The 144,179-nt window shown below is 40.0% G+C and overlaps 1 protein-coding gene across 7 annotated transcripts; it reads left to right on the forward strand.

Moving 5' to 3' along the window:
* Window positions 1-26,196: 26,196 nt before the first annotated feature.
* St6gal2 (beta galactoside alpha 2,6 sialyltransferase 2) lies at window positions 26,197-95,660 on the forward strand. 7 transcript variants are annotated; one of them, XM_006524267.3, is made up of 8 exons: window positions 26,214-26,888; window positions 44,098-44,250; window positions 44,965-45,037; window positions 62,984-63,973; window positions 72,022-72,119; window positions 77,371-77,472; window positions 79,311-79,485; window positions 91,220-95,660. In XM_006524267.3, the coding sequence occupies exons 4-8, from the start codon at window positions 63,046-63,048 to the stop codon at window positions 91,489-91,491; spliced, it is 1,575 nt and encodes a 524-aa protein (XP_006524330.1). In that variant the 5' UTR covers window positions 26,214-26,888; window positions 44,098-44,250; window positions 44,965-45,037; window positions 62,984-63,045; the 3' UTR covers window positions 91,492-95,660. The 7 variants fall into 7 exon arrangements, with proteins under 7 accessions (XP_006524333.1, XP_006524330.1, XP_030105661.1 ...); XM_030249802.1 differs by lacking the exon at window positions 26,214-26,888 and adding an exon at window positions 26,914-27,505; XM_030249801.1 differs by lacking the exon at window positions 44,965-45,037.
* The last annotated feature ends 48,519 nt before the right edge of the window (window positions 95,661-144,179 follow it).

Raw genomic sequence — 144,179 nt, forward strand, 5'->3', positions numbered from 1 at the left:
AAGCTCAAAGCACACATTGCACCTCACACAATAATAGTGGGAGACTTCAACACACCACTTTCACCAATGGACAGATCATGAAAACAGAAACTAAACAGGGACACAGTGAAACTAACAGAAATGATTAAACAAATGGATTTAACAGATATCTACAGAACATTTTATCCTAAAACAAAAGGATATACCTTCTTCTCAGCACCTCATGGTACCTTCTCTAAAATTGACCATATAATTGGTCACAAAACAAGCCTCAACATATACAAAAATATTGAAATTTTCCCATGTATCCTATTAGATCACCATGGACTAAGGCTGATTGTCAATAACAAAATAAATAATAGAAAGCCAACATTCATGTGGAAACTGAACAACACTCTTCTCAATGATACCTTGGAAAAGGAAGGAATAAACAAAGAAATTAAGGACTTTTTGGAGTTTAATGAAAATGAAGCCACAACATCCCCAAACTTATGGGACACAAAGAAAGCATTTCTAAGAGGAAAACTCATAGCTCTGAGTGCCTCCAAAAAGGAACTAGAGAGAGCACACATTAGCAGGTTGACAACACACATAAAAGCTCTAGAACAAAAGGAAGCAAATTCACCCAAGAGAAGTAGACAGCAGGAAATAATCAAACTCAGGGGCGAAATCAACCAAGTGGAAACAAGAACTATTCAAAGAATCAACCAAACCAGGAGCTGGTTCTTTGAGAAAATCAACAAGATAGACAAACCCTTAGCCAGACTCACTAGAGGGTACAGGGAAAGCATTCTAATTAACAAAATCAGAAATGAAAAGGGAGACATAACAGATCCTGAAGAAATCCAAAACACCATCAGATCCTTCTACAAAAGGCTATACTCAACAAAACTGGAGAATCTGGATGAAATGGACATGTTTCTAGACAGACACCAGGTAACAAAGTTAAATCAAAATCAGGTTAATGATCTAAACAGTCCTATATCCCATAAAGAAATAGAAGCAGTCATTAATAGTCTCCCAACAAAAAAAAAAAAAAGCCCAGGACCAGATGGGTTTAGTGCAGAGTTCTATCAGACCTTCAAAGAAGAGCTAATCCCAGTTCTTCACAAACTATTCCACAAAATAGAAGTAGAAGGTACTCTACACAACTCATTCTATGAAGCCACAATTACTCTGATACCTAAACCACAAAAAGACCCAACAAAGATAGAGAATTTCAGACCAATTTCCCTTATGAATATCGATGCAAAAATACTCAATAAAGTTCTCGCTAACTGAATCCAAGAACACATCAAAACAATCATCCATCCTGACCAAGTGGGTTTCATCCCAGGGATGCAGGGATGGTTCAATATACGGAAATCCATCAACGTAATCCAGTATATAAACAAACTCAAAGACAAAAACCACATGATCATCTCGTTAGATGCAGAAAAAGCATTTGACAAAATCCAACACCCATTCATGATAAAAGTTTTAGAAAGATCAGGAATTCAAGGCCCATACCTAAACATGATAAAAGCAATCTACAGCAAACCAGTAGCCAACATCATAGTAAATGGAGAGAAGCTGGAAGCAATCCCACTAAAATCAGGGACTAGACAAGGCTGCCCACTTTCTCCCTACCTATTCAACATAGTATTTGAAGTCCTAGCCAGAGCAATTCAACAACAAAAGGAGATCAAGGGGATACAAATTGGAAAGGAAGAAGTCAAAATATCACTTTTTGCAGATGATATGATAGTATATATAAGTGACCCTAAAAATTCAACCAGAGAACTCCTAAACCTTACAAACAGCTTCGGTGAAGTAGCTGGATATAAAATTAACTCAAACAAGTCAATGGCCTTTCTCTACAGAAAGAATAAACAGGCTGAGAAAGAAATTAGGGAAACAACACTGTTCTCAATAGTCACAAATAATATAAAATACCTTGGCGTGACTCCAACTAAGGAAGTAAAAGATCTGTATGATAAGAACTTCAAGTCTCTGAAGAAAGAAATTATAGAAGATCTCAGAAGATAAAAAGATCTCCCATGTTCATGAATTGGCAGGATCAATATAGTAAAAATGGCTATCTTGCCAAAAGCAATGTACAGATTCAATGTAATCCCCATAAAATTTCCAACTCAATTCTTCAATGAATTAGAAAGGGCAATATGCACATTCCTCTGGAGTAACAAAAAACCTAGGATAGCAAAAACTCTGCTCAAGGATAAAAAAAAAAAAAAAACCTCCAGTGGAATCACCATGTCTAACCTAAAGCTGTACTACAGAGCAATTGTGATAAAAAACTGCATGGTACTGGTGTAGTGACATACAAGTAGACCAATGGAATAGAATTGAAGGCCCAGAAATGAACCCACATACCTATGGTCACTTGATCTTTGACAAGGGATAAAAAACCATCCAGTGGAAAAAAGACAGCATTTTCAACAAATGGTGCTGGCACAACTGGCAGTTATCATGTAGAAGAATGCAAATTGATCCATTCCTATCTCCTTCTACTAAGGTCAAATCTAAGTGGATTAAGGAACTCCACATAAAACCAGAGACACTGAAACTTATAGAGGAGAAAGAAGGAAAAAGTCTTGAAGATATGGGTACAGGAGAAAAATTCCTGAATAGATCAGCAATGGCTTGTGCTGTAAGATGGAGATTCGACAAATGTGACCTCATGAAACTGCAAAGCTTCTGCAAGGCAAAAGACAATGTTAATAATACAAAAAGGCCACCAACAGATTGGGAAAGGATCTTTACCTATTCTAAATCTGATAGGGGGCTAATATCCAATATATATAAAGAACTCAAGAAGATGGACTCCAAAAAAATCAAATAACCCCATTTAAAAATGGAGCTCAGAGCTAAACAAAGAATTCTCACCTGAGGAATACTGAATGGCTGAGAAGTACCTGAAAAAATGTTCAACATCCCTAATCGTCATTGAAATGCAAATCAAAACAACCCTGAGATTCCACCTCACACCAGTCAGAATGGCTAAGATAAAAAATTCAGGTGACAGCAGATGCTGGTGAGGATGTGGTGAAAGAGGAACACTCCTCCATTGTTGGTGGAATTGCAAGCTTATACAACCACTCTGGAAATCAGTCTGGCAGTTCCTTAGAAAATTGGACATAGTACTACTGGAGGATCCCACAATACCTCTCCTGGGCATATATCCAGAAAATATTCCAACTGGTAAGTAGGACACATGCTCCACTATGTTCATAGCAGCCTTGTTTATAATAGCCAGAAGCTGGAAAGAACCTAGATGCCCCTCAACAGAGGAATGAATACAGAAATTGTGGTACATTTACACAATGGAGCACTACTCAGCTATTAAAAAGAATAAATTTATGAAATTCCTAGGCAAATGGATGGACCTGGAGGGCATCATCCTGAGTGAGGTAACCCAATCACAAAAGAACTCACACAATATGTACTCACTGATAAGTGGATATTAGCCCAGAAACTTAGAATACCCAAGATATAAGATACAATTTACAAAACACGTAAAACTCAAGAAGAACGAAGACCAAAGTGTTGACACTTTGCCCCTTCTTAGAATTGGGAACAAAAAACCCATGGAAGGAGTTACAGAGACAAAGTTTGGAGCCGAGATGAAATGATGGGCCGTCTAGAAACTGCCATATCTTGGGTTCCATCACATAATCAGCTTCCAAACGCTGATACCATTGCATACACTATTAAGATTTTGCTGAAAGGACCCATATATAGCTCTCTCTTGTGAGACTGTGCTGGGGCCTAGCAAACACAGAAGTGGATGCTCACAGTCAGCTATTGGATGGATCACAGGGCCCCCAATGGAGGAGCTAGAGAAAGTAACCAAGGAGCTAAAGGGATCTGCAACCCTATAGATAGAACAACAATATGGACTAACCAGTACCCTGGAGCTTTTGTCTCTAGCTGCATATATATCAGAAGATGGCCTAGTCGGCCATCAGTGGAAAGAGAGGCCCATTGGTCGTGCAAACTTTATATGCCTCAGTACAGGGGAACGCCAGTGCCAAGAAGTAGGAGTGGGAGGTTGCGGGAGTTGGTGGGGGAGCATGAGGGGAACTTTTGGGATAGCATTGGAAATGTAAATGAAATAAATACCTAATAAAAAATAAATAAAGTACCCTTATATAAAAATTTTAAAAAATTAACAGATCAGAATTAGGGAACTCAGAATTCTCATGGGCTTTTCAGACGACAACCACCTCAAATAATAGTAATTAACTCTAGCCATTTCACAAATAGTGCAAATAAATTAAAACGAGCAGTAGTTTTATTTCATCCTTTCGTGGCCTGTTGCTAGGCAATGTGTATGTACTACTAAAAGGTAGTTGGCATCCTTTAACTTTTCAGGCATCAGTCATGTTGAGCATCAGCAATTTTATTTCTCGTTTACTTAGATTTTTCACTTCATATTTTAATACAATATATCCTGGAAACATAATCTCATGCAGATGTGACATCACCAATAAAAACACTGTACCACATAATGTTGAGACTGTGAAACTACATAAGTCCAGTGATAAACCATGTAGTCCCTGTCTCCCTCAGAACTGTGAAGTACCTAACAGTAGTTCACTAAGTTGGACCTGACAGTTTAAACCCTACAATAAACCATAGGGCTGAAGAGAAGAGAGTAAGACTGGATACTTAAGAGATCGCTAGTGAAATCCTTTATCCCAGTATAGAAAAAAATAGTATATTTTTCAGAAATGGCAAGGATATGGAAAAAATAACTTTTTGAGGTAGCAGATGAAATTTTGGGAACAGCTTTGTGGTAGATAGCATTTTGTGACTATAACACACCTCTAAGAAAAATCAACCTATATTCAGAATGTCTCGCGGTGTCTATTATTTCAGAGGCTGTGTTCTTAGTTGTTTGTTCCCATGACTTTTGGGACAATGTCCAGGCAGAGCTTCATGACAGAAGAATGTAGCACAAGAAACATGTTTATCTGCTAGTCAACTAAACACAGAAAAAGAAAGGATTGTGGGATCACAGACACTCTTCAAGAGCAAGCCACCAAGTTCTTCCAACTAGGTCCAACCTCCTAAAGGTTTCATCAACTCCTAATTATGCTATTAGGCCTGTGATTCTGAGCCTGTGATTCATGACCCCCACAGGAGTTGCATATCAGATATCCTGCATCTCAGATATTTACATTATAGTTCATAAGAATAGTAAAATTATAGTTAAAAAGAAGCAAGAAAAAATGTTATGGTTAGGGGGGAACGTGTTACCACAACATGAAGAATTGTAAAAAAAGGGCCCCAGCATTAGGAAGGTTGAGAATCACTGCTCTGGGTGATTTTGGCCAATCATGCTTTCTCTACCTAGGCTTTTGGTGAACACTTCTAGTTGCCTTCCTGTTGCTATGATAAAAATGGCATGACCAAAAGCAACCTGAGGAAGAAAAGACATATTTGGCTTATAGTCTACAATGGAGCAGAGCCAACGCAGGCACTCAAGAAGTAACCTAGAGGCAATAACTGAGACAAAGACTCTGGAGGAATGCTGCCTGCTGGCTTTATTCTTAGGGTTTGTGTAGGGACATTTCTTATACAAACAGATATCATCTGCCTGGGAGTGACACCTCCCACAGTGAGCTAAGCCCTCCTGCACTGTTGACCAACTAAGAAAATGCCCCACAGATGTGTCCACAGGCCAGCGTGGAGGCAGTTTCTCAATTGAGAGTCTCTCTTAGCAATTACTCTAGTCTATGTCAAGTTGCCAAAAACTAGACAACAAAGGCACTCTTTTTTATTTACTTTACATTATTTTATTTTTACACCAAAAATCACAACTTCCCCAAAGTTAAAGCATGTAGTACTTAAATTTATTTTAAAGGTAAATGAGAGGTTTTTTTCTTTCTTTCAAAAGAATATTTTTATGGATTCTTTGAGGATTTCACCTCATACACTCTGATCACAATCACTTCCCTTTCACCTGGCCTTGTAAATTCCCCATCTGCCCAGAACAGCAACAATAACAAAGTACAGTTTGTGTTGTCTCTGTACTTACTAGAACATTGTTAAAATCCCTGTGGCCTACTCCCAAAAGTCTTTCTCTGCCTGCCGGACCCCTCCCCCTTCTACCTATTGCCAGAAGCTTTCTACTGCGGAGAGCAACTCTTCAGCATCCTCATCACCATTTTTTAAGAGTTCTCTTGATGGCTTCCTTTTTAGGCTATCATCACAAAAGCTACCGACATTTCTACTTTTCAATTGTGCATCTGCAGTCATCCATACCACTGCTAAAGTAGCTTCTTCGCTCTTTACAGTCCACTGGAGCTGAGATCATGGGCTTCCTTATGGTTTTTGGTCACATCACAGACCTCGAATATGACCACAAGCTGAAGTAGGACTATGGACCCAGACAAGGCCCTCAGAGGCAGCCTGTAGTATGCATATCAACATGGCCTCAGGTGGCAGCACAGGCCACTCACCTCAACATGACTCCTTGTGGCAGCACAGCTGAAGACATCAGTGTGGCTTCAGGCTGTAGCATGAACCATGAACATCCATGTAGTGTTCAGTTGTTAACATGGGTCAGACCTCAACTGCATCAGGACCGCTGACCCACATATGGCCGTCAGCATAACAGATCACAGCAGTCCTTGAAGAAGGATCAACCCAGAAAGTCAACCATTCTTCTCAGCCTCCATTATTGCCCCGTGGCTGTGAGGCATACTCAAGAGCAGAGTCTGTGGGACTCCACCTCATCAAACATACCAGGCCAGACCCTTTCTACTGTTGTCTTCAACCTGCTCTCAAATATGTTACTGCCATCACCTCTCCACAGAGCAAGTACTGCTTCACCTCTCCATTTGTCCCACCTCTCTAGTACACATTTGGTCATTGTAGTAGGGTCTACCTGCCTGTACATCTGAATGATGCAGGAAGCAGGAGCTGCTGGCTGTTCCATCGATCATAATTTGGAGTTTCGAAGAGAAAGATTGAGAATTTGGTATGTTTACACAAGATGTAAGGATAACTATGACTAGAAACACATAACTAGATCATGTTTACACAGTATTATTTTTAGGAGACCAATCTGATCATCAAGGAGAATGGAAGGAAAATAAGTGATAAGGAGGTAAGGATATATAGCATAAGAATCTCAAACAAAATGTAGAAGGGGGAAAGGTTTGTTTGTTTGTTTGTTTGTTTGTTTGTTTTTAGTTGTGTGAATTTAAGGCTTGAAGGATGTAATGGCGCTAGGAAGGAAGGGTTGTGCTTGTTCTTTAGATCTTCATTTCCCAGTTCATACACCTTGGTGGAAGCCATAAAGTCAGCCAAACTCCCATGAGTCATGTATAGGATTTTTTTTCATGCCTTTTAGCTAAGAAGGAAAGCTTAAACTCTGATTTCTACTCTGAACCAATGACTCTTTTTTTTCCATTTTTTATTAGGTATTTAGCTCATTTACATTTCCAATGCTATACCAAAAGTCCCCCATACCCACCCACCCCCACTCCCCTACCCACCCACTCCCCCTTTTTGGCCCTGGCGTTCCCCTGTACTGGGGCATATAAAGTTTGCGTGTCCAATGGGCCTCTCTTTCCAGTGATGGCCGACTAGGCCATCTTTTGATACATATGCAGCTAGAATCAAGAGCTCCGGGGTACTGGTTAGTTCATAATGTTGTTCCACCTATAGGGTTGCAGATCCCTTTAGCTCCTTGGGTTCTTTCTCTAGCTCCTCCATTGGGAGCCCTGTGATCCATCCATTAGCTGACTGTGAGCATCCACTTCTGTGTTTGCTAGGCCCCGGCATAGTCTCACAAGAGACAGCTACATCTGGGTCCTTTCGATAAAATCTTGCTAGTGTATGCAATGGTGTCAGCGTTTGGATGCTGATTATGGGGTGGATCCCTGGATATGGCAGTCTCTACATGGTCCATCCTTTCATCTCAGCTCCAAACTTTGTCTCTGTAACTCCTTCCAAGGGTGTTTTGTTCCCACTTCTAAGGAGGGGCATAGTGTCCACACTTCAGTCTTCATTTTTCTTGAGTTTCATGTGTTTAGGAAATTGTATCTTATATCTTGGGTATCCTAGGTTTTGGGCTAATATCCACTTATCAGTGAGTACATATTGTGTGAGTTCCTTGGATCCAGCAATACCTCTCCTGGGCATATATCCAGAAGATGCCCCAACTGGTAAGAAGGACACATGCTCCACTATGTTCATAGCAGCCTTATTTATAATAGCCAGAAGCTGGAAAGAACCTAGATGCCCCTCAACAGAGGAATGGATACAGAAAATGTGGTACATCTACACAATGGAGTACTACTCAGCTATTAAAAAGAATGAATTTATGAAATTCCTAGCCAAATAGATGGACCTGGAGGGCATGAACCAATGACTCTTAAGCCATACTTCTATGACACTGCTGATGTCTGTGCTTGATTCCCTATCTGTTCAATGCTAGCCCATATGGCTTCTTGCCCTGCTCCTCTAAAGAGTTCGAAGGACCCAAGTTTGTCAGTTCTATGCTTTTTGTCAGATCTTCTTTTCCATTCAAGACTCTTGAAATTAAACACATTGCCTCATGCTAAGCATATCTGGCAATATTTCTAAGGTGAGTACACAGAGTAACAGTTACTGTATGTCCTCCATCAGCATTACAACTGCCCATTCAAAACACACATAGGAGTTCTTGTGGAAGCATCAAGTTGGGCAAAGACTTTGATCCAAGTTAAAACTCAAGGAACTTTAAAGTTCCCAGCAAGCACAATCTTGGTTGGTGTCTTGCTGATGGATCTTAGAGATGACAAATTCACATTGAGTGGACCTTCCCTTTATGTGATGGATTACAGAAAACATTGCTATAAAGAAAGCAGATGAAGAAAGATAGCTTTTACCTGCAGGGCCAGTTGAAGCTAGCCATTGTGTGCCTGGGTGGAAAGTACATGGTCCATGAGAAGCAGAGCTAATAGAGATAATTCCATCAATAACAGATAGGCTTCTTCACCTATATTGATGCTAGTAGGAAAAAGAGGCCAAAGTCAGTATACTTTAGATGTATAGATTTCTGGGCCTGGGAATCTAGAGATGGTTTAGTGGTTAAGAATGCTGCTGCTCTTGAACAGGACCTGATTTTGCTTCCCAGAACTCACACTGACTGGCTCAAAACCTCCTAATACTCCAGCTGCAGGGGATCCAAGAGCAATGAATTTGTGCACAAATCCACAGAGATAAACATAGTTAAACATAATTAAAAATAAATCTTTTTTTAAAAGTATTCCTTTCCTTACAATTCTTTTTTATTAGATATTTTCTTTATTTACATTTCAAATGTTATCCCCATTCCTAGTTTCCCCTCTGAAAATTTCCTATCCCCTTCCTCCCTCCCCCTGCTCCCCAACCCACCCACTCCCATTCCTGGTCCTGGCATTCCCCTATACTGGGGCATAGAACCTTCACAGGGCCTAGGGCCTCTCCTCCCATCGATGACCAACTAGGCCATCCTCTGCTACATATACAGCTAGAGCCACAAGCTCCACCATGTGTTTTCTTTGATTGGTAGTTTAGCTCCTAGGATCTCTGGGGGGTACTGGTTAGTTCATGTTGATGTTCCTCCTATGGAGCTTCAAACCCCTTCAGCTCCTTGGATACTTTATCTTAATACCAGTGAGAGTCTATTCTCAAGCTTCCTCCCTTCTGACATCCTGTGATGACAGTGTAACCACATGTCCACTATGAATACTATTAGCTCCTCCTCATATGCTTGTTCTTCCTATGGTTGTTCTTACCACTGACTTGCCATAGAATTTATATGTATTTACTAAATCTGTGTAACACACACTCTCAACACTACACACACACATATGTGACCTTCCCCCAGCAGGCTAAACACACCTGAGTGCTTGCCACAATGGGTTTAAGGACACAGGTGGAGTCATCTAGCCTTGAGGTTCTTACAGGAACTTAGAAGAATAGACTGCCTGCTGAGCTGGCTTTGCACCTAGGCCAGCTGAAACAAAGGCTGGGTCTGTGGGTCTGGGAACTAAAAGCTAACTAAAAGCAACTAAAAGCTGGCTGGGGAAGAAAGGGGAGGGAAGATAGCCCAAGTCAGGCCAGAGTTCCTCCTATGCTTTGGGCAGGCAGATGTGGGAGGGCTGCTAGACGCTTTCCAACCAGCCCTGGGTGGGCATATAAGCTCTGACCCCACTGGACTGGGGGGGTGGACAAGGGGCAACCCCCAACCAGGGGCCCCGGAGCAACATCCTATAGCCCCGGGGTTATGGGGGAGAGGGCTGAGGGAGAGAGATTCCCACGAAGGCAAGAGTAAGCGCAGATGAACAGAGACAGTCTATGGTTTTAGAGCTTTATTATAGAAAGGCAGGAGGAAAGAGAGAAGGTAAGAGAGAGAGAGAAAGAGAGAGAGAGAGAGAGAGAGAGAGAGAGAGAGAGAGAGAGAGAGAGAGAGAGAGAGAGAGAGAGAGAGAGAGAGAGAGAGACCGGCCATGGCCAAGAGGAGAGAAAGGGGGAAAGGAGAGAGAAAGAAAGGCTAGAGAGTGAGAGGAGAAGAGAGGAGAGAGGAGAGGAGAGTAAGAGGAGTAAAAGCAAGAGAGCAAAAGGAGTGAGAGAGTGAGGTGGGGCTAAGCAGCCCCTCTTACTTCCTGCTGCTAACTTTACTGTTGCTAGGTAACTGGGGAGTTTAACCTGAAGGTCAGAAGCTTGGGACATTGCCTACATGACTGCTAGCCATGCTTCTCTTCTGGGGGCTGAGGGGGTGATAACTTTGACAGGAGCCAGGGTTCCAGGAGACATGAGAGAGCTCCTTCCATCCCATGTAGGTGAATTATCACCACCGGGTCCCGGGGTTCAGGATCTCAGCTCTACTGGAGACCAGACTGTCTTTGCATAGCCCAATGCCCCACATGTGGGCTTTCCCTATATAAATGCAGAGCTGAATATTAAACTTTGAGCCTTGATCAGAACCTTTGTCTTGTCTTCATCCTTCTCTCGCACCCTGTCCTTTTCATTTCCAGGCCCCCTTTCAGGTAACCTAGTTTATCCATGGCCATTGGACAGCTACACACATACATGACCATTAGGCCCACAGGGTCTTCAGATTTCTAATTACATTTCCATCATTTTATATGACTACATATTTTTACCTAGAGCAAGTCCTAGCATAGAAAAAACATTCAATTATGTATCTAGTGTGACCACAATGGTGTTAAATGCAACCACAAACAGATACTGTGGACCACAGTGGTATGCTTAAAAAGGGGTTACTTTTGTTTGAGGTATCAGTTAAGTTTTTTTTTTCTCTCACACATATAAGCAAAGGATAGTGAGATTCTACACTCAAAGAAGTAGAAGAGGGTGTGGAGGAAGAGGAGAGTAGAGCTCAGGTTGGGTGATAAGGGAATGAACACAGGATCTGGGGGGATGTGATGTTAGAAAGAAGGGAGAGAAAAGAACCACATGAATAGCAATGGCAAGAGCTTTAATGAAACACTAAAAAATTGCTTTATCAGAAATGAGACACTTGGAGCTCTGGTATTTTGGACAGCCAGGGATTCACAAGATTCTAGAACACATCAAGGAAGAGTGAACTGTCAAGTACATTGGTTCTCCAACTTGATCATCTCACCCATCTTTGCCACTCTCAAAAATACCGAGAACCCAAATACTGAGAATTCCCTTTATAGAATATCTATCTACAATTTGCATCATTTGAAATTATAACTGGGGGATTTGAAACATAGCTATATCTTTTAAAACATATAGGCTGGCTGAGTTTTATGGTACATGCATTTATCCCAAGTTACCTGGGAAGCTGAGGCAAGAGGCTAAAAGATGAAAGCCTTACTGTATAATTTAGAAAGGTCATGTCTTAAATAACTGACTACATAAAATAAATTAATAAGCAACAATAAGGGTGTAGCTCAGTTGTACTAACCTAGTATGTGTAAAACCCTGAGTTTAATTTTCAGTACCATAAAACATAATAAAAATACTATAAACATTCCATATTAGCTCCAAATATTTTTAAATGAAAATTAAATGTTTCAGAACTTTAGCCACATGAATCCTATCATTTTATATTTTCTCCTCCTCCTCCTCCTCCTTCTTCCTCTTCTTCTCACTTATTATTATTACAATTATTAATTTATATTTTTACACTTCAGATTTTATACCCCCCCCCGCGCTCCCCAGTCCACTCTCCAACTATTCCATATCCCTTACCTCCTATCCACACCCCTATCTCCACAAGGATGTCCCCATCCCCAACTCCCACCCCACCTGGCCTCTAAACTCCCTGGAGCCTCCAATCTCTTGAGACTTAGGTGCATCATCTTGAATGAACACAGACCCAACAGACCTCTGTTGTGTATGTATTGGGGCCTCCTATCAGCTGGTATATGCTGCCTAGTGTTTGGTGGTCCAGTATTTGAGAGATTATGGGGGTCCAGATTAATTGAGACTACTGGTCCTCCTACAGGGTCACCCGGCTCCTCAACTTCTTCCAGCCTTTCCCTAATTCAACCACAGGGTTCAGCAGCTTCTGTCCATTGGTTGGGTATAAATATCTGCATCTGACTCTTTCAGCTGCTTGTTGGGTCTTCTGGAGTGTAGTCATGATAGGTCCCTTTTAGTGAGCGCTCCATAGCCTCAGTAATAGTGTCAGGCCTTGGGACCTCCCCTTGAGCTGGATCTTACCTTGGGCCTGTCAATGGATCTTCTTTTCCTCAGGGTCCTCTCCATTTTCATCCCTGAAGTTCTTTCACACAGGAACAATTATGGGTCAGAGTTTTTGACTGTGGGATGGCAACCCCATCCATCCTTTGATGCCCTGTCTTCCTCCTGGAGATGGGCTCTATAAGTTCCCTCTCCCTACTATCTGGTATTTCATCTAAGGTCCCTCCCTTTGAGTCCTGAGAGTCTCTCACCTCCCAGGTCTCTGGTGCATTCTGAAGGGTACCTCCAAACCTCCTATCTCCCCAGGTTGTCTGTTTCCATTCTTTCTGCTGGCCCACAGGGCTTCAGTCATTTTCTCTCATCCAATACCCAATCAAGTTCCCCTGTCCCCATCTCCCCCTCCATCTACTTTCCCTCTCAGGTCCCTCCTTCCCACCCCTCTTGTGATTGCTTTCTTTTCCCTCCCAAGTAGGAATAAGGCATCCTCACTTGAGCCCTTCAGCTTGTTGACCTCTTTATTTTTTATTATTTTTTTTCTAACATCGAGTTATTAGTGAATACGTACCATGCATGTCCTTTTCGGTCTAAGTTACCTCACTCAGAATGGTATCGTCTAGTTCCATCGATTTGCCTGCAAAACTCAGGATGTCCTCATTCTTAATAACTGAGAAGTATTCCATTGTGTAAATGAACCAAATTTTCTATATCCATTCTTCTGTTGTGGAACATCTGGTTGTTTCCAGCTTCTGGCAATTACAAAAAGGCCACTATTAACATAGTGGAAAATGGTGGGTTTTCTTTTGGGTATAGTCTCAAGAGCGGTATTGTTAGCTGTTCAGGTAGATCTATTTCAACTTTTCTGAGGAACCTCCAGATTGATTTCCAGAGTGGTTGTACCAGTTTGCAATCCCACCAGCAATGGAGGAATGTTCTTCTTATTATGCATCCTCTCCAACATGTGTTGTCACCTGAGGTTTTGATCTTAGCCATTCTGACTGGTGTAAGGTGAAATCTCAAAGTCATTTTGATTTGCATTTCTCAGAACAATAAGGACTTGAACATTTCTTTAGGTGCTTCTCGGCCATTTGAGATTCCTCTGTTATAAATTCTCTGTTTAGTTCTATACCCCATTTTTGATTGGGTTGTTTTCTTTGTTGGTGGTTAGCTTCTTGAGTTATTCATATTTTTTGGATACAAACCCTGTATCAGATGTGGGGATAGTGAAGATTTTTTCCAATCTGTAGGTTGCCGATTTGTCTTATTGACCTTTGCCTTACAGAAGCTTCCCAGTTTCATGAGGTCCCATTTACCAATTCTTGATCTTAGAGCATGAGCCATTGGAGTTCTGTTTAAGAAATTTCCCCTTGTGCCGGTAAGTTCAAGGCTCTTTCCCACTTTTTCTTCTATTAGATTCAGTGTATCTGGTTTTATGTTAGGGTCCTTGATCCACTTGGACTTGAACTTTGTGCAAGGTGACAAATATGGATCTATTTTCATTTTTCTACATACAGACAACTAGTTAGACCAGCACCATTTATTGAATATGTTTTCTTTTTTCCATTGTATATTTTTGGCATCTTTGTCAAAGATCAAGTGTCCATAAGTGTGTGGTTTTATTTCTGAGTTTTCAATTCTATTCCATTGATCAACATATCTGTCTCTGTGCCAGTACCATGCAGTTTTTATCAGTATTGCTCTGTAGTAAAGGTTGAGGTCAGAGATGGTGAGTCCTCCAGCTCTTCTTTTATTGTTAAGAATTTTTCCCCATTCTGGGTTTTTGCCTTTCCAGATGTATATGAGACTTGCTCTTTCCATGTCTTTGCATTGAGTATGTAGATTGACTTTGGTAGGATGGCCATTTTTTACAATGTTAATTCTGCCAATCCATGAGTATGGGATATCTCTCCATTTTCTGAGATCTTTGATTTCTTTCTTGATAGACTTATTGACTGAGTCACCCCAAAATATTTTATATCATTTCTGGATATTGTAAAGGCAATTGTTTCTATAATCAACCTGTTTATCATTTGTATAAAGGAAGGCTACTGATTTATTGAGTTAATTTTATATCCTGCCACTTTGCTGACGTTTTTTATCAGCTGGAGAAGTTCTCAGGTAGAATTTTTGGGGTTGCTAATGTATACTTATTATCTGCAAATAGATATCTTTATTTCTTCTTTGCCAATTTTTATCTCCTTGATCTCTTTTTGTTGTCTTATTGTTCTAGCTAGCACTTCCAGTGCTATACTGAATAAATATGGGGAGAGTAGGCATCCTTGTCTTGTCCCCGGTTTCAGTGAGAGTGCTTCAGTTATGTCTTCATTTTATTTTATATTGGATATTGGTTTGCAGTAAATTGCTTTTGTTACTTCTAGGTATAGGACTTGAACTCCTGGTCTCTCCAACACTTTTCACATAAAGGGGTGTTGTATTTTGTCAAATGCTTTTTTTTGCATCTCAGGAGATGATCATGTGATTTTTTTCTTTGAGTTTGTTTCTATAGTGGATTATATTAATGGATTTTTATATATTGAACCAACCTTGCATCCCTGGGATGAAGCCTACTTGGTCGTGGTGGATGATGGTTTTGATGTGTTCTTGGATTCATTTTGCAAGAATTTTATTGAGAATTTCTGTATTCATAAGCGAGATTGGTCTGAAGGTCTCTCTTTTGGTTGGGTCCTTGTGTGTTTTAGGTATCAGAGTAATTGTGGCTTCATAGAATGAGCTATGTAGCATTCCTTCTCTCTCTATTTTATGGAATAGTTTGAGGAAAAGTGGTATCAGGTCTTCTTTGAAGGTCTGGTAGAATTCTGCACTAAATCCATCTAGTCCTGGGCTTTTTTTAGTTGGGAGGTTTTTAATGACTTCTATTTCCTTGTGTGATATGGGCCTGTTTAGATAGTTTACCTGCTCTTGATTTAACTTTGGTATGTGGTATCTGTCTAGAAAACCATCCATTTCATCTAGATTTTCCAGTTTTGTTGAGTATAGGCTTTTATAGTAGAATCTGTTTTTGATTTCCTACATTTCTGTTTTTATGTTTCCCTTTTCATTTCTGATTTTGTTAACTTGTATACTGCCTCTGGGCCCTTTAGTTAGTTTGGCTAGGGGTTTATATATCTTGTTGATTCTCTCAAAGAACCAGCTATTGGTTTTGTTGATTCTTTGTATTGTTCTTTTTCTTTCTATTTGGTTGATTTTGCCCTGAGTTTGACTATTATCTGCTGTCTATCCCTCTTTGGTGACTTTGCTTCTTTTGTTTTAGAGCTCTTGGGTGTGCTGTTAAGTTGTTAGTGTAAGATCTCTCCAGTTTCTTTACCAGAGCACTTAGTGCTATGAATTTTCCTCATAGTACTGCTTTCATTGTGTCCCATAAGTTTGGGTACACTGTCATCATTTTCATTAAATTCCTGGAAGTCTTTAATTTCTTTATTTCTTCTCTGATCAAATTATCAGTGAGCAGAGAGTTATTCAGTTTCCATCTGTATGTGGGGTTTCTGTTGTTTTTGTTGTGAATGAAGACCAGCCTTAGGCTAAGGTGATCTGGTAGGATGCATGGGATTATTTCAATCTTATTGTATCAGTTGAGGGTTGTTTTGTAACAATTATATGGTCGATTTTGGAGAAAGTACCATTATATGCTAAGAAGAAGGTGTATTCTTTTGTTTTACAGTGAAAAGTCCTGTAGATATCTGTTAAATCCATTTGGTTCATAACCTCTCTTAGTTTCATTGTATCTCTTTTTAGTTTCTGTTTCAATGACCTGTCCATTGGTAAGGGTGGGGTGTGCAACTCTCTCATTATTACTGTGGGGGTTTCAATGTGTGTTTTGAGCTTTAGTAAAGTTTCTTTTATGAATGTGGGTGCTCTTGCATTTGGGGCATAGATGTTCAGAATTGAGTCTTTCTCCTGGTGGATTTTCCCCTTGATGAGTATGAAGTGTCCTTCCTTATCCTTTTTGATAACTTTTTGAGGAAAGTCTATTTAATTGCATATTAGGATGACAACTCTAGCTTGTTTCCTGGGACCATTTGCTTGCAAGACATTTTTCTCTCCTTTTACTCTGAAATAGTGTCTGTCTTTGTTATTGAGATGTGTATCTTGTATGCAGCAAAATGCTGGATCTTGTTTGTGTTTCCAGTCTATTAGCTTATGCCATTTTATAGGTGAGTTGAGTCCATTAATATTGAGAGATATTAAAGAGAGATGACTATTGGTTCCTGATATGTTTGTTTTTGTAGGTGGCTTTATGTGATTGTGGTTCTCTCCTTTTGGCTTTGTTGTGAAATGCTTAATATCTTGTCCTTTCTTTGGTGCAGGTACTTTCCTTGTCTTGGAGTTCTCCTTCTAGGATCCTCTGTTGGGATGGATTGGTCGAAAGATACTGTTTGAATTTATATTTGTCCTGGAATATTTTGGTTTCTCCATCTATGTTGATTGAAAGTTTTGCTGGTTATAGTAGCCTGGGCTGGCATTTATGTTCTCTTAGAGTCTGTATGACCTCTGATCAGGCTCTTCTGACTTTCATAGTCTCTGTTGAGAAGTCTGGTGTAATTCTGATAGGTCTACCCTTGCATGTTACTTGGCCCTTTTTCCTTACAGCTTTTAATATTATTTCTTTGTTCTGTGCATTTAGTGTTTTGATTATTATGTGATGAGAGGATTTTCTTTTCTGATCCCATTCATTTGGTGTTCTATAGGCTTCTTGTACCTTTATGGTCATCTCTTTCTTTAGGTTGGGGAAGTTTTCTTCTATGATTTTGATGAAGACTTTTTAAGGTCCTTTGAGTTGGGATCTTCATTCTCCTCTATTCCGATTATTCTTAGATTTGGTCTTTTCATTGAGTCCGGAATTTCCTGAATGCTTTGGGTTAGGAGATTTTTAAGTTTTGAATTTTCTTTGGCAAGTTGTGTCAATCTCTTCTAAGGTATCTTCAACTCCCATGATTCTCTCTTCTATCTCCTGTATTCTGTTGGTGATGCTTACATCTGTAATTCCTGTCCTTTTTCCTAGGTTTTCCATTTCCAGGTTTGCTTCCATTTGTGTTTACTTTATTGTTTCTACTTCCACTTTTAGGTCTTAGATCACTTTATTCAATTCCTTCATCTGTTTACCTGTGTTTTCCTATATTTCTTTCATTGAGTTATTGATATCTTCCTTAAAGGACTCTATTATCTTCATGAGATAGGATTTTAGGACAGAGTCCTGATTTTCAGGTGTGCTGGTATATTCAGGGCTTACTCTGGTGGGAGAACGGGGTTCTGATGGTGCCAAACAAAGTATATTGGCTTCTGTTGCTTATGGTCTTGTGCTTGCCTCTCGCCATCTGTGTATCCCTGATGTTTGTTGTTCTGGATGCCTCTGTCTGGAGTCTGTCTCTTTTGTCCCTCCCTGGGTTGCTTCAGGTCTCCCAGTAGGTCTTTGGCCCTGGCTGTAGCAAACCACTTGTGGGGCTTTCCAACTGTGGGCTTTTTGCAGGGGTAGAGAAGCTGCTGATCTGTTGTCCTGGTACAGTAGATCTCAGAGGTCTCCATACTGTTGGGTCTTCAGAGGAGCAGTCAAGTTATTATTTTTCGTGCAGTTGTTCTCCAGGGGGGTGGGGGGTGGGGCTATGGATGTGGTTTCTGTTTCCCTTTATGCAACAGAACTCCAGGGAGGCTTTCAGTCTGTCAGGTCAATTGTCCTGCATTCCTTCAAGCTGTGGTGTCAACTGCTCTGAGTGTGGGGGATCCTCTAGGATAGCTCAGAATATGGTATCTTCACAGGAGCAGACCAGCTAGGAGTCTCTCATTTTATATTTTTGATAGTCATCTTCATAACTGGGTTTTAAAACATGGGTACACCTTAATGGCTTCTTTTGCAACCAATGTACTAAAATATCATGTGTCAAACAATATTCTGAAAGTTCCACTGTGCACTCATGGAAAGAAAGAATGAAAACATTAAATACCATGCAGTATTATCATTGTATCCTTTATCTTCATAGACTCTTCTCCAAGGTATTGAATAGATCCCTAAAACCACACATAGTAACAAACCCTATATATTGTTTTCAAAGCAATACATACTCATGGCAAGTTTTCATTATAAATGTGTCACAGTCATAGACTAACAATAAGTAAATTAGGACAATTATAGTAATACCCTGCAGTAAAAGTTAAAAATTACTTATTACTGCAACTATTCAGTTAGTGTTTTCTGGCTTAAGAATGGTTGCAGGTAACTGAATCCTCAGAATCTGAAGCCACAGATGAGAGAGTTTGTTATGCTACAAGAATAATACTAGTGTCTTCTGGGACCCTTTCTAAGAGGAACCTGAGGACCAGTGGGTGCTGAGCCACAGTTTAGGGCAGTGGTTCCTCCTCCTCTTCCTCCTCCTCCTCCTCCTCCTCCTCCTCCTCCTCCTCCTCCTCCTCTTCTTTTGGATTTCTAGTTACTTTATTGAATGTTTTACTTCCTTCTTAACTAAAGATTATTTTTTGGTCACACGTTTATTTTATTAGGAAATTTTTCATTTTACCTTCAGTGTGTTTTCCTCTTTTTTATTGGATATTTTCTTTATTTACATTTCAAATGTTATCCCCTTTCCTGGCTTCCCCTCCCCCAGAAACCCCCTATCCCATACCCCCTCCACCTGCTTCTATGAGGGTGTTCCCCCATCCACTTACCCACTCCCACCTCCCCTCCCTAGCATTCCCCTACACTGGGGCATCAAGTCTTCACAGGACCAAGGTCCTCTCTTCTCACTGATATCCAACAAAGCCATCCTCTGCTACATATGCAACTGGAGCCACAGGTTCCTCCATGTGTGTTACTCTTTGGTTGATGGTTTAGTCCCTGTGAGTTCTGAGGGGTCTAATTGGTTGATATTGTTGTTCTTCCTATGGGATTGCAAACCCCTTCAGCTCCTTAGGTACTTTCTTTAATTCTTTCATTGACGACCCCATCCTCAGTCTGATGGTTGGCTGACATCTGCCTCTGTACTTATCAGGTGGGGCAGTCTCTGGATAGACTTTCTTTCTGTCTCTATTCCACACTTTGTCTCTGTATTTCTACCATGAGTATTTTGTTACCCCTTCTAAGAACTGAAGCATCCACAATTTTGTTTTCCTTCATGTGGTCTGTGAATTGTATTTTGGGTATTCTGAGCTGTTGTACTAATATTCACCTATCAATGAGTGCATACCATGTGTGTTCTTTTGTGATTGGGTTACCTCACTCAGGATGATATTTTCTAGTTCCATCTATTGGCCTAAGAATTTCATGCAATCATTTTATGGAATAGCTGAGTAGTACTCCATTGTGTAAACAAACCACATTTTCTGTATCCATTCCTCTATTGAAGGACATCTGGGTTCTTTCCAGCTTCTGGCTATTATAAATAAGGCTTCTGTGAACATAGTGGAATGTGTATCCTTGTTATATGTTGGAGCATCTTTTGGGTATATGCCCAGGAGTGTATAGCTGGGTCCTCAGGTAATGCTATGTTCAATTTTCTGAGGAATGGCCAGACTGATTTTCAGAGTGGTTGTGCCAGTTTGTAATTCCATCAACAATGAAGGCATGTTCCTCTTTCTCCTCATCCTCACCAGCATCCGCTGTCACCTGAGGTTTTGATTTTAGCCATTCTGTCTGTTTTGAGGTGGAATCTCAGGGTTGTTTTGATTTGCATTTCCCTGATAACTAAGGATGTTGAACATTCTTTAGGTGCTTCTCACCCATTTGGTATTCCTCAGCTGAGAATTCTTTGATTAGCTCTACACCCCATTTTTAATAGGGTTATTTGATTCTCTGGAGTCTAATTTTTTTGAGTTCTTTGTGTATATTGGATATTAGCCCTCTCTCAGATGAAGGGTTGGTAAAGATATTTTCCCAATCTGTTGGTTGTTGTTTTTTTCCAATTGACAGTATCATTTGCCTTACAGATGCTTAGGGCAGTGGTTCTTAACCTGTGGGTTGTAACCCATTTTACAGGGGTTGGGTAAGACCATAAAAGACTCACAGATATTCATGCTACAATCATAGCAAAATTATAGTTGTGAAGTAGCAATGAAAATAAATTTTTGGTAGTGGGGGGTCACTACAACAGGAGGAACTATTAGAAAGGTCGAGAACCACTGCCTTAGGGTCTTCTGCATTTGAGAAGATGCCTAGGGAAATCTGTGGTGGCAGCACTGTGCTTGCACATAAACATGATCCTACACGGGAACTTTTACAAAGAAAACCATGGATTTGTCATCCCTATACTGCTTCTCAGTGATATAGTAGGTAAGAGCAGCCTTCACAATCTATGTAAACTAGAAATAGAGACTCAAAATGATAACCTTTTCAGTACAATTATAGCATGTGTCTTGGAAATGTTGCCACCAGAAGCTAGAGTTGAGTTAAAAGTAAGAGACTGATTCTGTTCCTGCTATTCTGATCTTACCTGCCACAGGATAATTTAGTCCCTTTATACAAGTCATTCAAAAATTTAAACACTATATTCCACATGTTATGTAAGTACCACTTAAAGTGGTGAGTTTTGCTGACTTTTTGTTTGTTTGTTTTTACTTTTTTGGGACATGTCATCACTCTATAGACTCAGCTATCTGTATTTGTGAAAACATATACTTTATCTGCTCTACTAGTGGGACTACAGGGGTAAGACACACTGGTGATTCTTTATAAAGTTTGTGATGCTTGGATTAAGAAAGACATAGTAGTCTGGGCTATGCTGTTTTTTGTTTTTGGTTTTTTTGGCTTTTATTTTTTTATTATGTTTTGGTTTTGTTTTTTGTTTTTTTTTTTCCCTTATTTGTTTTGTTTTGAGACAGGGTTTCTCTGTGTAGCCTTGGCTATCCTAGAACTCACTCTGTAGACCAGGCTAGCCTCAAACCCAGAAATCCACCTGCCTCTGCCTCCAGAGTGCTGCGATTAAAGGCGTGCGCCACCACTGGCCAAGGGCTATGCTATTCTATATATAACTTGCCATAAATATCAATCATGGAGAAACACCCTCAGGAAGCTGAATTAATTCTTAAACCCTTAGCTAAGACCTGGAATGGTGCAGAGAAGAACAACTTGAGTTAAAAGAGGCATATCAGGCAACTTACTATTTCTTTTTTAAAAGTATGTAGGTTGTGTAAAAATTGGTCCAAAGCTTTTTGTTCATGCCTCTGAAGTCCTAAATTAGTGCCATTATTATCCATTAGTTTCTATAATGAAACCTATTTTGTATCATTTCTGCTAGTGACTGAACAAAATTTAAATTGCTATAGGATTTAGACTTCTGAAATGGCATCATGTTTTCAGCTCCATCATGTTTTCAGTAATCAAGTGTCAGAATAGGTCACTTCAACTCAGAATGATTGGTGTTTTGTAAGGGATGGATGAGAAATTGCTGGGCTAATCAAGGGGAAATTAACCAGCACTCGAGGTGGGTTTTAATTAATTACAATATGCTTGCTCACTAAAGAGAGGCCTTTGAGAAAGTAATCAAAGGAGACGCACACATAGAGTGTTTCTTCTCTTAAGATATTTTATCTAATGGAAATATCTCCGTTGGTCTACAGATATCAAGACGGTCTTGAGATATTTTTTTAGTTGATTTTCTAATTAGGACCCCTTCTACTCTGTGGAAGTCACCAAAAACCATCAAGCAAAGAACAACTAAAGTCTAGACCCACATCTGGTATGTTGCATAGTCTTAAAACTAACAGACAGGTGGGAGAGTTTCAATGTGGAAGGCATGGGAGGCGTTGGGTGGGAGCTGGTGACAGTCTGCTGGCCTGGGACCTGCAGGGTGATGGCTAGAAGTGACTGTCCCATGTAAGTGCTGTGGTGCATAGATTTACCTGTTTCTTACCTGGATGAAGGAAAGTGAGACCAAATAATGGATTGGCCCACTCTTCTTCATTTCCAGATGTTACTGTGGGCCTGCTACAGCACAGACATCTGACAAGCAGCTGCTGGAGTCGGTTAGTAATAGAACAACCCAGCAAGCATCCTTCTCACCTTCTCACTGTATATTTGTATTTGCAGACTGGGCTTCCTCCCAACATTCTAACAATCCTTCAGTTTGTTGAAGGTTACAATATTATGCACTGAAATAGGCACTTCAGTATCATCTTATTAAATCCTCCGAACACCCCTAAGGTATGATGTTGTTATTATCAATTTACAAATGGGGAAATTGCTTCAGAGTTAGCTGTCATGTCTGAGTTTCTTGCATTAACCAGGAAAACTTACTTACTTTCTATGCTGAAACTGGTTGACAAAGACAAGAAATGTTTTTCCCAGGCATGTTATGAACAGAGAAGAAGAAGAAACCTTTTTCTTTTTGTCCTAGGGAAATTGCCAGTTAGACTATGTGAAAGAAGAAACAACGTAGAAAAGAACCCATGTACAGTTGGACTAGAAAGTAAACTAAAATTAGAGAGTGGATTTAAGGAGAAGCAACCTCAAATTCAACCCAAATAAAGTATCATTTAACTAGAAAGGGGTGAACAGCACTTCACAGTGGCAAGAGTAGATAATCATCTCATTTATCAAATAGGCAAGTTAACATTATCCAGTGTTGGGGAAAATAAGCACAGTAGCATCGTGTGCTGTGCTGAGAGGAAATGATTCTCTGAGTTTATGGCCCAAAAATAAAAGAGAACAAAGCTGTGAGTACATCTGTATCTAAACCATGGGGAATGTACTGGCTGGTTTTGTGTGTCAACTTGACACAAGCTGGAGTTATCACAGAGAGAGGAGCTTCAGTTGGTGAAGTGCCTCCATGAGATCCAGCTGTAGGGCATTTTCTTAATTAGTGATCAAGGGGGAAGAGCCCCTTGTGGGTGAGACCATCTCTGGGTGGTCTTGGGTTCTATAAGAGAGCAGGTTGAGCAAGCCAGGGGAAGCAAGCCAATAAAGAACATCCCTCCATGGCCTCTGCATCAGCTCCTGCTTCCTGACCTGCTTGAGCTCCAGTCCTGACTTTCTTTGATGATGAACAGCAGGATGGAAGTGTAAGCTGAATAAACCCTTTCCTTCCCAACTTGCTTCTTGGTCCTGATGTTTGCTCAGGAAGAGAAACTCTGACTAAGACAGTGAACAAGCTCAACCTGGGAGTCACTTAGAAAATGGTTTGAATTTCTAAAAATATTCTAAGATATGTAACAGGCACACTGAGGAAATGACATGAGAGAGAAGAAAGAGACAGAAAACCTAGCTATGAGAATGTCCCCAGTGATAGATGTATGAGAAATGGAAATTCTAATGATGTTATTGTCTGAGCATTGCTCATCAAGTATTGGATTATCACACTGAGATTCACAGATATTGACAATTATATAGCTCTTTCTATTTATGGAGAGACTTTTAAGAAATTCTAAATATTGTCTTTGGGGCAAAGGAACATAATACACCTTAACTCTTTAGATATGTGTGCTCCATTTGAATTGTCCACAGAAGTCAGAAAATTAGTAAAGGGTTCTGAAACTTTGGGGTGAGTAGTCAACAGCAAGAAGAAAGAACATGTTGATACGAATCAGAATTTAAAAAAAACAGGAAAGGTTAAATGGGGTGGGGATGGAAGGATAGTTTAGAGGAAGAAGCATGGGACAGGATAATTAACACCATGGTCCTTGTTTAAAAAAAAACACATTGGCAAAGTCTTCTTGCAATTTAAACATACACATATCTAAAAAGAGTTTAAAAGGAGTTACTCTATAATGGGGCCACACTGCTCCTACCAGACACCACCGAGTAATGAGTAATAAGTAAAAAGTTTTGTGCCAGGAGGGGCTTCCTTTTTATGAATTCTTAGACTGGGGGGGGGGGTCCAGTAGACCCTTAATATTACAGTTTTCTTTCCCTCAACTGCTGGTTCTACTCCAGACCTTGATGGTAAGACCCTGTTGACAAAGACACCACACACATAAGACACAGAATGTGTTCAAACCAAGCTGATACTGAGTGATGCTTTCAGAGTCTATTAGCAGTATGGCTATGGGTTATGGCAAGGATGATGGAGAAAGCCTGAGTTTAACACAGAATACAAGTTAATATGAGCACATACAGAAAAAATGGATTTTAAAATGCTTCCTGGCTTTTTAAAAAACATTCACTTGGAATTGAAAGGAATATTCTAGAGCCAGCATTGCTCTTTAGTAGACCAATGGAAAGAACCCTGTCTACCCTTGTTTAGGATTCCCCCGAGCAGACCAACTAAAGCATGGAAAAGTATTTCATTTATCATTACACTCCGACAGAAACCAGCATGACATACAGTTTTCTGCATTTAAACTGCCTTCATGATTTACCTGGGAAGCAACAGATTTCCAGGTCGGCCCCATTTATTCTCTACTTAGATCATAAATAGTAAACTAAGTTAACTTACATTTCTATGACAGCAATTTGCATATTTGTTTTAAGCTGGGTAAATTTTCTACAGGCACAAAGTCCATTGTTGTCTTGGAACACCTAGTGTTTTGGTTTTGTTTTGTTTTGTTTTTTGTTTTTGTTTTGTTTTTAAGGTAGGCATGAAGGCATCATCTTTGAAGTACTTTTGAAAAATAGCAATATGGGATAAAAAACATTCACAGTCTGTAAGAAATGTTATAAATTGCCAGGTGTGGTGGCGCACACCTTTAATCCTAGCACTTAGGAGGCAAAAGCAGGAGGATTTCTGAGTTCGAGGCCAGCCTGGTCTACAAAGTGAATTCCAGGACAGCCAGGGCTATACAGAGAAACCCTGTTTCAACCCCCCCCCCAAAATGTTATAAATTGAGGATTTTTACTTTGCAGTGAAACATTGTAAGGATGCTACTATGCTTTTTATTACATGAATTGATTTGTTGTTACATTTAAGGACTAGAGAATGTATAATCCACTTTTAGCACCTTGTGCAGCATACCTTGCTGGTGCTTGCAAACGTACCCATTAGACAGAAGACAAAGCCTAGAGTCACAGTTTACATCACTTCAGTGACTAGCAGAGTCCATCGTGGTGAATTGTGGGAAAGGGCAGAGCACAGAATTAGCCATAGCGTATGTATTTCTCATATATAAGACGCAGTAATTAATGAGTGACAGACCATCCCTTCAGGCAGTTCTTAGAAATTCCAAGTGTCAGAAACAGTTAACAGAACTGGGGAAACCAGAGAAAGCATCGCCCAGGTACACTTGACCACACACAATGAATTTTACTCTGTGGGTTTAGTTTCCCGGTTGTTAAATGTCTGTAAACTTCTAGATTGAGTTTTGCTCATCTATCATGATGCCTAGCCCCAAACACATAGTAGGCACTCCATGCGTTCTGAATAAGTTGGACAACTAGCTAAAATATCTAAAACAAAACACCTCGACTAGATAGATGAACTTCAAATTCAATACATTCAGTGAAGAATTTGTCTTGTCCTTTTCTAACTACGCATGAAAACTTGTAGGTAACACTCACATCCAAGGGGGCAAAGTTCAGAGAAGCATGTTTACCCACAACCAGGGACCGCTGTGGATGCCTTTGAAAAATAGGAGGGTTGCAGTGACAAATGGGCATTAGCACTTGAACACACTCACATACTTTCTATCTGCGGCTCCCACAGCACCGCTCTTGGTCACCCCTACGCCCTAGAGAGAATGTGATCACCTTTTCCAGGGTTGGATGGATGGATGGAGTTGGCAAGTGGGAAGCTCTCAAAGCAGCACGTCCCCAAGTGTGTCCCTGCACTGTCGGGCGCTTCTCAGCAGCAGCCAAAGTGAGAATGCGGGCGGCTTGAGTCGGCCTGAGTCTGAACAAAGGGAGCCAGCGGCCCAGAGGATGCTGTGCTTCTCACACTCCACCCAGCTGCCTGGCGCGCAGGTAGCCCGGCTTTTGCTCTGTCTACAGAGGGCTGTGTGTTCGAAGCCAGCACACAAAGACTCACTTCCTCCCGGCCAGCTTCCCAGACCGCCCTGCCCACCACCGGCGGCCGGTGGCATTCCAGAGGCCACCACCGGGACATTCCTGTGCCCGGGTGCCAGGTACTTGGAGCAGAAGCCATTCGGGGAGCCCTTGGAGCCGCTCAGCTGGTGAAGGTGGCGGCTGGGATTAGCACGCCTTTTTAGGCAGCCGCGCCGCCCCACGCAGCGGAGTCTGCAATCGCTGTACGACAGGCAGGCTCTGCGTCGCCAGAGCGTCCCCGCCTGCGCTGGCCGCGGGGCAAGCTGCGGGCCGGAGCGCTCGCGGGAGGCCGATCAACTCCCCAGCGCCTAGCCAGCAGGTAAGCTCGGGCTGTAGATCGGAACGGGGAAGGCGGGGTTGTGTGCGGAGCACCAGGCCCGCTGCCTCGGATCGCCTGCCCTCGGGGCCACCGGCAGAGGTGCCACTGCCACGCGGATTGGAACAATGAGGCGCGCAGCGCGGAGCTGAGCGCAGCCACGCACTGCTGAGAGGCCAAGCTGCAGCCGGCGGCAACGCGGTCATGCCTTGTCGGAAAGGAGACGGCTCCTACACAGGGTCGCCTGAGCCCCTAGCGTGGCCGCGGAGCTTCCCAGGGCATCCGAGAGAGAGTAGGAGCTCGTGGTGTGCGCGCTCGCTCATCCGCTCGCTCGCCCGCCCTCCCGCCCGCTCGCCACCCGGCAAGCCCTCCTGCCCTCTAGGCTGCGGGGGTGGGGTGGGAGTGGGGGATAAAATGTGACCCTCAGGAATCCTACTGAGGCTCCAAGTACAGGAGTAGCAGCACAGGTGTAGGGACAAACTGAATGAGTACAAGCACGCAGGTCTGTGAGGTCTGAGACCTGCCGTATCCTGCTGGAATCTCCTTGGCCAGTTGCACTGAGCTAGAGTTAGATAAGCTCTGCGAACAGAAGCCAGCGCTGTATGTGGAGAAACAACAGGGTGAGCGAAAGGAGGGCTTGCACTTGGACAGGTGGACATAGTTAACTGTGGGGATGAAATACTGTGCATTGGTTTGATTTGATGTGATTTGCTTGTGAAAGGTGGAGATTTTTTTTTTAATCAAATTCCCACACCCATCTTCATGCAAATTAGCGGGCTTGCAGCTTAGAGAGCATCCTACCTTTTCTTTCTTTCTTTCTTTCTTTCTTTCTTTCTTTCTTTCTTTCTTCTTCCTTTTGTGGCTATAATGTTCATGTGCAGAGGGATTTTCGGGAGCCTCCTAAAGTCAGTGTTAATTCTTATACACTTGACTGGCAAAAACTCGGCGTTTGGGTTGTTTTACTTCCCACCGTTTAGAGTGGTTATGTGATAAATTCTTTTGAATTCAGAAGATGGCATCTATCTTTTTTGGACTTGATGGTACTGGTGCAGTGGGGCCAGTGGAGTTAAACTCATGGCTCGATGCAAATTAGGCCTTCCAAAGAGAGATGAATAGTGTGTTTAGAGAAGCTGTGCTTTCCAGGAATTTAAATGAGACTTTTGTGATTGCCTTCCAGCTTCTCCTTATGTGTTTCCTGGTGTATAACTTATAAAGTAGAGTTGGATTCCTAAAGCTTTGTGAGATGGGGAGGTTTGTGTACCTGGATTTTGGTAAACTTTGGGGAACAGTTCTGCTGAAAATTTGAAGAGAAATAGGTCGTGTTTGGTGGAAATCATTGTCTCTTGGACAACTGAACAGTCTGGTGTGTAGGAGTATACTGTAGCCCTTCTGAGGACTGCCTTTTTGGGTCAGGAGACGCCTTGGCCGCCTTAAACACCACACTTTCTGCATATTAAAACAAAGCAAAGCAAAACAAAACAAAACAAAACAAGACCTAACAGGAATTACCTCTTCAACCTTTATTTTTCATGAGTGTTTGGGTGGCAAATTTGGGGTGACTCTTCTTTTTGAAGGGAAAGCAACGTGTGGCCCCTTAGCCGCTTTTTCCATCACTATTTTTTCTGAAACTGACAACCTTTTTTTTTCCCCACTTTGTTCTAATGCGTTAAAATGACTGTCAGCAACGGTGGTTGAATATAGTAACTGAAGTAAAGACAACATCAATAGACGAAAACGTTCTTAATTTTATAAGTCAGGAGGATGCTCAGACATGCAAAGAAGGGGTCCTTACCTGCTTCTCACTATGACTGATAGAAATTAGAGCATGCTCTATCCCTTTTTGTTTGGTGAAAATGACGCTTCCTGAGTTGTGAACTGAATCCTTTGGGGAATTTTGAGGTACTTCTCTTCTGATAGAGCTACGAGCTCCACCTTTATGGTGCGGGTGGTATGCACAACTTAGAAAGTAAAGGTAAGGATGACAACACACACCTGCAAGAATCAGGTTGAGCTATGTTAATATCTGGAAATGTATAAATGATGTAGTATGAAGGAGGGGCAGTCATTTGTGCTTAGTCCTGACAAAAACCAAGAAGGAATGGATTTGAGTTTCTGAGTGCACCCAAGCCAGATCTGATCAAGACTGATCAGCTTGTATGTTTGTTGCAGAGAAATCTTGTCCATACGTCCTGTTTCTAGGGCTTTTTATTTTTTCTTCATCTTCTTCTGAGATTTGTTCTCATTATGTGCAGATACCTTGATAATATTCCAACTTAACTCTTATCCTCTAGTGTAGAATGTATCAACTCATTTTTCATAAGTGTTGATATACATATTCTTGGGCTGGTACAGCTTCTGCTTAGATAAATAAACCTCAGAAAAGCTTGGAGGCATGTATCCCATGGGAAATTTTTAATTAATCTGCAGGTCTGTTGCCTCGTTTCTGATAATCTGAATAAAAATATCTCATGCGTGATGATAGGATATAGATTTCTCTTAGAGTATACTGTAATATGCTACTCCCACTACATTGTGCTTTTCCTTCTTTGGAATATTTTGGAGTGTGAGCTTAACATTTAATTGTTTAAATTAATGTCTAATTCAACTTGGTCTAATGTCTAAGCAAAAAATGAGTTTTGGTCACTACATGTTAAGTTTCAAATTTTTTTAAGCCTTAAAACTGGAAACTCATTCTTCACCAAAGATGACAATCACATATAAGAGAAACAATTTCATGAGGTCAGACACTAATTTTGGAATCTGGCGGGAACAAGTGCACATTAATGCCAGTTTTCAGTGTTTTTAGCACCAACTATTGATGAGAGTGCCAAAGACTAAATGGGTTATGGATAATGACCAGCTACTGTTAGTAAATTAGCATGGCTTCACTTTAATAAAGCACCCCCTCTCTTGAAAACCCTCCACTGTACCACTTTTGAGCCGTGCTTGTAAAGGTTAGCATACCTTCAGCACAGAGACTACAACACTGGGCAGAGATGGATTTATTAGGTCTCAAATGTAAAGTATATTATGATTCCAAGTTCTCTGCACCCCATTTAATGGATAGTGAACAGCTGCAGTGTGAAATATATACTCAGTCTGCATGTGGAATGCATTAAGATAGATATAAGGCCATCATCTTCAGGCTTTGCCGGGGCTGGTGGTCTGGTCCAGCACTGCTGTTCATCCTAACTTGGACATGTGGTAGAAGCTAGGTCTCCACAGTGTCGGCCACCTGTGTGTCCTGATACAGGGGCAGTGGAGAAGAGTGGGTCTGCGATAGGAAATGCTCCCACCCTCAAGCATGTTGTCTCTGCATGATTTCTGTAAGCCTGTTCTGTCTCCTACTGCCACCCAAGCTGCAGCCTGTGTTCCTCTTGAGTACAGAATTCCAAATTCAAGGTGCAATTTGGGCCCGGAGAGATGGAATCATGTGAAGACTGAGTTTGCCATTTTGCAGCTATCTTTCTTGAAGAACAAAGTGATCAAGAAAGCTGACAGCCAGTGGCCTTGCAGCCACTTGACTTATCCTGGAGGAAGTCTCCCTGAACCAGGAGTTCAGTCTCCAGAGCTGTAAAGGGAAAACAACAGAGACCAAATCTACTTCAAATTGACTTCTAGTGCTGGATTCTTAAGATCAATAATTTAATGTTCTGGTGTACTTAAAATCGATTTTCCTGGCAGCCCTAGGAGAAGGTAGCAATCCAAAGAATAATAATAGCGACTGATTTGCAGGTATTATGTACCACACCTTGCCTTTTGCTTTGCATGGGATGAGTGCTCTTAAGCCACAAGCTGAGGAAGTATCATTACCCTGTTTTAACAGTGAGAATGCTGGGCCTCAGAAAAGTGAAATGTCTTGACAGAGCTGCCCCAAAGCTAATGCTCCTGGGGTGAGCTCCACTCTCCAGAACACAAATAACCATTGTCAAAATTGTGTCCAGCCAGAGATTGCTGCAACTGTGAATTACCACCTCCTCCATCAGGCTTGAGCTGTGGGGTGAGGCAGGTGCACTGGGGGAAGAAGAAGGCGGGAGCCCTCAGAGGCCCCGTAAGCAGAAAGACATTTTTGAGCTAAAACTTTGTAAATGGGCTATGGCATCTGGAGAATTCAGACAAGCAGCATTAAAATGAAACTCTACCTGATATTAAGCAAGGCACACTGAGTGAAATTCTCAGGCCGAGATTGTGTTGAAATTTGAGAGAATTGGGCATTTGCTTTGCGTTGTCAGGTAGTGACGAGAGCATGTTCGGAGAGTAGTCTTTTGAGACATTTAGAGGTATTTTGGGTAAAGCATCAGCAAGTTCATTGTGGCAGGCCCTGCAATGTTGATTATCAGACTGTTTTCATAACTTTACACTTCGCACGTTGAGTTCTTCTCAGTGCTGCTTGTAGCTTGAGCCCGATAGGAGAGCGCTTTATTAAGTTTCCAACAATTCATCTTGCCTGTTTGAATTGTACAGATTTTTCAAGTAGAGGTTCTTGCTTCTAAAAGGACTTGGCTTTAAATTAAATTGTGGTAAGGTGAGCCTCTTAGATAATCCAAGTAGTTTATTATTTAGAAATATATCTGAGAAGTAGCTTCCTGGAAAGCACGGTGGTAATGATTTTTATGAATCGTTCTATATGACTGTGGATGAAAACTTTGATAAGATAACATGGAATTTGTTTATGGTGGCTCACTCAAATGTAAGATGGATCTATAGTATATAATTAAATGAATGAACTCATTTTTGCTATTGAGGGAGTGAACTATATAAACTATGGTTTGTATATATATATATATGTATGTATATATATATATATATATATATATATATATATATTTAAAAATCCAATTAATATCACCTTGTGAAACTGGACATGGTGGTAAATTCTTGAAATCCCAAGCAATCTGAGCTAAGTAACAAAAATCACTATTTAAGTTTGTCCCTTATCACTGAGAGAGCATTCCTTTTCATATATGAATTATCTCTGACAGAATGATATTCTCTAATTTACATATAGTGTACAGAAAATTACCCAAATGGGTAGGGTTTAGAGAACCTTTAGTTTCTTGCCAATAGGACAGATGCGGAAATGTATGTTAATTTACATGTGTGTATATTTATGGGGTGCATGCCTGTGAGTATTCTTAATAGCAAGCAGCACCTTCACTGTGCCTTTGGTTGTCTGCATACAGCTTTTGGACTGAGGAGCCTGGTTCTAGAGAGGTCCTGAGCAGGCCATCCAGTGGAGTCACCTGATAGACTGAGGACTCGACCACTGTTCCATATAAGCAATTTTTCAGGTTACAGGTTGAGCCACTCACTTCAGATCAACATGAACTTGGTCAAATAATGTAGGTGATTAAGCCTCTCCCAGGAAGAAAGCATTGTTTGAAGTTGTCCTGCGTCATAGTGTGTTCTAGCTCACTGTTGATAGTAGCAGGTCAAAGAACTTAAGCAACAACCCCAAGACTTGTGTTTTTTAAATACTACACTTCCCAATTCTCAAAGAAGTTTTCTGAGTATACAAATGTATGAGTACATGGAAGTGGTTAAGTGTGAAAGTTTTTTTTCAACTGACTATCTGTAATGTGTATGTGGTTATATAATTTCCACTTTTGAAAGAGAATCTCCAACTTGACTCACAGTATAATTAAGAGTTATTCTGTTCTGGATGTAGAAAATTAGTAGAAAGAAAACTTGAATTCATTAAGTAATTTGCCCAGTTTAATAAGGTTGGACCTCTGCATCTGTGAATTCTGCACAAACAATTTGACTAACAGCAGTCTGTTTGGAAATAGTTTCACAAAATTGTGTTTATTCTGAACATATGTGGACTTTTTCCAGGCACCATTCATAAACAACTCAGCATAACACATGTATAATCTAGGGAAGACTGAAGTGAGAGGATGTGTGCATTGTTTGTGAATTTGCTGTCATTTGACATGAGGGACTCAAGTAGCCAGGTGGTCTAGGAGCAGTGGCTCTCAACCTTCCCAATGCTGTGACACTTTAATACAGTTCTCATGTTGTGGTGATCTCAGCCATAAAACTACTTTTGTTTCTAGTTAGTAACTATAGTTTTGCTACTGTTATGGATTGTAATGTAAATATCTGTGTTTCCGAATAGTTTAAGGCGTCCTCTGTGAAAGGATCACATGAATCCATGACGCATAGGCTGAGAAACACTGCCTCAGAGTAAATCCTGTAGTTCATATACCAGAATAACAGTTTGCATGCCATTAAATAATGTGTTTTATTAATCATTTGAGGTTAGGGAGTTTCAAAAACTGACTTAACCATGTAGAAAATAGATATCTGTATGTACCCTTCACATAATATGATTTTCCAGAAGGTATACCCCAATGTTCTCTTATATACTTCATTCTACTCTTTGAATCATAAAGTTAAAGTATATAATACATTATTATAATCTTACCCTGACAATATACCTTCTGGTAGAAGAGAAGATTTAGTACATATTACATATTATTTTTCTTATGGAACCATTAAAGGAATCCTGCACTAAGCTATCTGTGTTGTTTCTAAGGTGTTTCTAGGGTGTGCTTGCAGAATTGCCTAAGCTTAATAAGGTGTGTGCTATGCCTGTTGTATTGGCAACAATAACTTACTTTATCCTAAATTTCTCTGTGTAGACTTAGTCATCTGGACTGAATCTACATTGCATTTAGAAGGGCAGTTATTGAATATGGCAGATGAGTGTATGATATTGAAACATAAAGTGAATATGAGACTCACACTGTGAGCACAAGTCCTGGCTTTCCATTGTAGCAACACAGAGCCAGCACCTACTGTGTTGATGTGCATCATTCCTTAAGAAAATTTATGCACATGCTGTGCTGTTTGCTTTAACTTTCCTAGTATTACAAGTACACAAAGATTGGCAATTTCAACGTGGTATTAAAACCCACCTCTTGTAGGATCTAAAACCTTATTAGGTATATAGTGCTCACATTCTTTCTATAACAGCATAATATTTGAAAAAAATCTACATATATTAACCAGGTGTCCTTCAAATCATCTCTAGATGACAAGTACCTAATGAAGATAGTTGTAATGCATATTTTAGGAAATAATGTTAAGAATAACAATCATTTTGGTTGATATACATACAACATTTTGTGTGGAGAAGGATGGATATTTTTATCCATTGTTGACTGCATCTAGAACCCATGACTGTACAGGGCCTATTGGACTATCTGTTTTTTTCTCAGAGCTGTTATTTAGTGACTGTTCATGAATGGTATATGCTTGTAGAAAGCATGGGGAAATAGACTTTAGTGTCTCCGAAGTCCCTGTTTGGTTTCTATTAGGATAGATTCATGTTTTCTTCCAACTTACACTGGGTTTAATCAAAATGATCAACAATCTGTCATACTTTCTTGTAGGATTAAGGCAAAGTTAAACAGGAATAGAAGTATTGGTTATACATTAAAAAGTTGAACACTTCTGTAGTAGTTCATTAATGTTACCAACTCTAGAATTGCTGTTTTTATCATAATAACTTCGTTTTGTCACTGAGTAAACACCATAGGCTTTTTCTTTTTGTTGACTACAGCCAGAAGTAAAATTTAAAGTGTTCTAAAACTGCCATGTTATACTTAAAACTATGAAGACAGAGGGCAGAACAAAAATAATCAGTGAAATTTGTATTTCCAACTGAATTTATGTCATATGAAGTGTAAATTTGAGATAATTTAATATTTGTAAAAGGACATTAGTAGACAAATAGTTGTAGAAGGGGTTTTGCACAGTCTGGTTAGAGTCTCCTAGGAGATGTAGTAGAGAAGGTAACAAAGGTAGCACGGTGTGGGGTAGTCAGTCAGACTGATTCCTTGGCGCTTGTCTTAGTTAGGGTTTCTATTCCTGCACAAACATCATGAGCAAGAAGCAAGTTGGGGAGGAAAGGGTTTATTCAGCTTACACTTACATACTGCTGTTCATCACCAAAGGAAGTCAGGACTGGAACTCAAGCAGGTCAGGGAGCAGGAGCTGATGCAGAGGCCATGGAGGGATTCTTACTGGCTTGCTTCCCCTGGCTTGCTCAGCCTGCTCTCTTATAGAACCCAAGACTATCAGCCCAGGGATGGTCCCACCCACAAGGGGCCTTTCCCCCTTGATCACTAATTGAGAAAATGCCTTACAGTTGGATCTCATGGAGGCATTTCCTCAACTGAAGCTCCTTCCTCTGTGGTAACCCCAGCCTGTGTCAAGTTGACACATAAAACCAGCCAGTACAGCACTTATCTTCTTAGAGAAGTTTTCTCTTAGGCTGTGGAAATTAGTGGAGTTTCTAAAAACCTAATTCAGACTGTTCCATGACATTGGCTTACTATCTTGTGCTAGAGTGAGGAGCAACTTTGAGAGACCTGCCTTCTTTCCTGAAAGTGAAAGTGGGAAGGCATTTCCCCTAAAGGTAGAAAGATATCTTAAAATTTAATAGAGGTGGAGAAAACAAGACAAGAGCTGTGGGGCTGGAGAGATCAATAAGTAGTTAAGAGTTCTTGCAGGTGACCTGAGTTTGGTTAGGATTACCCACATTGTAAGGCTCCCAACTACTTGCAACTCCAGCCCCAGAGGATCTCATGAAGTCTTCTGACCCCTTTAGCACAGGCACACAAGTAGTGCACATGTATATTCTCGAACACATATACACATAGACACACAGAAAAATAGAAAAATCGTGAAAAAATAAAAAGGAAATGGAACTTAGGCAATAAGGATAATGGGTGAATTGCTTAATTATCTTAATGAAGGTTAGCTGTAGTCAGATTATGTTGTATGAATCTGGGATTTCCCCTAAAGCCAAAGCCAGCTTGTATTTCACGCTAGCTGCAGATGTTCATTGCAGAGCTGTGCTGGAGGCAGAAAAGCCTACATGCAGGAAGGCTTTATGGCTGCCTCCTGTAGAGGAAGCTGTGTCTGCTACCTGCTCTCAGCAAAGCTAGCTCCTCCACAGCATGCTCCGGGGCAAGAGCTATTTAAGGGTTTGGAAACATGTCATTATGCCCCCTGTGCTTGTCAATCCCCTTTCCTCTTCTAGGCAGTGACATTTATGGTTTCTGGAGGGATACTGTTTCTTGGACTTCACTTTCAGGTTCTCACATCCTTAAAGAAAAATAGCAACGAAAAATGGCTTCTTGTTTACAAAGGATGTTGTCTCTCTCCAAACTTTTAAGACTTTTTGTCCATCTATTTTTATTTCTGCGTGCTAATGGGGCACAGTGGGGAATGCTGATACATGTATACATTTAAACATTTGCCTCTTGTTTGTTTTGTATTCTTTCCCCTTCCATTTTACATCTATCTATGGTCTGTTTGACAGAGTCCTCTTATCATGTCATCTTATTATGTCCCAGCCATTCTCCACAATATACAAGGCTAAGCCTCTGATCTAGAGCATCAGTGAGATGTGTTTCAGTATTGGCCCAGGTCATGGTCTCCACTTTTTTTGCTATTCTAGCCCATTCTGCTTTCAGGCTATTTTGTCTCCTTTGTAATTGCAAATAACGCTGGCCATTCCATGCTTCCTCTCCCTAACACCAACCACCAGTTCTTGTTAATTTTTCCAACAGATATTAATACACACACACACACACACACACACACAGAGAGAGAGAGAGAGAGAGAGAGAGAGAGAGAGAGAGACACCATAGAGAGAGACAGAGACAGACAGAGAAATAGACACAGACAGAGACAGAATCAGAGAGACAAAGACCAAGAGACACAGGGGAGGGAGGAGTCAGCTAATGGTCTTTCTGTTGATTCATTAACCACCACTTTTACCTCTTTCTCCCTGTCTTGGCTATGAGAATCTGTGTTCTAGCTACATAGCTCATGGTGTGCATGATACTCCAAGTCAGTAGGTGCTTCATGAATGTTTGTTGAGTGAGTAGCTCTAAGAATTTTAGTATACTGAGATGAGTGATGTCCATTCCTTAAATGTGAGTTTTAAAAATGAAAGGGAATGGGCAAGATATACACCCCCTTATTTCAAGTCAAGTCTCCATGGAGACAGCTTCCCACTTAGAGCCAGAGAAAAGGCAATGGGCCCAAGGCAAGGTAGGTCCTTTTGAATGTACATTAACTTGTGCTTGAGAGTTTCTGTTAAGCATTTTGAAGAAACACCTTTATTAGCAGTGTTGTGAAATCAGCATTAAACCACTCAACCTTAAAATTTTTGAGACAATGTGAACCTCAGAGAGGAACCTGAAATGCACATTAGTTTCTATAATTGTTACAGATAAGATTGAATGACATTGTTTCTTCCTTCAGCAACCCATTCAGAACAGAAGGACATGAAAAACTGATAAATAATTAGAACATAAATTAGGTAGGTTCTGTCTGTGGAGGACACATCATCTCAAGTTTATAAATATTGTATTAAAGCCTAACAATTAGGACTGCACACAGTACCCATACCTGACCAAGATAACAAGGCAGCATTAATATAAATGAGCTCACTAATGCTTTGTTATTAGGTTGCATATTTAATTCTTCCTCCCCAAATAGCTATTAGAATATGGGGAAATTACCTTAAAGCTCCTGAAGAATTCTACATATGGAGTGCCTTGACTCTTAGTTCAGTCTAAGCCCAACTGCAGGTCAGGAATATAAGACACCTTTAGTTTTCAGCCTGATGATATACTCTGATGTTCCCTGCCCCACATCCCCTACACACCATGTTAGATGCACAGCTCTGACCTTACTCTGCCAGTGTGCTTCTCGGGAGCCAGATACATTGATGAGGGACTAAGTCAAGGGTCAGTGTGCATTAGCAGGGGTCAGTATACACCAGCAAGGCTTGTCAGAGCTTGTCAGCAGCTCTCTGTCCAAGTATCTTCCTGGACTCCTACACCTTCAAGTCCCAAACATTCTGCATTTCCCTCCTTAGTATCTGTGTACTTTTATTTTGGCTTTTGAAATTTTGCTGTCTCTCAAAAGGTCGAGTTGCAACTGAGAGACTGCCTGAGACTTGTGAGTTCATTAAAAGGGTTATGTCGGTCACTCTCAGTCTACAGCAGACACTACCGGTGCTGGAAGTTGGAGACACTGAATGACTGTGAGTGGAAAATTATGCATTTACTAAATCGCACCGGTGGGATCTGAAACAAAGCAAAGTGTATAGAGCCTTTGTATAAACTCTTTCACTGTCCATTTATGATGGCCTAGATAGGCAGGCTAGGAGTGAAGAGGAGAATTAAGGTGGACTCATCACACGGTGGAAATCATTTTGCTGGCATTCATACTCACGTGAAGTGCTAATGGCTTTGTGTGGGTTAGCTATTAACTGTTAATCCTGCAGGATGTCATAGCCTGGCAGTGCTGTTGTCTGATGGCCCTACCAGCACCTGAGATGTGACCTATCTTCACAGCATAAAACAGTCTCAACTGGCCTTGAAATGACACAGAAAAAATGATGCTTTTAAGTTAAGAAAAACAGTTCTACTATGAGAAGCTTCGGTGGGCCCCAGAGCATCTTTGTGTGGCTGTTATTCACAATAATGTGTGAGATATGAAACTCTGGAAAATTTACTTCATGTTTTGTAATAATATTGATCTCTGTGTATCCCAGGCCCTTTTCCTTTTCCTTCTGAGTCATGCTATGCCAGCTTAATAGAGCTTGCATGGCCAGCTGGTTTCTGTGTACTTTTAATTATGTTGTGGTCGTTAACAAGGATTTGATAAGAGGATGTGGTAAGAAAAGTCTTATGCTTTTGTTCTGGAATATTGGTGCCAGCTAAGACAGCCTCATCCTACACTAAAGCCAACTCATCAACCAGAGATGAGTATAGGAAAGCAATGAACATAGACACTGACAGAACCTTCAAAATGATGCCACTGACAGAACCTTCAAAATGATGCCAGGCACGGGAGAAAGAGGATGGCTTGCCTTCACATCTCCTGACTGACAGGTTGCTGGGTGCTTTGCCCATCTATTTGCTGGATTTTCCTTTTTCTCCCTTCCTCCTTTTAATTCTTTCTCTCTTTCTTTCTCTCTTTCTTTCTTTCTTTCTTTCTTTCTTTCTTTCTTTCTTTCTTTCTTGTTTGTTTGTTTTTCAACCACACTACAGTCCTGGGGCAATGAAAATGAATTTAATGTGGGGGTTTCCTAGGAAATTGGCAAACTAAGTTGATTAGTGGGATGTCTTGCCATTGTTTATGCTCATGATCATCTGTGGTAATTGGAAATTACAGTATTTTGGTCTCTGTTAGTAAACTCACTATTAACCAGTAATTTGACATACTACAATAGTGGCCTTTGTTTGGCGAAAATAGAAGTCATTTCTTTGAAAGCTTAAAATGATGTGTATTGTGGGGGTCCGTATCTTCTCTTCTCTTGTCTTCTCTTCTCTTCTCTCCTCCTCCTCCTCTTCTTCTTCTTCTTCTTCTTCTTCTTCCTCTCTCTCTCTCTCTCCCTCTCTCTCTCTCTCCTCCCTCTCCCTCGCACCTCCCTCTCATTCTCTGTGTTTGTGTTTGTGTGTGATCCTCCTGCCATCGTCTCCTTTCCAGTTTTACCCAGAGGAATGTCTGTATAGAAGAATCCAGGCCAAAGTCCAGGGACTCCTAGGTGACAGCTGTGTCGAGCTGGCCTGCAACATCTTGCTATTGTTCTGGAGAGGGACTCCTAGAAGCCACAACTGTTAGTTATGTCCTTCAGTCACCACAGGTGTAGTGCAAAGGTGCTTCTATTGAGGTTTGCCTCCTAACATTCTTCACAAATAGAGGCTTGTCTGTACCAGGCCTGAGGTTATGAGCCTCTAGGGCAGGGTGTTCTGTTCTATGCTCCTTCCAACCTATGATGGAGGGCATCATCAGCCCCATATCTGCTGACAAATTGGGTCCTGCTGTATCGAGTACAGAGCTTAGCTGTGAAGTTAATGAGAAGGCTTTAAAAAGCAAGCAACTGCTCTGTCTTCTCTAGGCTCTTTGATGTCCAGGGAAGACTTAACTAGTAGCTTTGAGGACCCCTTACTGCCCAGAGGCTAGATAATGGGAGGGGAGTTTAGAAACTTTTTGAATCATCAGTGGGTCTTTCTCTTAGTATCAGAAGAATGAACAGGAAGCTATGGCACTCCTCTTCTTCCCCCTCAGTGTGGAACTTCCTAGGGAAGGAAGCTTAAGCACTATCTAAGGACTTGAGAGGGTGATAGTTTGAGAGCTCCTGGGGGGAAATGGTGTGACAAGGTGTAGTTTCTGCCTATAGTGAAAAAGTTCTCACATTGGCATCAAGTTGGTTTTCTCAGAGTATCTCAATGTTGAGCTCTGCACATGGAAGCTGCCCAGTCCAGCTGACTCCCTTCCTGGTGGGTATTCTAGGGCTCTTCAGCTGCTTCCTGTCCTCCTTGCTCATAACTCCTGGATCCACCTTCTTTTTCCCTGCAACATATCTCCTTTCAAAGTCCTTCAATCATGAGAATTTGTTTAACTAGCTTTCTTATTAGTACCTATTCAGTGCCCCTCACAGATATGAGGGATGTGCTGATCAGCATTTTGTTTGTTTGTTTGTTTGTTTCCCAAACTAAACACAGGCTGGGCTAATCAGGGTAGTGGCGGAGGGGACCTCAACAGACGATATGTCTTCATCAAATTTGTTCTGGAGGCAAGTCTGTGAGGTAGTTTTCTTGATTAATGATTGATATGGAAAAGCCTGACCTTTTAGGAGATGTGCTACCCTTGGGCAGGTGATCCTGTGGTGTGTAAGAAAGCAAACTGAACAATCCAGTAAGCAGCATTTCTCCATTGCCTCTATTTCAGTTCAGAAACCTGCGCCTAGCTTTCTACTTTGAGTTCCTGCCTGACTTCCCTTCATGACAGTCTATAAACTGCAAGCTGAAACCAACCCTTTCCTCCCCAATTTGCATTGGTTATGGTGTTTTATCACAGAAAATGTGTCATAGTAACAGTGAGTTTCTTAACACCTACATTCCTTTACATGTATTATTGTTTGGCCACATCTACATACACCTGGTGCCTGTGAAGGTCAGAAGAGGGCACTGGATCTCTTAGGACTCGTGTTATACATAGTTCTGAGTCTTGATTTGGATGCTTGAAACCAAACCTGGGTTCTCTGCAAGAGCAGCCAGTGTTCTTACCTGCTGAGCCATCTCTCTCTAGCCCCTATATTACTTAAACTTACTACCAGGAAGTAGAAAGTACAATAGAAAGTAATGCACTCTGTCACTTTGTTTTTCCTTTTGAAATATCGTCCACTGATTCTTACTTTCCAGCCATAAGTAATGCATTTGGGAGTAAGAAAGCACATTTGAAGGTTGGAAATTTCTTCCCTAAGAACAAAGATAAGTGGTCGGTTCAGTCAACTCTTTGTGGATGGGTGGATGGCATTCTTTATATTAAATTTCTCCCCAGAAGTCTCAGTCTCCCTTCTCCCTCCCCTGGAAATTCTTGCTGCTCTACTGTCTTTCTCCAGTCCACCACAGGAGTACTTGAGTCATGACAGTAACCTCCAGGAAACTTGGCCAGCAACATTACTGTTGCTTTGGGACCTGCACATACTTAGTTTACTATGGTCAGTTTTAAAAAATATGACCTATGAAGTTTCGTTTTCAGTGTAGCTGAGGTCAGAATGAAACATTTCATCAGAAACCTTGTCATTGGGTTCTCCCACCTGTGAAAATGCTTTGGAAGCTGTAGAGGGCAGCCATGGGAGAGGCCCAGGCTCAACTCAGCAGCTTTGAGCTCAAATCCCAGGGCACTGCCTTGAAGAGATTTGTGAATCACCTCCTCCCCATTTGGTTATTGTTGTTGCTCCTCTTCATCCTTTTCCTCCTCTTCTTCCTCTTCTTTTACTCTTAAAGTAAATGAAAACAAAACCAACAAAATAATAAACCATTAAGTACATTCTAAACTTCAAGTTCCACCTCTGCAACATAAGAATTTTGTGACAAGCAGTATTGGGGTCTAGCCATAATACCTGCACAGGACTCAAGGTCAGTGCCCTTGTTCCCATTTGAAACACAGCAAAATAGTCAAAGGAGATGGAGTTGACTGTGATCTAGTCCATATGGCTTCAGCAGGCTCTGTTAAGCCACATGGCATTTTTGTTCCACATTAACTCTGGGTAATGCCTTGTTCTGTGAAGGTACTTGCGGTTGGGCTTTGTGGTAGAAATCCTCAATTTTTCTTCCCCCTTGGAACTTCAGTGCACAGTTTTAATCCCTTACCTCCAGTGCACATCTGGTCCTCGGTGCAAACAACCATTTGAAACTCAATGCCTCTTAGCCACCAAGGGCACTTTTCAAACCCCTCTTTCCTGTTTGTACTTTTAGTTCTCTAAAAGATCAGACCTGCCAGGATGTACAGCCTCTGGGCAGAGAGGTCATTAAACATGAGATTAGCCCGAGAGAGGCTTTGAGGTTATGTGAAACTTGCCATGTAAATGAAAACTTTTTGTTTTCATTGAGGTTATCAGAAGTGACTTTATCCTACTTATTTCTGAAGTTGCAGGTTAGGCTGATGTGCCCTGTGTAGCAGAGTTAGGTGTATCTAGCACGCAGGGAGTGGATGACAAAGCTCAGCTGAAAGATACACAGAAAATCAGAGCAGGTGAAGGGGATGAGCTGTGTGCCTTCAGGAGTCCAGATTCATCTCTAACCTTGGAACAGCAGTGGACCACTTTGGACGCTGAGGAGTCTATTGTTGAGAAGCTGAGTTGCCTTGTGCCAATGCAGAGTAATTTTAGACTCACTCTACTTGGGACACTAGGCTGCCATTTACAAGGGTTGTATGTGGGATGCTAGGAAATAAGTTCTTGAAAGCAAGGTAGGACTCTATGTTTATGGTTTACTCTTTAGTGCATGTAGTTGACTGAGAGAGAGAAAAAAAACGTAAGAACGTGCAGGAGGGTCTCTGGGTCCTTTGCAGTATATCTGATTACGTTTGCTGTGGAAGCAGCACATGATTCTAGCAGAAAGCATGGTCTCTTTGGCAGTCGGATCCCCTCTTGCTGTAAGGCAGCCAGTTGAGAAGTGAATGGGGGCAACGATTGGGTGGATGCACAATTCACGCGTTGCTAGGATCTACTCTGCTCAGGTGCCTTGTTTCTTTCTCTTCCAATTCACATTATCTGCAGAATAAAATTTTCAAACAGCAGCGGGAAGGCATTAGCTAGTGTGAGCCTTCCAAGCCTGTGGTTCCAGGGGACTATACAAAAGACAAACCAAGTGCCTCAGCCCTGCTGACATCTCATATACTCTTAGACAATGCTATTTCGTATATGTGCTATCTATAGCAATGTTTATTTGTAGATTTCTTCTATGTTCTGCTTAGTGACATCACATTGCTAGTTTGAAATTATCTGAGGATAATAAACAAAGATGTGCAAATGCTAACAGTCAGGTGTCTTTGCCTGCCTCTGTCTCCATAAGAATCTGGTAACCTTCCCCGCGCCCCGCGCCAAAAAAAAACCCTCAGTAAGCTGCAGAGTTGGAATATAAATTCCTTTTGGATAATTTGTTACAAGGTGTAGCTACTGTGGCCATTACAGAAGCCATTAGAGAACATGAAAAGGAAAAGTTGATGTCGTTCCTTGGACATTGGTCCTCGGTGAAACTTTAATTGCCTTTTGTTTGAAGTCTGATTAAAATCCTCTTCTAGATGAATTAAACTGTTTGAGATTACATTGCTCTTGCAGTTGGAGAAGCTGCCCTATGGCTTAATAAATTTGATAAACTTAATAAATGAAAATGGCCACAGAAAGTCCTAAGTTAGAAGTTTGTTTGAATCCAGATATTCGTGACTCAAAATTTCATTATCTCTGCTTTAGTCAATGGGAATATGAATGTATTTAGTGTTGTTGTTGTTGTTGTATGATATAGAAGATGGCATTCGGGGCCATACATGTACTAGGCACGTGTTTTATCTTTACAGCCTTACCATGGGAGGTATTTGCTTGTGAAGTGCTGTGAGCAGAGGAAGGATTTAGGAAGGCCAGGAAAGGTCTTAGGGAAACAGCACATGCAAATCAGTAGATGTGTGCCTGGAGTCCTGTGCGGTCTCTAGGGTTGAAGGGAGAGGCTGGTTTGGGTAGGAGTACTGGGAGTTCACAGACTGTGGTCAGACTGGCATCTGTGAGTAGGTTGTTAATTTCAGTCATTATATGGATGTTTTTCTGTTCAACTGTGGGGAACTTTCCAGAATGCTAAACCAACTGAAGCAACACCTGGAACTCATCTTCCTCTAGATTTCGCTCAAGCATCTGCTCAAGTGTAAAGATTTCCTAGGGAGGCTCCTGGATGGTCATCCTAATCTAGTGAGTCTTGAGGAGAACCCGGGATGGTGCTTTTTAAACACATCTGCTTAGAGATTCCAAGGCAGCATCAGGAATCACACACTGGTAAGTGCTGTTTTACAGCTTCTCGGATATCCACGTGCAAAGGAAGGACTCAATCAATGGTAATCATCGTCCCTGTTCCTCTTCGCTTTACACCCAGTCTGAATGGATCGTGACAGTTGCTGTGAGAGGCTGCAAGCTGTTAATTATTCTTCTTAGCTTACAGCTGAGAGAACTTTTTTTTTTTTGGCCCTGCACAGGATAACATGCAAATTCATGAAGTGTTTCATATATTTTATATTTTATTTTGTTATCTTTTAAAAGACGAATGAGTGGATGAATCAAAGAGTAAACGAAAACCTAGCCACTAAGGTAAAGGTTAACAACCGAACGCTACTTATACCTTCTGGGAGAGGAAAAGTCAGTTTTCTCAAATAAAGTGGATACTGGAAGTGTCAAACACTCCAGGAAAGGCCTCATGAAAACTCATCTTCTACTATCTCAGGTTAATAAAGCAGCACCAGGTCTCCTCATTGGCCAACACCAGACCCAGACCTCTAGATTCTTTGCTAATGTGCTTTTCTTGGGTGCAGACAGCCTCAGCATGGCCAAAGTGTTGTAAGGATGTTACCACACGGTGGTCTTCATCAGGACCAGCCTTAGAAACACAGTGCTTTCAACTCTTAAGTTCTTTTGGAATAGTTCCTCTTTGCTAATAATAATTCATAAAGGAATACATCATAAGCTGCATTCACCTTGTAACCTTTCTACCCACAGGGAACTGCATTATGTGAGAGTGAACCCTTTGAAGTTAGAACACCTAGGGACAATCATAGCCATCTCAGTTAATGTAAGTACATACTAAGGTTTAGACACAGCCTTGAACATAACTAGTGGTACTTTTCACAGAGTGTACCTTTATCATTAAGTGACATATGACTGTGCCCTGGAACACCACCAATGGTCTCATCTAGCCAGCATCATTGGATGATGGGTTCATATACACAGATTAGAGTTACGGAACCTTTAAGTACTTCTGTCTTTTTTTTCTCCCATTGCTTGGTGCCAGAATAAAACTGAGGATAAGAGAATGAACACAATTCCAGATGTTGGTGCTTTCATTTTATCTGCATCCAGCTAGCTGGGTAACCTTGTGTAATTCTCTCTCCCCCCCCCCTCTCTAAAGGAGAGGATGTTGGAATTTTGTAATGTCTGCTCCAAAATCTATAACTCCACTGATAGCATGTTCTTTGGTCTAAGGCAAAATATTTGCATGTAAGTCACATATCCATGGTTCTACCCTTACATTTGTTTATTTGAGATCTGGGACAATGGTAATGCATTTTGCCAGTCAAATCCTTTATATTAAAATAGTCAGCAATTTGGTTAGCTCAACATTTGGTCATATTTTTTTGTTGTTGTTGTTTGCATGGCTGTCTGTATCTGGGGATGCTTGCCCCACATACTGCATGTGTCCCTTGGTTAGAAAGCAGTTTCCATTCATCTCACCCTGCTTCCCTGTTGATTCTATTTAGATCTGATACTTCATCTTATTGAAGAACTGAAACTAAAATTTCATTCTAACAAAAGAGGCAATCAAGCTAGAAAGCATGTAATGTGCTGTAAACTTGAAGTAGCCATTCATGACTTGAACATTACATTCTGAAAGAGTCAGAACATTTGGGTGTGTGTGCGTGTATTTTTTCTTTGGAAGGAAAGAAATAACCTTACATTGTTCAGAAATGAATTGTAGAAACAGATTTTTATCCAACTCATCTGACACTTTAAGTCAAACTCAACTGATAAATTCTGTGTTTCTTTGATAGACATCATAAACATTTTTCTTTTTCAAAAACCAATCTAGCATGTGTGTATTTTTAGTGTCGATAAGGCTGTGTTAAACTTGATGTAAAATAGATGCTGCAAACATTTGTAGAGGAAAGAAAAAGGCTTTTATTTCAATATTTCCAAGAGCAGAAATAAAATGAGCAAAGGCAAATTGGAGCTAGAGGCAACTCATGAAAATCAGGGTTGCTCTTCCGTTGCTTGGCAGTAGCTTAAGCACTTCATTAGTCTCTGTGTCACATATAGAATGATATCTAGTAATTTTATGTCTGAACATAAGTGGATTGCAAAGGATATTTACTGAGTGAATAAATAAATTCTGCTGCAAAACTATGTAGTGTACTCACCAAGGATACTAGATTCAGATACATACATTAATTGAATGTCATTTATATACTTAGTTGAGAGTATGATATAATAAACATAAGCTGTTTCACTTATTTGTGGAATGCATTCAAGTGGCTCAAATGTCATGAAGACTCTTACAGATTTTCTTCACTAATCCTATAACTGAGGAAGATAAGTCTATTTTATATCATCTATTTAATTCCCACCCATTTGCATATTATCTGTGAATTTAGCAAATTCCAAAGGTGTATATATGTGTTTGTGTGTATATGGTGTGTACACTTTTGTTTAAAGTGATTGAAACCAAATATGTGTCAGATTTCAGATGGTTTTGATTTTGGATTTTTTAAATGTGCATAATGAGACTCTTGGGGGAAGAGTCCCATATCTAAACATGGAAGTGTTTTGTCTTGTGTGCACCTTGTAGGCAGAATGAAGGCAATTTCGTGGCAGATTTTTAGTGCCCTTTCATTTTTACCACAGGCACTCACAGAAGTCAAGGATGGACATTTCTGCTTATGGGATAGGGTTGCCCCTCAAAGTTTCAACTGTTGGCACATTTTGAATTTTAGATACTTAATCAAATTTTCTGTGAATATATTAACATTTATGAATGATCTTTATCCTCACAGAGCAGGGGAGCAATTTCTGTGCACAGGCCAGAGAGCTTTACAATAAAGAAAAAGGGTGGGCTTCAGGAAAAGCCCTGTTTTTACCACTGATGGATAGGAAGTCTTGAATTCTGTAGTTTGAAGAAACCATGATATCTTTCTTCATCTTTGCTGTGCTATATCTGTATCATCCTGGAGAGGTTTAAGTGCAGAGTTTGGTTATTTAACCATGTCCATGGCCTTATCTTTCTGTTGTCCTTTTACTTCTATCACTAATATATCAAGAGCAGATTAAAGCCCCCCCCCACGCCGCCGCTGCCCCCAGCCTATTCTGTGTCACTGGTCAAAGTTGTGCCTGTATTATTATTTTCTCTATTTTCTAATTCTATATATCACAAATTAGACTTCTGAAAGTCATAAGTGCAGTGTTTCAAAGGAGTTTTAACAAAAATCATTTGTAGGGAAGGGTCTCTCCTGAGATCCAGAGGGAGCACTGCAGTCTGCTGTGTTAAGTATGTCCACAACGCAAGTGTCGTGACAGTCTTGACATTACCAAAAGCTGATAATATGCTTTACAGATGCCAGCACATCCAATTCGCTATGTGTTCATGGGTTTGGTAACAGGTGACTGAATCCTTTAAAGGGGATGTTACATAAACCAGAACTTTATGAAATTATAGTGCACCATGTCTAGCTCTTAGCCGCCTTAACTCTTCATTGCTAAGGTTCCCCCACTTAAAATCCATTCATGAATCTAACTTTTCACCATCCATTTCTTCCCAAGTTACATACTTCAATATCCTTATGACCTTCCCTGGATAGAATTATGTCCTCGAGTCTTATGTAAAGCCACTTCTTTCATTTCCAACTTCCTTCCCCGGAGAACTGTCCTAGACACTGAGGGTGAGTCTACAGGGGAGTCTATACTCACTAGAGAAGAAATGTGGGCAACAAACATAAGTTCATTGTCAGTGTCAAAAATTAAAACAAAGCCTGGCAAGACAGGGCACAAGGGAATTGGGAAGGCACTTCTATTTCAGTAAAACCTAGAGACAGCCAAGTCAGTCTAGAGAAGGAAGGACTCAGGTAGAGGGAAAAAAACCTGTGCAAACTCCATATGACAGCATGAGTAGGATTGGGCATCAGGGATTGAGGAAGGGGCCGGAACAGCACAGTAGTGCTATTGTGTGGGAGTTACTTAAGCATGGGGTGTGTTCTTTCAAGACCTTTGACTGCATCTGACTCTTCTGTTCCAGTTTCTACTCTCTCTTTCCAGCAAGAAGGGATCGGTGAAGACCATACGGCATGAAACATGTGTAATTAAGATCTGTTTTTTTTTTCCCACATCACTGTCTGTTCCATTAGAAAAAGTTAAGCTTTCCTTGGTCACTGTACAGGAGTATTATAGGACTTTCATGGTTGCGAATATCTGTGGATGCACAAGTATCTAATGTAAAATGGTGCAGCATCTACAAAGGATACACCTTCTTACATACTTTAATCATCTAGGTGATTTACAATACCCAATTTAGTATGAGTGGATACTTGCTATTCTGTATTGGTTAGAGAATGACAAGGGAATAAAAGGCCTATATGTGCTCAGTAGAGACACAATTATCTTCCCAAATTATTTTCAATCTGCAGTTAATTTTCTTCATAAATGCTACATTTTTGGATATGAAAGGACAGATGTTCTTTATCTGATCAGCATTGTGCTCAGCATAGGTGCTCATATTTCTGAAAAAGAATGAATGATAAAAGCAGTTGGTGAGTAAGTGATGGATATCTGGGCTCCTTGTTCATTTGTGCACAAAAACAGCTGGTGCAAACTGAAACAGAATGCTGGACAGGAAACACCTGGCCCACTGCAAGGGGCTTCTCCATCCACAGTAGGGTTGACTACGACCAGCGCTCCTCTCAGCAAGTGCTACTCAAGTGTTTGTGTGAGGACAGGGCAGAGCCTCAGAGCTCAGAACTTAAAACTTAACTGTGAAGTGTCTTCAAAGCCCTATTTTACATACTAAATACTCAACTCGATTTTATTTTTCATTTCAAAATATTTTTGTGTATGTGCATCAATATAAATTTAATGTTTCTTTCTCATTGTCTCTACCTGAGTAGACATGCCTGGCTTATCCCTTGATTTTTATGGATGAGACATCATTAAGGACAAGATGTTAGTGCCTTCACAACATCATAGTTCACTGCTCTAATGTACTTATTGAATCTAAATTTTGACAGTGGATTATATAATGAAAACTGAATGAGTTTGGTAAAATACCCTAATTTAAAGTGTTTTCCCCAATATCACTTCTTTCTGTTGACTGTCTAACAGCACTCTGAAGCAGACCTCTCCTGTTCTCTGGTAAGCCATACCATGCACCTTGGTTTTTGGTTTTTGGTTTTTGTTTTGTTTTGTTTTGTTTTGTTTTGTTTTGTTTTGTTTTGTTTTGTTTTGTTTTGTTTTTTCTGCATACCCATATATACAAGAGTTTGGGCTGCAGACCCTGTGGCAGGATATCACAGCAGGATAATGCTGCCTCAGTGGCAGAGGACTGGAGGACTCCTTTTGTTTAGGAAGAACTGATGGGCGGAAGAAGGAAAAACAGTCGCAGCAGGAAAGGTTTCGTTGAGGTCATCAAGATATTCACATATGCGGATAAGTACATAACACACGTGCTACCACACAGCATAGGTGTCAGTTTTAGTTTTTCTTTGTTTGCATTAGTACCATGGATGCTTCTCTTTCTGTGAATAACAACATTGGGGGACGGGGCGAGGGGTGGGGGGGGGGTGGGTGATGGGAAATACACTGAGTTTGTAGGTTGCTTCTGGTTAGATAGTCATTTTCACAATATTCATTCTTCCAGTCCATGAACATAGGAGGCATTCCCTTTTTCTAGTGTCTTCCTCAATTTCTTTCTTACTGGGTTTTGGGTTTTCACTGTAGAGGTTTTAGCTTCATTGGCCAGGCTTATCCCAAGTCATTTTTTTTAAGTTTTTCTATTTGGGGGCAGGGCAGGCAGAGTCTGTTGTTGTCTTAGTTAGGATTTTATTGCTATGAAGAGACACTAAGACCATGGCAACTCTTCTAAAGGCTACCTTCCAATTAGGGCTGGCTTACAGTTTCAAAGGCCCACATGGTGCTGGTGGAGCCAAGAGGTCTACATGTTGATTGAAGGCAGCCAGGTGGGGAATGTCTTCTACATGCAGCCAGGAGCTCTGATTTCATACTGGGAGTAGCTTCAGTACAACAAAAGTCAAAGCTCACTCCCACATTGACTCACTTCCTCCAACAAGGACACATTTCTTATTAGTGTCACTCCCTGTGGGACAGCATTCAGATACATGAGTCTATGGGGGCCAACCTTATTAAAACCACCACAGTTGTGAATGGGATTATTCCCCTAATTTCATTCTCAGTAAGTTCATCTTTGATATGTAAGGAGGTTGCTGATTTTGCATGCTTATTTTACAGCCTGTTACTTTGCTTTCAAGTTACATTTACTTTCAAGTATATATTAGTTACAAGAGTCTGGTTGAGTCCTCATGGTCTCTAACGTATTGAATCGTATCATCCACAATTACTGGGACTTGGGCTTCCTTTTGCTCCATTTGTATCTATTTCATACCCCTCTAGTCTTATTGTTAAAGCTATGATTTCAAGTATTATATTGAATATAGGGGAAGAGACTCTTGTTCCTGATTGTAGTAGAGCTGTTTTGAAAGCATCCCCACTTAGTATAATGTTGGCTGTAGATGTGTCATATAAAATCTTTATTTTGCTGAGATATATTCATTTTTATCCCTGGTCTGTTTGTGTTTTTTGTCATGAAGAGATGCTGGATTTTGTCAAAAGATAAATCTGCCTTTATTGAGATCATGTAATCTCTACTCTTGAGCCCATTCGTGTGATGTATTGCATTTATTGATTTGCATATGTCTTATTTCTATCCTCATTGCAATGATAAAATAACTTATAAAGACAAGGTAAGAGACGAGGGGTTCCTTTTAGCTCCAAATTTGAGCTACAGTCTGTCACGTCATGGAAGTCAAGGCAGTCTGAACTCTAAGGACTTGGTCACATTGTATCTACTATCACAGAGGCTGGCTAACTGTACCCCAGTGCTTAGATTGCAGATAGACACCAAAACAATGAACTCCAGTGATTAAATCACTCTTTTTATTTTATACCTTTCATTATTTTACTTTAAGGGGTGGTCTTGCCCACAGTTAAGATGGGTCTTCCCATATCAATTAACATAGTCAAGATAATCTTCTATAGGCATTATCAGAAACTAAATAATCCCTCACAGATGTATGTGAAATCCTGTCTGCCAACAGATCCTGTCTTGTTGACAGTTACTACCTAAGATCACAGAGTATATTGACCTATCCTTGTATCTCTGGAATGAAGCCAGTTGACTATAGTAAATAAGCTTTATTCTGTGTCCTTGAAATTTTTGGACCGTTTTATTGAGTGTTTATGCATCTGTGTTCATGAGGGAGGTTTAGTGTGTGTGTGTGTGTGTGTGTGTGTGTGTGTGCCCCACATGTACACCTGTGTATTTGTGTGTGCGTGTAGACCACAGGAGAACCTTGAATGATATTTCTCAGGACCCATCCACTTTACTTTTGGAAATAGGACATTTTACTATTTTAGGCTTTATTGTCTTTCTCCTCATCCCCAGAGATGGGATTGCAAATGCACACAGATATTCCTGGATTTTTAACTTCAGATTCCATGGATTGTATTCATATTCTCATGACCATAAGCTCTTAGCTGAATGACCTATTTTCTCATCCCCTAATTTTCTTCAATGTGTCATGTGTTGTATATTTTATCTTTATTTAGTTTGGGCATCATGATAATACTGGCTTCTTAGAAAGAGTTTGGAAGCATTCCTTTTTCACAGAATAGTTTGAGATGGATTGGTGTTACTCTTTTGTGATTCTGTTAGAATTCAAGAGCAAATTCATCTGGGCTTGTACTGGACTTACAGATGACTATGAGCTAAGATGGGTGCTGCAAATTGAACTGGAGCTCATAAATAATAGTCAGGGTTTTTAACTGCTGAGCCATCTCTCCAACATCCCCCACGCAGTGTGTTGTAATGATTTAATAGGTATCTGTGCTAGTGTGTTCCTTTGAAACAGTTTTCTCTCTATTTCTTCTTCTTCTTCTTCTTCTTCTTCTTCTTCTTCTTCTTCTTCTTCTTCTTCTTCTTCTTCTTCTTCTTCTTCTTCTTCTTCTCCTTCTCCTTCTCCTTCTCCTTCTCCTTCTCCTTCTCCTTCTCCTTCTCCTTCTCCTTCTCCTTCTCCTTCTCCTTCTCCTTCTCCTTCTCCTTCTCCTTCTCCTTCTCCTTCTCCTTCTCCTTCTCCTTCTCCTTCTTCTTCTTCTTTTAGGTAAGAGTTTAGTATCTTGTTTATCTTCAAAAAATAACTTTTGACACTTTGTATTTTGTTGTTGTTAATATTGTCATTGTTTTTCCTATTCTATTAATCTTTGCCTTAAACCATACTTATTTCCACAAACTGTTTTGAAATTTGACTAATTTCCTGAGACATTAATGTGTATCATTAATGTATTTATTTTAGAACTCTCTGTATTTTAATGTACACACTTGAGCAGTGAACTCTCTCCTTGGGAACTTCTTTTGTTATATAGTACATAGGTTCTGCTATGCTGTACTCATCCTTCTATCAGTCTTAAATTGCTCTTTTTTGTTGTTTTTTTTTCAATAATCTGTTCTTCATTCAATAAATTCAATTAGCCTCCTTGAGTTTGTGAACGCTCTGTAGTTAATTTTGCTGTTGATTACTAGCATCCCATTGTGGTCAAATAATATACAATTTTATTTATTAAGACTTGCTTTGTGTCATATGAACAATTGCAGAGAAATTCTGAAGTGCATTCTGCACTGTTTGTGTATAATGTCCTGGGGATGTCTATTACATCCATTTGATCACTCTTACCACTCAACTCACATATTTCTCTGTTTATTTTTAGATGACCTATCAGTTGCTCAGCGTGGGGTGTTGAAGTCACTATTATCTCCTGTCACTAGTTATTTGTAATCTTTAGAATTTTATCATTCCTCATTTGCTTCACTATTTTTCCACCATGGCTTCCTCCTTACTGTGTCATTCTGGGGGAATCTTTGCAGCATCTTCTGTGATGGCCATTAAATCTTTTAGGCTATTCTCTCAGAATGTAAGTCCTCCTGGGTTTTAAAGTTTCTTTAGAAAAATCATGTGCCTGCCTTTATATGCTCTTGTAGATTTAAATATAAATTTTTGTTCTGTGTATTAAATATTTTTAATTATAAAATGTTCTTTTATTTTTTCTGCTTATTACTTTAATCTGTACTTAAGTGGGTATCTTCCCCTATATTTGGGAAATTCTCTGCTATGATTTTTTCTTGAAATAGTTTTCTCTGCCTTTGGTATGAAGTCCCTCTTCTTCTCTGCCCATGATGCATAGGTATGTTCTTTCCATCATATTTCATAGATCTTCAATGCTCTGTTAATATGTTTTGCTAATTTTCATTTATCACTGACTAAATGCTCTAAATGAGTTTCTATTTTTAAGGCTTCACATTTGGAACCCCTTCTGTACTATCCCATGCAGACTTTGGGGGTGCATTTTTAGTTGGCATTATTGATGTTTTCATTTCCAGTATTACCAGTTTGCTTTTTTGTTTGTTATTTCTATCTCTTTATTGAATTCTATTTTCCTGTACAGTATTGAATTGCTCATTTAATTCACATGTTTATTTGTGTTAGAATCCACTCTAGTGTTTATTTTTGTCCTGTTTGATTTCTTGGAAGGTTTTATAATCATTCTTTTGTGTCTTTTGTCTGAAGTTTCATTGTATTCACTCCGATTAAATTGTTGCCTTAGTTTATCATGTCTCCTGTGATTTTTACATTGGGACTTACCCATCTCTGGTTAGGTCATTTATTTATTTTAATTTAAGGAATTCTTATTCTTTTAATGTATATATTCAGAATGTTCAAGATAGACCAGATTATAGGATTGAGTTGAGATTTTCCTATTTCAGACAGCTTCTCAAGTTACCAAAAACTCCTCTGAGAGTAGAAAAATGTCTTTTAAAAAAATACCCTTAAAAGGGTAGGGCCAGCGTGAAAATGTAGTGATGGTCAAATAAGTAATAACCACTCTTTAAACATCAATCATTTTAGGAAATTAAACAGCAACAGTACTGTGCACACTGATATGTTAGCATAGTAGAATGATTGTTTTTAAAAACCACTTCCTATCATGAAGAACAAACTAGAAGAAGGGAGCTAAATGTTTCAAGGAAAGAAATGATAAGAGATAAAAATTATAATTGTCATGCTCTGATAAATGCACAGTGTATTGAAATATCAAACTATGCCCCATAAGTATATATAATTATTATGGGAAAATTGAGAAAGAGAAAATGAAAGTAAAAAACTGTAACTCTATAGGGCTGAGATTCTCATTATTTTATATACTACGATAAAGCTTAACATGTACAAACTTGCCCAAGTTCATGTAGATGTGAGGGCTATGGATCTGAAGCCTCTTCCAGTGTAATCCTGTACCATCATTTACTTCAAAAAATTACATTTATTTGGATGGAGGTGTATGGATGTGAGAGGACAATTTGGTATCATCCTGTTGATCCCAGGGTTCAAATCAGGTTAGCATCCTTGGTGCCAATCACCTTTAACCACTGAGACATCTTGCTATCCCCTTCACTATCATAATCAGTAGATTACACAGTTTGTCTCTTCTTCACTGATAATATTGTCTCACTCGAGTTTTGACTAAACCTGAAACCTTGTGTAAACTACACATTTTATGTTTTGTGTTACTCTCTTAGCAGTAACTGTTACCTAAAGTGCTTTGGAAATAGATTTATGAACATAATTGCAGTTAATGATACCTCTGTCTCATTTTTACGAATTTTATGATTGTTTTTATTATTTAAAATTATTGACTACTATACATATAAGAAAAAGGATTCCAATAAAGGAGTTTATGTACTCATATTTAATGATAGCAGAATTTTTCTTCTTCGGATCCTTAAATGTTTCTGCATGGTGCACATACACCCCTTCTCTCTCATCCATTAAAATTCCTTTGCTTCCCTCAGAGGTGTTTAGTCTATGGAGTTCTATGGCATATTTTACATGGTTACATAAATGGCCAATCTGTGTGTTTGCTTTTCTAGCCTCTGATGCCTTCTAAGGTCATATTTGATATTTGCTCATGGAGATAGCACTAAGACATTTAACTTTTCTTCTATTTTTACTTTTTGTTTGCATCTTTGAAAACAAACCCTATTTCAGAGAGAGAAGCAAATTTCACACGGAGCCTCTAAAATCTTCTGCGAGTTCCCTGAAGCCCTCTTTATTTGGTTCTTGTAAGAAACCTAATTTTCTGTTCTAGAGAGATTTGGGACTTTGACTCTGTACAATCCTTCCTATTCCTGCTTTTGCTACAAAGTCACTTCTCCAAGGGCTGAACACCATGTAACATGCATTCACCCTTACCTTCAGTTTAATAAATATTTACTGAATTATAGCAGAATGAACTATAATAAGCTGACTAGTGCCCCAAATCCATTTGAAGATACATATCAGTTCTTCTAGGGCAATTTTACATTGATGACTGAAGCAGTAAACACAGGTTTTTATGTAGGGAAGATTTATTTAGTGCTTATAAACTATAGTCAGGTATTAATGTTTGTCTAACCAAGGATGCCTCAATGTAGGGTCATGTAAGGAGAAGGAGAAGTCCAGTTTGACCTTGAACACACCAAATATCCAGGAAAGTACGACCTTGAACTTCTCATTTTCGTGGTAGCTCCTGCCAAGTACTGGAATTACAGGTGTGAGCCATCACATTTGGTTTTCTGTAGTGCTAACTAAATCCAAGGTTTTACACACACTAAGCAAGAAGTTTGCCAGTGAAACATTTCCCTAGTCCCTTTTTTTGTTCTGCTTAGATGCCACTGTCATATGTTCTGTTCCACCCAATGCCTGGGTCAGGGATGTTGACTCTGACTTTACAGTTGTATCATCAGATGCCTGTGGTGATACTCTAGATACCCCTTGGATTAGGATGGGGAGCAATCTACACTGTGAAGTTGCAACTTAAGGGATCTTTGGAAAGTCGGCTGGATGGTGTTTTGCTGGGGCTAACATGTGAACGAGTGTTTTCCTGAATTGGACACACTAAGGCAGACTCGTGAGGGAATGTTGCACTGAAGCAGACACCAGACAAAGGATGTTCTACTAAAGCAAGCACACAAAAGTGCACATGATGAAGGATTCTTCACCAATGACATAAATGTATTTGTCTGCCTTACACTGCATAGTTGAGCTGCATTTGTCAGGACTCCATAGAGAGAAGTGCACCAAAAATCTTCCGGTGATGTGCTGTAGTTTCTTGCCTCTTTCTCAGACTCGGGCTGATTGGCAGAGACAGCTGAGACAGAGGCACATGCTGAGGCAAGACATGTGTAGAGGCAAGACCTGTGGAGGGCATGTGATGTTTGGAGAATATAAATAGGACTCTACAGACAGTGACAGAGGCTGAGCTTGGCTTGCTTATAGAGCTAGCTGTGTAATGATTGTGGGTCTTGCATCTTCATTGATATTCGATTCCCTGAGGGAGGCACAGAGGAGAACTTCTCCTGGCTTTCCTCCTGGTCCATCCTGTTGAATAGAGCCCAGGCTGAGGCCTGGCTATCTCTACTAGGTAGTGCCACTGCTGCTGACTCCTGTTTGCTATCCCAACTCTGCCAAACTGGATTAGCGTTGTATCTGTGAAGTGTTTGCAAGTGGATAGAGCTGCCTCTACTAACCTGTGAACTGAACTGCCTATTTCCAGACAACACATTCCAGAGTTGCTCCAAAGAAGCTTTCTAAATAGGTCCACTTTCCCCGTATTTTTTATTTTCTACTACCATCATTTAAGAGCATTTAAGAACCATCATTAAGAGTTAACTTTATAGCAATTAAAGTTACAACATTGCCTTTTGAAAAAACAGGGAGCCTATGCTTGTACAGAACGTTCTTCTAAGAGCCAACTTTGGCTATATCTATGTTATGTTCAAGCCCAGTTCTATTTTAAGAGTCCATGCAAATCTTTCAAGTCTGCAACTTCATATCTTCTGAGTTAAACAGTGGCGCCAATCCCTGACTATTAATGATACTCTGTTATGCTAAGGCTCCATCAAGCAGGTGACTCAGACAGATACCAACACCCACAGTCAAACACTGGTTGGAGTTTGACCCGTATGGAAGAATAGGAGAAAGGGTTGCAGGCCCTGACAGAGATAGGAACCCTACAGAAGACCAACAAAGTCAACTAACCTGGACCCTTGGGGCTTTCTGAGACTGAACCACCAACCAGAGAGCTTACACGGGCTGGACTTAGGCCTCCTAACACATATCTATTAGATGTGCAGCATGGTCTTAATGTGGGTCCCGAACAACTCTAGCAGGGGCTATCCCAAAAGTTATTTCCTATACATGGAATAAATATGTTCTTCTAGTTGGCCTGCCTTGTCTGGCCTCAGTGGGAGTGGATGTGCCTAGCCTGAAAGACTTGATGTGCCAGGGTGTCAGGATACCCAGGGGGTCTCACCCCCTCAGAGGAGAAGGGGAGGAGTAAGAGGAAGGATTGTGAGAGGGGGGGACTGGAAGGGGACAGTGAGTGGGATGTAAAGTGAAAAAGTAAAATAAATAGATAGATACATAAATAGATAGATACATAGATACATAGATAGATAGATAGATAGATAGATAGATAGATAGATAGATAGATAGATAGATAGATAGATAGATAGATAATCAGTGCTGAATCAAATTGACAGCTTCAACTACAAGCCTTGGCACATTATTAGTGCAAACTGTAAATATTTGAATGCTAATGAATATAAAACAAAGAGACATTGTGCCCAAAGTCTGAAAGCTGTTTCAGAAAGAGAAAAGAACACCACACTAGGCAGCTTGTGTTGTTTTCATACAGTACAACCAGTGATAGTCTTTTGAAATCATTTTTCTTCCCCTGCTCCTGCCCCACTGAAAGCTGCCTGGGAGACTCACATCTGCAAATCTCCCTTTAAAACCATTTCCTATCTGCCTGACCCCTCAGCAAAAACACTGTACTGTAGACAATAACTGACCTAGAAATATATGTATGCCACCATCTTGTAAGAGCATCCCACCCTGAGTCAACCCAAACCTTTACCATCCTTGTGCTTTGTGTTTTCTGCACACATCCTCATGCAGGAACAAGCCTAGGTGTCCCAAGGCTTGAGACAATCACCCCTCTTCCACCCTGATCATAAGTGTCCATCTCCAGGCCTTCTCTTTACTGAAGTACTCAAGGTTTGCTTTAGTGCACTAGGCATGCAAAAAGCCTAACTGTCTACTGCCTAGTTTTATGCATTCCTGGAGCCAACCCAGACCCTCCTTGTAGGTTGAGAAGCATATACCAACAGAGCCATCCTATAAACAACTAGGAACATGGGCTTTCCTGCATTTGCTATATCTTACTAGTTCCAATCATTTATTTGAGAAATACAGTTTAAGAGTGTTCCATAGGCCATCCACTTTTCCTGAGTGTTTGAGACTGAGTAATATGTTGCTGCCACCTATAGGAGGCTTGCAGTCATCTCCACTGTAGCTTGTCTGAGTATCTTATCATTAATTGCCCTGGCACCCCTTATGAAAACTTAACACCTTTGCCAAATGAGATCCTTTGAGTGTGTCATCCCTTCCTCACATCTGTACTCACTCATAACCCCACCCTGCCACAGAGAAGAGGCCTCTCTATCAAGGGGGACTGTTCTTCCAAAGACAAAGATTTGAAGTACTCCTTAAAAGGGGGCTTGTGTCCCATCACCACAATACTCCCTGATCTGGCTGGCCTTTCCCTTCTGTTTTTTTGAATATGGCTTTAGAACGGACTGGGACTCTTAGCCTTCTGTATTTAGTGGTCTAAACACGTTCTTACTTTTACAAAAGTGAAGTAAGGAAAGGGGCCATTTGTAAAGGGGCCTGTGAGGTTGGGAAGCGATAGATGCATCCTAACTGGAGCACTTTATATTCCTTCTCTGTGTCTGGAATGCCTTCTCGTGTGTAACAGGAGCTAATTTTAAGGACAAAGGTCATGGAGACCATTTAGATATGGATGTCCCTCTGTAGCTCACAAGTTAAATCTTAGATTTGAATTTGGTCCAGACAACTCTTTGGTTTTTGAGACTCGCAGTAAACCTGGTCGTTAGGGTTACCCCAAACGTATTAAAAGTATATTAACAACCACAACAGTCAACACCAAACCTGAATCAAAACAAAACAAACAAACAAACAAAAAACAAAACCTGGTGATAAAACTTGTCAATCTTAGGGCTCAGGAGTGATTCCATTACAGAAGCAAAGACTAACTATAATTCAGCTCTTTGTCCTTAAACAAAACAGAAACTTAGCTGCCTTAACATCATGCCGAATTTTACTGCTTGCAGAATTGTTTACATTTCATAATTTCATCTAACAACATGTCTTTGGGGAAATATGATCTCTTTTAGAATACTTTGAAGAATTTAAACATTCTTCTGTCTAATTATGATTTTCCTGAAGACAACTGAACTCTTTTTATTTTCTCTGTTTGGAAGAGGAAATCCATATCTTAGTTAAGGAAACCCACCAAGCTTTCTAGATGAGCAAAGGAATCAGAATAATTTCTAGGGGTTATGGATATATTCTCTACATAAAAATAGAAATTCCATAGGACAGAGGTAGTGCCAATAACAGAGAGAGTCCCCTGGGCATCAAAATCTTCCTGCTGCTAGGTAATAATTGAGCATATCTGTGGAGGGCAGAGTAAGTTGCACTGGTCCAGTATGCAGATAATCTTGCCATAGCTGAACGTGGCAGTCATTTAACCCTCACTGACAATATACACATGAAGTTATGATTAGGGAGTACTTTCCACTGGCATCTAGGGACAGATGCTTTGCCTATGGACTTCTCCTCTACCTCCGATGCCATTTATACCATACCCGCTAATGATGGCTTATAGCAGTGAGTGCAACAGACGATTCTGTTTAAGTGATGTCAGTATAACAGTTCAGATGTGCTATCATAGGAAAAGGATGCTCTCTGTTGCATAACAAGAGCTTCCCTTCCACATGAAGAAGGACACATGCTTTGACTTTAATGTCCCTCACCTTTATGACCTAGATCTGTTATAAAATGTGTCTGATGGAGACCAGGAATAAACAGAGGGAATTATGTGTGTTTTGCTAGCAGAGGATCTGCCAGTGTCTTTGAGACGTAATCATTTTGGAGGGTGGTCTCTTAATTAGCAACAGAAGGCTTGCAGCCATCAAAGTTGCACAGAAGACTTGAATTATTAAAAGTTGAAGCCTGATCATGAGTGGAGGCAGCAAATTTCCTCCTCTGCATAATTACTTACTGTGTGCCAGGAGGTCTGTGCATCTTACCCGATGCAGAACTGCCGTTCTTTGCCTTGAGATTATTACTTCTTTTGTGAGCTCTGAGGATCATGGGGATTCTTCTGTTTTCTCAAGTCTAGCACATCAGGAAGGAAAGAACAAATAGGGACAGGGCCTTGGGTACTCAGTGGGACCTTCTTTTCCCGGTGTCCCCAGATATCTTCTCATTATTTTACCTCCCTACTGTGCCAGCCGTTATTTCCCTTGACAGAAAAGGCTTCCCGTCTCATTTTCAAGGAACTAGGCATTTTCATGTAATGAAGCCGGGCTCTGATCTCAGGAATCATTCTGTGTAATTCAGCAGGTTCACCTTCAGACTTCTTTCGCCTCAGCTTCCTGCAGCCACTAAATTATAAGGCAACATGAATTCATGTAGCATATGGGGCATGGCTTCTGGGGCCAGAGGTATCTGGCTTCTTCCCAACAGCTCAAAGCTGGTTTTTTCTATTTTATTACACCCCTGATTCTCACACCCCACATTCCCCACCTTTATCTGTAGGTTATAAAAAGGTTCTCACAGGCTAATGCTGAAATGATCTTATCTTTCTCCTGTTACCCACTCAAAGCTCAGAGCAGCGAAATCATTCCCATTTAGAAACAGGAAGGCAGGCTTTCAAATCCATCCTTTCAGTAGTAGTTCACCCTGTGAACACTGAAGGACTCCTTTAGTCTTTGTCATAGGATCCTTTCTGAAACTCTGTTTCAATTATTCAGATTCCCTGTGATAGGACTATGCTCATTATTACAAGTTCCTACAAAGCTTAAGTTAGGGACTTCTGAAAGGCTAACAATGTGAAATTTTTGGCTTAGAACTCAGTATTGTCTTCCAACAAGGAAAGGAGAGCTGTGGATTGAGTTTACCCTTGAGGCTGGTAATTCATGAAATAATACCCATATAACACAACCTCAGTAAAATGCTGGCAGTGAGATTCAATGTAGCTCTATGACTGCTGAGGTTTTTGTATACCAGAAGTGAAATCCCTTCATTCATCACCTCATGGGTCTTGTATATATAAAACCAAAATAATTACATGTACCATTTTGCTTGGTTTTGTTATTCATTATAGCAGAGTATCAAACCTAATGGATATTGTGGGGACTTTCTGCTTGATAGCTGAGCCAAACATGGCCTGGTGACCCCTAAGGCTGGCATCTGAAGTGAGGGAAGTCTTATGAAGATGCTCCTCACTTGCACCACCTATGGGTAGTAAGTGACAGAATGAAATTGCAATGTCCACAGTTTTAGTGGAAATAGAATAATTGTTACAGAGGGTAATGTTACGATTTCCAGTTGATTCTCAAAATACTAGAGAGGACTCCTAGACCTTTTTGTTGGACATTATAACTTAAAACGTGATGGACTGTGTCCTTAATGGACAGGTTAGTTGAGTAACATAGAAAATGACCTTCGAATCATGGTCCCAGGTTGCACTGTAGAAAAGTATCCATTATCTCTTTCTGGTGAGACATGTGGGGACATAAAGAGTAAGCAGTGAGAAGTTTTGACAGTAACTGGCACAGCCATGACATTCTGGTACAGAGGGAAACAAAAAAAAGTATAGCAGTGAGTGGCAATTTGGGTGAAAATGATCCTTTACCACAGACAGATAAGCCAAATCTAGAAAATACAACTTTCCTTAAGCAGATATGAGCAGGTATGAGCAGATGCCTTCCAAGTTTAGTGAGCCCTGGGGTCATAGTGGGTTTGAGCATAATATTGCTTGCTCGACATGTTTGTGAGCATATTGGTTTACCTCGGTGGACCTGTTGCTTCATTTGGAAATGGATGTAATAGTGCTTTATGTCTTATTCAGAGATAAAAAGATCAAGAGATAACTCAGAACAAATGCTAAGTGCAGGGTCTGGAGCACAACAAGATAACTGCTGGTATTTCCTCTTGGTTTACTATGTGGCTCTAGTTCAGTCTTGCTTGCAGAGGGTAGGGCAATTCTTGAGGGCACTGAAGTCAGCAAGGACCCTGCAGTATTTGCCTGTGGCCACAGTCACCCAGCATTGCTCTATTCAGTACTAACAGTGGTGGACTTCTGATATATTCTAGGTAGGTCATGAAGAACTTAGACAGGCCTACCATTGATGCCTATAAAATGTACGAGCTGAGACTTTGATGGACTGCTAGCAGATATGAGCAGGCAAACTACTTTATTCTCCAACTTTGCCTCACCTAAATAGAATTCTCTTAGATGCCAAGGGAGGGAACAGCAATAGACCCTCACAAGAGTGCTTAGGCTAGAAATGGCAGACATGTCCAGAGTCTCTTGGGAAACGTTTATTTCTCTCAAGATTTTGCTTAGATGGTGTGACCTTTTGTCTTTCAGAAGTCAAGAGTGAAAGTAGGAGAGAAGAGAATTCTGTTTTTCTGATTCCCCCCTCAGTCGACTTTTGATTAAATGCTGCCCCGGCAGTGTCTGCGCAGATTTCTTATGCTAACCAGGCTCCTGTCTTTTTCAGGTTTTGTCCACCTCGTAGTGCTTTAGAACCCCAAGGTGAAGTGCTGGCCCCAAAGATCTGCAATGAAACCACACTTGAAGCAATGGCGACAACGAATGCTCTTTGGAATATTTGTTTGGGGGCTCCTCTTTTTGGCAATTTTCATCTACTTCACCAACAGCAATCCTGCGGCACCTATGCCCAGCTCCTTTTCCTTCCTGGAGAGACGTGGGCTCCTGCCTCTACAGGGCAAGCAGCGGGTCATCATGGGCGCTTTGCAGGAACCCTCTTTGCCCAGAAGTTTGGATGCAAGCAAAGTGCTGCTGGACAGCCACCCTGAGAACCCTTTCCACCCTTGGCCTGGGGACCCACAGAAATGGGATCAGGCCCCAAATGGCTTTGACAATGGGGATGAGTTTTTTACATCCCAGGTTGGGAGGAAATCACAAAGCGCTTTCTATCCCGAGGAAGATAGCTATTTTTTTGTTGCGGATCAGCCTGAGTTGTACCACCACAGGCAGGGTGCACTGGAGCTGCCATCTCCAGGGGAGACATCATGGCGATCAGGACCTGTTCAGCCCAAGCAGAAGCTGCTCCACCCAAGGCGAGGCAGCTTGCCTGAGGAAGCCTATGACAGCGACATGCTGTCAGCCTCCATGTCGAGAGCCTTCCTGTACCGGCTCTGGAAGGGGGCCGTGTCCTCTAAGATGTTGAACCCGCGCCTGCAGAAGGCCATGCGTTACTACATGTCCTTCAACAAGCATGGTGTGCGCTTCCGCAGGCGGGGTCGGCGTGAAGCTACACGTACAGGGCCGGAGCTGCTGTGTGAGATGCGCAGACGTGTGCGTGTGCGCACGTTGGACGGCAGAGAGGCGCCCTTCTCGGGGCTGGGCTGGCGGCCTCTGGTACCAGGTGTACCTCTGAGCCAGTTGCACCCGCGCGGTCTGAGCAGCTGCGCAGTTGTCATGTCTGCCGGTGCCATCCTGAACTCCTCCTTGGGGGAGGAAATCGGTGGGTCCCGTGGGGCAGTGTTTTCTGAGCTCTCTGAACTCCTAGTTCCAGTCTGGGGCTGTGCCAAAGATGCTAGACAAGCTTCATCCATCTTAGGAACCGTAGTCATCATGAGCAGAATCAACCAGGGTCAGGGGCAACAAAAGAATATGGGGAAAGAAGCTAAGGTCAAATATACTGTAGGTTGCTTTTAGGGGTGCCTCTCATAAAAGAGAACGATAATGATGGTACTGAACTCCCAAGGGCTAAACTCAAGTTTAAGGGTGCTGAGGAGAGCTTGGCTGCTACTGAAAACCGTTCCTAGGAAAGGCTTAGCCTAACCTTTGTTTGGGTCACAGCCCATGTGTACAGTGGGGACCTTCTTCAAGATGGTGAGCAACATGACCTACTGAGATGGCTATATACTCTACCATACTGTCCTCAAAGCCTCTTGTATTTGGAGAGAATGGGTTTCCTACTTCCTATATCACTCAATAGTATATGGAGAGGGAGGGAGAGATTTTAAAGGACTTGGCTGACCTTACAAGTCTGAAATGTGTAGGATATACTAACAGTTGGGGAATGTCAGACAATTTTAATGCGTTCTTTAAAAAAAATCCTCTAAAGATTTATTATTATTTTATGTGTTTGAGCATCCTATCTGCATACCTGTAAGTGTGCTATGACTACTCCTGGAGTCAGTGGGGACTAAAAGAGGACACCAGATATCATGGACTTGGGTTTGGTTAAGGTTGTGAGCAGTCCTGTGGGTTCTGGGAGCCAAGCCTTGGTCCTCTGCTCTTCTCTTCAGCCCCTCTACGGTACATTTTTGAGGCAGAGCCCCTTGCCATACCACTGTGTATGTTCTTAGCGCCTTCAACTGGTTGAACAAGGTCCAATACAATATGGACAGTAATCTGTTTTCCAAGGGGGGGGGGTGTGAATCCCTTCACAGTGACATCCATGCCTCCTCATAGCATACATAGACAGAAAGACATACAGTGTCAACTTGGTTGAAGGGCATGGAGTTGGGTAGAAGTACATTTCCCACAGTGGAGTTCATATCCTGCTCCAGATGAGCTGGTTTGGGCTCACCAACCGAATTGTAGTTCTTGGTGGACAGTATTCATTTTCTCACCCTTCTTTGCCAGAGAAGATTATCTACTGTTCTGTCCTGTCCCTCCTCCAGTGTTTCTCTTTCTGGTAGTTTAAGGTGCCTTGTTCTAGGAACCTTCTGGTCATGTTGATTCCATTGCTGTGCCCATAAGCAAGCAGTTTGGCGGCTACTGAAAACCGTTAAAATATAACCTTAAAAATAACTCATTTATTTCACAAGCCTGTATTTATCCACTAACCGGTTCTTTGCTGAGCATGGGCTACAAATGTGGCTGAAACATAGCCTCAGCTTCAAGCCTGGATGCAAACGATCAGTTACTACAGTCTCCCTGCAGATGGTAGTAGATCCTAAGTAACTAGTCTGAAAGTGACATTCAAGGGACATTGCTCCTTCATTATAGGTGAATAATTTACTGTTTCTTGTATTCTTCTAAGCAGATCCTTTGGTTCTGTGTCCTTGAAGAATGATGGTGTCCTGCAGACATCCCAGACCTCAGCCTTAGCTCCCCTCTTTCTGGGAATATTAAGTGGATTTTTTTTTAATGTTAAAAACCCAAGGCAATAAAAACAAATCTGGACTTGTAGTGTGTGAGGTCCCTGTGTCTCCATGCTGACATTACATCAAGCTCATAATAACACTATCCGTGTGTCACATAAGCTTGTAGCAAAACCCAGAGCAGAACAGCCTGCAATTTATTAAGAAAGAGCAGTGGTTTAGAAGTCCCCAGGGTGAAATAACACCACAGCTCTTTCTCATTTCTGAGAACCAATATTAAAATTATGAAGAGGAATTTAAGTATTGTGCTTTGAAGCAGGCAGTAACTTTCTTCTGATTTTGTTTAGCTTTAAACACCTCTGCATCGTAAATATACAATACTCGAATGGTTCTTGCATACAAAAGAGAATTTTCTTGTCCTTTATTCCTTCATAAATGCTCATAACTAGAGCTTTTTTAAACTCTACTCAAAATTTGGCAGAGGTTGTGAAAGTCAACAAGAGCCATGTTTCTGGGAAACATGAAAGGCCACATGTATTTGTTATTTTCTAGTGTCTAAATTTAATTTCAATGGTGTGGTTTCATGATTAGAATTGTAATGTCCCAAATGAAGAACAGGCTTATAGATTTGGTTGTTTATTTGCTACCTTGGTTGGTTGGTTCTGTCTTTTTTTGTATAGGTTCAGGTTTTATAACTAGTTTCTTAAGTCATAGAACTATAGCATTGCTAAGTTTGTTTAAGCAAAAAAGCTGTTCATCTCTGATAAGCTGGTGTGGCAGGATCGTTACTGTACACATCAAGGGCTGGCCTCCTTCCTGCTTACTTGAAGCTGCCATTGCAAACCTACATGGTCTTTAATCGCGCTCAGAAAACAACATCAACAACAATAAAAGCCTTAGAGTGTTGGGCATATTTGAGCTAACCTCAAACTGCCACCTTCTGGATTGGCTAAGTGAAGATCAGAGGGGCTGCCAAAATTCACAAGGTGAAAAATTTAGAGCAGACCAAGGCATCCTGTACCATAGCTCACCCTCAGTCTGCCAGGAAGGCTCTTTAACTAAGGTCACCTACTTCTTTGTTTTTCCAGAAAGAGGCCAACCTTTCAACTTCCCTGGGTATTTGTTTTGTGGCCATCAAGTCCTTTTCTGGGTGCCCCATTCTGTTAGACTAAAACCTATGGAGCTATTGTTTGGGATTTGAAAAATATAGTGATTGTAAATGCCTTTAACTTTGCATGCATATATAGCCTGGTCTGTTTTGGAAACATGGAACATTCTTTCCTGGAGTTATGAGACAGTTTTCTGTCATTCCTACAACAAATGACAATTCCTGGCAGGGCTGTGGAAGCCCACCACAGAAAATAACAGTTTTCCGAGAGGAGACATCACAGTCCTGATGTGAAAGACTAGGGCTTGTGTTACTGTATAACTGAATACTGTCATGTAGGTGGAAAATGGAAGGTAGCAGGAAGAGCAGAGGGGAAGAACCCAAAGTAATTTCTGAAGGAAGTCTTGGATTTGGCAAGTTCTGTAGCTTTACATTTAGAAAGCCAAGAAAGTAGTTCATATAGTCACTCAACCACCACTAGATACTTGCTGACCACAGCTTTATTAGGCCCTGTGCTAAACACAAAGATGAATAAGTAACAGGCAAAAACTTCAAATGCTATATTACACTGTGGAGAATCCAGACCATGAACAGGCAATTCCAGTGTCCTGTAAATTGGAGAAATGCAGGGAGATATTTAGACAAACAGGATGGAAATGACAACAGAACCCTAACCTCACGGGTTACTTATTGGTGAGCAGAGAGATCAACATAGACTGCTCTGCAGAAGCTGGTCCAGGCCAAGGCACAACTTTAGTGAGTACAGGGGCCAGGAGGAGGAGGAAGAGGAGGAGGAGGAGGAGGCAGCTGCAGGAAAGAAGCTGTCTAGGAATGGAGGAGGGCAGTGCATAGATAGTCCTGTGCTTTCAAAACCAGACTTCAATTACTAATTGTAGTAGCAGTGCCAACTGAAATGGTTTGCTGTAGAGAAAACCCTATTTTAGTGTGGTTTAGCTGTTGTAAAATTAGCATCACCAAGGACATGTGCATCTAATGTCCCATGGGCAGAGTGTGGATTCTGCAAGTGGGTCTCTGACAGCAATGATGTCTGAGGCAAGGGAACGTAAGAGTGGAAGTTTGATTTTAGAGACATCACGTGTGAACCTGAGTTTGGGGGCATGAGAGAAGTCAGAAGAGATAGGCAAGCCAGAGAGGAGAGGGAGAATGCAGTGGGAATTGATAGAGATTATTCATAGTTTTTTCCGATCCCTGTGACTGTTTCATTTTTATTTTCTATTCAGCACAAGTCAGGAGCTAGATGGGACTTGGTGCCGGGACTCCTGGCATTCTTGGCTGTTCCTTGATGGGTTCTGTTGTAAAGACAGCATAGCTCTACTCTGACCCAGAAATGCCTTCTCTAGAGGTGTAGCTTGATTTCATTCACCTTGTGCTTACTGTATGATCTCTTCCTTTTCCTCCAAGTATGAATGAATGGCTTAACTTCTGAAGATACATTACTGTGCAGTCCAGTGTATATTTACCAAGTGCTTACGGATGGGACGGATGGTTTCAGCTTGTTAACCCTTAGCTCTGTTTATTGACTGCCTTCACTATCAGCAGACCCCACCACTGCCTCCTTTGCACAAGTGACCTTGTGACTCTTGAGACCAGCGCTCCCTCCAAGGCATTCACTGTCTTCTGCCTTGTGACATTGTAAGATACTGGTCCATCTATGGCACATGTGGGTCACAATTCCTTTGAAGGTGAATGATCCTTTCACAGGAGTCACCTAAATACCATCAGAAAACACAGATATGATTCATAACAGAGGCAAAATTACAGTTATGAAGTAGCAATGAAAATAATTTTAGGTTTGGGGTTCACCATAATGTGAGGAACTATATTAAAAGGTTAACAGCATTAGGAAGGTTGAGAACCACTCACCTGGGGCAATAGGCATTTAAATGCCTAGAGATTTATGAGGGTCATTTTATTAATTAGAATTATAGCCAATTTACTTGAAATATATCCATTGTTTAGGACACTGGGTGTGTTCATCAGACCATGACACAGAGACTGTCACAGTGGTGGGCAGTATGGCTTTGGGCAACATGGCTACCTAGGAGACATGGTTGGGGAGTTGGTATCATACTTATTGCCTAGCCTTACGCCCAAATCCTTCTGAGCCCCTAGTAAGACCCTCAACCTCTTGGTGTCACCCTCGTCCCTCTTAATTTCTTTTTGGGTTTGTCTCTATCACTTCAAATCTGTGATTCATTTATGGTTTCTAGGGCCCATGCTCTACAAGGTAAAAATCAATTTTTATATCTCAATTTTTTTTCCTTTTCAATTTTGACATATGTACAGGGAAAACAAAAGCAGTGAAGGATAAAAATGATGGCTTCTGAGCACATATGTGGAGAGGGTTGTCCATAACATTGGCCACCATTGTTTCTTTACCACCAAACACTAAAAAGAATGAGTGCCTTGTTTGCTGTATACAGCTTTCATGCAGCAGTCAAAATGAGTAGTTTCAGGAAGTCTTGGCCTTTTCCGTGCAGGTGTTTCTCAGATCCTGTGTGACAAAGAAAGATATGGGAAAAGGCACATATGTATGAGAAAACCCTGTGGGATGGAGTTGGAGGATGAACTAGTGAATCATGCCATGAAATATAGTTTTTATTTGAAAAAATAAGATGACAGACAGACTTCAGTTATCTTGAGCTGGACACTTGATAGCTTCCTTCTCAGAGAAGGAGTTAAATGAACTGTCACTCTTAGAAGCATAACTGACAGTAATTGTTGCAATGATAAAATGAAGCTTCTAACTAGGAGCCTGGAAGCTTCCCACACTTGAAAACTGATGAGAGCCATGGTTTATTGACCAATATGGTATTTGAATGATTTATAATGGAACATAACAATATTTAGGATCATTGCCCAACTTGTTTCCTGAGTATTCAAATTAACATTGAACAACATTGCAAAATTTTTTACTGGTTAAAACACATTTTAAGAGCAATGGAGAATAAATTATAAAGTGGCAAGCTAGTTGGATCGTTGGATTTATAGCCATTCATTTTAATTTGTTTAAAAAATTTAATTTTGGAAGACTTACAATTTCAGCCACAAAATAGTACTTTTTACAAGGAAGACAGCCTGAATGATAGGCACAGACACTAGAATGCCAAAAGAAACCTGCTTTTCACTTCATAATAAAAGTAGGTTGTCAGTAATCTTTTTGGACCAAAAAAAAATTTTTTTTTAAATTCATTGATATGCTTTGAGATGCCATAATGCAACCAGCTTTTAACAAACTACCACTTAACAAGTTTGAGTGAACTGTCAAAGAATATTCACAATTTTCTGGAAGAGCTTATAAAATCTTCTCTTTTTAAAAACCTGTATGCGTATGCATGTGTGTGTGTGTGTGTGTGTGTGTGTGTGTGTATAACAAGTCCTGGTAAAGATTAAAATATGAATTTATTGCTCTGTATAATATAATCCTTATAATTCAAAATTTTAGATTATTATGTAATTTTAATTAAAATATAAATAATGCAGTTCACTGCAAAAATGCAAATCAGTGCTTAACCAATGTGGTCAAGTTGCCTGAAAGTCCTCAAGGGTTTTTGCATTATCTTCACAAAACTTAAATTTCTTGAAATCTTGAGATTTATAAACTGTTTTTTTTTTTCTTTCTAAGAGCCATGTAGTAAATATTTTAGGCTTTGTGGGCCCCAGGGTCTCTGTTTCAAAGTCACTTGTGCCAGAATAGACTGTCTTGTTTTATACGCTTTTTACATATGTCTGGTTTACAGCTTTATTCACTAAAACAGGGGCAGGCCACATTCAGCCTACTGATAATAGCTTGCTAACCCTTCCAAACTTTGCCCCAAAGTGTGTGTGCGTGTGTGTGTGTGTGTGTGTGTGTGTGTGTGTGTGTGTGTGTGAGAGAGAGAGAGAGAGAGAGAGAGAGAGAGAGAGAGAGAGAGAGAGAGAGAGAGAGAGAGAGGGAGAGAGAGAGAGAGGCTAAGTACCCTTATACATTCATTGAACTCAGAACTTGTCTATAAAGGTACCTTTTGGAATCATTGCTTTAGTGGGCATGCACAGTAGCATCTACTCTAATGTTCTAATGAGTGGGATGTAGACTCTGAGAAAGGAACAGGAGAACCCTTTTATAGAGAGCAGGTTGTTGAGAATATGGTTCCAGTAAGTACAGCATCCATGTATCATTGTGACTCCTAGCCGTTGTCTTTAGCTGCATATGTATCAAAAGATGGCCTAGTCGGTCATCACTGCAAAGAGAGGCCCACTGGACTTGCAAACTTTATATGCCCCAGTACAGGGGAACGCCAGGGCCAAAAAGGGGCAGTGGGTGGGTAGGGGATTGGGGGGGGTATGGGGGACCTTTGGGATAGCATTGAAAATGTAAACAAGGAAAATACCTAAAAAAAAAAAAAGAAATCTATTGAGTTTGCCTCTCACTCACAGAACCAAATCATTGTGCTTGCTGCAAGTTAAACTTGAAATGTGCGCGGGATTCTTAAAGCTAAAGAAATCCCGTTACTGTTCGTACAAAAGCCTTGACCACTGGTGATACTGCTAGCTTCACCAATTGCAAGGACTCCCTGGTATCCACAGTGGGAGAAGAGAATTCATCATGAAAACAAGACTTTTTCTTTTAAATCTAAACTTTCACTAAAAGATGAGAAAGCAGACTTAAAGGCAGTTTTTAGACTGTTTAAGAGAAGGCTGCCAGATTATATAGCAGTTCTTATCATGACCTCAGCTCTACTGGCTACAAAGACCCAAGTGAGCTGCTTCTGTGCTCCAAGCATCTCTACCTGTTCCTGTAGATCCAGCTTCTACATGTTTTAAAACTTTAAGGGAACTGATTACACAAAATATGATATTTTACACAGTATAAAAAAAATAACAAGCATCTAAATGTAGCAAGCAAAATAGGTCACCCCTAATCCACTGATTTTGTGTATGTGTGTATGCACAGATATACACACATAGTACTTTATCAAGAAACAAGGGGACGCATCCAAATAAATGTATCATTTGGTGACTTTGCTAGTAGTGAGCCTCATATAGTATATTTTGAAAAAGAAGATGTGACTGTTACTAGGAAGTATAACTTGGGACTATATTTATATCTCTGAGGTGGTATTGACTGGTGTGCCCTAGGGCTGTGGGACTCTTGAGTATCCATACTAGTGTCTCTAGGCAAGCTGTCATCCCAAATCAACATCAAATTATATAAAAAAAACTGTGTATATGTACATTAACTTTATTAGTGATTTCTAAGTTTCAGATATTGCAAGACTTGTTTTAATGCTTTTTCCCTCAATTATGTGATTTCACAGAGAAAAAAAAATGTCACTTATGTGCCCTTAGATTCTCATGATGCAGTTTTGAGATTTAACTCTGCCCCTACACGTGGCTATGAGAAAGATGTCGGAAATAAAACCACAGTACGCATCATTAATTCTCAGGTAAGATGGATGAAGTGTTTCCACTGAAACATTTTGTAGGCAAGTCATTTAACTTGATGAGTGAATAGAAATATTGTTAGCATAAGCACAATGCCATTATTTTTACAGAATCACAAAGAATTAGTGAAGAAAAATGCCAAGAGAAAATTTAGATGTGATTTGGATAGGAAAAAGGAGTAAGGCCAAAGGGAACTCAGATCAAGCATAAAAAAATGATTTTTTTATTTGTATGTACATATTTTTGATATTAGAGCGATCAGTGGTTTTCAACTTTCCTAATGCTGTGACCCTTTATTACAGTTCCTCATGTTGTCCTGACTCCCAACCAGAAACTTATTTTCATTGCTCCTTCATATTATAACTTTGATAGTGTTAGGAATAGTTAATGTGGTGATCAGTTAAAACAGTTTAAAGATGAAATTGACCCAAATAATTGATAATGTTTTAATAATGTGAACAACAGTGTTATGGAAAGGATTCGTTTGACTCTTGTGAAATGGGCCTGTATGATTTTTCTTAATGTAATTAGTAAACAAACTATTATTAAGATATGCTCTATCCTGTTTCTGTCCAAAAAAGAAAAAAGACATCTCCCTCTCTCTGACGTGGTACTGGGGGTTAAACCCAGGACCAGGACCTCTTGCATGCTAGGCAAGCACTCTACAAATGAGATATATCCCTAGACCAACATACTCTTTTGTTCTTTTTAAAATTTTGTTTAAGAAGTTTAATCTTGAACTCCTGATACCCACATAGTCTTATCTGGGAAGAGTTGTCATTTATTTTCCATTCTGTCACCCACATCTCTTTACTTTTCTCTTAAGAGCTTGATGTACAGAAAACTGAAAATATGTAATGCTCAGTGATCTTATTATTTAGGAGTGTTTTGACTGATATATTTAAAGATAGATTATATTCATGCTGTCTTCTGTTGACTTTGAGAAATTGTACAGTAGATTGTCTTGATCATTGCATTTGTTGTCTTTGAAATGTATATTTTGTCATTTTAAATTCATTTACTTTTCAGGTGTGACTTTATGGTTGACTTTTAAAGGTAGGGATAGATGAAAATTTAAGGAAAGCTATCTTATCTATCAACTCGGATGCATTAGATTAAGAATATTTGGGTTCGGGCTTATTTTTATTTGAGTGTGGAAAGTTATGCTTTATAAGTAAAGAAGTAGCAAATACAGATGAAATAAAAATAAATGGAAGAATATAAAGAAGAAAAAACTAAGAAAATAAACAAAAATGTAAGTGAAAGTAAGCCATATGTGATGGCTACTGCCTGTGGTCAGGGCTTAAGAAGCTGAGGCAGGAGGATTACAAATTTAAGGCATCTGTGGTTTCAGAGTGACTTTGAAGCCCATCTGGACCACAGAGTAAGGCCGGCTTTTGTTCTTCAGAGAACATAAACAAAAGAAAGTATATGATAATTATGGGGAATAGTCTCGTGGATTTAAATATAGACAAAAATACATTTAAGTTTATCTTTTGAAGACAACAAAGAGGGCTTGAATGGATGTGTGTGGAGCTTTAAGTCATGCTGCAGATTGGAGACAGGGCCTGAAGGAACATCGACCATCACTGAAATCCCTAGGATCTGGGAGCAACACCATAGCTGCCAAGGGTCTAATTTAAATCTGTCCTACTCACTGGTCAACATATTGGACTCTGGTGTTAATATAATGTTAAAATAGCTGCTTACATGGTTAAAAGAAAAGAAAAGAAAATGTGCTGATTGTTTGAGATGAAAGTAAAAGAAAACCTGCTAAATCATTGGGGAACTTGGGAGGAAAATCATTTTAAATAAACAAATCACATCATTACACAGCAAAAAAAAAAAAAAAAAAAAGGAATAGTTAATGTAAGTATTTTTAGGGATAGATGTTTTCCAAAAGTTTTGCTACCCACAGCTGCTGTGGTAGATTATCATGATTCAGTTTATGAACTGCAAAATGCTATTTATTACAGATGATATTATGGAAATAAGGAGTAAAGGGAACAGAAACACATGAAACAGGAGAGCTTGTAGCATGTCTTCAGTTTGTGATTTAGAAATTTGTAAAACGAAAATAAGTTGGTTGCTGGGAAGCAGGAATAACTCTTTTTCTATGTTCTTAATGTCTTTTGAATTTACAGAAAAGTATTTCCAGAACAAGCCGCAATTTCTAATTTCCAAAATTAGAAATGTAGAAAACCGAGATAAGTGATTTATGGTGAACTTCTTGCAGAACAAGCTATTATCACCTTGTACTGTTCACTGTACCAGGCAGCCTGCAGCAAAGTAAAAACAATTACCATATTTTCTCAATTCATAGTCACTGGTGGAAAGATCTACATTTCATTTAGTAGCTTCTCAGAAAGTTATAAATCTGACCAAAGTGAAATACATGTATCCTGTAAGATATATCCTGATTTCAGAACTACTAAGATGTGATAAAATTAAAAATGCATCTTCATTAAAATGAAATTTTTTAGTTTAGTTTTAAGTCAATTAGTTTTAGGTCAAGTCCACCCTGATTCCCTCCCCTCTGAACTCCTACCACTCTTCCCTCAGAATTTCATATATTATCTTTTTTTGGTTTGGGTCGTTGTTGTTTGTTTTGCTTTGTTTTGTTTTGTTTTATAACCCACAAAATGCACTTAGTGAAGCCTATATGTGCAAGGACATGGGCCTATCTTCTGTAGCTTTGGTAGCCTCTTAGAAGATACATCCCCCCCCCCAAAAAAAAACTGTCTCTCTCATCCCAGAAATCAATTGCTAATAGCTCTTTAGCTAGGCATGGGACTTCATGTCTAACTCCTCCCTATGATAGAATTTTTCCTGGCTTAATCTTGTGCAGGCGGGTCTTGTACTGCTGGATCTGAAAAACACTGTTTAGATGTAGACATGTACTGTGCCTGTGTCTTACACTCTTTCTAACCCTCGTTTCACAATGATCTCTGAACTTTGGGGAGATGAGCTGTGATATATATCTCATTTATTGATGGGCATTCTGAAGTTTTGTATTCTATCCCTGTTCACGGGTTGTAGTTTTCTGTGCTAATCACAATCCATTGCAAAAAGAAGCTTCTCTGATAATGATTATTGAAAGATGCATGGATCTATGGGTATAAGAGCAAGTCATTAGATGTCAGATGCTAAATAGTCCTCTCCTTGAGTCTACCCACCATAAGCTCCTGACCATGTTGATTGTACAAAGCATGAGTTCTGCTTTATGGTGGGGACTGAAATCCAGTGAGAGAATGGTTTGTTTTTTCCATAACTTCCATGCCATTATTGCATTAATAGGCACATTCTACTTGACCAGTCATTACTATAGCTCTCAGGGTTTACATCTAGATGATAGCCTTTCACCTTCATAGCACCGTGAAAGCTAGTCAGTAGGATGTGAAACCTCTAACCAGTGCCTGGTTGATCTCTCCATGCCTTATGACGGAAATATGTGGTGTCTTTGGCAGCAGGGTCTTATTACTAGGTTCCAGAGACTCACCGAGTGCAGTGGCTATGACTTATAATGTTTAGTGTCTATGAAGCTACACACAGAATAAAAAAATCCCAAAGAGGTCATCTATTCAGGGCACTGGGTTTCTTTGTTAATATAGGTGTCTGGAAGAGGCTTTGCCCCACTATTGTAGGGTAGTTCTATTTACACACACTCTTTCTCTCATATAATTCACACACACATATATACACATATATACATAAACATATACATACATATAATATGTGTGTGTGTGTGTGTGTGTGTGTGTGTGTGTGTGTGTGTGTGTGTTAGGAAGCTTCTGTAGAAGAAGCTTTCCATAAGACATTTTCAAATGGGCTTCATCTTGTTATACACACACACACACACACACACACACACACAAACACACACTGTTCTATACCCTACCTTGCTATCCTTCACCTCACTTAACTCCATTTCACATCATTTATGTTCTTTTATCCCATCATCTCTTACTGGGTTCCTGACTTCCTTAGGCATTCCAATCTAAACATCTATATCTAAAGAGAGAAACTAAAATGTTTGTCTTTCTGAGTCTTGGTTACCTCACTCCAGAGTGGTTATTTCCAGCTCTAGCCATTTACCTAAAACTTTCTTTTTTTTTTTCTTAACATGTGAATAGTAAACCATTGTGTATATGTGCTGTGTTTTCGTTATCTGTTCATCATTTCATGGACATCTAGGTTGTTTCCTTTTCCTTATTTCTGTGACTATAGCAGTAATGAACATAGCTGACCATGTATGTGTCTCTGTAATAGTCTATAGAGTATGAGGGTGTATGCCCAAGTGCATTATATGGGTCAGAGACTAGATCTATATATAGACTGTTGTAGAACCTCCACATCAGTTTTTATGGTAGTTATACCTGTTTGCAATCCCATCAACACCTAGGAAGAATTTCCATCTGCCCGTATTCATACCTGCATTTTTTTTTCTTTTTAAATTTCAATTCTGTTTTAGCCATTCTGACTGGTATAAGATGAAATGTCAAAATAATTTACGCTTGCATTTCTCTTAGTTAGATAATGTGTGTTTATCTAGCTAAGGATAAGATCATTTAAAATTATTTCTTCTTTTGATAACTCTATTTGGTTCTATGCCCCAATTTTTAATTCAATTGTTTGTTTTAATACGTTGAATTCTTTATACATTGTATACATGAACACTCTGGTAAAGATTTTTCCAATTCTTTGACTGCTACTTCACTCAAGTGATGATGTCATTTGCTATACAGAAGCTTTATAGCTTCATGAGATCCCATTTGTCAGTGGTTGGTCTTAATGCCTGCACTTGATAGTGTTTTTAAAAAACGATGGATGGCAGGTGAAATTAATGGGTCCATCAAGAATCAGATAGGACCTGGGAGATAGTACTATAACTGACACCTCCTAACTCAATTCTAGCTGTTCTTTACCGATACCTGTCTCATGTCACATGTCAAAGGGAATGAGGAAGCCAGGAGGCTGAATTAGCTGAGGAGTTTCATCTTGCAAGGAATGATAGACACCCTTGATGCAGTTCTGGTAAAAATGGAGTACTTTGTGGGTTTGGTTTTTTATGTTAAAAAAATAACAACGAACTGTAAACATACTTTGCCTTTCTCCCTCTCACAAAGGAAAATATAAAATCCAAGCCTTACTCTATTATTTTTAATTGTGACTTGTTTTAAAAATAAGCTTTTAAAGAAGCAATCACTAGTTATAAAGATCTTCATTTCTGCCCCCTCCCCCATATGCTTACAGATTCTGGCCAACCCCAGCCATCACTTCATTGACAGTGCTTTATATAAAGATGTTATCCTGGTAGCCTGGGATCCTGCTCCTTATTCTGCCAATCTTAACCTGGTAAGTGTTTTTCTTCATGCCCTAGACCATTGGTCAGACAGTGTCTCTGTTTAATTACTCACAAGAACAGGTCACTGATAGGCACAAACTCACCTGTGTTCCATGCACCTTTTTGACATCGCTTAGAATAGTAGCAGAGCCACCTTCAGCAAAGATGGTTTTCCTCTGAGAAATAGAGAAAGTGCAGCATATGTAAAGGCTTAAAACATCGTAGTTACACCTAAAATAAGACTGATCTGACTGGCAGTTGTCCAAAGTGATAGGATGGTAATAAGGGCTTTGGAAATAAACTATGTGCATTTGCCAAGAAAAATATAAACTGTTCATTGTTATTTAAATAATTGTCTCCAACTTTCATAAAGATAATTTTCATTGGCTCTTTCTCAATATGTTAAATTTTATGAAATAACAAGTGAGCTGTATATTTTTTTAAATCTCCATGGCAAATTAATATTTTCCCAAGCAAAAAAACTGGCCATGTTGGATGGGACTTCATATGAGAAGCCAGTGGGCTTATGTGTCCTTTTTTTTTTTTTGAGCTCAGAAAATTTTATGTTCACCCTAGTGAGTGAGTGTTCTTTATTTGGTTTACCAAAACCAGGAGCATACAGATTTCTTAAGATGAATGTGAATGACACAGATCTCCGCTCCTTCAGGGATCAATCATTTTTAGAGCTGCCCAGGATAGAATTGGCCATCAAGAGGAGTGTATGTGGTACTGTCCACCTTGAGCCTCAGGCTAGACATTTGCTTGACCTTATTATCAGTGTTTTGTTTGGTTTGTGTGGGCATGTGTGAGTGTGTGTGTGTGTGTGTGTGTGTGTGTGTGTGTGTGTGTGTGTGTGTTTTGCCAGTGGTATAAATCAGAATCACTGGCTCATTATTCTTTTAAAAACTATGCCTGCCAAATTTTCATTTCCAGAAGCTGAGAACACAGCCTCAGCAGAATTATGTGGAAAACTCAATTCCCTTATGACCCCTAGACTAAGCATCAAGTATCAATGAAAACTGGATATTTCTAGCTTTGTTTACCCAGATTTCAGTTCTTGCACGATTTTAATTGACTGACTACTGGGGATGCGAACCTTTTTCTACATCTGTTGGGAGCATCCAAGCCCTGGTCAGGGTTTTCTCACCTTATAGATGGAGACAAACAGGGTTAAAGTACAAGCAACATGGTCATTATGGTGGGATTATAATTTATCCACCATTATAAAGAAAGAAAAGTTTTCATCAAATCAAGTCAGTCCACCCCATAAATTGTGCAGCTTTCCTCCCAAAATACAGGATAATGTATTTTCTGCCACTGTCGTAAAATGTGGAAAATCTGCCTTCAAAACACACTGCTTGAGTACCAGGAGACCAACATACTAGAGTATGAGCCAAATTTGGCCACCGTTCTCATTATAAAACTGGAGTAGAACACAGTATGCCCATTGGCATTAACTGCTGTGACTGTTTTCATGCTGCCATGGTCTGTTCATGGCAGGCCTCTAGCCCAGACCTCTTAGATGTTTCCTCTTTGACCTTTGCAGAAAATGCTTGCCACCTCCTATCTAGACCCTGCTCTCATTTTACCATGAGTAAAACATCACTGGGAGAGCTTGGTGGGAGGAAAGGAAATGGAAAATTGTATAATTACTAATTATAGAGTCAAAAATAAAAGATTTGATTAAAAGATACAGCATTATTCCTCCGAGGGCCTCTCTTTGTACTTTCCCAGGTGACTGGATCCTTCAGTACCTTCCAGCTCTCGACTGGCCCTAGACATATTCAGTGTCGTCTCCTTGTCACAACATGATCTGTACTCAATTTGAATTGTTTTTATTTTGTTTCAGTGGTATAAGAAGCCAGATTACAACCTTTTCACTCCATATATCCAGCATCGCCGGAAATACCCGACTCAGCCATTTTACATTCTTCACCCCAAGTTCATATGGCAGCTTTGGGACATTATCCAGGAGAATACAAGGGAGAAGATACAGCCCAACCCACCATCTTCTGGTTTTATTGGTACGTGTGTCTAATAGTTGGAATGTTAGGGTACACAAGCAGGGTGAAAACTCATTTTATACAGAAAGAACCAATAACAGGTAGTTTGAAATGCTAACCAACAAAAGGGACATTGTTCAGTTATGCATTACTAAATTTCCAACTGTTACACAGAACTCTCTCATTCTCAGTCCTGACTGGTAGGTATGAACTTGTGTGACTGGGCAATTATTCCACCCTACAATGCACTGATGGGCTGTCTATATTTATTTTCTTTCACTGTCTTGTCCAGTGCATCATCTGTTGGCCACATGACTATTTAAATGTCAATTAATTATAATTAAATAGCAAATAACATCTATTTCTGAGGCCTGCTAGCACTATTTCATGTATTCAGTTGCAGCATCATCCTGGTGGCTCCCATATTACACAGTCCTAATAGGGAGCATTTTTATTGTCACAGCGCACTGCTAAGTTCTGCCAATATAAAGAAACTAAAATGCAGAAAATTGATAAGAAAACATTGGGTTCCCAGTGGGCTAACTGTGTTCTGTGGATGGATATAAAACTGCAGTAGAGGACATCTGCTGCATTAGATATAGTTGCTGCCTCTGAGCCTCACCATATTGAAGGATGTGAGATTCTTACCACTCTGAGCGATGGTAACAACCTGGGTTACTTTTAGCAACACCCTCTGAGCACCCCCAAACTGTTGTAGATTTTGTACTTCCTCTTTGATCTGAATGAGATGGAATTTTTCTGTTCAGTTATTTGATGTTTTCAAAAAGCTGTAGAATGATGTTAACCACATCTCACTCCCTCTCCCATGAAAATTTTCTGTGAAATCAATGACTTGGGGTTTTTTTGGTTCTTTTGTGGCTGTGGGAGAACTCTTCTAATTAAGGTTGAAGTCCAGCATGACCAGAAAGCTCTGGGAAATATAGGAGACTCTCTTCATTAGTGGGGCTCCACCTTCTCTGACCTTGTCTAGAGAATTCTAAGCACCCCTATATGCCTCTGTTTGAGGAATGTCAGGTAGCCTTAGTTAGGTTACAAGATTATGTTCCTTTCTCCTAATAAGAACCTGTTCCGCTAGCACCTGAGATTCCTGAAATGTCTCCCCATGCTAATGATGTGTTTCTGTACCCTGAGCCCTCAGCCAATGATATTACTACCCCCAGTCCCCCAAAATATTATAAGCCTTGAGTTACTCTAAGGAAAGTTGGACTGCTTCCTGATAGCCCGTCCTGGTGTGGTCATTCGCTGTGCACATTCACATGGCTTCTGAACGACCACCCCCCCTTCCTCAGAAGATTCTCCTGAACCCCATCTTTGCTCCCTTTGCCCTCATGGACTGTATTAGCCAATGCTCCATGAAAGTGGGAAGAAATACCGTTGCCGTGACCAAAAGTATGCTCCAAATGCCCCTTGCCTGCTCTAAAGTCTTGCTGAAGTGTCAGCATCGGTTATCTCCAAGGCTGTAAGGATCAGCCCCTGAACAAAACCCATTTGACAGAGGCAAATCGGGTTAGAATGTTTTAGTATACACACTCACCACTGTGCTTGGGAGCTGGCCAGCAGGCAGTTCCTCATCCAGCGGTAGCCCAAGGCAGGCCCTCATCACCTTGCACTACACTCCTGTCTAGCCCTCTGCTGGGTGAAGCAGCGGGAGTCCCTAACAGTAACCCATATGTGGGGAGTAGTCTCACATGTGATTGCTCATACAACAAACAGCATGCATTTTCACATGCTCAGGAGTTTGTATACATGAAGTGGAGGGATGTCATAAGCTCACTATTTTAATCAAGAAACACATATCTTTGTACAGAAATTAATGTATAAAGGGAGCTAGCTTCTCAGAAAGATTCCCCTGAACCCCCAAAATAAAGTTCTATGGTCCCCCGAGTGGCTTATTTGGGGATATGAATCTGTCACATAGGAAGAAGCCATGTTCATTAGTGATAGCAACTGATACTGAACATTTCCTGTGCTTTCAAGCATAAGTCTGAGACCTAGGGTGGTGAAAAAAAAAACCAAGGGGATTCTCTTCCTGATGCTTATAGTACAGTGAGATCGGGAGCAATATCGCCTAGGTCAGTGTGCAGTGAGGAACACAACTACAACCTGAGGTGTAAGTGAAGGAGCACGTCACTTCAAGAAGGCTACAGGGCACTATGGAGGGTCTTGTAACCATTTACACTTTTTCTATGACCACCCAAGTTCCCAAAAATGACATTGAGGCTCCCCAATTAGCTCTTAACTTAATATTAACCCATTTATACTAATCTGAGTTCTGCCACCTGCCTAGTTACCTCTCATTAGTTTCATATGTCTAACTTATTCTGAGTCTATGTGGCAAATCCTCCTGACTTTTTCCCAGAGTTCCCCTCTCTGTGCTGGATGTCCCACTCTCTAAGCCTGCCTCAACTTACCGTCCATCAGCTTTTTATTGACAGAATTCCCACAGTGCCTAGAGATTATCTCTACAGGGTCTTAAGCAGGTACATATTAGGTGGATGCCCTCTATAATCTGGGTTCTGCATCCACATATTCAAATATCCACTAGCTGAAAATAGTTTCGAAAATAAATTTTGTCTGACTATGTGCAGACCTTTTCTCTTGTCATTAATCCCCAAACAATAACAACAATTTGCATTGTTTTCAATATTAAAAGCCATCTAGAGATACATAAAGCGCACTGGAATTTGTGCATAGTGATATGGGATGTTATGATGTCTTATAAGTGACTTGAACACCTTTGGATTTGGGTATCTGCATGGGGTCCTAGGTCCAGTTCCACAGATACGGAGGAATGAGAGTATTTGGTAAATGAACACATTTTTGCTCACGGGCTCTCAAAGTTGGCTCATGTCTTGCATCACCTACCTATTTAAGTAATACATTTCTGCAAGACAGAGCTTAGCAAGTAAAAAGAATGCTCAGTAGGTGCGACCTTACAGACCTTGTACAAGTGAGTACTATGGAGACAGAGTGCGTAAGCACCCATCTCTACTGTGCTGTCAGACTGCTGTGTTCTTTCTGCTGCAGAAGTCAGGATCCTTGCCGTGAGAGGCAGGCAGGGACCACTGAGAGCCAGTTTGGAAAGTAGCTTCTGAAGCCTCTCTAACCAAGGATTCTGAGTAGGTGGAGGAGGTTGGGGTTCCCATTTCTTAGCCTCCAGTGACACTGGTGCTGGGTCTGGGATATTCAGATCCCCACTCTCAGCCTCATGGAAAGGATCAAAGTTGCAGGGAACTGTAAAAGCCTAGTCTGTAAGTTCGATACTGATAGACACCGTGAGAGAACCCAGAACTCATACCCGCCTTCTACTTATCACTTAATTATGGCCATGCTCAAACACGGGTGTTATAAATATTTTTATTTATGTACAGATTTTAAAAAGTATAAAGTGTATTTCTTATCTTTTGAAATGGTGTAGCATTAAATCTTCCATTGTATCCTTATGTCCTCTCTCTTTAACTCACAAATGGACAAACAAAATTTAGACATAATCAGCCATATACTATACTAAGTTTCTGTTGGTACACATTTCTTGAACATAGGATTTTCAGTTGTGTTTTGATCTCCTGTGTACTGCTTCTTTTCTCCAATTCATTTCCCTGTCCTTGTGTATGGCTTGTCTCCTTCATTCCCCTAATCTCTTTTACTTTCATACATGCTATTTTATGTGTCTCTGAAATACATAGGATCGAAAAATGATCAGAAATGTGTATAACCAGGATCCCTGAATGTATGTGCATTATAAAGGGGAACCTATTAGATTGGTTTACACAGCAGGAACCAGGTAGTTCAACAGCAGTACAGTGTTAGAGGGAAAAGATGTCTAGAAGATCTGCTTAGGTGCAGGCTGCCTGGTGAGCCTTAGGCTGTGTCAACACTGGGACAAGATCCCAGCAAGGGACTAAGCCTTTTTCTCCTTGCTTGAAAATCTGCACATTATCATAATTAGCTTCTCCAGTGAACCACATTTGAACAAATGTGCTTCATTTACAACAATATTCTTGGAAATAATGGGGCTTCTTTAATTACTTAAAGAAGCACTCTACAGCTTCTTCTTCACACCTCAGTTTTGGGCAATTATCCCTTTCAGAGGTTTGCAGTTCGTGTTCATAGAGTTTATGAAAGCTAATGATTTATTATCACTTTAAATTAATAATTAGTGGGATGGAAAGATGACTGAACAGCTAAGAGGACCTGTTACCCAGAAAGGCTGGGCTCCTCTCTCCCAACACTTACGACAGCAAACAGCCATCTATAACTCTGCTTCCAGGAGATCTGGTGCCCTTTTCTGACCTCCACAGGCTCCTAAATGAATGCAGAGCACATAAACTCACACAGGCAAACACACATACATATAACTAAAAATAATCAATCTTTAAATAATAAGAAGAAATGAGCTAAAGGACATGTGTAAAGATTTATAATTATTAATGTAAGCACATATTCACATTGAATGAATTAAATTATATTTTTATTCATTAATATTAATAAAATACTTATTAAACTTTGTATGCCTAATGTTGTTAGTTCTCTGAAATTCTGGATGAGTACAATTAATATCATGTTTTCTGCATTTTAAACATCAGATCCACGTTACAAATTAGTAATCCTGCCTGTCAAAATATTTTGAAGAATCATTATTTAAAATATGAATATTTATTGTAGTTAATCATTAAAATTAACTCAAATTACATATTAATAACTGGAAATTACCTTTGAAATATTTTTAAATAACTCTGGATATGTTTGGACTTGATTACCTGGTTATTACTTAAGAGTAAGTGAAGAAACCCACTTTTAAAATTGTGTGTATGTGTGTCTATGTGTGTGACTGTGTGTGTCTGTGTGGTTGCATGTATATCCCATACTACATTTGTGGCGGTCAAAGGACAGTTTGTAGGAGTTGATTCTGTCTTTTCACCATGTATATCCTAGGAATCAAGCTTATTAGCTTTGGTGTCAGGATACACTAAATTGTCCCGCTGATGCCAAAACAAACACTTATTTTTTCCAAAAATCCATTCCATGAGTATGTAAATCAAAAGAAGCCTGGAGATATTATTTGTTCTCACATTGATATAAGCCAAACACTTCCACTAAACCTTAATAAAATTGGTGCATAGTGTGTTAATTAGCTTTGCTAGGCAACGATTTTGGGTCCAGGTCTTGGTGTGTGGCTGGCTTCAGACTCCTGAGTGCTGAAAGTACAGATGTTAGGCAGCTTTTTATAATTTTAAAGAATCTCCTATAACTTTTTCAATTCTATGAAAGGTGGTAAATAACAGTATTAACTAAATGTTTAAACATTTTGAAAAACACCAAATAATTCTCCTCACTCTTCCTAGCACAACCTTCCTGGTTTTATTTTATTCTATAGTTCATGCCTCTATCATATCCAGGTATGACAACTGTGCCTCTAGTGAGCTCTCACTGGGCCAGAACACAATTTCATGGGAAAATGGGTGGGTGGGACATAGATCTCTCAGTTTCTGCACCATCATTATTGTGATATCTATCTCCTGCAGGATGCTCACCTCCTCCTGTGTTGCTTTGTAATTAAGATCTTGAAATTCACAAAGACCAGAATAAAATCAGGGACCTAACTTACTAGCTCTTAACCCTATTTTTTGGTCTTGGGAAAATTATATGCACCAGTACAGGGGAATGCCAGGACCAAGAAGCAGAAGCGGGTGGGTTGGGGAGCAGGGGAAGGGTATAGGGGACTTTCGGGATAGCATTTTAAATGTAAATGAAGAAAATATCTAATAAAAGAAAAGGCCTATGTAATAAGATTTTCATGTGGCTGAGAACAATAACTTCCTAATAGAAGTAATACTTAGCTATAACTCTGCTGTGCTTCGTGTAAGATTTGTTAGAGGTGCAATAGTACCATGCTCCCAAACAGAAACATTCAGAAACAGAAACAGGCTGCTTCCTTGTTAAACGCCTACTCAAGGTAAAAGTAGCCTTTGATGTTTCAAAGGGCATAGAGTTAGTTATATATCATAATTGTTGCCTGTTTTCTTTGTTTGTTTTATTTTTTGTTTGGTTTTATTCTTTTCTCATACTTTTCTTTTCATCATGACAGATGCCTCTGCTCCCTCCCCTTCTCCACAACCCCCTCCCCTCTCCTCCAGATCCACTCTTCAGAAAAAAAGCAGGCTGCCTAGTGATATCAAACAAACTGCATAACTAGATGCAATAAGATTAGGCATAAGAGAGGAAAAATTGCAGGAGCCAGAGGTGTTGGGGACACCAGGAGAACATGGCCCACAGAATCAACTAAGCAGGGCTCCTAGGAGCTTACAGCTACTGAAGCATCAACCACGGAGCCTGCACTGGTCCACACCAGGCCCTCTGTGTACATGCTGTGTGTCTTTAGTTTGGGATTTTTGTTGCATTCCTAACAGTAAGAGTGTGGGTGGCTCTGATTCTTCTGCCTGTTCATGGGACCATTTTTCTCCTACTAGTTTTTTTTTCACTCAGCCTTGATATGAGGATATATACCTTCTCTTTATGCCTTTTTTATTGTTGATTATTTTTATTTTTCCAGAGCCTTTGATATCATGGAGCAATTATGTCAATGAATCATTGCTCTAATCAAATAGTGATACATAATTAAAATATTTCTATATGTGACATAATTTTTCCTTTCCTTTAAGCTAATTCCTTAAACCCTGAACCTTATGGTTAGGGGATCATTGTGAGCATATATACTCATTTCCAACAGTCACCATCAGTACTACATCTGACTTTTTCAACTGCTTGTTGGGTCTTTCAGAGGGCAGTCATGATAGGTCCCTTTATGTGAGTGCTCCATAGCCTCAGTAATAATGTCAGGCCTTTGGACCTCCCCTTGAGCTGGATCCCTCTTTGGGCCTGTTGCTGAGCCTTCTCTTCCTCAGTCTCCTCTCCATTTCTATCCCCGTAATTCTTTCAGACAGGAACAATTATGGGTCAGAGTTGTGACTGTGGGATGGCAACCCCATCCCTCACTTGATGCTCTGTCTTCCTGGTGGTGGTGGGCTCTATAAGTTCCCTCTCCCTACTGTCAGGCATTTCATCTAAGGCCCCTCCCTTTGAGTCCTGAGAGTCTCTCACCTCCCAAGTCTCTGGTGCATTCCGGAGGTTCACCCCAACCTCCTATCTCCCGAGGATTCCTGTACCCATTCTTTCTTCTGGCCCTCAGGGTTTCAGTCCTTTTCCCTCACCCAATACCAGATCAGGTTCCCTTCTCCACCCCCATCCCCACTAACCACCCCCCGTCCATCCCTCCCTCCCTTCACACTTGTGATTGCTTTCTTCTCCCTCCCAAGTGAGACTGAGGCATCCTAGCTTGGACACTTCAGCTTGTTGACCTTTTTGAATTCCGTGGACTGAATCTTGTGTATTCTGTACTTTTTTGGCTAATATCCACTAATTAGTGAGTACATACCGCGCATGTCCTTTTGAGTCTGAGTTATCTCACTCAGCATGATATTTTCTAGTTCCATCATTTGCCTGCAAAACTCAGGTTGTCCTCATTCTTAATAGCTGAGTAGTATTCCACTGTGTAAATAAATCACATTTTCTGTATCCATTCTTCTGACATCTGGGTTGTTTCCAACTTCTGGCTATCACAAATAAGGCTGCTATGAACACAGTGAAACATGTGCCCCTGTAGCATGGTGGGGCATCTTTTGGATATATTCCCAAGAGTGGTATATCTGAGGAACCTTCAGATTGATTTTCAGAGTGGTTATACCAGCTTACAATCCCACCAGCAGTGGAGGAGTGTTCCTCTTTCTCCACATCCTCACCAACGTGTGTTGTCACCTGTGGTTTTGATTTTAGCTATTCTTTTTTTTTTAATATTTTTTATTACGTATTTTCCTCAATTACATTTCCAATGCTATCCCAAAAGTCCCCCATATCCTCCCCCCCCCACTCCCCTACCCACCCATTCCCACTTTTTGGCCCTGGCATATAAGTGGATATTAGCCCAGAAACTTAGTATACCCGAGATATAAGATACAATTTGCAAAACACATGAAACTGAAGAAGAAAGAAAGACCAAAGTATGGACACTTTGCCCCTTCTTAGAATTGGAAACAATCAGTTACAGAGATAAAGTTTGGAGCTGTAAAGAAAGGATGGACCATCTAAAGACTGCCATATCCAAGGATCCATCCCATAATCAGCTTCCAAACGCTGACACCATTGCATACACTAGCAAGATTTTGCTGAAAGGATCCAGATATAGCTGTCTCTTGTGAGACAATGCCGGGGCCTAGCAAACACAGAAGTGGATGCTCACAGTCAGCTATTGGATGGATCACAGGGCCCCCAATAGAGGAGCTATAGAAGGTAACCAAGGAGCTAAAGGGATCTGCAACCCTATAGGTGGAACAACAATATGAACTAACCAGTACCCCCTGGAGCTCGTGTCTCTAGCTGCATATGTATCAGAAGATGGCCTAGTCGGCCATCACTGGAAAGAGAGGCCCATTGGACTTGCAAACTTTATATGCCCCAGTACAGGGGAACGCCAGGGCCAAAAAGTGGGAGTGGGTGGGTAGGGGAGTTGGGGGGGGGAGTGTATTGGGGACTTTTTGGATAGCATTGGAAATGTAAATGAGGAAAACACCTAATTAAAAAAAATTCCACAGTTGCGAAATGTCAGGTTAGTTTTACGCCCCAGTTTTTTATTGAGTTGTTTTGTTTCTTGTTGGTTTGTTTATGTTTTTGTTTGCTTGTTCTGGTGATAAGCTTCTTGAGTTCTTTATATATTTTGGATATTAGCCCTTTATCAGATGTGGGGTTAGTGAAGATTTTTCCCCAATCTGTAGGTTGCCAGTTTGTCTTATTGAGTATGTCCTTTGCCTTACAGAAGCTTTTCAGTTTCATGAGGTCCCATTTACCAATTCTTAATCTTAGAGCATGAGCCATTGGCGTTCTGTTTAGGAAATTTCCCCTTGCCAATAAGTTCAAGGCTCTTCTCCACTTTCTCTTCTATTAGATTCTGTGTATCTGGTTTTATGTTAAGGTCCTTGATCCACTTGAACTTGAGCTTTGTGCAAGGTGACAAATATGGCTCTATTTTCATTTTTCTACATAACAGACAGTCAGTTAGACCAGCACCATTCATTGAAGATGCTTTTTGTTTGCCATTGTATATTTTTGGCGTCTTTGTCAAAGATCAAGTATCCGTAAGTAAGTGGTTTTATTTCTGGGCTTTCAGGTCTATTCCATTGATCAACGTGTCTCTCTGTGCGAGTACCATGCAGTTTTTAACACTATTGCTCTGTAGTAAACATTGAGGTCAGGGATGGTGATTCCCCCAGCTGTTGTTATATTGTTAGGATTTTTTTCCCTATTTTGGGTTTTTGCCTTTCCAGGCGTATATGAAACTTGCTCTTTCCATGTCTTTGAAGAATTGTGTTGGGATTTTGATGAGGATTGCATTGACTCTGTAGATTGACTTTCATAGGATGGCCATTTTTACCATGTTATTTCTACCAATCCGTGAGTGTGGAGATCTCTCCATTTTCTGAGATCTTCGATTTCTTTCTTGAGAGACTTATTGTCATACAGATTTTTCACTTGTTTGGTTAGAGATAATTTATACCCCAAGAAAATTTATAATATTTGTAGCTATTGTGAAGGGAGTTGTTTCCCTAATTTCTTTCACAGCCTGTTTATCAGTTGTATAAAGGAAGGCTACTGATTTATTGAGTTAATTTTATATCCAGCCACTTTGCTGAAGTTGTTTATCAGCTGGAGAAGTTCTCTGGTAGAATATTTGGGGTCACTTATGTATATCATATTCTCTGCAAATAGTCACACCCTTATTTCTTCTTTACCAACTTGTATCCCCTTGATCTCTTTCGGTTGTCTTATTGTTCTAGCTAGCACTTCGAGTACTATATTGAATAGATATGGGGAGAGTGGGCATTCTTGTCTTGTCCCCAAATTCAATGGATTGCTTCAATTATGTCTCCATTTTATTTGATATTGACTGTTGGTTTAATTAAATTGCTTTTATTATGTCTAGATATGGGCCTTGAACTCCTGATCTCTCCAATACTTTTAACAGGAAGGGGTGTTCTATTTTGTCAAAGGCTTTTTTGGCGTCTAAGGAGATGATCATTTTTTTTTTCTTTGAGTTTGTTTATATGGTAGATTACATCAATGAGTTTTCATATATTAAACTAACCTTGCATCTCTGGGATGAAGCCTACTTGATCGTGGTGAATGATGGTCTTGATGTGTTCTTGGATTTGGTTTGCAAGAATTTTATTGAGTATTTCTGCATCTATATTCATAAGTGAGATTAGTCTACAGTTCTCTTTTTTGGTTGGGTCCTGGTGTAGTTTAGGTATCCGAGTAATTATGGCTTCATAGAATGAGTTATGTAGTGTTCCTTTTGTTTCTATTTTATGGAATAGTTTGAGAGGAAAATTGGTATCAGGTCTTCTTCGAAAGTCTGGTAAAATTCTGCAATAAATCCATCTGCCCCTGGGCTTTTTTTGGTTGGGAGATTTTTAATGACTTCTTCTATTTCCTTATGGGACATGGGCCTATTTAGATAGTTTACCTGCTCTTGATTTAACTTTGGTATATGGTATCTGTCTAGAAAATCATCCATTTCATCTAGATTTTCCAGGTCTTTTTTTTTTTTTTAGTATAGGTTTTTGTAGTAGGATCTGATGATTTTTTTGAATTTCCTGTTTCTGTTGCTATGTCTCCCTTTTCATTTCTGATTTTGTTAATTTGTATACTGCCTCTGGGTCCTTCAGTTAGTTTGGCTAGAGCTTTATATATCTTGTTGATTCTCTCAAAGAACCAGCTTCTGGTTTTATTGATTCTTTGTATTGTTATCTTTGTTTCTATTTGGTTGATTTCAGCCCTGAGTTTGACTATTTCCTGCCTTCTGCTCCTCTTGGTTGAGTTTGCTTCTTTTTTGTTCTAGAGCTCTCATGTGTGCTGTTAAGTTGTCAGTGTAAGATCTCTCCAGTTTCTTTACCAAGGCACTTAGTGCTATGAAATTTCCTCTTAGCACTGCTTTTGTTGTGTCTCATTAGTTTGGGTATGATGTGTCAACATTTTCATTAAATTTCAGGAAGTCTTTAATTTCTTTCTTTATTTCTACCCTTACCAAGTTATCATTAAAGAGTTATTCAGTTTCCACTTGTGTGGGGGCTTTCTGTAGTTTTTGCTGTCCTTGAAGACCAACCTTAGGCCATGGTGATCTAATAGGATTCATGGTATTTCAATCTTCCTGTAGAGCTGTTTTACTATAGGGTTCTGTTTTAGAACCATCTGAAGAATAGTTTATATTCAGTTTCTAATAAACTTTGATATTCAGATTTTTGTGCCATTTGTTATGTGCCATAACAGTCTACTGTAACACAAGAGAGCAAAGTGGACATTATAAGTTACACATTGGAGCAAAGTCCCCCCAATATTCAGTTTTATCTTTGTGGGTCAGTTTTAGGCCTCCAGTAATAACTGAACAAGTGAATGGATACATGCAGTACTATACCTTTATATAGTCATTCACCATTAGCCACTCTTCATAATGGAAGCTGTAACACTGCAAATGTAAAGGATGTGTATCTCACCACAGTCGTTCCTGTAAGTCACCACTATTCTAGGACCAAAATGAATAAGTAAATAAATAAAAGCCAATAAAACAAAAAATTCTACCCTTACTTGGAATTACTTACTGTATTTTCATTTCCTTCCTTGTCAGGAATCCTCATCATGATGTCCATGTGTAAAGAGGTGCACGTGTATGAGTACATCCCATCTGTTCGACAGACAGAGCTTTGCCACTACCATGAGCTGTACTACGACGCAGCCTGCACCTTGGGGGCCTACCACCCACTGCTCTATGAAAAGCTACTGGTGCAGCGCCTTAACACTGGCACCCAGGCAGACTTGCATCACAAGGGCAAGGTAGTCTTGCCAGGCTTCCAGACCCTTCGGTGTCCAGTAACCAGCCCCAACAATACACACTCTTAAAATGGAACTCTTGGGAACTGATGTGCAATAAGGTACTACTGTTGTCCTCAAAGTCACACACACACACACACACACACACACACACACACACAAAATACTTGAAGATAGATTTAGACAATGTATTGTCTTTAACTGTAACTTAGTGCCCATGAGAATTCTTTCTAGTCTAAGCCATTGGGTAACTATTACTGCTATGAATATAGAAATGAAACTTTAAAACCACACAAGAAAGAAGCCAAAATAAGATGTATAGAAAACAGATTTTTACTCATGGGCATGATACCTCTAAACATGTTAACCTCTACAGCAGGGATACTTTTTATCACAGTTGGTTCCAGCCACAAGTTGGGATGATACTACTGATGATACAGTTTCCATCTAGAAATATCCAAGTTGAGGTCCTGTAACTAGCAGTCACGTATACCTCCATTTCTCATTATGCGTCCTAGAATCTGTGATGAATGTCTGATTTCTCACTCAGATGTGTTTGACGTTTCTTCACATATACTGTCAGGCACAGGATTTTCAACAACAGCTTCGCAGTTTTGCTTCCCAGTGTTCTCTGAATGTTACAGCTGAGAACCAAGCTACACTTACAAAAGTACAAACCATCCCTACCACACAATCTAAGAAGTCAAACGAAACATCTGCCAACAGTGAAGAACAGCACCTTTGTCTGCCTGCAGCATACTCTACCTAGCCAACAACATGTAGCACACACAGGTGGTACAGGTGGTGTATGCAGGGTTATGACTGGTCAGGTGTCCCTAACCTGGCTTTTCAACATTATATTCCTAGCTTTCCAATCACTCTGTAGCTCTCAGATAGCCAGTGACTTACTGGGCAGTAGCATCCTTGCAGGTCAGCCCGGGGACACCCTTGTTCCTTTCAAGCTATAAAGAATAGCTTGGAAGCATGCACTCTGAGCTGCGTGGGATGCACACTTCCCTGTCACTTCTATTGGAAGCTCTTGTAGGCTTTTCTCAACTATCACAAACTTGATCTCCTTGCTCTGAATGTTGTTCAGTTTTAAGCATAAACAGCTAGAAATCCACCTTTGTTTTTGCAGGCATGTTTTATGTTAAGAATGTGATGGAACCACAAAATTGTTTTTTAACAATTAAGTTAAAACTTTTTGAAAATGACGATATCAGTTTAATTAAATGTACCAGCCTACCCCTTGCAAAATGTGTGGCTTTCAAAGTATTGTGGGGGAAAAAAATGTTTCACTATGTTTGTTCTGGAATGCTCTACTGATTACTTCCTGAGGAAGCAAGGTTTTCAGAGACCACCAGTTTTTGTTTGGGTATTGCCCCCTGCAGAGCTCAAGCAGGACTGCAGATGTCCTCAGTGGCTTGCTACAGCAGTGAAGTGAGAGAACTTGAGCTTTCAGTTATGAGATAATCTGCTGGCATCCCATTCTGAGTGACAGAGTATCATCTTCTGCTTAGCCTGGTCCAACCATGTAATCTCATGAGAGTTCAACCTTGTCACCATGCTGACATGTCTAATCATCTCGGTAACTCTAGAGGAGGCATTGTTCATGTTGTATGAATTTTCTCCAGTGGTCCTTGGAGCTTTCTAGATCTTCCAGCTTTTGCAATTTTAAATGATCATAACCAGTAAGTTTCTTTTTATAGCCTGGAATAGGATTCACTTAGAGGCATAATTAGTATCCATGACAATGCCCTTAGATGGCCTGAGAACTTGATTAAAGAATAACTTATTGAGGTCAGTGTAAATATTCAAATTCGAAAGCTCCACAAAACACATCAAAGGTTGTTAAATATCATTCTGTTTTTGCACATGTATTTTTAAAAGGTTTCTCTCAGTTTTACACGGGGTTACAAGGAATCTGAAGAGCATAAAGGAAATGTAATTAATTTTTTGAATTTATTATGGCCCTAAAGACTTGTGGGAATCAGTCTGTTAAATATTCAGAAAATATGGCACACATATGAATATGCTATTGGCTAGTCACTCTTGTATTTCAAAGTTTAAATAGCTTAGCAGATGCTCACACAATGATTGCTAATATGGTGGCTGCTTCTTGTATTAACAAAATGTGTCCCAACAGGCAATATTTTGCCAGATAGTGATTAAATACTTCCACCCCACATTTACTATCCTTAAGTGACCCAACAGTACCTGTGAAACAGCAACACTAACTATCCTCCCACCTCATTTTTTCCTGGATCTGACTCTAGCTCTTCCAGAACCTTCTGACCTCTTCTGTGAAAGGACTCTGGTTAGATCCTCATGGTGGCACCAAAAGCCACCCGGTGCTGTTTGTTCCCTGAAGACTAACAGATGTCATAGTCCTTTGTGTTTTGAGAAAAATATCTCTATTTCTTATTGTTATTATTGTTGTTCCTATTACAAAGATACTAGTGTTGTCCAAAAATGATAATTCAGTCACTCCAAGATTCTCTCGAATATGTGTCTCTAGCTGCTCACATGAGGCAAGTGGTAGTGTATAATGAACATGCTAACTACAGACAACTCAGTGCAATAATAGGGCCATGTGGTTGACTATGCCTGCCACATTATCTGTTGCAAATTCTGGAAAGACAGTGGTAATCAAACACAAGTTACTTGTAAGCATATAAGATGTGATTTAATGGACAAATTTGGGGCTTGAGTACATCTGAATTGCTGTGTTTACCTGGTCTCTGAGCTCAAGGTGTTTTGATTTAGAAATGGCACTTTGCATGTGTCTTGACCTCTTGGTCCCTTAGTCACTCAACATGGACTTTTCAGTAGTCCTCTGTCATTGGAGCTATAATATCTGAGCAAAAGTAGTGCTGCAGTGGTCATTAGTACTTTTTTTAGACTCAAATGTCAAAGGGCCTGGCTTACTCTGTTATGTTTATGAACCAATACATCTGTTGGAACAGAGTTCAGCCTGTGTTGCCAGCTCACCATACTCATATAGTCTGGATTTATTGGGCACTGTTTGGGTGCGTCAAGTAGAATCAGTCTCCCACAAGTTATGACGTGATAAAAGACTTTGGTATACATAGGCAGCTTGATCAAGTTTCACCAGATTTTCTTAGAATACATGTAGAATAGTCTCCAGATCTGTCCCATCACACTGCCAATTTCTGTTTGACTTTCTGATAGTCAAATATTACCCCATGGCTACATGACTGATCAAGGCAGCTCTGTTTAGACATAATTAAGTTAGGTAAATCATGCCTGCATTCCAGCAAACTTTTTATATCAGGACATTTCCATTGTGAGATTTTTCCACATTTCTGTCTCTTGGTATGTTTAGATACTCAGTGAATGTGTAGCAGTTCTCTAGCAGCTCAAGAAAATAAAATGCAAATTCTTAGTTCTTGTTTCGTTAAATGAATGGAGCCTTCAATAAGAAAAGAAACAGCATATTCTTTACAAGGTTAGGGTAGTGACATTTAAGAATTCTTATTCTTAACATAAAAGTGTGCATGTAGATAGTTATATAATTGTATATATACTTATCTACACACATGGTTGATTTTATTGTCTTTTTCAGTCATCTTTATAATGAGAGCTTTACAACAAATTTTATTTTAGTTATGCAAACACTAATTTTTTTAAGAGAAGGAAGTAAATATTTTATGTCCTTCTGCGAAAAATAAGTCAGTCTTCTGCCCTCACTACAGACACACTCATATTCTACATATCTTGGCCATATTAACAAACAATAACCAAAATATTGAAAGGTACCATTCACAGAACCATTCCTCAAGTGTATTATTAGTCAGAAGCATGATATAGCTCTGAAAATTGAAGAGTTTGTTGATTATCCATGGCTTATATAAGATTAAAGGAAGAAACATTTGTTGGTTGTCGGGAAAATAGATTTCAACAAAACAAGTGCAACAGTAGCATTAAAATCTAAGTTTACAATACACCCCTGTTAGGCTCTAGATAAATATGTATAGAATCTTTCCACTGGAAACCAGTGAAGTTTTTTAAAGGCTTTGGGAATTTTTTTGTATGATAATTTTTAAAACAAAATGTGTTCTCTTCAAACTAATTAATGGCTTGAGGTTTTCCAAGAAGCGCATTTTAGACGTGTTTGTACACATTTTAACACTTGAATATTTTGTATTTTGTTTTTGTATATTTTTATGTGTACACAGTGTACAGACTTGTAAATAAAACATGTTTTCATTTATCTAGAAGTGTCTCTGCTTTAATCTGGAAACACTGAACATGTAAATAAATGTGCAGCCATACAACCCTGCTGAAGGCAATTCAGGCACTGTAGTACACTGGGCCTGGAAAAGGAGGAGAAACATGGTTGAACACAGGCATTACCAGGGATTGAGTTTAGTCAGAAAGCAGAGGCAGCTTATGTTCAGATCATATTTTCTTCCTGGTTAATTGTCATATGGAGAAAAATGGCACGGGTGAAAATCAAGTAGAAAGTACACAATTTTGGCTATATCTAAATATTGCCTCTAGACCCAAATATTGTGTTGTGATTAATTTTACTACTCTTCTTACCTACCAGGCGTTAAGTCACACCTACTGTAATGTCAAACCAGCATAGGTCTTCACACCTACCATGGAAAGGAAAAAAATATCAACTAATTAGGTCCTGAAAAGTCATTCTGGGTCATTTGTAGATTTCTGACTACAATGTGAAGGAATTCTCAGATGAGAGCAGGTGTACGGGTTGGATGTGAAGGCAGATGTGGATGGTCTGGGGAGCTTGGGAAGCACGGGTCTGTCGCGATGACTTGAAGAAGATTACTCTCTTTGCACCATTGGTCATTTCTAATTTGAGAATCACAAAATGGCAGTTTACTCCAAGATACTTAAAACTGGTGTTCTATGCTGTGAAGAGTAGGGTCGGGGTAGAAGGTTGCTGGTACATGCCCAGAGCGCATGCTGAGGTCTGTGATACCAGCCTTTCAAGGCAGCCCCTCCCTGGGCAGCTGCCAAAACTCTTGATAGTCCCACTGCCCAGCAAACCAAAGATATGTTTTTACAGAGACTCTACTAACTCTGCACAATGACATTTCAATCAATTCAAAGACTATATATTCAACTCTTTATACTACATAGTCGTTATGTAGTGGGTTGTACTTTTTAGGTTTCCATAAGTATGAAACTAGTAGTGTTCAGATAATGTGGAAACTAAGAACATATCCCCACCATTAAGCAAATATACTTTGTATATTAGGAGAAGCTGTGCTTTGAAATTTATGGATAGTCAGATTTTTCCAGAACTGAGTTTCCAGAGCTCTGGCATGGAACTGAACTATATATTTTTTTTCTTTTTTGAAAATTATTTTCTTTATTTACATTTCCTAGTTTCCCCTCTAAAAATCCCCTATTCCCTCCCCCCCCCCTTCCCCCTGCTCCTCAACTCACCCACTCCTGCTTCCTGGCCCTGGGCATTCCCCTATACTGGGGCATAGAACCTTCACCGGACCAAAGGCCTCTCCTCCCACTGATGACTGTAGTCGGCCATGCTACATATGCAGCTAGAGCCATGAGAAACCATGTGTTTTCTTTGATTGGTGGTTTAGTCCCAGGGAGCTCTGGGGGCAGCTTAGACAGTTTTACAAATCAGAAAAGTTAAGGTATAGCAGAAATCAATGATACCGGAAAATGCAGTACCTTTTTTCTTCACTAAATTCATTACCATCCCAAAGATAGAGGAAAACACAATAACCAAATGGTTAAAATAACCCATTTTGCAATTGAATATTAAAAGGATCATTGTGAAGAGATTATAAAGCCTGTAAGGGAAAGGCATGGGATTTCAGAAGAACCTGGAGATAGATATTATTCTGATAAAGTCCACAGCATATCTGGAGTCAGTATAGGGAGAAAGTTGTGATTGATGCAGTGGTTGAGATACACTATCAAGCAGACCTGCCACTGACAGAGGTCCTGCAAGGATCATACTTGCTATGCTTTCAACAATAAATCCATATATAGACCCAGATGTTCACATAGCCCTGGTGATAAAACAACAGCCCTAGAGACCTAGAGAGCAATGAGGCCAGCCTCCTGACCATGGGACTTACCTGATAACCAAAGCTGACCCATAGTTGTTTACACTTGACCCTACATATTGGCTAATCAGAACTATAAAGTATGAATGCATGAGAAAATTTGGACTGGAACTGTCAGCAGTGTGTGTGTGTGTGTGTGTGTGTGTGTGTGTGTGTGTGTGTGTGTGTGCATGTGGAGCACCCCATTCCCTTTGATGAGCCAGTTATTGTCTGAGCTTTGAGTCTGTGTTCTAATAAAGAAGGTTTACCTATGCTTTTCTTGGTCCAGACCATTCTTCACTGTTTTCTGGACCCAAGAATCAGGCTATAATAAGCACTTTAAAATGACTCCAAGAAGTTGGTTATCCTTATTCATATTCTTCTAAATTACACTGATGTCATCTTTTGGATCTACTTTCCAAGACAAGGCAAAAGTTACCTTGTTTTCCAACAAAAGAGTACTATACTCCAAAATTACTTTAGCAACATTTACGTGGAGCTTGGAGATTAACATGGTCCCCGCACAAAGATAGCATTCAAATTATAGTAGGAGTCCATTTTCTGTAGCAAATGATGTTAAGTGGCATAAGACAGGCACACACAACAGGCACAGAAATAGATGCCAATTGCTTCTTTTACATTTGGAAGCAAAAATAGCTGATCTAGGTAGAGAGAGATGAGTAGGTAAAAAAGGCTGGAAAGGGGTAAGGCAAGAGCTACCACAATACAAGTAGATAGAATAAGATTGTATGTGCTATGCCCTCACTATAAAGAGACTAGAGCTCACAACTTACTGTAGTTGCTTGAAAGATACCAACATATAGACAAAATACATAGAGAATGAAAGAGATGAAAGTAGGAAGTACACTAATCTGGTAATGCAAAGGCTCATTTTACCTGCTGCACACATTAGTCCAGAGGCAGGCAGTGAAGAGAAAGAACTTTACAGGATGATCCACTAACTGATCAGAAGGCAGAAATCATCACAAAGGACCATCATTCTATAACCTAATTCAGAGACTGCCGACTGGTGGCTTCTCCCACGTGGGGTGTTCACCCAGATGACATAGCTAATTAATAATGATGATTGATGATGATGATAATAATAATTCCTCTCATATATTACTTCTGGACTTCAGTTTCTTACCCCTCTGACCCGCTCCCTCTCACCTCCTTTTCCTCCCAGATCCACTCATGCCTCTGCCTCCTGTCAGAAAAGAGCACACTTCACAGGGACCTCAACCAAACAACCAACAATAAGACAAGGCATATAGCATCACTTCAAGGCTGAACATAGTGACCTAGTAGGAGGAAAAGGGTTTCAAAAAAAGCAGGCAAAAATAAAAGTCAGAGACAGCCCCAGCTTCCACCTTTAGGAATTCCACAAGAACACCAAGCTACTCAGCCATGACATACAGAGAAGACCAAGATCAGACCCCTGTAGGCATTCTGATCTCTTTAAGCCCCCATGAATTCCAGTCAGTTGATTCTGTGGGCTTTGTTCTCATGGTATCCCTGACCCTTTTGATTCCTAAAATCTGCTCTCATTAATTGCTGAGTGAAGTCTCTGGTTTCTCTAAGTGAAGGTTGTTCTAGGCTCCAGTCCTAGAATACCCTGAAGTCAGGACAAACCGTAGTTCGAAGGTTTGATAAATTAGTCTTAATTGCCTAGTTATCAAAATGGTTTTCTGTCCTTCAAATCTCAGGAAAGAAATTATGATTGTTTCTGAGAAATATCACAATGTCTCGAGGCTTTTCTTCTCAGGATGCAATTCCTGAGACAGTACACCATCAGCAGGCTATAGGGAGTAGCTAGCCTGAGAGCAAGGACAAGCAGGTAAATTAAACACAGAGTCAGGAAGGTTAGGAGAGAGATGTTCCTTTTATTTGGGGTAAATGCAGGGTTCCTACTTACTCTCAAAGAGAGATTTCTTTAAAGATGATTTTGTTATATATTAATTGCTATATTTATATTGGTATAAATATAGTGTATTCTATTTAATCTCTTCCGCTCTCATCTTTTCCCTAAACTTGTCATCTCCTCTTTCCTTCAATTCACTTTCTGAATTCATGCCCTTTGAAAAATAAAAGAATTCTTGGGACCTACTGATTTTTTTTTCCCCAGAACTGTCTGTGTGGCCATGTTTTGAATGTTTTTTATGCCTTACTTTATTTTGATGGATACACAAAGGATGCTTGTCCTGAGCTACCGAGCACCCTGTCAAAATGTACCAATATGAAATACCCATAAAAATATAGGGAAATACATTTAGAAAACTAGCAATGTCAGTATAACTCATTAGTCAGATGTTTGCCTAGCATGTATACAACCATAGACTTGTTACCAGCATAACAAAAAGAAATGACAAATGGATTAACAAAAACATCAAAAATTGCCATATTTGTTAGGGAACTAGGTAGAGCTGTTAGTCGGATTCAGGGTCCTTGGCATGAACACCCACCCCTCATAATCAGCGGCCTATAAAAACCTAAAACTGAAACAGCAGGATTCTGGTTACTGTTAAAATTAATAATATCTAAGTTATGTCTGATCTGGATGGAGATGTAACATACTGAACTGCCCAGAAAGTCACTAGTTGATAGTTAGTTAAACCTTACAAACTTCTAATTATCTAGAGGCTTTCTGTAAATTACATAGATATAGCATTTTCTCCTACAGGAATCAATCCATAGCCAGTAAACTTGCTCGGCATCTGTTGCCAGGCCATATGATCAGAGTTCAGTACCTGGGACTCTGCATAATGTGAAGAGAGAACTGATTCCTGTAACTTGTCCTCTGACCTCCACATTTACATGTGGCATGCACCCCATCACACACACACACACACACACACACACACACACACAGAGAGAGAGAGAGAGAGAGAGAGAGAGAGAGAGAGAGAGAGAGAGAGAGAGAGAGTAATTTTAAAATATTTCAAAAGGAATCAGTCCAAATGGGCCTGTCTAAAATGCTTATTAGAAGACTTAAAATGAAATCTTCCCAGTGGAACAAAGACCAACAAAAAGGCTGAAAATCAGTACTGGGAATAGTCTACTTAGCCAATAGTGTCACAGAAATTGAACAGCCATTTACAGAAGAAAGAAGCTAGCCTCCTATTTCTCAACATACATAAAGATGGATTTCAAGAGTGATGTGAGAAGTGAAAATCTAAATTGGTTAGGATAAAGTACAGGGAAAAATATGTAAAAATATTAGATAGAGTACAAAAGGCAGAAGCAAAATCAGATAGGACAATATCTAAATAAAATCCTTATGCATGCAGAAGAATCAGTGAGGAAGCCACTACAAGGTAGGAGGGAGTGCTTGGTGACTAGATCTCCCATGTGGTATGTATCCAGAATATAAGAGCAATTCCAATGACCCAAATGGCCAGCAAGGAAAGCAAAAATAGTTAAGACTTTTAAAATTGGTAATAGACATAATAGGTATTTCTGGGAAAAAAAGATATTCTAGTGACCAATATGTGTGTGTAAATCAGCCAAACACTGTTAGAGTGAGACAGTGCATATCCAAAGCACAGTGAGATGAGATTTTGTCAGCGTGCAATGGCTAGTATGAAAAAAATCACTACTGGCAAGTGTGAGACAAATATAGAGCCTTGTACACTATTGCTGGGAAGGCAAATTAATGTATCCATTATGGAAAACAATATGTGACTTTGTAAAATAATTATACACAGAATGACCAGATGGTTAGATTTATATACAAGAGGCCTAAAACCGGTATCTCAAAGAGACCCTGCACACTCTGATGCTTTCCATACCACTAACTATTCACAACAGCCAGGGAATAACAAATCTACAGAAATATGGATGAAGATAATATAAGATCTATACTATATGTCAGTATACACATAAACATATTGATGCATTGTAATTACCATTCAACCACTAAAAGCTCTGTCATGTGGAACAATATGGCTAAAATCATAAATGTGATGATTTGAATTTACTTGGCCCAGGGAGTGGCATTACTAAAAGGTATGGTAATATTCAAGTAGGTGTGGCCTTGTGGGAGAATGTGTGTCTTCGGGTTGGCTTCAGATCAAGATGTAGAACTCTTGGCTTCTCCAGCACCAAGTCTGCCAGCATGATGCCATGCTTCCCACCATGATGAAAATTGACTGAAACTCTGAAACTGTAAACCAGCCCCCAAATAAATGTTGTCTGTAATAAGACTTCTCCCAGTTATGGTGTCTTTTCACAGCAACGAAATCCTAACTAAGACAATAAGACATTATACTGATTGTTGTAGAACTGCCCCCCCCCCCGCCCAAGATTAAAACCTTCCATCTTGGAAGAAAACTTGTTAAGCCCAGGATGTTAAAAAGGATGTAAAACAACATGATTTACTAAGCCCATCCCTCCCTAAGCTTATATAATCTCCATCTCTGGTGAGGTGTGGGTTTAGTCCCATTCTTCAAGGGACTGCATTTGATTTCCAGGCTGCCAACGTATTCCTGGCCTAAAAGCATGAGACCATCCCAATACACTGCCCTCTGTATAAAGTAAAACTACTGGCAAGTATCTCCCTAAACAAAAATTGTATATCTTTGAAAATTAACTAATGATTTTCAATTAAAAAGAACTGCCCAATCTCAACAAGAACAGGACAGGACACTTGGTAGCATTTGTATTGCCTTGTCCCCTTCCTTACTCTCCAGTCTAATGATTTTCTTTAGCAATGACAGCTTCACACTGTAGGAGCTGCAAAACAAGAAGGCCAGACGCCACCAGAAGGGTCAGAGCAGCTAAGATGCTTCTAGAAAAACCCAGGAAGCTGTGTCTGTATTTCTTGCAGGTCACTGAGAAGTTCAGTCCTCTGTAGTTTCTACATCTTGACTCACCTCTTGGGAAGCAACCCCATCCATGGGGTGTTTGATCAAATCATGTAGCAGCAATAGTGAAACTCCAATCTATTCATAATGGCACCCCTTGGTTCAACAAGATGAAAATTGATAAAAATCCACTGGGAAATAAGATGTCCATAGTCATCTTGAAATTACTTGTGTGTACTACTGTGAATCTCACAGCCACATGTATGCTTTTGTGGAAGTCTCATATTGACCTGAATGCTGTAGACACAGCCCAACACACACATACACCCTCCTGCACACACATACTGTTTGTAATTTTATTTAACTCCTTATTTTAAAATGTTATTCTTTTTATGGTTCCTTAGCCCAAAATATTTTTCTAATAATTTTTGAGATTATAATGTAATTATGTCATTTTTCATATTCTCTTTCATCCCTCCTTAACCCTTACTATGCAGTGCTCCCTCTTGCTGTATCTCAAATTTATGGATTCTTTTTTTTAACTATATAAATATATTATGATTGTGTATTTAGACAGTACAGGTGAATTACTTAACATTGGGTAAAAACAGGTGAATATGAATTGTCCGTGGTCTTGTCTCTATTTTATTTTGATCTCTTCAGTGTAATATATCTAATTAATTAATAGTAAGGAACTCTAATATATGCTAGATGGTCATATCTTCAGGAACATTCAACTCATTAACATTTAAAATCAACTGAAGTTGTCCAGTGATGGTTTCTTTCCCAGGGTCTCTAAACATCTCGGGAATCCTTTTTTGTAAAATGAAAAAGAAACAAACAAAACTAAGAAACAAACAACAACAACAAAAACACCACAGGTCAGTATGTTCCCAAAACGTCTTCTTTCCCACCCCCCTTACGTTCTTACACCTACTTACAAGAGGTCTGTTGCTAAATGCTTCCAATGAAGGAGTTAAGAATATTTCAGTGATTCTTGTCAAAATCTGCACTAACACCTCAGGGAAAATATAACCTAAAACAAGTGGTGTGAGCAGCATGCTGGTATTTGCTTTGCAGTCTATTTGCGCTTCCCTACTCTATCAGAACTGTTTATTGCTTCAAAGTAAACTGTCATGGGGAAAAACAGGAGTGATGGGCTCTTTCTCACACGGTTGCTGCTTGTTTGGGAAATCTGTCTACTTGTTTCTCTTGGGCATCCTAACTACCAGGAGGCACAGAGACAATAGATTTAAAGTCACTAGGATGGCAGGTTTAAAGGCACTGGAACAGCAGATTTAAGCTGGTCTCATTCACACTTCTACCAGGTACTGCTACCTGCTGAATGGCTCCTCTCACTTCTCTGTGGGAGCTGCCTGAGCTTCTATAAGGTAGGAAGCTTCCTCATAAAGGATGACCGGACAGTGTTCTGAGCAGAAAAAAACTGAGCCCCACACCTCACACACATCTTACACATTCAAAGTGAGAGAGGGAGCAGTGGCACCTCACAGGTCGGTGAGGACAAAGTGATACTTGCACCAAGAAATAATGTAGCAACTGAACTGTTGACTTTTGGCCCTCACTTCTGCTGCTATGAGCTTGTAGCCATACCTAAAACACTGTGTTTTCCCATAAGATAGTCATAACAGAAAACCACTATTACTTTCAGTTTTCTAGTGCTATGGCACAGTGACACAAATAGAGATATTTATTTCCATGGCTGTGGAGGCTGAAAAGTTTGAGTGTAACATGCTAGTATTTGACAAGGCCTTCTAGAGGTATCAAAACATGAAAGAATGCAGTATTTAGTGAGTGAGCATGTCAGAGAAGAGTGGGGGGTCTATAAGAACTCACTTCTATAAGAGGCATATCACTCCTGTGGAAATGGTATCTATATCTTCAGGAGAGTGAAATGTGCATTCCATAGTCATCATTGAAAGGTTCCCCCATGAGTTAAACTGCTACATGAGTTTAGGGAAGGTAGTTCCAACTGTAGCATACTGCTGTGGAGCTGGGAAGCCATACTACTTAGGGAGCCCATCCAGAGCAAGAGTGAAGACATGAATGAGGTCTACATGTCTACTCCTCAAAATCTTGTCCTAAGACTGGCAGAGGCAGGACTGTTTATCCCCCTGCTCTGGGCCTGCATGTTCCAGCCCAAGTAAGCCTTACAACCCCCACCTCTGCCAACCTTGAAGAGTCATGTAGCCTAGTGGCCAAATTACAGGTTTAATTTCCTCTCTCCCTTTAAAGGCAAGTCAAGCAATAACCTCGAATTCCTCTTTATGCAAATGAAGCATCCCCAGCTTCTCAGCACAAGCTAATAACTTACATTCACCTCCCCCAAACTTCTACCACTCCCTAAGGTTTAGATAGCCCTAGCTACCACCAGTAAAGAGCATCTTTGGTGAAAACTTTCTCTGGAGATGGCTATTTCTCCTGTACACATGCTGATAAGATCCTGTGGAACTCAGCCACCCGGATAAGCTCCATTCTTTCCAGTCCAGCCCAGTGTGCAATACTGACTACATACATCAAGGCCAGAAGCAGAACTGACATAGGAAAGGCACAGAGAAGTCTCCAAAGAGCTTTCAGTCATCAGCACCTCTTGCTTGGTTCTTGGTGCCACAGAGGTGAAGCTTTTTGTCTTACTTCTCCAACATCCCAACTCAAGCAATGTGGCTTTCTGAAGGTAGCTGGGAGAGACTGGGTGAAACTATGATCAAATGTGTGATTGTAGGCAGCTTCTCAGCAAACCCCACAAGGTCTACTTGCTCCACTGCCCCAGCAGAGAGAGCTCATGAAACTTGGTTAGAGAATCCAAGAAACACAATGCTTATAGGCTTATGCTTGTGAATCTGTGCCAGCCTGGAGTTACTGCGGGTCAGTGTTCCCACTTTTACTCACCAGTTCTTGCAGTCTGTGGAAGCTCGGGCTCCTTACTCTAAAGGTCGTAAAGTAGCTGTTTCCCATTTGAATGCTGATGGATAAAATTTGAGCAATGTAATATTATTCCTCATAGAGAGTCACATTTTAAGGGAAATGAGATGCTAACCATGCATGGAATGCTCTGCAGAGCTGTAAATTCTTTTTTTTTTTTTTTTTTCTTCTCCTATCTTATTTATTTTTTTTTTGAATTTTTTTTCTTTCCATTTTTTATTAGGTATTTAGCTCATTTACATTTCCAATGCTATACCAAAAGTCCCCCATACCCACCCACCCCCACTCCCCTACCCACCCACTCCCCCTTTTTGGCCCTGGCGTTCCCCTGTTCTGGGGCATATAAAGTTTGTGTGTCCAATGGGCCTCTCTTTCCAGTGATGGCCGACTAGGCCATCTTTTGATACATATGCAGCTAGAGTCAAGAGCTCCGGGGTACTGGTTAGTTCATAATGTTGATCCACCTATAGGGTTGCAGATCCCTTTAGCTCCTTGGGTACTTTCTCTAGCTCCTCCATTGGGAGCCCTGTGATCCATCCATTAGCTGACTGTGGGCATCCACTTCTGTGTTTGCTAGGCCCCGGCATAGTCTCACAAGAGACAGCTACATCTGGGTCCTTTCGATAAAATCTTGCTAGTGTATGCAATCGTATCAGCGTTTGGATGCTGATTATGGGGTGGATCCCTGGATAAGGCAGTCTCTACATGGTCCACCCTTTAATCTCAGCTCCAAACTTTGTCTCTGTAACTCCTTCCAAGGGTGTTTTGTTCCCACTTCTAAGGAGGGGCATAGTGTCCACACTTCAGTCTTCATTTTTCTTGAGTTTCATGTGTTTAGGAAATTGTATCTTATATCTTGGGTATCCTAGGTTTTGGGCTAATATCCACTTATCAGTGAGTACATATTGTGTGAGTTCCTTTGTGAATGTGTTACCTCACTCAGGATGATGCCCTCCAGGTCCATCCATTTGGCTAGGAATTTCATAAATTCATTCTTTTTAATAGCTGAGTAGTACTCCATTGTGTAGATGTACCACATTTTCTGTATCCATTCCTCTGTTGAGGGGCATCTGGGTTCTTTCCAGCTTCTGGCTATTATAAATAAGGCTGCTATGAACATAGTGGAGCATGTGTCCTTCTTACCCGTTGGGGCATCTTCTGGATATATGCCCAGGAGAGGTATTGCTGGATCCTCCGGTAGTACTATGTCCAATTTTCTGAGGAACCGCCAGACAGATTTCCAGAGTGGTTGTACAAGCCTGCAATCCCACCAACAATGGAGGAGTGTTCCTCTTTCTCCACATCCTCGCCAGCATCTGCTGTCACCTGAATTTTTGATCTTAGACATTCTGACTGGTGTGAGGTGGAATCTCAGGGTTGTTTTGATTTGCATTTCCCTGATGATTAAGGATGTTGAACATTTTTTCAGGTGCTTCTCTGCCATTCGGTATTCCTCAGGTGAGAATTCTTTGTTCAGTTCTGAGCCCCATTTTTTAATGGGGTTGTTTGATTTTCTGAAGTCCACCTTCTTGAGTTCTTTATATATGTTGGATATTAGTCCCCTATCTGATTTAGGATAGGTAAAGATCCTTTCCCAATCTGTTGGTGGTCTCTTTGTCTTATTGACGGTGTCTTTTGCCTTGCAGAAACTTTGGAGTTTCATTAGTAGCCAACATCAAAGTAAATGGAGAGAAGCTGGAAGCAATCCCACTAAAATCAGGGACTAGACAAGGCTGCCCACTTTCTCCCTACCTTTTCAACATAGTACTTGAAGTATTAGCCAGAGCAATTCGACAACAAAAGGAGATCAAGGGGATACAAATTGGAAAGGAGGAAGTCAAAATATCACTTTTTGCAGATGATATGATAGTATATATAAGTGACCCTAAAAATTCCACCAGAGAACTCCTAAACCTGATAAACAGCTTCGGTGAAGTAGCTGGATATAAAATTAACTCAAACAAGTCAATGGCCTTTCTCTACACAAAGAATAAACAGGCTGAGAAAGAAATTAGGGAAACAACACCCTTCTCAATAGTCACAAATAATATAAAATATCTCGGCGTGACTCTAACTAAGGAAGTGAAAGATCTGTATGATAAAAACTTCAAGTCTCTGAAGAAAGAAATTAAAGAAGATCTCAGAAGATGGAAAGATCTCCCATGCTCATGGATTGGCAGGATCAATATTGTAAAAATGGCTATCTTGCCAAAAGCAATCTACAGATTCAATGCAATCCCCATCAAAATTCCAACACAATTCTTCAACGAATTAGAAGGAGCAATTTGCAAATTCATCTGGAATAACAAAAAACCTAGGATAGCAAAAACTCTTCTCAAGGATAAAAGAACCTCTGGTGGAATCACCATGCCGGACCTAAAGCTTTACTACAGAGCAATTGTGGTAAAAACTGCATGGTACTGGTATAGAGACAGACAAGTAGACCAATGGAATAGAATTGAAGACCCAGAAATGAACCCACACACCTATGGTCACTTGATCTTCGACAAGGGAGCTAAAACCATCCAGTGGAAGAAAGACAGCATTTTCAACAAATGGTGCTGGCACAACTGGTTGTTATCATGTAGAAGAATGCGAATCGATCCATACCTATCTCCTTGTACTAAGGTCAAATCTAAATGGATCAAAGAACTTCACATAAAACCAGAGACACTGAAACTTATAGAGGAGAAAGTGGGGAAAAGCCTTGAAGATATGGGCACAGGGGAAAAATTCCTGAACAGAACAGCAATGGCTTGTGCTGTAAGATCGAGAATTGACAAATGGGACCTAATGGAGCTGTAAATTCTTAACTGCAGTTGTTTAAACCTACATGCTATGGAAGTCCTGATTCAGAATGACTTGATGCCCCATAGAAGGCTCCAGTGACATGAAGGAACTGGAGTGTAATGGCTGTTTATAACTGCTGCAGAGTCTGATGGAGCAAAGACATTTCAGCTCTCGTCTTCCTGGATTGCACGGAAGATGAAGCTGCTAGAACTACCTTGAAGATAGGTATTATTTATTTCCCACCACTAAACAGTGAAGGCTTAGGAAAACTAGCCCAAGGTTGAGTTCTGAAAGTGACGGAATCATAACACAGATGAACATCACAGTCTTCCCAGGTCTCTTAGATATCATGAGGGAAAGTAGATAGCTGCCGCACTTAGAGTAAGATTGTTGGAAGGATCTCTGTGTTGGTGAATAAATTGAGTTTTATAGTTTGGCAGCCCTCTCTTGTTCTAAGATGATTCCTCAGGCTGGGCAAATGAGTCTGCTCTTCCTTCAAGAACACATGATAGCTACACATATGTAGATACCTTACAAGGATGTTCTGCATCAAACCAGCCCAACAACTCTCCTTCCTTTCTATATCAATGATTAGAGTTCAGTAATATCTATAGATTCACTGTGGTTTCCAGGATCTTAGTATAGTACATCGCATATAGCTTTGCAGCACTGCCTGAGGTGAATCAGTCCCTCCCTTTGGAAGTAACTTACAGAACCTCAATGGACTCCTAATATCACAAAGAATTCCCAACAATCTCTGTATCATTTTTTTCCTATACATATACAAACAAAATGCATTGTCCACCTGCACTAATCACTAGGCAAATACGATGAATTTAACTTTTACACAGAAATAAAAATACCATGAATTTCTTTTTACTCATAGTTTTACATGAAGCAAATTCATTTTCTTGTAGATCTCAGCAACTTCAGCACTTCACCTTTTTCCTTTCCATAGTTTATCTAGTTGTAAGAAAGATATTATCATTTCTTCATATAAACAACTTGGCAATAGCTGCCTATTATCCGAATGCTGTGGCACCATCTACACATATAGCATGCAGTTGTTAGGAGCTGGTTTAATACATCTATTTTTTAGAATAGTAGTAGTAGAAGATATGACTTGTCCATTCACAACTTCTGTAGTGTCTTTCTGCCCCATGGCATTTCACTCTGTTCCATGTCAGGAATGTAAGGCTTTTTCTAAAATAAATACATCTCTACCTCATGATAAAGGCAGGTCTCCCATACCTAGGTGAAACAACTGTGGATGGAAAGTATAAGACTTGTTCTGATGTTGCCTCAGAGATGGATCACTTTACTTAACTGAAAAGACTTCATAGATTGATCATCATTGCTCTAAGTAATTTTTACCATTTTTGATATAAAAATTTGAGTTTGGGTGTTTTAAAATTTTAAAACATTCATATATATCTAATCCTTTACTCATGATTGTAAGCTAACTAGACATACCTAAATCTGTCTAACTTGTAGGTTTTTAAATGCAATAGCAAGCCATGCACACAGTATCCTAGCCCACACCCAATACTTCTGCAGGGGCCAAATGATCTTTCAAATAAATACTTGGCTCACCTTCAGAATGATGTTAGCAATTACTTTGTCAAAAGTTTTGCCTCATCCCGTTAGGGATCTGTATCACTATGATCTCAGGCTGATGGAGATGCCACTCATTCTAATATGTGCCTTTTGACAGTCTCTGCCCTCTGGTTGTAGAGAGGAAAAGAATGAAGAGATGTGGTCTTGGTGGTATGCACACCACTCCTTGTTCAATTGGCTATACATCATCATGTGACCATATACAATTGCAAAGAAGACTGGGACATGAAGTCTATTTTGTACCATGAGTCAAAGCCTCTAGAGAGTACTCATTCCAGTGGCATCACATTCTTTTCATAAGAACCAGGGTTTGTTCATTTGCCTATTAATGCAGACAGATTCTCTCTGATCTTAATGACCCCATCCACAGTCTGTATTTAGAAGGCTTGGTAGATATCCAGCCTTTGGTGGGCTGACCTCCAGTCATTAAGTGTTACACTTTTGTGATCATTAATCTTTATTGTAACGTAATGATATTTATATCACCTAGGAATGCCTAAGCATGATCATGTTCATTGGATTAATTGAAGCAGGAAGACTGTGGGAGTTCCCATTCTCTAGGCTGGGATCTTGGACTGTAAAAAGAAGACTGGAAAGTGCAGTAGCAACGTGCTCATTGCTATTTTACTTCCAATTGTGAATTAGATGTGACTAACTACTTCAATCTTTTGCTACTTCTATAACATGATGCACTATACCTCAACTTTGAGCCTAAAATAAACCCATTCTTTCTTAAGCTGTCTTTTCCAGTGTATTTTATTAGAGTAACATAGATACCAACTAATACAACTCCTCCATAGGATGCAATGTGACTGATTTCTTTGCTTAGAAGAAAAATCCTGCCTGACAAAGAGAATTCTGAATTTTAGAAAGCATTTAGCAGAATCTACTTCAACCAAGAAAGAAAGAGTTAATCTCATGCCCTGAGCTGAGTGAAGTTTGATGTTGTTAGAGTCTTGAGGTTTTGTTAGTCTTATTTTTCTTTGTGGAGGGAAGAAAGAAAAAAGGGGTTTAACTCCATTCAATGATCCTCAAATACTTGCAGGTGTTATGTGCTATTATAGTTTTATCTACAGAAAGCTTGTAGGACTCAACTATCTTTCTCTTCCTAGGAAAAGGAACCAAAAACCTAGTATTTGTGTTCTTGTAGTCATAGGCTGTCTGTGAGAGCTCCAGAGTTCACTGATACAATGGCAGATGCTTACTTTGTCAGTTCTTTTCCTGCTTCTTACCATTGCCCCAAGCTAGCAGAGGTAAATCAAAATGTCAAGGCTTGATTTTGTGTGCACATCCCACTAGCACCTGAATAATTCTTGATAAGTATTTAATTGAATAAAATGAATGTTTCAGTATGGAATCATGGCAGATTCTACACTTGGGACTTCTGTAAGATCTTGGAAGAGGCGAAAAACAGGAAGAAATGTGTTGTATTCTAGTGTGAAAGACTTCCACCATGCAATATTAGAATTTAGAAGGAATATGTAATCTAAATACATATTTTGGCAAATTGTCCTTGTTTCCATATATTAAAAACACCACAATCAAGTTAAAGACCAGCCTAATCAACTTAAAGAGACTCTATGTCAAATTAGAAAGTAATGAAAGGTCTGGAGATACGGTCCAGTGGCAAAGTGCTTGTTTAATTTATGTGAGACATTAGATCCAGTTCTATATACCCAAACCCTTCAAAAAGAAGAAAAAAGAAAGATGTACTCAAGAAGGCTAAGGCAGGGAAAGATTTCTGAGGGCCAAAAGAAAAATTCACATAAGCTCTTTGAAGACCTGTTTCATTGGCCATGGAGTGTTGGAAATGAAGTGGCTGACTGGGTAAGAGTTCTACTATCAGAGCATCTTGTCTGAATTATTGCAGTCTTAATGAATGTTAAACCTTGTTCCACAAGTCTGTGTGTGAATGGCGATATTTGCATACTGTGAAGTATGTATAAATTAAGAAATCTCCTCTAGGCTTTTTGAAAATCTTTGAGGAAATGCTTATCTCAATGTGGCAGGCCCTTCTCAGTTTTACTTCTAAGCTCCAGTGTCATCTAGGTCAGGAATGATTTCATTGTGCTATCTTAGTTTTTATATGCAAAGCAGAGTTACATCACAAATGTTCCTTCATGCTAGGGGCATCTACTACCTGCCTGAAAGATCCTATTATTGCTATGTAGACATTCAAAGAGACACCCCATCACATATATGTGTGTGGAAGGGAGGCTAATGAATTGATGATGAAACCAGTGTGGTGTGTCCTAGAAATGGGACAACCCAATACACCATCAACTTTTGCCAAAAGCATGACATGTTTCCAGCACATGAAAATTGGACTGAAGTATGCAGGGAAATCATAGGGAGAAAGTGGGGAGAACAGGCCTTCACTACAGCAACAATTTAGTGAGTCCCTCTCTGTTCTACTTTGCTTGCTATTGCCGTGATTAAAACTCTGGCAAAAAGCAACTTAGAAAGGCAAGGTTTACTTGGCTTCTGTTTCTGTGTCACGGTTCATCATTGAAGGACATCAGTGAAGGAACTCACTGTAGGAACCTGTAGCTAAGAGCTGATGGACCGATCATGGTGGAATGGTGTCAAGATGTCACTAAGATGACAAAGATAGTGTAAGCTCCATCCTTAGAAATCTGACTCAAAAGATTTCCCAAATGGCCCATCTCCAAATAAACCATTAAGACTATAAATATGAGGTAACATATCAGCTAATCTATACTATGCATAATCAACTTCTTTTCCAGGCACCCTCAACATTCCATTTCAGAATGGTACCAAAAGCAAGCTCTAAGGCAGGTGCCCAGTTAATGTAATAAACCTAGCCTTGGCAACAAGGAAAGCAATATATTTTAGTAGATGCAATGATCACTTATTTCTAATTTCTGTTGAAGGAGATGCACATTACCTGGAGAACATGGCTTCAGGCCAGATCCAACAGATGGGTATTTTTTAAACCATCCCCATCTGGATACAATCAGTATGCTCTCTGTAGAGTAATGAAATTAATCAGCATTTATGGAGTAGAAATACGGCAGTAGAGACTTCTGGCTTCACAAGAAGAATCCTGTTCTGTATTGCATGGCTAATCGTGTTACCTGGACTCCTTTCAAATTAGAAGAGACAAGGTGACGTGACTTGCCAGGAAATTACTTCTAGATTGGATTATTTGTTCTTCTCTTGTGTGATGTTCTGGGTACATTTCTCTTCTCTGATTTTATCAGGATTGTCGTGAAATTGTTGTGAACTGGGATTAAAGACAGAGGCAAGAAGGAATCCCAGGACTCGGAGGCTAGGTTATAACAGCTTATTTATTCTTAAGTAGCAATAAACAGTTAAATGGTGAAATGAGATCACACTTGTTCACACAAACACACACTTACTTCACTAACCTCCGGTCTAGCTCGATGTCATAGCCTGGCTTGATGGCGGTGCATCAGTTAAGGCCTGTGATGTCTCCTTCTGCTTTTTGGGTACTGCTGGAACTGGGTCAGTACGATGCAGGCTTGTCTCATTTGGTGGCAGGTGTCCAGGTTGTCTCTCAGCTCAGCACGATAGCATCTCTATTGGGTTCTGGGAATGAGTAAGTTGCCTTGGCCAGATCGGGGGTGTTTAAGCTAATTTCAGCCAATCATAATTAAGGCATTCCAACATTATTTCATCGAGCTGCCCTTACTCCAACCTTATCACACTCATGCACACACATTCTATGGCTTGGTTTCCATGGTTACATGGAACCACGTGGCAAGTGCAGCTATGGTGGTGGCTCGGGGCAAGAGCACGGTGGGCAGCTTTACCTCATGAGGCCACTCATTCCTTACAAGACTAATCAGGGAAAATTGGAACTGAAGATGGCAAAGCCTCGGTTGACTTGAGTACATGAGTGGGTGCAGGAGGCCAAGTTCTACTCCCTTAAGACTGAATGTCCCTGTTATACCATGAGAAAGAAATAAAATGAGGCTTGTGTTAAGTCAGTTTGTATTTGAGGTCCATGCTGACTGGTATTTGTCATCTAGACACAGCTCAAATCATCTGGAAAGAAAAAATTGAGAAAAATATCTTCATCAAATTGGTCAGCAGGGAGCGTATTCTTTTTTTTTCTTTATTTTTATGAATAATTTATTTTTTCTTTATTTTTTTAACATTCCAGATTTTCTTCCCCTCCCCCTCTACCCTCTGACTGTTACACATCCCATACCTCCTCCCCGCCCCTTTCTTCATGACAATATCCCCACCCCTCCACCCCATCACACCAGACCTCTAAATTCCCTGGGGCCTCTAGTCTCTTGAGGGTTAGGTGCGTCTTCTATGACTGAACCCAGACCCAGCAGTCCTTTGCTGTATGTGTGTTGGAGGCCTCACATAAGCTGCTGCATGCAGCTTAGTTGGTGATCCAGTGTCTGTGAGATCTCTCGGGGATCCAGATTAATTGAGACTGTTGGTCCTCCTACAAGGTCGCCCTCCTCCTCGGCTTCTTCCAGATTTTCCCTAATTCAACCACAGGGGTCAGCAGCTTCTGTCCATTGGTTGGGTGCAAATACCTGCATCTGACTCTTTCAGCTGCCCTTTTGGGTCTTTCAGAGGGCAGTCATGATACGTTCACTTTTGTGAGCACTCCATAGCCTCAGTAGTGTCAAGCCTTCAGTCCTCCCCTTAAGCTGCATTGCTGGAACGTTTTATACTCAGGCTCTTCTCCATTTCTATCCCCATAATTCTTTCAGACAGGAACAATTATGTGTCAGAGTTTTGACTGTGGGATGGCAATCCCATCCCTCACTTGATGATCTGTCTTCCTGCTGGAGGTGGTCTCTATAAGTTCCCTCTCCTTACTGTCAGGCATTTCATCTAAGGTCCCTCCCATTCACCTCCCAGGTTTCTGGTACATTCTGGAGGGTCTTCCCCCTGCCCCCCAGCATTCTAACTTCCTCTGAGGTTGCCTGTTTTTCCATTCTTGCTGGTGGCCCTCGGGACTTCAGTCCTTTTCCCCCACCCAATACCAGATCAGGTTCCCCTCTCCTCATCCAGGTACTTCCCTCCATTCCCCCTTGTGGTTGCTTTGTTCTCCCTTTCAAGTGGGACTGAGGCTTCCTCACTTGGGCACTTCTGCTTCTTGACCTTTTTGAGTTCTGTGATTGTATCTTGGATATTCTGTAGACTTTTTTTCTGCTAATATTCACTCATTAGTAACTACATACCATGCATGTCATTTTAGGTCTGAGTTACCTCAGTGAGGATGACACTTTTTAGTTCCATCCATTTGTCTACAAAACTCAGGATGTCCTCGTTCTTTTTTTTTTTTGAACAGTGCAAATTATATTTAATTTTAAAAGTAATTATAATGGCTTAAATTCAAAGTCATTAAAATGAACACTATCAAGTATTTTCACTTGAGTCTACATTTCATTACCACTATTTACATTACCCTTAAATATAACCATCAATTCTTCACAATTTCCTTTGAATCATAAGGTTTCATCCCACGTCCCCAAATTAAAAAAGCCAAGTCTTTGAAACCGAAAGAGCTCCAAACTTTAATATTTTCTTAAAGAACACATTTGTGAACTCACAAAAGTGTTCGTCTTTCAACTTTGACAATGCAGTTAGGTTTAACAAACCTGTTCAAATATCCCAACAAATAAAACCAGGCATTAACTAAAAGACCTTGACAGTGTCCATCAAAAATGGTATGACAGTTAAGTGCCAATAGATAGACCTCTTAGATAGGATCATTTTACTCCTTGGACATGGGAAGTGCCAGCACCACGGATTACACTGAGATTTGATTTTGCTGAAGGCTACAATTAACTGACCCACTTCCCATGACCTAGTATACTCGGTATGTTAGAATGAAATGTACATGTTTTGTGTAGTCCTCAAACTTACACTAATATTTGAGAGATGTACTTTTAAAAAGCACAGGGTAATATATAAAATCAGTGGGAGAAAGTTTCATTGTCTCCCCATACTCATTTTGTAGGTAGGTTTCAGTAACCGGCAAGGCACATTTACATCTATTCCAATGAATACTTATTGACAAATTTTAAATTACACTCTATGCCCCAGATATCCCAGTAACTGGCATACAACATACTAAAATGGTTTATTAAGGTAACAAAAAAAAAAGAAAGGAAAAAAAAACAATTAATGGGAAACATACAGGCTATTGGCAACCACTATTCTAAAATTATGTAAGTACAAGTGAACACACTGAAATGTGTGCAATTCTAAGTTTTTAAACCAGAAGATTTTCTATACTAACACACATTTATATTAATGACACATAAAAAAATAAAAACTTTATTACAAAAATAAGTTACACTCGCCTCCAGCTTACAGTATAAAACAATTTTATTTGCAGGAATGCAAAATGATTGTTTGCCATGAGCATTTTGAACATGTGACATGTCTAATTTTCTTGTTAAATTGGCATTTACTGGGGAACTGGTGTGAATAAAACCTTAGTCAGGTCTAGCTCTGACCGTCACCGTGGTGCCTACTGGGTGTGTGATAGAACTGCAGTATCCCTTTGGGGAAGGGGGAGGGTGTTTCTTTATACCAAGTCCTACTTAAACTATAATTTTACTTCTGACTTTAAGCTATCAACTTAGGACTTGGCAAAAAGAAATTTTGAGGGTGATTCAATAGAGGATGCTGTAGGGTAGTGGGGAGGGTAGGGTATGGGGGACTTTTGGGATAGCATTGGAAATGTAATTGAGGAAAATATGTAATAAAAATAAATAAATTTAAAAAAAGAAAATGGAAAAAAGAAAATTAAAAACATAGCACAAATGATTGTACTCTATTCTACAAGTTATCATGACCTGCATAAGAAATGGAAAGCTGATTCACATTTTTATAGTGATCAGCAGTAACAAATGCACTAATGAAACACACCTTTTCATTATATACTACAGCCATATACTAATTTCTATGATTTATGAAAAAACTTCAAAATATACAAATGTCAGGCTTTGCTATACAATTGTCAGTTTTAGTCTGACTTTTTATAAAGGGACACTGCAGTATTTAGTACAAGTTCTGCTGGAGTTCGGGAGTCACCCCCAAAGTTACACGTCCTCGTTCTTAATAGCTGAGTAATATTCCATTGTGTAAATGAACCACATTTTCTGTATCCATTCTTCTGTCGTGGGACACCTGAGTTGTTTCCAGCTTCTGGCTATCACAAATAAGGCCGCTATGAACATAGTGGAACCTGTGCCCCTGTGGCAGGGTGGGGCATCATTTGAGTATATTCCCAAGAGTGGTATTGCTGGGTCTTCAGGTAGATCTATTTCCAATTTGCTGAGGAACTTCAGATTGATTTCCAAAGTGATTGCACCAGTTTGCAATACCACCAGCAATGGAGAAGTGTTCCTCTTTCTCCACATCCTCACCAGCATGTGTTGTCACCTGAGGTTTTGATCTTAGCCATTCTGATTGGTGTAAGGTGGTGTCTCAGGGTCATTTTGATTTGCATTTCTCTGATTACTACTGACTTTGAACATTTCTTTAGGTCCTTCTCAGCCATTCAAGATTCCTCTGTTGTGAATTCTTGGTTTAGTTCTATATCCCATAATACAAAGAATCAACATAACCAAAAGCTAGTTCTTTGAGAGAATCAACAAGACAGATAAACCCCTAGTCAAACTAACTAAAGGGCCCAGAGGCAGTATGCAAATTAACAAATCAGAAATGAAAAGGGAGACATAAAAACAGAAACAGAGGAAATTCAAAAAATCATCAGATCCTACTACAAAAGCCTATACTCAAAAAACCCTGGAAAATCTAGATGAAATGGATGATTTTCTAGACAGATACCACATACCAAAGTTAACTCAAGAGGAGGTAAACTATCTAAACAGGCCCATAGCCCATAAGTAAATAGAAGTCATTAAAAATCTCCCAACCAAAACAAACAAACAAACAAACAAACCCAGGGGCAGATGGATTTAGTGCAAATTCTACCAGGCCTTCAAAGAAGACCTGATACCAATTTTCCTCAAACTATTCCATAAAATAGAAAGAGAAGGAACACTGACTAACTTGCTCTATGATGCCACAATTACTCTGATACCTAAACCACACAAGGACCCAACAAAAAAAGAGAACTTCAGATCAATCTCGCTTATGAATATTGATGCAAAAATACTCAATAAAACTCTTGAAAACCGAATCCAAGAGCACATCAAAACCATCATTCACCACAATCAAGTAGGCTTCATCCCAGAGATGCAAGGCTGACTCAATATATGAAAATCCATTAACGTAATCCATTATATAAACAAGCGCAAAGAAAAAAATCACATGATCATCTCCTTAGATGCAGAAAAAGCATTTGACAAAATACAACAGCCCTTCATGTTAAAAGTATTGGAGAGATCAAGAATTCATGGCCCATACCTGAACATAATTAAAGCAATTTATGGCATTTTCTTGATTAATGATTGATGTGGAAGTTCTCACTTCACTGTTCGTGCCATTATTCAGCAGGTGGTCGTTGATGATATAAGAAAGCAAACTAAATAACCTGTGGTGAATAAACTAGGAAGCATAATTACTTCATGATCTTTCTATCAGTTCTTGCCTCCAGGTTCCCACTATGAGCTCCTGCCCTAACTTCCCTCGATGATGAACTATGACACAGAAATATAAACCACATAAGCCGTTAGTTTCCTAAATGGCTTTTGGCCAGAGTGTTTATAACAATAGAAAGCAAAGTAGAACAGAGAGTAGTTTGTTAGCCCAAGGAATACTACACTAAATAATATATGGTGTCCTATTTTGTTTTCCTCATGTCCTAACCTACTGATCAACGTTAAACTTATTAATAGGCAATCAATTTTAGCAACACTTACAAGCCCTCCCCATACCCCTGCAATGAATCTCTATGTTTCACTGCCTCCATTGTTGTTTTGGAGACACACCAAAGCTGTTAATTTCTCAGCCTTTTTGGCATTCAGTGGTAATGTAAAGTTAATGAGAAAATACCATACAAGGCCTTTTGAGGAATGAATAAGAATGCTGCTACTGACTATAATACCTGACATGTACATATATAAGAAAAGCATCTCCTTAGTTTGAGTTAATAGCTTATGCCTAAAAGTTCACTTGACAAAAGACAGACTGACATTCAAAGAAGATACAATACCGACCTGAGACTGCGGTACATAGGGAAGCAGGCTACCCAGGCCTGATCTGGGGCACAAGTCCCTTCCGCTCGACTCGAGCCCCGGGCTACCTTGCCAGCAGAGTCTTGCCCAACACCCGCAAGGGCCCACACGGGACTCCCCACGGGATCCTAAGACAACTGGTGAGTGGAACATAGCGCCTGCCTCAATCCAATCGTGTGGAACCTGAGACTGCGGTACATAGGGAAGCAGGCTACCCGGGCTTGATCTGGGGCACAAACCCCTTTCGCTCCACTCGAGCCCCGGGCTACCTTCACAGCAGAGTCGCCTGACACCCACAAGGGCCCACACAGGATTCCACACGAGATCTTAAGACCTCTAGTGAGTGGAACACAACTTCTGCCAGGAGTCTGGTTCGAACACCAGATATCTGGGTACCTGCCCTGCAAGAAGAGAGCTTGCCTGCAGAGAATACTCTGCCCACTGAAACTAAGGAGAGTGCTACCCTCCAGGTCTGCTTATAGAGGCTAACAGAGTCACCTGAAGAACAAGCTCTTAACAGTGACAACTAAAACAGCTAGCTTCAGAGATTACCAGATGGCGAAAGGCAAACGTAAGAATCCTACTAACAGAAATCAAGACCACTCACCATCATCAGAACACAGCACTCCCACCCCACCTAGTCCTGGGCACCCCAACACAACCGAAAATCTAGACACAGATTTAAAAACATTTCTCATGATGATGATAGAGGACATCAAGAAGGACTTTCATAAGTCACTTAAAGAATTACAGGAGAGCACTGCTAAAGAGTTACAGGCCCTTAAAGAAAAGCAGGAAAACACAGCCAAACAGGTAGAAATCATTAAAGAAAAACAGGAAAACATATCCAAACAGGTGATGGAAATGAACAAAACCATACTAGAACTAAAAGGGGAAGTAGACACAATAAAGAAAACCCAAAGCGAGGCAACGCTGGAGATAGAAACCCTAGGAAAGAGATCTGGAACCATAGATGCCAGCATCAGCAACAGAATACAAGAAATGGAAGAGAGAATCTCAGGTGCAGAAGATTCCATAGAGAACATCGACACAACAGTCAAAGAAAATACAAAATGCAAAAGGATCCTAACTCAAAACATCCAGGTAATCCAGGACACAATGAGAAGACCAAACCTACGGATAATAGGAATTGATGAGAATGAAGATTTTCAACTTAAAGGGCCAGCTAATATCTTCAACAAAATAATAGAAGAAAACTTCCCAAACATAAAAAAAGAGATGTCCATGATCATACAAGAAGCCTACAGAACTCCAAATAGACTGGACCAGAAAAGAAATTCCTCCCGACACATAATAATCAGAACAACAAATGCACTAAATAAAGATAGAATATTAAAAGCAGTAAGGGAGAAAGGTCAAGTAACATATAAAGGAAGGCCTATCAGAATTACACCAGACTTTTCATCAGAGACTATGAAAGCCAGAAGAGCCTGGACAGATGTTATACAGACACTAAGAGAACACAAATGCCAGCCCAGGCTACTATACCCGGCCAAACTCTCAATTACCATAGATGGAGAAACCAAAGTATTCCACGACAAAAACAAATTCACACTATATCTTTCCACAAATCCAGCCCTTCAAAGGATAATAACAGAAAAGAAGCAATACAAGGACGGAAATCACGCCCTAGAACAACCAAGAAAGTAATCATTCAACAAACCAAAAAGAAGACAGCCACAAGAACAGAATGCCAACTCTAACAACAAAAATAAAAGGAAGCAACAATTACTTTTCCTTAATATCTCTTAATATCAATGGACTCAATTCCCCAATAAAAAGACATAGACTAACAGACTGGCTACACAAACAGGACCCAACATTCTGCTGCTTACAGGAAACCCATCTCAGGGGAAAAGACACACACTACCTCAGAGTGAAAAGCTGGAAAACAATTTTCCAAGCAAATGGACTGAAGAAACAAGCTGGAGTAGCCATTTTAATATCGGATAAAATCGACTTCCAACCCAAAGTTATCAAAAAAGACAAGGAGGGACACTTCATACTCATCGAAGGTAAAATCCTCCAAGAGGAACTCTCAATTCTGAATATCTACGCACCAAATGCAAGGGCAGCCACATTCATTAGAGACACTTTAGTAAAGATCAAAGCATACATTGCACCTCACACAATAATAGTGGGAGACTTCAACACACCACTTTCTTCAAAGGACAGATCGTGGAAACAGAAACTAAACAGGGACACAGTGAAACTAACAGAAGTTATGAAACAAATGGACCTGACAGATATCTACAGAACATTTTATCCTAAAACAAAAGGATATACCTTCTTCTCAGCACCTCACGGGACCTTCTCCAAAACTGACCATATAATTGGTCACAAAACAGGCCTCAATAGATACAAAAATATTGAAATTGTCCCATGTATCCTATCAGACCACCATGGCCTAAGACTGATCTTCAATAACAACATAAATTATGGAAAGCCAACATTCACGTGGAAACTGAATAACACTCTTCTCAATGATACCTTGGTCAAGGAAGGAATAAAGAAAGAAATTAAAGACTTTTTAGAGTTTAATGAAAATGAAGCCACAACGTACCCAAACCTATGGGACACAATGAAAGCATTTCTAAGAGGGAAACTCATAGCTCTGAGTGCCTCCAAGAAGAAACGGGAGACAGCACATACTAGCAGCTTGACAACACATCTAAAAGCCCTACAAAAAAAGGAAGCAAATTCACCCAAGAGGAGTAGACAGCAGGAAATAATCAAACCCAGGGGTGAAATCAACCAAGTGGAAACAAAAAGAACTATTCAAAGAATTAACCAAACGAGGAGTTGGTTCTTTGAGAAAATCAACAAGATAGATAAACCCTTAGCTAGACTCACTAAAGGGCACAGGGACAAAATCCTAATTAACAAAATCAGAAATGAAAAGGGAGACATAACAACAGATCCTGAAGAAATCCAAAACACCATCAGATCCTTCTACAAAAGGCTATACTCAACAAAACTGGAAAACCTGGACGAAATGGACAAATTTCTGGACAGATACCAGGTACCAAAGTTGAATCAGGATCAAGTTGATCATCTAAACAGTCCCATATCACCTAGAGAAATAGAAGCAGTTATTAATAGTCTCCCAACCAAAAAAAGCCCAGGACCAGATGGGTTTAGTGCAGAGTTCTATCAGACCTTCAAAGAAGATCTAATTCCAGTTCTGCACAAACTATTTCACAAAATAGAAGTAGAAGGTACTCTACCCAACTCATTTTATGAAGCCACTATTACTCTGATACCTAAACCACAGAAAGATCCAACAAAGATAGAGAACTTCAGACCAATTTCTCTTATGAATATCTATGCAAAAATCCTCAATAAAATTCTCGCTAACCGAATCCAAGAACACATTAAAGCAATCATCCATCCTGACCAAGTAGGTTTTATTCCAGGGATGCAGGGATGGTTTAATATACGAAAATCCATCAATGTAATCCATTATATGAACAAACTCAAAGACAAAAACCACATGATCATCTCGTTAGATGCAGAAAAAGCATTTGACAAGATCCAACACCCATTCATGATAAAAGTTTTGGAAAGATCAGGAATTCAAGGCCCATACCTAAACATGATAAAAGCAATCTACAGCAAACCAGTAGCCAACATCAAAGTAAATGGAGAGAAGCTGGAAGCAATCCCACTAAAATCAGGGACTAGACAAGGCTGCCCACTTTCTCCCTACCTTTTCAACATAGTACTTGAAGTATTAGCCAGAGCAATTCGACAACAAAAGGAGATCAAGGGGATACAAAAAGGAGGAAGTCAAAATATCACTTTTTGCAGATGATATGATAGTATATATAAGTGACCCTAAAAATTCTACCAGAGAACTCCTAAACCTGATAAACAGCTTCGGTGAAGTAGCTGGATATAAAATTAACTCAAACAAGTCAATGGCCTTTCTCTATACAAAGAAAAAACAGTCTGAGAAAGAAATTAGGGAAAAAGCACCCTTCTCAATAGTCACAAATAATATAAACTATCTTGGCGTGACTCTAACTAAGGAAGTGAAAGATCTGTATGATAAAAACTTCAAATCTCTGAAGAAAGAAATTAAGGAAGATCTCAGAAGATGGAAAGATCTCCCATGCTCATGGATTGGCAGGATCAACATTGTAAAAATGGCTATCTTGCCAAAAGCAATCTACAGATTCAATGCAATCCCCATCAAAATTCCAACTCAATTCTTCAACGAATTGGAAGGAGCAATTTGCAAATTTTTCTGGAATAACAAAAAACCTAGGATAGCAAAAAGTCTTCTCAAGGATAAAAGAACTTCTGGCGGAATCACCATGCCAGACCTAAAGCTTTACTACAGAGCAATTGTGGTAAAAACTGCATGGTACTGGTATAGAGACAGACAAGTAGACCAATGGAATAGAATTGAAGACCCAGAAATGAACCCACACACCTATGGTCACTTGATCTTCAACAAGGGAGCTAAAACCATCCAGTGGAAGAAAGACAGCATTTTCAACAATTGGTGCTGGCACAACTGGTTGTTATCGTATAGAAGAATGCGAATTGATCCATACTTATCTCCTTGTACTAAGGTCAAATCTAAGTGGATCAAGGAACTTCACATAAAACCAGAGACACTGAAACTTATAGAGGAGAAAGTGGGGAAAAGCCTTGAAGATATGGGCACAGGGGAAAAATTCCTGAACAGAACAGCAATGGCTTGTGCTGTAAGATCAAGAATTGACAAATGGGACCTAATGAAACTCCAAAGTTTCTGCAAGGCAAAAGACACCGTCAATAAGACAAAAAGACCACCAACAGATTGGGAAAGGATCTTTACCTATCCTAAATCAAATAAGGGACTAATATCCAACATATATAAAGAACTCAAGAAGGTGGACTTCAGAAAATCAAATAACCCCATTAAAAAATGGGGCTCAGAACTGAACAAAGAATTCTCACCTGAGGAATACCGAATGGCAGAGAAGCACCTGAAAAAATGTTCAACATCCTTAATCATCAGGGAAATGCAAATCAAAACAACCCTGAGATTCCACCTCACACCAGTCAGAATGGCTAAGATCAAAAATTCAGGTGACAGCAGATGCTGGCGTGGATGTGGAGAAAGAGGAACACTCCTCCATTGTTGGTGGGGGTGCAGCATTGTACAACCACTCTGGAAATCAGTCTGGCGGTTCCTCAGAAAATTGGACATAGTACTACCGGAGGATCCAGCAATACCTCTCTTGGGCATATATCCAGAAGATGCTCCAACTGGTAAGAAGGACACATGCTCCACTATGTTCATAGCAGCCTTATTTATAATAGCCAGAAGCTGGAAAGAACCCAGATGCCCCTCAACAGAGGAATGGATACAGAAAATGTGGTACATCTACACAATGGAGTACTACTCAGCTATTAAAAAGAATGAATTTATGAAATTCCTAGCCAAATGGATGGACCTGGAGGGCATCATCCTGAGTGAGGTAACACATTCACAAAGAAACTCACACAATATGTACTCACTGATAAGTGGATATTAGCCCCAAACCTAGGATACCCAAGATATAAGATATAATTTGCTAAACACATGAAACTCAAGAAGAATGAAGACTGAAGTGTGGACACTATGCCCCTCCTTAGAATTGGGAACAAAACACCCATGGAAGGAGTTACAGAGACAAAGTTTGGAGCTGAGATGAAAGGATGGACCATGTAGAGACTGCCATATCCAGGGATCCACCCCATAATCAGCATCCAAACGCTGACACCATTGCATACACTAGCAAGATTTTATTGAAAGGACCCAGATGTAGCTGTCTCTTGTGAGACTATGCTGGGGCCTAGCAAACACAGAAGTGGATGCTCACAGTCAGCTAATGGATGGATCATAGGGCTCCCAAATGGAGGAGCTAGAGAAAGTAGCCAAGGAGCTAAAGGGATCTGCAACCCTATAGGTGGAACAACATTATGAACTAACCAGTACCCCGGAGCTCTTGACTCTAGCTGCATATATATCAAAAGATGGCCTAGTCGGCCATCACTGGAAAGAGAGGCCCATTGGACTTGCAAACTTTATATGCCCCAGTACAGGGGAACACCAGGGCCAAAAAGGGGGAGTGGGTGGGCAGGAGAGTGGGGGTGGGTGGATATGGGGACTTTTGGTATAGCATTGGAAATGTAAGTGAGCTAAATACCTAATAAAAAATGAAAAAAAAAAAGATACAATACCTATTCGCATTGATAGTTCTATGTTCGCAGGCAAAGTAATACGCTACTTTAACAAAAGGCTTTATGTGGTGGAGAACTGATTTGAGCTTTTAGGAATATCTAGTGTAAAGGGACTGAGAAGAACCTGGGAAAAACTAGTGATGGCAAGTGTATTTGGGTATGATTCAACTGTGAAACTCTTCTCCTGCTGAGTCTCTCTCTCTACCAGAAATGGGATGGTCTCATCGAGCTGCAGACCAGGTTATGATTCATACAACCTTCACAAGAGAAAATTCATGCCCTTCCTTTATCAGAAAAAGGAGAAAATGGAGACCTTTCCTTGCATTTGCTGAGTTAGATGTTCAATAAATGCTCATATTGATATTGTTCATGTTATCTGGAAGAGGACTCCATTGGTTTGAAAAGATCCAGGGACAGAATTCTGATAATATAAATGGTTCCAAAAGGAAAATAAGAGGTGACAGTATTTGAGTGGTTAAGATGCTGGATGGGAGGGTCTGGGACTGAGAACAAGGTGTGAAATTGTATCTGTAGTTCTCAAGCGACTGTATCAGGATTCAGACCATGTAATCCAGCACACAGTAGTGACAGTGCTTGGAACCTTCACTTACAGCAGGAAACAGACACAACCTGGTGACTAGTGAGAGGCTAAGGAAAGTAGATTTAGAAACAATTAATCTTCCAAAGGAGAAGTCAGTTTCAAATGCTAAGAGAACCTGGAAATCAGAAGCCAGTGTTTGCGAATGAAACTATGCAGACCATTGTTCTTCATTGTATGTGTGAATGAAGCCAAACCAAGTTCCACATGGTAGTCAAGTGAAGTTGTAAGTATGACCCAAGATGGCTCAAGTTAGTCTTCAAATAAATTGAGCACGACACCACACATAGTTTCAGGGTCTCTGAAACTATAAATAGGATACCTAAATATATAGAACTTGAGAGCAGTGATCAAGTTGAAAATTTGACTGACCTGATCCAACATAGAGGAGACTTTGAGAGTCCACAAAAAGGACTAGGGATATGGGGAGATTTTTAACTAGTACTTACCAGCATTGTGTTATGTGTGACTCCAGATATCTAACCCAACAATCAATATTGCCAGGTACAGAGCTCTGAGAGAAACACCATTTTGTCATAAAATTATGCTATTCCATCATTCTTGGCAACATTTTGCAGAGCTCAGAAGCAATAGTCCTTTGCTTCAGGTTCCCCTATACCCTCTGGCAACCAACTTCTTCCTGTATCCACCCTGAATAGGCCAGTCAAATTGCACTCATCAATGAATATTGAAGACATTGTTGCCTTTATCATCCAGTCACATCTCAAAAATGTAATACTTAAACCTTTAGGGACATTTTATATTAAACCCTCCTAACCAGACACTGAATCATTACCCTCTGATCCTGGGTTCCCCAGTTCCCAGGAATGTGGAACATGCATGTCTAATGTTTATAAACTACTGAATAGATAACATTTTCTTATAGCAGAATGAGGAGACTAGGAGAGTATTTCTCCATGGCTATATTTTCAAAAGGTGAATTCAATTATCTCTCTTCTTTTATGCAAACCTATCTGCAAATGATCTTAATAAGCCCAAGTTCTAAGGGTTTTATTGCTGTATGCATTTCATGAACTTTGTATCTTAAGAGCACATCACACAAGCGGCACACACTGAGTGCTTATTGACTTCTACTGAGTTGCAAGTGAGCCTCAAATGAGAATCTCAGTGTCTTTGTATAATTACTGAGAACTATTCAGGAGGAAAAGCAGCATAACCTTATTCCCTAATACAAGACAGCACTGTTGTTGTTGATGATGTTGTTGTTGTTGTTGTTGTTGTTGTTGTTGCTGTAGTTTTGTGGTTTGGGTTTTTTAATGTGTTTTTGTTATGTGTGTCATTAATCACCATGATTTGGTAACTGATAATTTCACAGACAAGTTTTGCATTTAGATGTGCACTGACTCCATATATGTAGAGCTATAATAAATGTTACAATAAAAATCAATAGAAAGAAATTCTTAAAGATCACTTAGTTTTTACTTGTAGTTATGAAATGTGTCCCAATCTAGACCATTGGATGACCTATCTTTTTGTTTTTATCCTTAGAAAGGATCCAATTGTGCTCTTTCGGTTGACTTTAAACATTTATTTTCATATGCTTCCTATTTTTATTTTTAGTTGATCTAGAGTTTACAATATATATTCTTGAATCACATGGCTTGACCTTCACATATCCCATTGCTGCTTCCCATGGTTGGTGATTGCCAGTAGCCTCCTCTCTGAGATCAGTAGCAGAGCAACAGCAATTGCCGTGGTGCTCACTTTTGTGTCACAGAAAGATTCCTAATTCCTTCCCATGGGGAAAAAAAAATACTTGATTAGCAGCCTAGCTGGGTTCAAAGCATCTTAGAGCTTCATGTAAAGAGAAAATGATGTTTGCCTTGGTAATTAACCAAATGAAGAGACAAGACATCCCATTCATGTTATACGAATCCTGAAAATTAATAGGAATATTGTTTAGCTTTTCTCACTAGCAGACCTGTGGAACAAGTAAATTAGTAAATTGTCTCAGCCCATAAGCATCATTCCTCACTGGGTTGTTTTCACTGTAGAAAAGGAGGTGACTCTGGGGGCAAGCCAATACACTGCTGCCTTTGCCCTGGGCTTTCTAAGGCAAATGATGACATACTTTTTCTTACTTCAGTTTAGCGACTTAGTCCTGAGCATTTACACACAATCCCTATTGCAAGAGAAAAACTATAGAGTAAGGCTCATTTTCATACCAAAAGAAAGTCAGAACTGTATCAGGAGGAGTGGCCAATAAACATAATGAAATAGTAAGTGAAAGAGTCTCTGCCACACCCACGCACAGCAAACAGACCTTATTGACCTTCCAACAAGCTCTTTTCATTCCTTTGAGTTCAATTGATCAATGCTATATTTTAGACCCGTTGTACACATTGGGCCAGTGGCCTAACTTAGACAATTTCAGAGCTAGTTAACCATGTTCCATGCAGATACAACCTTCTCCACATCTGTCCATCTCTGTCATGAGTCCAGTTATAAGTTCTACCATTATTAACACTTTTAGTAGTCTTTTAAGTTAATGTGTCCTTTTCTGTTTACTCTGAGTCACTTAACAAATGTAAATGTTAGGCATCTGCTTAAGAAGTCTCCTTAACAAGTATTTTAAATAGTGGCATTGCAAGTACGGTTGTGAATTAAACAACAGTATAATTGCATGTTACCATCCAGTCTCATAGTTTTAAGTTCTAGAAAAATCTGCTGCTGCTGCTGCTGCTGCTGCTGCTGCTGCTGCTGCTGCTGCTGCTGCTGCTGCTGCTGCTGCTGCTGCTGCTGCTGCTGCTGCTGCTGTTATATCACCTCTATTGGAATCATTTTATTTTGGAGCCAAATCAGGAGTGAATGTTTTTCAAATTTCTATTTACTTAAAATACAGTTACATTCTCTTCTTCCTTCCTTCTTTCCTCCAACCCATCCCATTCCCCTCCTTTCTCTCTAAACAGATTCTAATCTCCTTATAGGGTAGTCTGTTTATGCAGACTGAGCACTGGGTCAGCTTTCACTTGTGATCAAAACTGTTTCTCTCTTCTTATAGATGACACAGATACTTTAACATAGGGTACTGTGCTTAGGCAGAAGTCAGAGAAAGAAGTGAACATTTCCTGCATCTGGGATGCTAAGTTGCCTTATTGTCAGAGGAATACTTGGCTATGATGGCACATTCTGTAGAGGTCTGTCTCAATTCTGCTCAGTGTGCATACAAAGAATTTAGAGGGAAGTGCACTGATGTGTGCAAATTACTCTGAAATGGATTTTAAAACTAAGATGGTTTACTAAACAGATGAATATTTGATGAATAATAAATGACTTTTAAAAACTATAATGAAAAGCTAATGGTAGTATCTAGGTAATAACTATACGGATATTTAATGTAAAACTATGTCATGTTTGCTGAGTATTTGAAAACTTTTGTAATAGAAGTTTTGGAGACATGCTATACTTTTGGCAAATCTTGATGGGTTATTAGGTTGTCCCCTTTCTAGGACATACCACACAGATACCATGGATTCTCCATCAGTTACTTACCTCCACATTGAGCCCCCTCCCCCAAATTCTGCCTGTTTCTGGAAGTAGAAAAGTCTTCTTAGGCTTCTATGTGGGCTTCTGCCTCTGTGAATTCCTGTCTACATTATAAACCTGTGGCATTGTGAATCCACTATAGAGAGCCTGGAATCAGGTTTTCCTTGTCCCTGGAAGCCTCTGAGAAGTTTACTGGGGCTAAGGGGGAATGTAGCTCAGTGGCAAATGTTTGCATAGCATGTGGAAGACCCTAGGTTCAATCTCCTGCACAGAGAAAGGTGATAGGAAATGAAAAATCTTTGATTAGGAAACATGGCTGAACATCATCCTTCAATCTCCTGCACAGAGAAAGGTGATAGGAAATGAAAAATCTTTGATTAGGAAACATGGCTGAACATCATCCTTCATTCCTGATTATAATACACATCCTCCAACCTACTGCTCACTTCCTGTTGTTCTTTCTTCCCCATCAGAGCATCGACAGTGTTATTTTTATGTTTTATACATAAAACAACTGCTCTGCCCATACTTTCTCTTATCTGCCACCCTCCTACCCTTATTGTCTTCCAACTGTACCCATTCTGCTTTATGTAACACATTTACATATCATGAATACACATGAGTATATATTTAAACATAGACTCTATATCTGGGTTAAACCACACACACACACACAAAATGTTTTTGATGTTCTCACTTTACACCCTCCTGCCTCCACTACCTTTTAGATTCTGACCACAAAGTCCCTTTCAATTTCAATACACACACACACACACACACACACACACACACACACACACACACACACACACACATGCACACACACACACAGAGTGCATAAGAGGAAACATGCAGTTTTTTTTCTTTCCTGAATCTGGCTAATTTTTCTTAATGTGATGATCTCCAGTTCTATCTATTTTCCTTAAAATGGTAAATATTATTTTCTTTTATGGCTGATGAGACTCAACTGTAGAAGATACCAATAACAATTTCCTTATCCATTATTATCCTGATGGACATCTAGGCTAGTTTCACATCTTGGTAACTATGTTCTGAGCAGTGATTATAATTAGTCTGCAAGTGTGTGTGTGTGGTCTTCTCACTTGCATCTATGGACACATATCCAAGAGTTGAATAGCACGGTACACGTTAATTCAATTTTAGCATTTTTTTTTTGGTGGGGGAAACTGCATTGCATTCTTGATGCACAAATTTACATTCCCACATTCCCACCAGCAATGTATAACTGTTTATCCTCCTCCACACAACCACTAGAATTTGCTGTCATTCCATTTCTTTTCTAAAAGATTTCTTTTATTTTATATGTATGTATATGTACTTCATATGAGCAAGAAACCTGTAGAGATCAAAACAGGCATTGGATCAACCACCACTGGAGTCAATGCTGAAAAATGAACCCCTATCTCATGTAAATACAAGTGCTCTTAGCTGCTGCTGAGCCATTTCTCCTGCCCCTGCATCTGGTTTCTTGATGGTAGGCATTCTAACTAAAGAAGATTGTTGTGGACTGATTCTAATGTTACTTGTGTTAACTTGGCTCTCAAAATTACATGGGAACCCACACATCTGTGTATAAGACAATGAGGGTCCCTGTCCCCAGTTGGCTTTGATTGGTAAATAAAGTTGCTGGTGGCCAATGGCTGGGCAGAAAGACAGAGGCGGGACTTCAGGATTAAGGAAGAAGGGAGAGAACAGAGGTACAGGTCTGAAAAGTGTAGGACAGAAAGACAGAGAAACTGCCAACATGAAAGAGTTGGAAGTCAGGGCTCAAGAGGGCTACTACAGGCCTGGGTCTGGATAGCAAAGATAGAACATAGATTTTAGTAAGAAATAATTCAGGAGTATTGGAGAGGAGGTATTAGCTACATGGAAGTTTGGGAGTGGCCCAACCATGGAGCTATTTAAGACATATTAAAAGAGAAGTGTGTGTGTGTGTGTGTGTGTGTGTGTGTGTGTGTGTGTGTGTGTGTGTGTGTGTGTGTCTTTCATTCAAGAATCCAGAACACTGGGGCAGGTAGCAAAGAGTGCTTGCCATTACCACTGTGGAGTAGAGCGAATTAATCAATTGAATAGAGAGGAAAACAAATAGTGAGCTTAGACTTAGGGATTTCTGTGTTTCCTTTCCTCTTCTGTATACCTTTTCCCCAGGTAAAAGGAAGGGACTGAAAGGAAAAGGGGGATAGAGTATATTATAAAAAATAGATATATGGGATGGATTACTAAAATACTAAATTTATTCTTAAACAAAGCTTTGTAGAGCTGTAATCTTACATTGGTAGAAATATTTATCGTTGATGCAAAATTGAAGTTATAACTTCTTATATTGGTACAGAATTTAAGTTTTTTATTTGTATAATTTTTAATATTGATATACAATTTTAAATTAATATTGTAACACTTATATAGGCATTGTGCCTGTGCAACTCACTCAACAAGTCTTTGACCCAGTCCTTCTATAGCTGTTGTAAACTGTTTAGGATGATTAAGTAACAGAAGTTAAGGGCCAGATAGTAAGCTCATGGTCATATTAGATTCTGATTTAATTAAAATAAGATGATTTCATTATTATTCAATTGAAAAATAGCTAAGAGTAGTCAATTTTTAACAGTTTAGATATACTATAGATAGTCTTCAAAAGTATCATAAATCCACAGAATATGACATTTAATATCATTTTGTTATTAACATTTTTATGACTAAGACACATATTTGCTCCTGCAGTACCTCCTTCATGGTTCAAAGAAGATATTGAGCATCATAACATCCATATGGGGTTAGTCCAGTTGTGGCAAGGTAGCCACTGGACAAGAATTGCCCTAATTCACCTACAGACATAAAAATACTGTCCAAGAAAAGACACAAAATAATGTGATACTTGACAAATTAGCTCTCCCAAGAAAGAGTAAGCTAGTCCTTGGTAGTTCCAGCTTCTCTTAAGGTCTGTAAGATGGTTCTGGACCAGAAGGCTGAAGACAGATGCTCCAATATTTTGAGGAATAGGGGACTGTCCAGGTAATCAGCTGTCTCTACAATTGGGTAAGTTTTAAAAGCTATGTTTTTGTGCTTCCTATAAATTTAATTTATTCTCAGATCTCTGAGGGGTTGAGGAATAGTTATAGTCTCATAATCAAACTTAATTTGTTTACCATTGAGGAAGATGATGCACATTTAAAGGGATGGTTTTCAGATGGTAATACAAGTTAAAATGAAAACATAATTCACGTATAGAATTGTAAACTCTTTAAGTTAACATAGATGTTAGAGTAATGTATCTAAATTGACAAAATTGAAGAACTGTATGCTACTAGTGTGTATCATACCTTATAGCTTACATAACTGTTATAACTATGTTCAATGTGTATTTGAGAGAAAAGACCTTAATGGACGAAAAGGGTAAAATGTGGATTGGTTCTAATGTTGTGCTAATTTGGCTCCCCAAATTACAGGGGAACCCACACTTCTTCATGTCAGATGCTGCAAATCCCTGCCCCCAGTTGGCTTTGATTGGTAAATAAAGTTGTCAGTGTCCAAAGGTTGGGAAGCAAGACAGAGGTAGGACTTTTGGATTGGCAGGCAAGGAACTAAGGAAGAAGGGCTTGAGAAGTGTAGGGCAGAGAGACAGAGACAGCCAACACCTAAGGGACGGGGCTGGGGCCCAGGATGGCTACAGACCTGGGTCTGGGATAGCAAAGATAGAATATAGATTTTAGTAAGTAATCAGAGAGGAGGCATTAGCTACCTGGGAGTTTGGGAGTGGCCCAGACACTGAGCTGTTTAAGACATATTAAAATTGAAGGCTATGTGTGTGTCTTTCTTTTTTTTTTTTTCTTTTTTTTTTCTTTCCATTTTTTATTAGGTATTTAGCTCATTTACATTTCCAATGCTATACCAAAAGTCCCCCATACCCACCCACCCCTACTCCCCTACCCACCCACTCCCCCTTTTTGGCCCTGGCGTTCCCCTGTTCTGGGGCATATAAAGTTTGTGTGTCCAATGGGCCTCTCTTTCCCGTGATGGCCGACTAGGCCATCTTTAGATACATATGCAGCTAGAGTCAAGAGCTCTGGGGTACTGGTTAGTTCATAATGTTGATCCACCTATAGGGTTGCAGATCCCTTTAGCTCCTTGGGTACTTTCTCTAGCTCCTCCATTGGGAGCCCTGTGATCCATCCATTAGCTGACTGTGAGCATCCACTTCTGTGTTTGCTAGGCCCCGGCATAGTCTCACAAGAGACAGCTACATCTGGGTCCTTTCGATAAAATCTTGCTAGTGTATGCAATGGTGTCAGCGTTTGGATGCTGATTATGGGGTGGATCCCTGGATAAGGCAGTCTCTACATGGTCCATCCTTTCATCTCAGCTCCAAACTTTGTCTCTGTAACTCCTTCCAAGGGTGTTTTGTTCCCACTTTTAAGGAGGGGCATAGTGTCCACACTTCAGTCTTCCTTTTTCTTGAGTTTCATGTGTTTAGGAAATTGTATCTTATATCTTGGGTATCCTAGGTTTTGGGTTAATATCCACTTATCAGTGAGTACATATTGTGTGAGTTCCTTTGTGAATGTGTTACCTCACTCAGGATGATGCCCTCCAGGTCCATCCATTTGGCTAGGAATTTCATAAATTCATTCTTTTTAATAGCTGAGTAGTACTCCATTGTGTAGATGTACCACATTTTCTGTATCCATTCCTCTGTTGAGGGGCATCTGGGTTCTTTCCAGCTTCTGGCTATTATAAATAAGGCTGCTATGAACATAGTGGAGCATGTGTCCTTCTTACCAGTTGGGGCATCTTCTGGATATATGCCCAGGAGAGGTATTGCTGGATCCTCCGGTAGTACTATGTCCAATTTTCTGAGGAACCGCCAGATGGATTTCCAGAGTGGTTGTACAAGCCTGCAATCCCACCAACAATGGAGGAGTGTTCCTCTTTCTCCACATCCTCGCCAGCATCTGCTGTCATCTGAATTTTTGATCTTAGACCTTCTGACTGGTGTGAGGTGGAATCTCAGGGTTGTTTTGATTTGCATTTCCCTGATGATTAAGGATGTTGAACATTTTTTCAGGTGCTTCTCTGCCATTCGGTATTCCTCAGGTGAGAATTCTTTGTTCAGTTCTGAAGCCCCATTTTTTAATGGGGTTGTTTGATTTTCTGAAGTCCACCTTCTTGAGTTCTTTATATATGTTGGATATTAGTCCCCTATCTGATTTAGGATAGGTAAAGATCCTTTCCCAATCTGTTGGTGGTCTCTTTGTCTTATTGACGGTGTCTTTTGCCTTGCAGAAACTTTGGAGTTTCATTAGGTCCCATTTGTCAATTCTCGATCTTACAGCACAAGCCATTGCTGTTCTGTTCAGGAATTTTTCCCCTGTGCCCATATCTTCAAGGCTTTTCCCCACTTTCTCCTCTATAAGTTTCAGTGTCTCTGGTTTTATGTGAAGTTCTTTGATCCATTTAGATTTGACCTTAGTACAAGGAGATAAGTATGGATCGATTCGCATTCTTCTACATGATAACAACCAGTTGTGCCAGCACCAATTGTTGAAAATGCTGTCTTTCTTCCACTGGATGGTTTTAGCTCCCTTGTCGAAGATCAAGTGACCATAGGTGTGTGGGTTCATTTCTGGGTCTTCAATTCTATTCCATTGGTCTACTTGTCTGTCTCTATACCAGTACCATGCAGTTTTTACCACAATTGCTCTGTAGTAAAGCTTTAGGTCAGGCATGGTGATTCCACCAGAGGTTCTTTTATCCTTGAGAAGAGTTTTTGCTATCCTAGGTTTTTTGTTATTCCAGATGAATTTGCAAATTGCTCCTTCTAATTCGTTGAAGAATTGAGTTGGAATTTTGATGGGGATTGCATTGAATCTGTAGATTGCTTTTGGCAAGATAGCCATTTTTACAATATTGATCCTGCCAATCCATGAGCATGGGAGATCTTTCCATCTTCTGAGATCTTCTTTAATTTCTTTCTTCAGAGACTTGAAGTTTTTATCATACAGATCTTTCACTTCCTTAGTTAGAGTCACGCCGAGATATTTTATATTATTTGTGACTATTGAGAAGGGTGTTGTTTCCCTAATTTCTTTCTCAGCCTGTTTATTCTTTGTGTAGAGAAAGGCCATTGACTTGTTTGAGTTAATTTTATATCCAGCTACTTCACCGAAGCTGTTTATCAGGTTTAGGAGTTCTCTGGTGGAATTTTTAGGGTCACTTATATATACTATCATATCATCTGCAAAAAGTGATATTTTGACTTCCTCCTTTCCAATTTGTATCCCCTTGATCTCCTTTTGTTGTCGAATTGCTCTGGCTAATACTTCAAGTACTATGTTGAAAAGGTAGGGAGAAAGTGGGCAGCCTTGTCTAGTCCCTGATTTTAGTGGGATTGCTTCCAGCTTCTCTCCATTTACTTTGATGTTGGCTACTGGTTTGCTGTAGATTGCTTTTATCATGTTTAGGTATGGGCCTTGAATTCCTGATCTTTCCAGAACTTTTATCATGAATGGGTGTTGGATCTTGTCAAATGCTTTTTCTGCATCCAACGAGATGATCATGTGGTTTTTGTCTTTGAGTTTGTTTATATAGTGGATTACATTGATGGATTTTCGTATATTAAACCATCCCTGCATTCCTGGAATAAAACCTACTTGGTCAGGATGGATGATTGCTTTAATGTGTTCTTGGATTCGGTTAGCGAGAATTTTATTGAGGATTTTTGCATCGATATTCATAAGAGAAATTGGTCTGAAGTTCTCTATCTTTGTTGGATCTTTCTGTGGTTTAGGTATCAGAGTAATATTGGCTTCATAAAATGAGTTGGGTAGAGTACTTTCTACTTCTATCTTGTGAAAAAGTTTGTGCAGAACTGGAATTAGATCTTCTTTGAAGGTCTGATAGAACTCTGCACTAAACCCGTCTGGTCCTGGGCTTTTTTTGGCTGGGAGACTATTTATAACTGCTTCTATTTCTTTAGGGGATATGGGACTGTTTAGAAGGTCAACTTGATCCTGATTCAACTTTGGTACCTGGTATCTGTCCAGAAATTTGTCCATTTCGTCCAGGTTTTCCAGTTTTGTTGAGTACAGCCTTTTGTAGAAGGATCTGATGGTGTTTTGGATTTCTTCAGGATCTGTTGTTATGTCTCCCTTTTCAGATCTGATTTTGTTAATTAGGATTTTGTCTCTGTTCCCTCTAGTGAGTCTAGCTAAGGGTTTATCTATCTTGTTGATTTTCTCAAAAAACCAACTCCTCGTTTGGTTAATTCTTTGAATAGTTCTTCTTGTTTCCACTTGGTTGATTTCACCCCTGAGTTTGATTATTTCCTGCCGTCTACTCCTCTTGGGTGAATTTGCTTCCTTTTTTTCTAGAGCTTTTAGATGTGTTGTCAAGCTGCTAGTATGTGCTCTCTCCCGTTTCTTCATGGAGGCACTCAGAGCTATGAGTTTCCCTCTTAGAAATGCTTTCATTGTGTCCCAAAGGTTTGGGTACGTTGTGGCTTCATTTTCATTAAACTCTAAAAAGTCTTTAATTTCTTTCTTTATTCCTTCCTTGACCAAGGTATCATTGAGAAGAGTGTTGTTCAGTTTCCACGTGAGTGTTGGCTTTCTGTTATTTTTTTTGTTATTGAAGATCAGCCTTAGTGCATGGTGATCTGATAGGATACATGGGACAATTTCAATATTTTTGAATCTGTTGAGGCCTGTTTTGTGACCTATTATGTGGTCAATTTTGGAGAAGGTACCATGAGGTGCTGAGAAGAAGGTATATCCTTTTGTTTTAGGATAAAATATTCTGTAGATATCTGTCAGATCCATTTGTTTCATCACTTCTGTTAGTTTCAGTGTGTCCCTGTTTAGTTTCTGTTTCCATGATCTGTCCATTGGTGAAAGTGGTGTGTTGAAGTCTCCCACTATTATTGTGTGAGGTGCAATGTGTGCTTTGAGCTTTACTAAAGTTTCTTTAATGAATGTGGCTGCCCTTGTATTTGGCGCATAGATATTCAGAATTGAGAGTTCCTCTTGGAGGATTTTACCTTTGATGAGAACAAAGTGCCCCTCCTTGTCTTTTTTGATGACTTTGGGTTGGAAGTCAATCTTATCAGATATTAGGATGGCTACTCCAGCTTGTTTCTTCATACCATTTGCTTGGAAAATTGTTTTCCAGCCTTTTATTCTGAGGTAGTGTCTATCTTTTTCTCTGAGATGTGTCTCCTGTAAACAGCAAAATGTTGGGTCTTGTTTGTGTAGCCAGTTTGTTAGTCTATGTCTTTTTATTGGGGAGTTGAGACCATTGATGTTAAGAGATATTAAGGAAAAGTAATTGTTGCTTCCTGTTATTTTTGTTGTTAAAGTTGGCATTCTGTTCTTGTAGCTGTCTTCTTTTAGGTTTGTTGAGGGATTACCTTCTTGTTTTTTCTAGGGCATTGTTCCCGTTCTTGTATTGGTTTTTTTCTGTTATTAACCTTTGAAGGGCTGGATTCGTGGAGAGATAATGTGTGAATTTGGTTTTGTCGTGGAATACTTTGGTTTCTCCATCTATGGTAATTGAGAGTTTGGCTGGGTATAGTAGCCTGGGCTGGAATTTGTGTTCTCTTAGTGTCTGTATAACATCTGTCCAGGCTCTTCTGGCTTTCATAGTCTCTGGTGAAAAATCCGGTGTAATTCTGATAGGCTTGCCTTTGTATGTTACTTGACCTTTTTCCCTTACCGCTTTTAGTATTCTATCTTTATTTAGTGCATTTGTTGTTCTGATTATTATGTGTCGGGAGGAATTTCTTTTCTGGTCCAGTCTATTTGGAGTTCTGTAGGCTTCTTGTATGTTCATAGGTATCTCTTTCTTTAGATTTGGGAAGTTTTCTTCAATAATTTTGTTGAAGATGTTTGCTGGTCCTTTGAGTTGAAAATCTTCATTCTCATCCACTCCTATTATCCGTAGGTTTGGTCTTCTCATTGTGTCCTGGATTTCCTGGATATTTTGAGTTAGGATCTTTTTGCATTTTCCATTTTCTTTGATTGTTGTGCCGATGTTCTCTATGGAATCTTCTGCACCTGAGATTCTCTCTTCCATCTCTTGTATTCTGTTGCTTATGCTCAAATCTATGGTTCCAGATTTCTTTCCTAGGGTTTCTATCTCCAGTGTTGCCTCACTTTGAGTTTTCTTTATTGTTTCTACTTCCCTTTTTACGTCTAGTATGGTTTTGTTCATTTCTATCACCTGTTTGTATGTTTTTTCCTCTTTTTCTGTAAGGACTTCTACCTGTTTGATTGTGTTTTCCTGTTTTTCTTTAAGGACTTGTAACTCTTTAGCAGTGTTCTCCTGTATTTCTTTAAGTGATTTATTAAAGTCCTTCTTGATGTCCTCTACCATCATCATGAGATATGCTTTTAAATCTAGGTCTAGGTTTTCGGGTGTGTTGGGGTGCCCTGGACTGGGCGAAGTGGGAGTGCTGGGTTCTGATGATGGTGAGTGGTCTTGGTTCCTGTTAGTAGGATTCCTACGTTTACCTTTCGCCATCTGGTAATCTCTGGAGTTAGTAGTTATAGTTGACTCTGTTTAGAGATTGTTCTTCTGGTGATTCTGTTACCGTCTCTCAGCAGACCTGGGAGACAGATTCTCTCCTCTGAGTTTCAGTGCTCAGAGCACTCTCTGCTGGCAAGCTCTCTTACAGGGAAGGTGCGCAGATATCTTGTTTTTGGACCTCCTCCTGGTCGAAGAAGAAGGCCCAAAACAGGGCCTCTCTCAGAATCTGTGTTGCTTTGGCAGTTCCCAGAAGCTGTCAGCTTCTGTGGTGCAGACTCTCACCTGTGCAGACTAAAATCCTAAGTTCCAGGGAGTCCTGGAACCAAGTAGGTGACCGCTGCTCCTGAGGCCGAGGCCGTCTCCCGAGCCAGGCGGACACCTGTCCTCTGGTCCGGATGGTGGCCGGTTATCTGCGGCCCGCCCAGGCTGCTGCCTCAGCGGCTCTGTGCTTCCGCCCGTCCCAGAAGCTGTCCGGTTCTCTGGCGCACCCTCTAACCTGTTCAGACTAATTTCCTAGGTCCCGCGGAGTCCCGGAACCCAGATGGCGACCGCTGCTGCTGAGGCTGAGGCTGCCTCCCAAGCCAGGCAGACACCTGTCCTCTGGTCCGGACAGTGGCCGGCTGTCTGCGGCCCGCCAAGGGTGCTGCCTCAGCGGCTCTGTGCTTCTGCCCGTCCCAGAAGCTGTCCGGTTCTCTGGCGCACCCTCTAACCTGTTCAGACTAATTTCCTAAGTTCTGCTGAGTCCCGGAACCAAGATGGCGACCGCTGCTGCCGTGTGTGTCTTTCATTTGAGAATCCATAGCATTGGGGTGAGTAGCAAGAAGCACATGCTGTTGCAGATGGGGAGCAGAATTACACAAGATAGAAGCTTTTGTTTTGTTTTGTTTTGTTTTGTTTGTTTTGTTTTGTTTTGTTTTGTTGAGACAGAGTTTCTCTGTGTAACCCTGGCTGTCCTGGAACTCACTCTGTAGACCAGGCTGGCCTCGAACTCAGAAATCCACCTGCCTCTGCCTCCCAAGTGCTGGGATTAAAGGCGTGTGCCACCACTGCCCAGCACAAGATAGAAACTTAATGTGATTTTTATGTCATTTCCCGAATGGCTAAGGGTGCTAACATTTTTTCATATATTTATTTGGTGATCTTATCTTTTTCTTCCTAACTTTTTCTTTACTAACTTTCTGTTTAATGCATTTGCACATTAATTAATGGGAAGAATTGGGTTTCTGTTATTCAATTTTTGGAGTTAGTGATATATTCTAGACATTATTCTCCCTGGAATATACATCAGACAACAATCATTACCCATGAGCCCCTTTGACAATCTCTTTGTTCTGATGATAATTCTGTGCAGAAACTTTTTGGCTTCATGTGGTCCTATCTGTCTGTTCTTACCTTCATTTCCAGTGCTGGGTGATCTTATCCAGACATTCTTGTCTATGCTTACACCTTAGAATGTTATCTTCTTTGGTCCCCAACAGCAGTTTCAATGGCAAGTCTTACTATGTTCAAACACTGAGTACCACTAAATGCTTGAGGAGTTCCAACAGTAGTGATGTGCCTGGCAGTCACACAGGTATCTTCAAGGAGATAATCTAGGAAATCCTTCCGTTCAAGGAAGTAAATTTGTATATTTACTTTTGTTGGAGTCCACCAAAAGACCCTCACTCACAAAGACCACAGATACTGGCATCACTGCAAACCGCAGGAGGTTTATTGTTCTGATGATTGGGGTTGCTCAGCCTCGCAGGGAAAGTCAACCCAGATTTCAAAAAGCACAGCTCTTTTTATGGTGGGTTATTATGATTGGTCAGCAAAGCAGCAGTACATTTTGAACTTATGGGTCAGCTATCAATGGCACAGCTATTAATGTCATGGGGAATTCTAGCAAGGTCAGGGAAGTTTGTGATCTTTCTTGGGATTTAGTGCAAGGCAGGGCAGGGGAATTTTTCCCAAGAACTGTTATTTTTGTTATGGCTATTTTTCTGAGAACAGCTAATCTTGTTTTGGCAGCTGTAGACTTGGTCTGGTCATTTTGACCACTAAAACTATATAGTTTAGAAACTTCAGAGTGGGGAAGGGGCTGTGTGGTCTTGAATTTATTTTGGATTTTATACTTTCTTTTTCAGACATATATTTAGCAGGCAGCAGAAACACAACATTATCAATATCTTCAATAGTCAATACACACCAAATGTTAAGTGCAAATGAATGAAAAATATGGCAAAGAAGGAAAGCATCTTTCCCCAAAGCATTTCTGAAAGGTCAAAGTCATGTCACCACAGCAATATTCCTGGTGTGCTCGATAGTTTTATAACAACTGGATCCAAGCCAGTCATTCACGAGGAAACCTCAATAAACAAAGTGCCTCCATCAGGATTTAGGCAAGCCTATGGGGCATTTTCTTAATTAGTAACTCATATGGGAGGGCTGAGCTCATTGTAGGTGAAGCCATCTCTAGGCTTGTGATCCTGAGTTCTATAAGAATGGAGGTGGAATAAACCATGAGGAGTAGATGGGCTAGTAAGTGGCATGCCCTCCATGGCTTCTGCATCAGCTCCTGTCCTGTTACATTCCTGCCCTGCTTTATCGTCATTTCTTTTGATGACAACTCACTGTTATATGAAACTGTGAATTGAAATAACTCCCTTTCTCCCCAAGTTTCTTTTGGTCACAGTATTCATCACAGCTATAGTAACCCTAACTAAAACACTTGAAAGTACTGAACCAGAGTTCCTGGGGAGATCATTTACCCTGTTTGTCAAGTGCCATGCTTACTCATGCCTAAGTAACACTCTGCTCCTTCAAAAAAGAGGCTACCTCACCTGGTAACCAAGGTTCTGCTTAGACTGGGATTCCAGATCTTGAACTGTGTTCCTACAATTGTACCTTGAAAACTTCTTACTGTGCTAGTCCCTCTACTTGTTCTTGACCAGGATTATCATGTACAGTGCAAATACTTCTCCTTCCTCCTCTTAGGGAGTCCTCCTTAATTCAGGGATCACCAGAAGCAAGCTACCAGGTATCCATCACATTGGTGGTTTCTATAGGAATTATTTTATACCTTCAAATAACAGTTTCATAAAGTTGTGCATTTTATTAAAATAGCTATAATAACTGAAGGATACTTTTTGTCATACTAATATAGACATGTCTTGCTATTGCAAAACAGATTGCTGATCAGCTGAAACCCACTGCGTTACTCTGTGTCTTTGGGGGCCATGAAAGGAAAAACAAGTTAAAACATGGGAATTGTGTATAAATTAATCAAACAGCGAATCAAGATAGCAATGTGTTGATATCAGGATCTGGATGGCCAGATCCTGGTTTGCACTAGCTTCCCAAGGCAGCACAGCAACATAAAACACAATGAGCTTCAGAAACTTACATTTCTGAAGACTTAGATTGTCTGCAGGGTTTGTTCATGCTGCTGCTTCTCCAGAACAGGTATACTGTCTTCTCCTTGCATATTCTGCCATGTTTGTTTCTGTTTCTGTTGTGACTTCTTGTGAGGACTCTCGTCACATTGGATTTAAGCATACATCAATAACCTCATCTTATATCATCTCTTTATGGCTCCCATCTCTGGATATAATCACATACTACAGTACTGAGGATTAGGACTTCAACACAAATTTTAGGAGACAATTCAGCCACTGACATGGGCACTCATTTTGAAATGCTTCCAATTTTGTTATATGTTTCAATATTTCAAAAGCACAATGTTGCAGCAATTCCCCTAGGTGGTTTGACTTGTTTTTAAAAGTGAACTTTAAGCGTTTTATGGATTTCATACACTTCAGGTCAGAAAATAGCCCTGTTCTTCCTTTCACAGAAAAGAGAGAGAGAATGATTCTGTGTTTCATGTATACAGACAACTAAAAAAAGTATCATACTTAGCGAAGCATATTCCTATATGTGAATATTGAAACAGACAATACCAGCTGATGTTATAGCCGGAGATCACAAGCCTTAATTTATACTGAAGCTCAACAGATAAGATGCAACTCACTCTCTAACCTCCAGCACCAGCAGAATGGGAAGACATTTGGAAAAGGAACAACTGAGGGAGGGGTGGATAGATAAGTAATTGGAATCTGTTCATAGCACCCACTAAGGTATCTTCAGGTGGATGAATGCATTATGGGTCCTACTATAATGGGACTTCTTGAGCTCCCTACCATATGAACAAAATGTAAATGAACCCAAAGCAATCTCAAAGAATCACGTTTTAGCAAAAATCACTTGGGCACAGTTATGATCCAATTAGTATCTAGAGCAATTTACAAGAAGAAAATTGGCACTTACGAATTGCAGCTTCCCATTCTGCTATTTTAAGACCATGGGAAATGTAAATGATATCAAAGAGCCAGGGTAAGAGGAGGAAGATTGCCTAAACAGTCTCAGCAGACTGTCCATATGACCACCAATTTCTAACATCTGCACACAGTAGAAAGAAAAAGAGCTGCTTCAATGTCTTCTCAATTCTAAAGTAAAAAATAGTAAAACAAGGGGAAATGAAATTTAATTGTTATTCCTGTCTTCCATGTAGATCATCCTATAAACTAATTGTATGAGGCAGATCCCATATCTCCTACATGGTTTCTGAAGTCTAAGAAATGTATGGATAGTACAGGAAGTTAAGAGTTTGAGTGTTGCCCTAGTCATTAGTGTGAACTGTCCTTAAGAAAGCCATGTTTTCTGCTGTGTCTGAATTTGCTATTAATTGAAGATGACAGCTTAATCTTTCTCTCAGGAGGGCTGAGAGGAAGAAAGCACTAAAAATATCTTGATGTCATTGTCTAAAACATCAAAGGCAATGAGAGTTGTGTGTTATTGGGGCATGCACAATTTTACTGAAAATAAGAGAGATTGCTCAACGATGAAATATAGTATCCTACTGTCAAGGACTTTGGAACATTTTTGCATTTACTTGGTACCACATACAGCCATCTGACTTTGTTTCAATGAAATAGAAACATAGAAAACACATGGATGAGATTGGGGTCCCCAGTGTCAGACTGTGGATCTATGGTACTATCAGACTACAAATATCACACTCAAGCTGTACCAGTCAGCAGAATTTAATATGGGATCACCTGCAAATATGTAGTCATGTTTTCAGGACACTGAAGAACAACTCAGTAATTGGGGGAATTTCGAAGAGGCAAAAGAAGGACAGATAGTTAAAAAGCAGATAGAGCACCAACCAAAGAAGTTTTCTGGACTGAAAAATTCTGACTTCTTTGGAGACTCAGCTGTATCATGTGATGTTTTTCTGGAAAGTGTCTTATGAGAGAGAAGCTGAAGCACACAAGAGCATGGATATTTGGCTGAAGCAGATATGTGAGAGGATCCCTGATGCTTGAAAAGTGTATTAAGTAGTACCCAGGGAATGATGGTTTTGTATTGGTTAACCTTGCAACAGTTCCCTTTTGATGTTCTTACACTGGTTCTCCTTACAGCCTTTCTCGGGCCTTTGCTGACA

This window comes from Mus musculus, chromosome 17, assembly GCF_000001635.26.
Source record: "Mus musculus strain C57BL/6J chromosome 17, GRCm38.p6 C57BL/6J".
Lineage (NCBI taxonomy): Eukaryota > Metazoa > Chordata > Mammalia > Rodentia > Muridae > Mus > Mus musculus.

Coding starts and splice junctions, on each gene's coding strand:
- St6gal2 (XM_006524267.3), top strand. CDS start 63,046: ATGAAACCACACTTGAAGCAATGGCGACAACGAATGCTCTTTGGAATA. Junction 72,120..77,370: donor TACGCATCATTAATTCTCAG/GTAAGATGGATG, acceptor ATATGCTTACAG/ATTCTGGCCAACCCCAGCCA. Junction 77,473..79,310: donor ATTCTGCCAATCTTAACCTG/GTAAGTGTTTTT, acceptor ATTTTGTTTCAG/TGGTATAAGAAGCCAGATTA.